This window comes from Salmo salar, chromosome 05, assembly GCF_965601325.2.
Source record: "Salmo salar chromosome 05, fSalSal1, whole genome shotgun sequence".
Taxonomy (NCBI): domain Eukaryota; kingdom Metazoa; phylum Chordata; class Actinopteri; order Salmoniformes; family Salmonidae; genus Salmo; species Salmo salar.
Window position 1 is genome coordinate 9,384,250 of NC_138295.1, and position 144,179 is coordinate 9,528,428.

A 144,179-nucleotide genomic window follows, 5' to 3' on the forward strand; every position below is an offset into this window, starting at 1 on the left:
GTAGATAGACCTCTCGCTGTAATCACTATGGACAGACTGGACAGTAGATAGACCTCTCGCTGTAATCACTATGGACAGACTGGACAGTAGATAGACCTCTCGCTGTAATCACTATGGACAGACTGGACAGTAGATAGACCTCTCGCTGTAATCACTATGGACAGACTGGACAGTAGATAGACCTCTCGCTGTAATCACTATGGACAGACTGGACAGTAGATAGACCTCTCGCTGTAATCACTATGGACAGACTGGACAGTAGATAGACCTCTCGCTGTAATCACTATGGACAGACTGGACAGTAGATAGACCTCTCGCTGTAATCACTATGGACAGACTGGACAGTAGATAGACCTCTCGCTGTAATCACTATGGACAGACTGGACAGTAGATAGACCTCTCGCTGTAATCACTATGGACAGACTGGACAGTAGATAGACCTCTCGCTGTAATCACTATGGACAGACTGGACAGTAGATAGACCTCTCGCTGTAATCACTATGGACAGACTGGACAGTAGATAGACCTCTCGCTGTAATCACTATGGACAGACTGGACAGTAGATAGACCTCTCGCTGTAATCACTATGGACAGACTGGACAGTAGATAGACCTCTCGCTGTAATCACTATGGACAGACTGGACAGTAGATAGACCTCTCGCTGTAATCACTATGGACAGACTGGACAGTAGATAGACCTCTCGCTGTAATCACTATGGACAGACTGGACAGTAGATAGACCTCTCGCTGTAATCACTATGGACAGACTGGACAGTAGATAGACCTCTCGCTGTAATCACTATGGACAGACTGGACAGTAGATAGACCTCTCGCTGTAATCACTATGGACAGACTGGACAGTAGATAGACCTCTCGCTGTAATCACTATGGACAGACTGGACAGTAGGTAATAAGGATTATTCAGACTTACATGTGTGTGTGAGAATGAGGGCCGGGGGTTATTTATTTCTGTATGCGCATCCTAGACTCAGGGGTAGACTTAACATAGTAAATGTCAAACCTGGACACTCCATTTTTGTTTTAACTAGGCAAGTCAGTTAAGAACAAATTCTTATTTACAATGACAGCCTAGGAACAGTGGGTTAACTGCCTTGTTCAGGGGCAGAACAACAGATTTTTACCTTGTCAGCTCGGGGATTCGCTCTAGCAACCTTTCGGTTACTGGCCCAACGCTCTAACCACTAGGCTACCTGCCGCCCAGATTTAATATGATATGTTTCATATGGTATGTTTTCATTTGTGGATGTCCATCATCCATTTCGTATGATATGTTACTAATTACAATTTGTACGATATGTTACGAATTTGCTAAACATATTATATGTTATGAATTCCAATTTGTTGTAGCTAACATTAGCTAGGGTTAGGGTTAGGAGTTTAGGTTAAAGGGTTAAGGGAATGGTTAGCTAACATGCTAAGTAGTAAGTAGTTGCAAAATGGATAATTAGCTAACATGCTCAAGTTGTCCGTGATAAGATTCAAACACGTAACCTTTGGGTTGCTAGACATTTACGTTATATATGCCCACCCCTTTCCAACCACCCTACTTTCATTTTTTTACCTTAAGTAACCTGTTTTGATGTAACCATACCAAATGTGACATATCATACTCATTTGGTTGTTACTTTACTATGTTACGTCTAGTTCTTGAGACCAGGCTGGTATGCGTTGTTTTATTCTGTAATGCCTAATGAACATGCCGTCTGAAACACAGGCTACGCAGCCTCAGTGTTTCAGTCAGAGTTTCAGCTGCAGTAGAGACAAGGTGAAGTGGAGTGATGTCTTGGTTCTGAATGACCTAGCCTTAATCATGGGGACACCCTTGTCTGTGCATGCTCACTTAAGGAAATCCTACAGCCCTTAGGTAGGAAATGAATACTCCTCATCAGAGTGCCATAAGAGCATTCATCTGACAGGTTGGTGCAACTGACAAGGCTGGAGATGAGATGGATCTTCTGCTGCTTCAGTTGTAGCTGACTCACAACTCATTCACTGCCCGGGTAGTACACATCTCCCTCTCTCTGCCCCCCGCGCCGCCTCCTCACCTCTGCCTCCTGACCCTTTTCCTCGTTATGTACATCCATTAGTTTAATAGCCAGGATCCACAGACTTATGAGGCCCCCGTCCCTTGTACAGAACATGGAGACTTCTCAATCCTCAGTCAACTATCTAAATGATGTCATGCATTTTCCTAGAGAGTGACATTACCATGGAGCTGTTACTCTGAGTAGGCTTAATGTTGGTAAACCTCTGCTCTTCACAAAGGGAAATTGTTTTGTAAATTTATACATGTGTGAATGAGAAGGGAGTTTTATTCTACGAATATGATAATTGTAGAATTTTACGTTGGTAATAAGGGAAGTTGATGAAACATCACATTGTGTCTCCTTGTGGTCACTGCTGGTATTGCATGTACATGTTATAGCCATTTATATATGTCAATCCAACAGCATCAGCACATACAAGTGTTCAAATAAATACTGACAACATACTTTTAATAATAGATCATATTTTATTCATGGCATCTTTACAGTGTTGAAAACAAATTGCCAATACTACGACTTAAAATCTCTCACAGAGAAACAACTTCAAAACATGGGGTTCATACAGCCCACATTGATACAAAAATAATACACACAAAAACACATTCATGTGAACTCATGGGACTAGCACACACATACACAGCACATATAAACACTTTGGGATATCATGATAACTTTGAATTCAGTAATTTTCCCATAATTCCCTGGTTTTCCAGATTAGATACCACATTGACGTGTTCGGACTCAAAATACGAATTACAACTCCGATATTTTTTTTGGGGGGGGGGTATCAAACTCAAAGAATACTTTCACACTATGCACTATTTACACAATTGGCAATATCAGTGATAAAACTTATATTGAAAAGACAATCTGTTTTATGACAAACACGTAATATTTATGATCCATTTATTCATGAATTATGGATTTCTTCTTGCTGTTAGGATCCAGTCCCCTTCATTATTTTGTCACTTATGACTACGTCTCAAATCGTACCCTATTCCCTATGTAGTGCCCTCCTTTTGACCAGGGCCTATAGGGAACAGGGTGCCATTTGAGACGCAATCCATATGACTACAAACATACTGTACTGAATGGTGAGGTCATACATATTACTGTATGCAATATCTTTTTGGTTATATGGTTATTATTGTATGAAATGTAGCTATTTTCTGCATGACACGTAGACATATTCATTCTTTCTAGGAATTGGGTTTTATACAAAGCCAGTCTCTCTCCCTCAGAGAGTGGTCTAGATGAGTGGGCGTTTGATATTGCTGCAGCGTTTTAGTACAGCACATCTTTGTTTGCGAGACCTTGTTGTAATAGTTTCAGATAAACATCCTGTAATAATGCTTAACCCTGAGGAAGAAAATGTGAGGGACTCTTTCATTTACTCTACCGAATGTCAAGCCCACTTAGAATCACATTCTATGGAGACATTCTAAGAATTGACTGGAGAGAATGTAATTAATTCACATCATAGAATGTTCAAGACTCAAATCTTTCATAGAACATTGCAGTCTCTCCCTTAGAGAACTCTGTTAGGGAGCACTGTATCTGCAACTCTCAGTTTCACTGGGTTCTAGACTAGAACATTAAAACATTCTAGAACATGACCTCCTCACAGCTTCCATAGTCGCTCCCCACCATGTCAGAGCCGTTGTAGCAGCGAGAGTTCCGTCCTGCATGCCCAGCCTGTTGTGGTGCAGGGGGAGGAGGAGGAGAGTTACACTCAGCATAGGACGGCATGGCAACGCTGAGGCGCATGCTGAGGCGCCGGTAGCCTGGCGACACATTGTCCATGCTGTGTGCATGTTGCGTCGGATAGTAACTGATGGCAGTGTACTCGTTGGGGCACTGAGAGCTGGGTAAGGGAAGACCGTCAGGCCCCAGGAAGTCATCCAGGTTCTGGTTACTGTAACAGGGGGGTAAGGGAGCGCGGCGGTCACAACGCTCCAGGGGAAACGGGAATCCGCTGAAGCGAGAGTTTCTACGTGAGTCTATTGATGCGGTCACAGAGCCGTAGGTATCCTCCACAATGTCGAACTGGGGAAACTCCTGGACCTGGGGGTACTCTTGGACCGAAGGGTTGGGTCGACCGTAATAGTCAGGATCAGCAGGGTAGACTGAACGGCAGGGAGAAGAGAGTAATACATTATCATTCACTATAGTCCTTCAGTATAAACGCCATTGTTTTCAGATGGATTTTCACACCAATGTTAAAAGTGTCCTTTCGTTATAAAAGTCCTTAACCTCGTTAAACAGTAGGTAAAGTATTCTAACCTCTGAGTGATGGAAAAACCTATTCAAAATCGACACCTTAGTAACTTATCCTCTGCAGGAATTGCCTGCCTGACCAGACTATCGCTCACAGCCACACGCTCTGTATGTATCACAACTGATAATGATTACATTCATGTATGGATGAGTAACCTGCATTGTTTTGATCTAAAGGACAAAGTGAGAAGGAGTATAATATGAATAATGTTTTGTTATATCCTCCAGATCATTCCCCTTCAGACACTTGTCCTTTTAGGTGTCTCATCTGTCAAGTCAATTAAATGCTGTCACTTATTTTTGGATAAAGTGAAGACCGCCACGGCATGTCGGGTAAACTACTACCACAGTCATCAATAAATGTAAAAACTCAGACAGCTATCATCTACTCCAATTATTCAATGAACTCACCTTCATAGTCCTGATCCCAGTGGTGTTTCCTGATGGACTCATTGTCAGAGATGGATGAAGGTGTAGGAGGGAGGTTGGGGGCCACACTGCACACCACAGGCCCCTGTGGCTTCTGCTTCCCGGCCCTTAGGCTTACCTGGGACCCCAGCCCCAGGTCCATCTGGCTGCGAGGCTTCAGAGATCTGAAGGGACTGTTATCCAGGTCATTACCAGAACCCATCAGCGTGCTCATCTCCATTGGGCTGACCTCTGGAGTGTTGGCCATCATGGATTTGGCCAGACTGGGTTGGAAGTAACCGTTGGAGTTCTGAACACAGACAGGCTTCTTCTTCTGTTGGACATAGCGTTTGCGGACGCAGACGAAAACACCGACCAGGAAGAAAACCCCTGTCAAGCTGGCGCAGATCTCCACGATCTCGATGTAGCCCAGCCCGGCGGACAGCTGTATTGATGGAAAGATGGGACACCATTTGGTTAGATTTAGTTAAGGCCGGGCCAGCCCGATATCTGAGTGACTAACAAAATCAATTGGGCCCCCCTGGAGGTCAGGGCCACTGGGCACGTGCCCTGTTGGTATTTATGACTACAAGTAACTGGCTAGACTAACTTACCAATCTAAAAATTGTTAGCTGACATGGCTAGTTGAGACTGTCAGTGATTGACATAACAAGAGAAAAACTGCTGATGCACAACCAAATTTGTGTCGTACTATTCTAACTCTCAACAAAAAGTTTGAGACCCGACTTTATATATGTGTTGTAGGCCCCCTAATGACCCTGGGGCCCTAAGCGTCCACTTCCGTTGTTTATGCCTGGAGCCGGCCCTGGCTTTACTAAAACACTCCAGGGCTGAAGTTTCCTCTAGGTACAGATCTAGGATCAGCTCCCGCTCCCCGGATTCTAACCTTACCATTACTGGTAAAATGCCGAACTGACCCAAAATCAGCGTCTAGGGCTCAGGTGTCAAACTCATTCCATGGAAGGCCCGAGTGTCTGTGTTTTTGCTCCTCCCTTGCACTTGGTTGATGAATTAAGGTCACTAATTAGTAAGGAACTCCCTGCACCTGGTTAGCTTAGTCTTAATTGAAAGGAAAAACCTGCAGAGTTTGACACCCCTGTTCTAGGGCAACTTCACCCTACACCTACTAAAACCAGATATGTTACACAGAGCATTATGGGTACTGTAGTTTAGCATGGTACAATACCTGGGGCAGAGCGTTGCAGTGGATGGAGCCCCCAGAGAAGGTACAGTCATACCCTCCTTGACACGGGTTGGGAGAGCATCTGTCAATTAGGCTCTGACACCTAAAGAAGATGAATACTTTATTGTCCATTATCTTGCAGAGAACGAAAATTAGGCATTTCACTTTTAGTTCCATTTCCAAGGAAGGAAAGAGGACAAACAGAATTCGGCTTAATCATCCCCTGAGCCAATAAGACTAGGAGCATACCGTGGGTAACATTTTCCATGACTAATCAAAAAGAATCAGAACAACTGTACTACTTGGTAGGTGGAGAGGTCTTAAAGATGAGAGAAACGTGAACACTATTTGTCATTTAATAAAAATGTGGTATTAGAAGCATAATAGTGTACGGGTCTTTTTGTCCTAGACATGTGAACACTAATTCCATTGTAAATGAAGTTGATTTCTTGACGTCATCGGAGCAAAGTGTGGGGGGAAAACTAACAATGTGTTTATACCGAGGCTGCCGGGATGGGAGGGAGGGACAGCTATGTGAGAGATAGACATACCTGCTTCCAGCCATATTCAGTTGGCAGTTGCAGATGTAACCTTGACTCTTTGGCACACACACCCCACCGTGGGCACAGGGCTGGGAGGCACAGGGATTGCTGTCCAGCTCACAGCGGGGGCCATGGAAGGACTCTGGACAGCTGCAGGTGAACCCTGGAGGGTAAACCAACATATAAACAGGAAGAGAGATCAGCCTATGTTCTAGAACACCATGACAGTTCTCTTACTCTCTCAGTAACAGCAGAGGGATGGTAATGAAGGATAGGATACAAACTATTTCAAAAAGTGGAATATAGGGTAGAGAGTTTTGTAAAGACAGTTTGGTTCCATCCAGTTTTTCTGAGGTCTGGTTATTCAGTTTGCACCTCACTACACTAGTTTCAACTTCCTTGTAGAACAATTATGATAATATTTTATAGACTAGATGACTCCTCCAATCTGTTTCAACACTAGTTTGTTCAACATTCTATTTTCATATTGGTTATTGAATGTCCACCCTCGTAGATGGAAAAATCAGATGTTGTTGAAGGGATACTAGACAATATGCCATAAGTATAGTTACATCTCTGAACTTATATCCATAAACAGCAGTGAGGTTTTCTCTAAACCTGTAGGCTTTGTTGCTACCTTGAATGTTGTGGGTAGAGGCTTACAGTATGCTATTTGTGTTGTTTGTAGAGGTTGACACTATTGGGGAGTGATACAGTATGCCAAGGTTAAGAAACTGACCTCCATTTGATTCCTGCTCACAGATTCCTCCATTCAGACAGGGGTTACTGTCACAGCTGTTCGTCCTGATCTGGTTGACACAGCACTGGTAGACCCCAAACACCCTCCTCCTCCCAGGCCCATTCCACTCCTTATTCTCTTCTGTCCTGATGGGCTCCCCATTCAGCTCCATAGCCTCCAGGCAGCCCACCAAGCCATGTGCCTGGGTCTGGGCCCTGGTCTGGGTCTCTGTAGAGGTGGTGGTGGTGGGAGAAGAACCAGGACCAGGGGGGCCAGCGAGAATCAGAGCCCCATGGGGCTGCATCAGATGGCAGGGTTTAGAGAGGACGAGCTGAGCTGAGTGACTGTGGTCCAGGGTGAGTCTGAGGATGGTACCGTTGACCTCCAGAAGAACGTGGTGCCACCGCCCGTCTGATACTACTGGGGCTGCGTGGACATGCAGGGAACCCGGGAGTGTGTTGCCACAGAGGTACATGAACCTCAACTCTCCACCCATCAGCTGTGGAAGACAACAGAAGAGAAAACATAAGCACAAACGTACAGAACACTGCTCATCCTAACACTGTGGACACACCTAAGACAGTATATATTTTACATGAACATCAACTTTTGTGTGAACCCCAGCAAGAGTTGCTGCTGCTTTTGGAACAGCGAATGAAGATCCTTATAAAATACAAAATATCAAAATTCCTGCCCATCAGCTGTGGAAGATTGTAGAACTCTGCTTATATACACACTGATAAAACTGTCCATCAGCTGTGAAAGATAATATAACAGTGTTCATTGTTGGTAAACTTTTATTCCTCAGAGTCCCCACCAGTCTGAAATAGAGACAGTGGTAGAGAACAAAACACATCAATCAAATCAAACCAAATCAATTTATATTCGTCACATACACGTGTTTAGCAGATGTTAATGCAAGTGTAGCGAAATGCTTGTGCTTCTAGTTCCGAGTAATATCTAACAAGTAATCTAACAATTTCACAACAACAAAGGAATGAATAAGAATATGTACATATAAATATATGGATGAGCGATGGCCGTGTGGCATAGGTAAGATGCAGTAGATGATATAGAGTACAGTATATATACACTGCTCAAAAAAATAAAGGGAAGACTAAAATAACACATCCTAGATCTGAATGAATGAAATAATCTTAAATACTTTTTTCTTTACATAGTTGAATGTGCTGACAAAATCACACACAAAAAAAATCAATGGAAATCCAATTTATCAACCCATGGAGGTCTGGATTTGGAGTCACACTCAAAATTAAAGTGGAAAACCACACTACAGGCTGATCCAACTTTGATGTAATGTCCTTAAAACAAGTCAAAATGAGGCTCAGTAGTGTGTGTGTGTGGCCTCCACGTGCCTATATGACCTCCCTACAACGTCTGGGCATGCTCCTGATGAGGTGGCGGATGGTCTCCTGAGGGATCTCCTCCCAGACCTGGACTAAAGCATCCGCCAACTCCTGGACAGTCTGTGGTGCAACGTGGCGTTGGTGGATGGAGCGAGACATGATGTCCCAGATGTGCTCAATTGGATTCAGGTCTGGGGAACGGGCGGGCCAGTCCATAGCATCAATGCTTTCCTCTTGCAGGAACTGCTGACACACTCCAGCCACATGAGGTCTAGCATTGTCTTGCATTAGGAGGAACCCAGGGCCAACCGCACCAGCATATGGTCTCACAAGGGGTCTGAGGATCTCATCTCGGTACCTAATGGCAGTCAGGCTACCTCTGGCGAGCACATGGAGGGCTGTGCGGCTCACCAAAGAAATGCCACCCCACACCATGACTGACCCACCGCCAAACCGGTCATGCTGGAGGATGTTGCAGGCAGCAGAACATTCTCCACGGCGTCTCCAGACTCTGTCACGTGCTCAGTGTGAACCTGCTTTCATCTGTGAAGAGCACAGGGCGCCAGTGGCGAATTTGCCAATCTTGGTGTTCTCTGGCAAATGCCAAACGTCCTGCACGGTGTTGGGCTGTAAGCACAACCCCCACCTGTGGACGTCGGGCCTCATACCACCCTCATGGACTCTGTTTCTGACCGTTTGAGCAGACACATGCACATTTGTGGCCTGCTGGAGATCATTTTGCAGGGCTCTGGCAGTGATCCTCCTGCTCCTCTTTGCACAAAGGCGGAGGTAGCGGTCCTGCTGCTGGGTTGTTGCCCTCCTACGGCCTCCTCCACGTCTCCTGATGTACTGGCCTGTCTCCTGGTAGCGCCTCCATGCTCTGGACACTACGCTGACAGACACAGCAAACCTTCTTGCCACAGCTCGCATTGATGTGCCATCCTGGATGAGCTGCACTACCTGAGCCACTTGTGTGGGTTGTAGACTCCGTCTCATGCTACCACTAGAGTGAAAGCACCGCCAGCATTCAAAAGTGACCAAAACATCAGCCAGGAAGCATAGGAACTGAGAAGTGGTCTGTGGTCACCACCTGCAGAACCACTCCTTTATTGGGGGTGTCTTGCTAATTGCCTATAATTTCCACCTGTTGTCTATTCCATTTGCACAACAGCATGTGAAATGTATTGTCAATCAGTGTTGCTTCCTAAGTGAACAGTTTGATTTCACAGAAGTGTGATTGACTTGGAGTTACATTGTGTTGTTTAAGTGTTCCCTTTATATTTTTTTGAGCAGTATATATATATATATATATATATATGAGAAATGTAGGGTATGTAAACATTATAAAATGGCATTGCATAAAGTGACTAGTGATACATTTATTACATCCAATTTTTAATTGTAGTTTGATACATTTGGCAGATCATTAGTATAAACTGGCAATAGAGGACCAAGACTCGATCCCTGTGGAACACCACATTTGATTTTAGTGGTTGCATTTTTTATTGACCTGTAGTTTAAGACAGGCAGCTCGTTAGGTCATTTCAAACATCAAGACCATCCACGGCATCATCCAACCCGACATTATCCCCATCTCAGCCGTTCCAACCCGACATTATCACCATCTCAGCTGTTCCAACCCAACATTATCACCATCGCAGCTTATTCCAACATGACATTATCACCATCTCAGCTTATTCCAACATGACATTATCACCATCTCAGCTGTTCCAACCCAACATTATCTCCAACAGTTCCGGTTGCATGCATTGTCATTTTTTAAATCAATATATAACATTATCTCCAAGAGTTCTGGTGGCAAGCATTGTCAAAAAAACATTGTCAATATATATCACATTAAGGTGTGGGAAGATCACTGTATTACAAGGAACAATAGGTCTATTTCACTCCAGAGAAGTAGCTCATTGTTCCCTCGTTGGCACAGATGCTAGCCTAGCTTCTAGCTAGCTATCAAGCTAGCCAGGTTTCCTTAGCAACTTCTACACAGCCCAGAGCCCTTGAGGCTAGTACCACAGATTGTCTCTTGAGTGTGACTTTGAATCCCTGCTGTTTGTTGCTGTTTCTGTCTGGCCTGCGACCTGCCCTGTCTGGAACTGCGAGGAGTAACAGCATAGCCTACGTTGCTACCATAACAAAGACGGTGGGAATACCATTGAGGACAGTGGTGTCTATCACAGATAAAGGATCTTTCAAACTAACAAAAAGAGTTCTACAAACAGTTGTTACAACAAGAAAATAGCTTCAAGTGTTGTGTCCAAATACTGGTGGATTCAACTAATAAATGGACAGTCTGACCAGAGAGGTCCAGGACCTGAAGAACAGTTCGCAGTTCTCCCAGGGTCAGCTCGATGAGTTTAAACAGGAGAACAGCAAGATGAGAGCAATCTGTAAGTCATTGAGAGAGGACATCAGTTCTGTAAGATAGCTGTTCTGGAAAGAGACAAGAATTTGAGAGGAACGTACATCTTAGTTAAAGAGGACTATCCTGAAGCTGTGCGCCAGAAGAGGAAAGAACTTATCCCAGCTGTCACGTGTGTCGTTGGGTAGAGATGACCAAAACGCAGCAGGAATGTGGATGCTCATCTTGAATATTTATTAAACACAGAGAGCATGGAAAAAAATAACAAAACGAAGAACGACAAAGGACAGTTTAACAGGCTATGCTCACAACAGCAGTGCTAAAGACAACTACCCACAAAATCGCCAGGTGAAAACAAGCATCTAATATATGACTCCCAATCAGGAACAACGACGTACAGCTGTTCCTGATCGGGAGCAACACAAACCACACAGAAATAGACAGACTAGAAAACCATAGAAAACCAACACTAGAACATATACTCAAACCCCAGACTACATAAACCAAACACCCCTTTAATAATACACACAACCCCAACCATATGAAACAAATACCCCTCTGCCACGTCCTGACCAAATATATAATACAAATACTCCCTCTACTGGTCAGGACGTGACACCAGCAATGAAATGTCCTCTACTTGAGCAAGTGGATTGTACGGTAGTGTCAAACACCATCAAATGTCACACCCCGCTGATGCTGCTACAGTATTGAGTGACTCACCACGCTAATGTAACCCTGTACCAAGCAGGCCTGTCCTGAGTCAAATACATAAGCTATGTCAAACAGTTATACTGTACCTATATTAGAGAGTATTTGAGAAGTGCTTGATTTAGCTCAGAGTTAGCTTTGCTTTTGTGACTTTTCCATTGGTTCAGTTGTTGGCCTACCGGGGAAAAAAAATCGCAGCAAAGTATTTGAAAGTCATTTCACATATGTATTTTACCCAACTCTGGTACCAACCCAAAGCCACACAGGACAGATCTTAATGTGAAATATACCTCTCACTATCTGGTCTAAGAATGTGTTCTTAACTGACTTGCTTAGTTAAATAAAGATTAAATATATATATTTAAATAAACACACTACAGTTTACGCTAAACGATACAAATTAAACTTGTTTACCATGATGTAAATCTACACGGCATGAAAGTTAAACATCGTACCTGCCGTTAGTGAATAAATTGATTCAGCTGATGCTTCAGTATGGAGCTAACGTGGGAATAAAAGGATCCACTTCCCTCTGTTTTGTTTTGGTGAGAGGAGGTACGATACTTCCAACAGCTCAGACTGCCTGACGTACAGACTCTACCAGACGGACCTGACGTACAGACTCTCCCAGACGGACCTGACGTACAGACTCTACCAGACGGACCTGACGTACAGACTCTACCAGACGGACCTGACGTGAATCAACTCCAGTTAATGAAAAATCGAATTACTGTGTTCAGTGTGTATACCACCTGCGTCCCAAATGGAACCCTATTTCCTATTTAGTGCACTACTTTTTACCAGGACCCTATGGGGTAGTACACTACCTTTTACCAGGGCCCTATGGGGTAGTGCACTACTTTTGACCGGAGCCCTATGGGGTAGTACACTACCTTTTACCAGGTCCCTATGGGGTAGTGCACTACTTTTTACCAGGGCCCTATGGGGTAGTGCACTACTTTTTACCAGGGCCCTATGGGGTAGTGCACTACTTTTTACCAGGGCCCTATGGGGTAGTGCACTACTTTTTACCGGAGCCCTATGGGCCCTGGAGGTGGGCTAGCTCCCCGCGGGAGATGTTTATGATCAGAAGGTGTCCTGTACAGCCACTGTGACTAGTAGGATTAAAGACTATCTGCTTCTTTACAGTGTCTTTCTAGCATGCTTCTCCTTGATAATAATAGAGCTAAGCTGTTAAAGGCTACAGTGGTTTTAACCGACAAGTCACCTTTTCTTCTTTCTCCACAGGCTTGTCACGGAGCGCTTTTGTTCAAATGGGCTAAATCATTTCTACTTCAAAAGGTCATTTAGTTAAAAGATGAGGAATACATGAAAAACATTTAGCTGGTGATCAGTGAGTAGGTCCTAAACTGAATTTCCATTCCAGAAGTTTCTAAAGGATGGATGTGACTGCTTCTCCCGTTTTTCTTTTGGGTCAGAATACTGATGAGATTTGGGAATTGATAAGAATTTGTTGCGGCGAAGCCTAACTCTCAAAGGAAACACATCAATGGTGTAATATCTTCTGACGAAGCCGCTGTGAAGTAAAGGGGGAGGAGAGAAACTAAAAAGAAAAGTCAACTCTTGGATGTTTTCAATTCCATTTGAAGCAATTTTCTTACAATAAAAGGGACTCATGTGCCGAATTTAAAACCCAGAGGTAGGACTAAGAATGGAAAAAGTGAATACTACTTTTTATGTTTCAAGCGTGAACAAATTGAATATTCAATCTATTACGTGTATTCAATGTCACACAAATGGAGAGAAATCCATTGGGAGATGTGTTGCATGCGTGTATTTCCAGTGCAGGTCAAGAAGTTTCATCTGAGGACTCTTTATCTATCTCATCAAAATATACAATCATTTAATATTCCCTTTAAACTTTATGTGGTTAACCTACGTCAGCACTAAGCCCAATCTAGCTCAACATTCCAAACCCAGCAACAATTATCCTACGTACCAAATCTGTTTTTGGGATTTCTTGTCAACTCATAAACCAAGGATCCGCCCCGTTAAAAAATGTTTTGTCTAAAATGACATACCTAAATCTAACTGCCTGTAGCTCAGGACCTGAAGCAGGAAACACTGTGGAGTTTGTGGAAATTTGAAACGAATGTGGGAGAATATAACACATGTCACGTCCTGACCATAGTAAGATGTTATTTTCTATGGTAGAGTAGGTCAGGGTGTGACAGGGGGTGTTTTTCTATGTTTTCTATTTCTATGTTCATGTTCTAGTTTTGTATTTCTATGTTGGTTTTGTTTGGGATGATCTCCCAAAATCAGTGTATGTTTGAGTCAGTGTATGTTTCACCTCTGCGTCACAGTTTGTTGTTTTTGTCATTCAGTTTATTTATGTATTGCATAGTTTCACAGTGCAAATAAAATGTGGAACGACAGACACGCTGCACTTTGGTCCGCTTCTCCATTCGACAACCGTGACAACACATTAGATCAGGTAAAAGATAATACAAAGAAAAAATTGTGTTTTTTGGTATATTTTTTTGTACCATCATCTTTGAAATGCAAGAGAAAGGCCATAGTGTATTAGTCTAGCCCAGGCGCAATTTAGATTTTGTCCACTAGATGGCAGCAGTGTATGTGCAATGTTTTAGACTGATCCAATGAACGATTTTGGTTCAAAATTTTGTATCGAGACAGCCCAAATATGCCTAATTGGTTTATTAATACATTTTCAAGTTCATAACTGTGCACTCTTCTCAAACAATAGCATGGTGTTCTTTCACTGTAATAGCTACTGTAAATTGGACAGTGCGGTTAGATTAACAAGAATTTAAGCTTTCTGACAATATCAGATATGTCTGTCCTGGGAAATGTTCTTGTTACTTCCAACCTCATGCTAATCGCATTAGCCTACATTAGCTCAACTGTCCCGCGGGTGAAGGGGACACAGATCCCGTAGAGGTTAAGTCTTGAACTACATTTCAATTCCACAAGTGTCTGGTCCTTTTTTTATTTAAACGCAGGGTATTGAGTTTGTCAAGGCAGCACACAGATCTGGGACCAGGCTATGAAAGAACTGATGGAAACGGGGACATGAAGATGGAGACAGTCCTCACCACAACGTGGTTGAATCAGTTAAAAGTCCCATTGATCAACCGACACAGACAAAGCCAGCAGAGGGAATAATATGATAAGAGACTACTATGATTGAGCCTGGAATCCACACTGAAATGTTCTCTTCCGTATAAACACAGCCCTCTGATATGCAATCAGGCATTTAGAATGTCTGCTACAGTACAGGGGGGACTGCCAAGGGAAAGGAATGTGTTGATTTTATGATCTCTGATAATAATGTAGTGCAATACATGATACCGTAAAGCACTGATGTACAATGGGCTGTAAATCAAAGTGAACTGATTGAATGAGCTACGAGAGACTGCAAAAGCAAATAAGGACGTGTGTTTTTTTCATCTCTGATAGTACTGAATGCATGTGAGCTTTACAATACCTTCAAACTCCCCCAGTTAGTTGCATTGGTATCCATGATAACGCCTTGTTGCTGGAAGGTCTTGATGCGAAGAGAGAGGCAGAAGTTCTGATTCTCCTCCTCCTCCAGATACAGGTATTTCAGATAGCCCTTCCCGTCAAAACTCACAGCAGACTCTGAAGTTGGAAAAACAGTGGGAAATGTTAAATGCAATTTGTATGAGTTCATCAAGAACACGTCTAATTAACATGTAGGACTAATATTTAAAAACACACATTTTGGATGACTATCTGTCCGTCAAATTAGGAATAGTCACTCAAATGTGTTCTCATAATGAAATATGCTTGATCAAACAGACTTTCATGTAGGAATCGTTCAAAGTTCATACAAATAAAAATACAAATATTTGTTTAAATCCCCTCATGTATTTTGTTTCAGCCTCAGATCTTCCACATCGCTTTCCTAGCGATATTTGGTTTGTTGAGGCTTTGGGTTTAGCCAAAACAGGCTAACTAAAGAGGTGATAACCTCAACGGAATACCTCCACTAAATATGTCTGCCAGGCGGACAACAGTAACTAAGAAGACCCACAACAAGCAGATAATCACTATCCTGAAGGCCCCTAGCTCTCAGCTGCACCCAGCTAATCCCCATAGGAATGTGAAGTGAGTTAGATCATGAAGGGGGTGACTTCAGGCTCCTACTGTGATCATAGAGAGGTAGGAGACTATTTGACTGATAGGGTTCAATCCCAGGTCTACTGTGTGCTCAAAGTACGCGTTAGCCAAGTAATCCAAAGCCTAGGCATTGACTTAGCGAGCTAATTCTGCAATTCTTCACGTCTCAGGCACGTCTCATACAAGCTTGATAAGTAACCTTGTCTAGCTACCAAACCACCTCAGTTACACCTACCGTTGCAGGGGCAGACACTTTCCCAGGTGTGTTGTGGGGTGATGAAGCCGGCCCTGGCTGTGGCGTAATGGCTCAGCCTCTCCCCTCTCATCTGGACTGAGTTCCTGCATCCTCTAGGAGGGCATTCAGCCCCTACACACCCATTATGATGCACCTTGAGAACACTCAGTCCCAATGAGTCTTCTATGTCAGCGATGATCCCTGCCAGCCGGTTGGTTGGTAACGGTTCTACAGTTCCACCATGCGGCCTCCATAGCAGCAGAACCTCCAGGACCAGGGAGTTGGGTTGCTGCTGTAGGCTCACCAGGTGGAGGTCTTGCCTGGTTATATCCAGGGCTGTGCTGAGGCTCCTCTGGAGGCCTCTCCAGTGGTCCCCCAGGAACTCCTCCGGGGAAAGCCCAGCCAGCTGCAGAGTGAGCCCAGCGTCCAGTGCCTGCTGGGTGGGTTTCCACACATGGACCTTCACCCCAGCCCACACGCTGAACTTCCCATCGGAGACGCTGACATTGAGGGAGTAGAGACCAGGTTTCAGGTCTTCATCGGCCCAGATCTTCCCATCCACCAGATCCACAGAGAACCTGGAGAGGCCTCCAGAGGGGCCTGAGCTCGGCCCTGGGTCTCCCCCATCAGGAGACTCCGAGACCAGCTTGTAGTTTAGGATGTCGTGCAGGTCCTGGTCGGAGGCATGGAGCTTGCCTATGACTCGGTTGGAGAAAGTGTCTCCTGTGGTGGTGATGAAGACTTCCAGGGGCATCACAGAAGGAGGGTACTTGCTCTGCTCAGTGACGTTGATCTTCACCACGCAGATGGAGGAGAGAGGAGGGTGTCCACTGTCTGTCACCTGAGGTAAGGGCATGAATCAGTATCTGCTAGTACTATGTAGGTATAAAGTTATACTCCATTTCCACATCCCAAATAACCAGTGGGCACGTATAGACGTCAGACAAACAGATTACAACCAGGTAAATATGTTTTGCATGCAGGGATCCGTTTTATTACAGGAACATTCGTTACCTGTATTTTCAGTAGGTGCTGTGGCTTGATCTTCTTCTTCAGAGGGGCAGAGATGGACAACAGACCTCCCTGGTCCACGTGGAAGTGGCGGTCCTCGTTCCCAGACACGATGTGGAAAGTGAAGGGAGGTCCATTCTGAGGGGTGTCTCTGTCTGTGACCACCAGCTGGAGGATGCTGCTACCGATGGGCTCGCCCTCCTGACAAGGAAAATACGGTACCATCGTTAGTTGTGTAGTCATGCTATCATACAAACTAGGTCAAGCCGTCCATGACGCCTCGTTCCAAAAGGGCCTAAAACAAGACAGCCCCTAATGATTTTACTACATTGCAAAAACTTGCTGATCGTGATCTTATCTTGAAAAATGTCAAAAGTTTCCAGTGAGTGCAGGAAGTTTCCACCTGGAATGAATGCTACAGTGCTTGACTGAGTGCTGGTATGAGCTCGTCTACACCTGTTGTATTCGGCACATGAACGCAGATGAGCTCACATCAATGTGTTACAATTTGGTAATGTGTTACAATTTGGCAGAACAAGCACAGGTTTCAGGAAGCCTAGCCTTCTAGGTAGCCTAGGGGTTAGAGCGTTGGGCCAGTAACCAAAAGATTGCTGGATCGAATCCCCAAGCTGACAAGGTAAAAATCGGTCGTTCTGCCCCTGAGCAAGGCAGTTAACCCACTGGGCACCGAAGACGTGGATGTTGATTATGGCAGCCCCCCCACACCTGTCTGATTCAGAGGGGTTGGGTTAAATGCGGAAGACATATTTCAGTTGAATGTATTCAGTTATGCAACTGACTAGGTATCCCCCTTTCTCCTCAGGTCATTCCATTTCAGCTGGGACTGCTGGAACAGGTCACTGACACAGAGAGCCCTGTTGGCAGAGATAGGTGACGTGTTGATTCAATATGGCATTGTCTGGATGGATGGATGTACATTTCCATCTCACTCCGTTGCAGTCTCTGGGATGAGATGTTCCCACGGAAGTCCTGGGGTCACTGACAACATTAAATGTGAATTCAATTGTCGTATTTTGAATTGTTTCAAGAGTTCATAAATAGCTATGAATTTTGATATGTTTCATTGTACTGTAAGTGCTATGGATTTATTATTACAGAGAAACGGTGTTATTCTGTTCGTCGGACGGCGGGTAGTTCGAAGAGGAGCGACACAGAGGTGGGCTTCTCTTATTTAAATTGAGTTGATTAGAATCTGGATGTGTTCTTCCTGTCTGTTGTTTTTACTAGCAAAGTGCTACGGAATGTTAATTCAGGTTGGGGGTGACTTCCTGCTTGAATTTGGTTAAAAGGACAGTGAATTTGCTCATATTTTGAGAAGTTGTTAGCGGGTTCCTGTGTGTATCAGATGATGTGTAACCACGTTAAGTCTTATTTAGTCGAGAGTCATTTACTCAGTGTATTCTGTAATGTGTCATGTGTTTCATGTCATTGTTTGAGTGTTTCATTCTTTCATAACGAATAAATCCTATTAGTTTAATTGGGTAAATGCATTCCTCGTTTCACACAGTAAGTCTTTGAATGACTATAGGCTCATAATTTAGCAGGTCTATTGGTAGTTGTTTTATACACTATACACACTGCATATGTCTGGGTTCCACCTTGACATCCCTTTTCTACTTGCCTCAATACATTAATGCTAGAACATTGGCCGCCAGGGTTAGCTATTTGTATCTCAACTCAAATGTTATCTGTCACATGTGCCGAATACAACAGGTTTACACTTGCCCGTGAAATGCTTAGTTACGAGCCCTTTAATCAACAATGCAGAGTTAAAAAGTAAGAACAATCGAGTCCCTTAATAATTGGTACAAGATAGACCCATGTTCATTATAGCCACACTACTAAGTGGTGATGGAAGGAAGGCCTTGACTAGAGTCTCTAGATCCACAGGGCCTGTTGCGTTTAGTCACATAATAATGGAGTCAGATTGATGAATGTAGTTTATTATATTCAGCATCATTTTTACACAATAGTACATAGTAGTTTATGTGTCGGGGGGCTAGGATCAGTCTGTTATATCTGGAGTATTTCTCCTGTCTCAGCCTCCAGTATTTATGGTGCAGTAGTTTATGTGTCGGGGGGCTAGGATCAGTCTGTTATATCTGGAGTATTTCTCCTGTCTTATCCGGTGTCCTGTGTGAATTTAAGTATGCTCTCTCTGATTATCTCTCTCTCTCTCTCTCTCTCTCTCTCTCTCTCTCTCTCTCTCTCTCTCTCTCTCTCTCTCTCTCTCTCTCTCTCTCTCTCTCTCTCTCTCTCTCTCAGAGGAACTGAGCCCTAGGACCATGCCTCAGGACTACCTGGCCTGATGACTCCTTGCTGTCCCCAGTCCACCTGGTCGTGCTGCTGCTCCAGTTTCAACTGTTCTGCCTGCGGCTATGGAACCCTGACCTGTTCACCAGACGTGCTGCCTGTCCCAGACCTGCTGTTTTCAACTCTCTAGCGACAGCAGGAGCGGTAGAGATACTCTGAATGATCGGCTATGAAAAGCCAACTGACATTTACTCCTGAGGTGCTGACCTGTTGCACCCTCTACAACCACTGTGATTATTATTATTTGACCCTGCTGGTCATCTATGAACATTTGAACATCTTGGCCATGTTCTGTTATAATCTCCACCCGGCACAGAGGACTGGCCACCCCTCATAGCCTGGTTCCTCTCTAGGTTTCTTCCTAGGTTCTGGCCTTTCAAGGAAGTTTTTCCTAGCCACCGTGCTTCTACATCTGCATTGCTTGCTGTTTGGGGTTTTAGACTGGGTTTCTGTACAGCACTTTGTGACATCGGGTGATGTAAGAAGGGCTTTATAAATACATTTGATTGGTTGTGAATTTTCACCAAATAAAAGTTCAAATACTATTAAAAATCTTAAATACATTGAACTTTGCTCTAGTCTGTCTGAAGTGCCAGATGGGTGGGGTTTCCAGTTTAGTCCAGTAAACCAGGTAAACTCAATCAAGCCCATATGAAATATTAGAAATTATGCTGAATAGTATTTGAACCCTGGTCTGAAAGAGGATGGACACAAAGAGTGGAGGTAAATGGTGTGTAAAAAACAAAATGTCAGCCGACTTGGACCTTTAATTCGATTTGGGATAAGTCAGGCTGATAGCTACAGGGGTGTACACACACACACCACACACACACACACACACACACACACACACACACACACACACACACACCACACACACACACACACACACACACACACACACACACACACAGTTTGAGGTGAGGTGCCTGGGAAACAGACATCCCCTAAAGTACCACATTCCAATATTTACAGTTCTGTTATTGACAGCGCCCTACTTACAGTAGCTATGGTTACAAGCCATCACAAGACCAATAAACTGCTCTCCCTTTCTCCTTTTACGACTCTGAATGGCCCTGAGAAGTTCAGGAGTAGGGTTGAATGGCCCTGAGAAGTTCAGGAGTAGGGTTGAATGGCCCTGAGAAGGTCAGGAGTAGGGTTGAATGGCCCTGAGAAGTTCAGGAGTAGGGTTGAATGGCCCTGAGAAGGTCAGGAGTAGGGTTGAATGGCCCTGAGAAGGTCAGGAGTAAGTTTGAATATCCCTGAGAAGGTCAGGAGTAGGGTTGAATGGTCCTGAGAAGGTCAGGCTTCAGGTTGAATGGCCCTGAGAAGGTCAGGAGTAGGGTTGAATGGCCCTGAGAAGGTCAGGAGTAAGGTTGAATGGTCCTGAGAAGGTCAGGAGTAAGGTTGAATGGCCCTGAGAAGGTCAGCAGTATGGTTGAATGGTACTGAGAAGGTCAGGCTTCAGGTTGAATGGCCCTGAGAAGGTCAGGAGTAAGGTTGAATGGTCCTGAGAAGGTCAGGAGTAGGGTTGAATATCCCTGAGAAGGTCAGGAGTAGGGTTGAATGGCCCTGAGAAGGTCAGGAGTAAGGTTGAATGGTCCTGAGAAGGTCAGGAGTAAGGTTGAATGGCCCTGAGAAGGTCAGCAGTATGGTTGAATGGTACTGAGAAGGTCAGGCTTCAGGTTGAATGGCCCTGAGAAGGTCAGGAGTAAGGTTGAATGGTCCTGAGAAAGTCAGGAGTAGGGTTGAATATCCCTGAGAAGGTCAGGAGTAGGGTTGAATGGCCCTGAGAAGGTCTGGAGTAAGGTTGAATGGTCCTGAGAAGGTCAGGAGTAAGGTTGAATAGCCCTGAGAAGGTCAGGACTAAGGTTGAATAGCCCTTAGAAGGTCAGGACTAAGGTTGAATAGCCCTTAGAAGGTCAGCAGTAGGGGTGAATGGCCCTGAGAAGGTCAGGACTAAGGTTGAATAGCCCTGAGAAGGTCAAGAGTAAGGTTGAATAGCCCTTAGAAGGTCAGGACTAGGCTTGAATGGCGGGGACCCAGATACCAAGATTTACCGGGATTTACTGCCCAAAACCACTCCCTTTTCCCGGTGATAAATAGCTGTGAGAAACCGGTAAATTATGATAAAAGATTTATATAAACAGCATGAAATGGAACTGTTAAATTATAGGCTGTCTAAATCTGGCTTCTCTACGGCCTCTGCATGATGAATCAACGCTCAGGGTGGAGACAGACAGCCCATCTCAGGGTGGGGACAGACAGCCCATCTCAGGGTGGGGACAGACAGCCCATCTCAGGGTGGGGACAGACAGCCCATCTCAGGGTGGGGACAGACAGCCCATCTCAGGGTGGGGACAGACAGCCCATCTCAGGGTGGGGACAGACAGCCCATCTCAGGGCTGGGGACAGACCGCCCATGGGGACAGACCGCCCATCTCAGGGTGGGGACAGACAGCCCATCTCAGGGTGGGGACAGACAGCCCATCTCAGGGTGGGGACAGACCACCCTCCCGTGGGGACAGACCACCCTCCCGTGGGGACAGACCGCCCATCTCAGGGTGGGGACAGACAGCCCATCTCAGGGTGGGGACAGACAGCCCATCACAGGGTGGGGACAGACCGCCCATCTCAGGGTGGGGACAGACCTGCCCATCTCAGGGTGGGGACAGACCGCCCATCTCAGGGTGGGGACAGACAGCCCATCTCAGGCTGGGGACAGACTGCCCATCTCAGGGTGGGGACAGACAGCCCATCTCAGGGTGGGGACAGACCGCCCATCTCAGGGTGGGGACAGACAGCCCATCTCAGGGTGGGGACAGACAGCCCATCTCAGGGTGGGGACAGACAGCCCATCTCAGGATGGGGACAGACAGCCCATCTCAGGATGGGGACAGACAGCCCATCTCAGGGTGGGGACAGACAGCCCATCTCAGGGTGGGGACTCCCCGCCCATCTCAGGGTGGGGACAGACAGCCCATCTCAGGGTGGGGACAGACAGCCCATCTCAGGGTGGGGACAGACCGCCCATCTCAGGGTGGGGACAGACCGCCCATCTTAGGGTGGGGACAGACAGCTCATCTCAGGGTGGGGACTCCCCGCCCATCTCAGGGTGGGGACAGCCCGCCCATCTCAGGGTGGGGACAGCCCGCCCATCTCAGGGTGGGGACAGCCCGCCCATCTCAGGGTGGGGACTCCCCGCCCATCTCAGGGTGGGGACAGACAGCCCATCTCAGGATGGGGACAGACAGCCCATCTCAGGGTGGGGACAGACAGCCCATCTCGGTATGGAGCAGCACTTCACAATGCATGTAGATGAATTATCTCATCATGGTAACTTGTGACAGGTAGGCCTACACTTGCTGCAGCATAGTCTATGCTACAGTAATATAAAGACTGAATGTGCATCTAATTTACCCATCTCAATCTGGCTTTCAGGGGTCACCTTGTTTTTTTAATTGTAACGATTATATAATTTTTTTATCCAGCTGCAGAGTTTTAAAACAGCCTGTCACTCGAATATCGTTCCTTTAAATCAGTGCACAAGTGAGCACTCTCTCTCTGTCTCGCTCAGTCTCGCTCAGTCTCGCTCAGTCTCTCTCTGTCTCTCTCTGTCTCTCTCTCTCAGTCTCTCTCTCTCTCTCTCTCTCTCTCTCTCTCTCTCTGTCTCGCTCAGTCTCGCTCAGTCTCTCTCAGTCTCGCTCAGTCTCGCTCAGTCTCTCTCAGTCTCGCTCAGTCTCGCTCAGTCTCTCTCTCTCTCTCTCTCTGTCTCGCTCAGTCTCTCTCTGTCTCTCTGTCTCTCTCTGTCTCTCTCTGTCTCTCTCTCAGTTTCTCTGTCTCTCAGTCTCTCTGTCTCTCTGTCTCTCAGTCTCTCTGTCTCTCAGTCTCTCTGTCAGTCTTTCTCTCAGTCTCTCTGTCAGTCTCTCTGTCAGTCTCTCTGTCAGTCTCTCTCTCTCAGTCTCTCTCTCTCAGTCTCTCTCTGTCAGTCTCTCTCTCAGTCTCTCTCTCAGTCTCTCTCGCAGTCTCTCTCGCAGTCTCTCTCTCTGTCTCTCTCTCTGTCTCTCTCTGTCTCTCTCTGTCTCTCTCTGTCTTTCTCTGTCTTTCTCTCTCCATCAACTCCATTCAAATTGCATCCCAAAAAGATAATCCTGTTCTAGATTGATATACAGTACAGACCATATATAGATGTCCTAGCCTACCTTTTACAGGGAATCAATTCAATGCAGTATTAGCCTTATATTTAGCTAATTAATATAGGGTTATGCATAATAAGCCCCAAACTCATAGCCTCTGTCTCTTGCGCGATACATAAGCGCCTGTGCTCCGCTGGCCTCTTCAAAAAAAACGCCCCTTAGCTCTTGGAGCCGTGCGGGAAAAGCTGGACGTTTATTTATTTTTATTTATTTTTGTAGCATTTCTTATACCAATAAACTATTCGAAGAGGTAGGCAAGCACTTTCTTGCTGAATGTTAAATACACCAGCCCAATAGAAGTCATGGGAATGGACAGACTTCTGCGTCTAATTCTAGTCCTATATCGTTCAAGAATGTCATCAGAATGATGAAGATGAGGACAACAAAATGTATTTCATTTAACGGTTGAAAGCGATGGAAGAAATGAAGCAACAATAGAGAGAGAAAGAAAGAGGAGGTAGGCTAATAACGTTACAGGAAATATTATGAAAGGTATATATGCGTCAGCCTACTAATTATACACAAATAGGCCCTATTATATTTCAATATTAAAATCCAATTCACTAGCCTATATATTTAACTTTATAATCCGCATGTGCTGCACCAGAATCACATGTTCTCTTCTGCTTTATCATGGTTTAAACGATGTAATATAATACAGCATTATACAATACAGTACAGTAATACAGTTCACACTCAAAAAGATTTGCTTACTGGAGCTTCATTTATTTACCCAATATAGCATACAGCTAGCCACATCTATGGGTTTTTATGTTTTTCTGTCGTGCGTAATGTGCAGTTGCCTATATCATCTAGTATGTATTGTATTTGGTCTTTTTGGGGCTTGGGCTGTAGTTAATATATGGCTAATCAGGCTTAGGTAGCATCAGGTTGGAATTTTCATGCTGATCAAAGCTCTAATCAAATCAAATCCAGACATATTTATATGCTTTATAATGTTTTATAATGTTTTTTTTAATGATGACACTTCCGGTCATCAGGAGAAAAGGGATTTATTCTCGTGATGGACATTTGTAAAACACCGGGAAAATATTTAACCTTAGTCAGGAGACGCCTTCGGCAAGTCAGCAGACTGTCTTATGATCTGCATGTGTTACTGGGGAAACAACCAGCCAAGCTTTTGAGAAACAACAGATTTCTATTTCAAGGGAGAAGAGTCAGGAATTCTACTCTTTGTGACAAAGGAAAGCAGTGCAAGAACATTTAAACACATTTTCCTAACAATATATCAAACTGAAAGACTCATGACAAGTTGATATAACTTGAAACATGAGACAGACAGACAGACAGACAGACCAGACAGACCAGACAGACCAGACAGACCAGACAGACCAGACAGACAGACAGACAGACAGACAGACAGACAGACAGACAGACAGACAGACAGACAGACAGACAGACAGACAGACAGACAGACAGACAGACAGACAGACAGACAGACAGACAGACAGACAGACAGACAGACAGACAGACAGACAGACAGACAGACAGACAGAGCGAGAGGGGGGTAGGAGGGAGTATGAGAGAGAGAGACAAAGAGAGAGAGCAGGAGGGAGAGAGTCCTTCGACCGTGAAGTACTCCTATCCACTGCCCTGAGATAACTGATAGACTAGCCCATTGTCTATTCCTGGTTGGTGAAGCTCTCTATAGTTTCACGGTTGTGAAAGCCTATGTGGATGATGTAGCCCTCTCATATTTTCTCTTTCAATTGATGAGACCATCTCATCCTCAAAGGTCTTGAGAACATAATATTGGACTTGCCTGAGTTGAGTATGGAAGTTAATTTATATTGACCTGTGGAGTCTCAATAACTGTATTGTATCTGCTAATGACCTCATTATTTAGTCTACTGAATAAAACCTTGAATTCATTATTTATGGCATTGAGTTCATTGGGTTCTTGAAGTTCCAGAACTTGATGAGGTTCCAGAACTTGACGAGGTTCCAGAACTTGACAACGTTTCAGAATGAAAACATAGTAAATTGACTGCTGATTAAGACTATTGTTGATATAGAATGAATGGAATAACAGTTCATGTTAACTCCTGATAGAGTTCATTCAAGGGTCTGTCTATGTCAAAACCCTTAATGGTGCCCCTATTAGATTCATTTGGATAGGATAACCAAATCAAATAAATTAGATACATTCATTATTCAAGTAATTCATCAGTAAATGATCTTGAATATGAATTAGCCAAAAGTCACAGCACACGCCTGATTGGTTCTTCAGCTCTCGATCATTCCACTCATGGAGTGTAGAGGCAGCTGAGGACAGCCAGCTGTTAGGATGCTGGTCATGTAGAGGGAGAGAGGGAAACAGTGTGTGTGTGTGTGTGTGTGTGTGTGTGTGTGTGTGTGTGTGTGTGTGTGTGTGTGTGTGTGTGTGTGTGTGTGTGTGTGCGTGCGTGCGTGCGTGCGTGCGTGCGTGCGTGCGTGCGTGCGTGCGTGCGTGCGTGTGTGCGTGTGTGTGTGTGTAAGGGGAAGTGGCCTGTGCTGGTACCTGAAGGACCAGGTTGTGTTTAATCTGGGAGAAGACAGGTGGGTTGTCGTTGACATCGGACACGGTCAAGGTCACTTGGACCGCGGTAGACAGAGGAGGGTCTCCCTCATCAGCTGCTTGGACCGTCAGAGCGTAGTGAGTGATCTGGGACAGGGAGAGAGACCAGTTAGATACAGGATATCAGGGTTCTCCTACTTCCTTCTCTTAGCTCCTAGCAGAGCAAAGGGCTTCAACAGTGCATCTCCAGGGAACCCTGTTCTGAGCAGTTTTTCAACTTTATTCCAGGTGTTTCCTTCCCCATATAAAAGCCCAAACTAAACCCCCCTCACCTCCTCTCTGTCCAGTGTAGCCATGACTATGACCTCTCCACTGCGAGGGTCGATGCTGAACTGCCCCTGAGGGTCTCCACTGGAGATGGAGTACTGGACAAGGTTGTTCAATGGCCCATCCAGGTCGATGGCTGTCACCTTGGAGTGGGGGAAGGAGGGGAAAGGGGAAGAAGCAGGAGAAGCGGGAGAGAGATAAGAGAGAAGAGATGAGGGAAGAGATAAGTGGGGAGAGAAGAGATAAGGGGGAGAGAAGAGGAAAGAGACAAGAGGGAAGAGATAAGGGGGGAGAGAAGAGGGGGTTGAGAGGAGAAAGAGAGGAGGAAACAGTAAGCCTCATTGAACTGAGCTGCTTGGATGAATATCAGTCTGATTATTATTAGCTCAACCAAACTGCCATTTTCTCTAAGTACTTAGATGTGTGTCTGTCCAAATGCCAAATGCAAAACAACTTGATTAGTCCCCTCAGGGAAATGACTTGTCATTGAACACATTGAATGGTGTATTACAATAACTGGTTTCTAAAGTGACAGTTGACAGTTGAGAGTGACAGCTACCTGCATCACCACATGGCCAGGCGACAGGTCCTCTGAGATGTCAGCTCTGTAGTCTCCCTGTCCGAACACGGGCGTGTTGTCATTGACATCTGTGATGTTGATAATCACCATGGTGATGTCGCTCAGAGTCGACTTGCCTCTCGTCCCCTCCAATGACAGGTAGTATTCACGACACAGCTCAAAGTCTAAAGAGCCATTCACAGCCAGAACACCTGAAAAACACACAACACAAACTGGATTCATTTCACTGACGGCTGTGTTAACTTGGTCTTGTACACACTAACACAGCCCTGGGTTGACAGCTGTGTTAATTTGGTGTTTTACACACTAACACAGCCCTGGGTTGACAGCTGTGTTAACTTGGTCTTGTACACACTAACACAGCCCTGGGTTGACAGCTGTGTTAATTTGGTGTTTTACACACTAACACATTCCTGGGTTGACAGCTGTGTTAACTTGGTCTTTTACACACTAACACAGCCCTGGGTTGACAGCTGTGTTAACTTGGTATTTTACACTAACACAGTCCTGGGTTGACAGCTGTGTTAACTTGGTCTTTTACACACTAACACAGCCCTGGGTTGACAGCTGTGTTAACTTGGTATTTTACACTAACACAGTCCTCGGTTGACAGCTGTGTTAACTTGGTCTTTTACACTAACACAGTCCTGGGTTGACAGCTGTGTTAACTTGGTATTTTACACTAACACAGTCCTGGGTTGACAGCTGTGTGAACTTGGTGTTTTACACTAACACAGCCCTGGGTTGACAGCTGTGTTAACTTGGTCTTGTACACACTAACACAGTCCTGGGTTGACAGCTGTGTTAACTTGGTCTTTTACACACTAACACAGTCTTGGGTTGACAGCTGTGTTAACTTGGTGTTTTACACACTAACACAGTCCTGGGTTGACAGCTGTGTTAACTTGGTCTTGTACACACTAACACAGTCCTGGGTTGACAGCTGTGTTAACTTGGTCTTTTACACACTAACACAGTCCTGGGTTGACAGCTGTGTTAACTTGGTCTTGTACACACTAACACAGTCCTGGGTTGACAGCTGTGTTAACTTGGTCTTGTACACACTAACACAGTCCTGGGTTGACAGCTGTGTTAACTTGGTCTTGTACACACTAACACAGTCCTGGGTTGACAGCTGTGTTAACTTGGTCTTTTACACACTAACACAGTCCTGGGTTGACAGCTGTGTTAACTTGGTCTTTTACACACTAACACAGTCCTGGGTTGACAGCTGTGTTAACTTGGTCTTGTACACACTAACACAGTCCTGGGTTGACAGCTGTGTTAACTTGGTCTTGTACACACTAACACAGTCCTGGGTTGACAGCTGTGTTAACTTGGTCTTGTACACACTAACACAGTCCTGGGTTGACAGCTGTGTTAACTTGGTCTTGTACACACTAACACAGTCCTGGGTTGACAGCTGTGTTAACTTGGTCTTGTACACACTAACACAGTCCTGGGTTGACAGCTGTGTTAACTTGGTGTTTTACACACTAACACAGCCCTGGGTTGACAGCTGTGTTAACTTGGTCTTGTACACACTAACACAGTCCTGGGTTGACAGCTGTGTTAACTTGGTCTTGTACACACTAACACAGTCCTGGGTTGACAGCTGTGTTAACTTGGTCTTGTACACACTAACACAGTCCTGGGTTGACAGCTGTGTTAACTTGGTCTTGTACACACTAACACATTCCTGGGTTGACAGCTGTGTTAACTTGGTGTTTTACACACTAACACAGCCCTGGGTTGACAGCTGTGTTAACTTGGTCTTGTACACACTAACACAGTCCTGGGTTGACAGCTGTGTTAACTTGGTATTTTACACACTAACACAGTCCTGGGTTGACAGCTGTGTTAACTTGGTATTTTACACACTAACACAGTCCTGGGTTGACAGCTGTGTTAATTTGGTGTTTTACACACTAACACAGCCCTGGGTTGACAGCTGTGTTAATTTGGTGTTTTACACACTAACACAGCCCTGGGTTGACAGATGTGGGTTTTGAGTATATGTTCTCAGCCTTCATAAAAATTAAAACTACAGCATTTTCCTAAGATGACCACAGTAAAACATGTTCAGCTCCATCTTGCGGTGCTCTTTTATTAAAAACAAAACTCTGATATGTTTTTGTCAGCGCTATCTGATTGTCTTTCTTCTGTTTCCCAAAAACAAACATGTAGTCAAACAGGTGTTGGGTTCTACCTGCTAATAGTACCAGGATGTAGAGAAATGAGGACTGTAAAATATACATCTGTTCCAGCCTAAGATAACTACAGTACCAGGATGTAGAAATAAGGACTGATATGAAAATTACTGATATGAAACAGACTTGAAAACAAACACCAGAGAATTTTCTGCCGTTAATAATTGAATAATTGTTATCTCTGTCAAACTCCCTCCTACCCCTCCTCTCTCTCTCTCTCTCTCTCTCTCTCTCTCTCTCTCTCTCTTGTTCTCTAACTCTTTCTCTCTCTCATACTCCCTCCCACCCCCTCTCACTCTCTCACTCTCTCACTATTTCTCTCTCTCTCACCCCCCCTCTCTCTCTCTCTCTCTCTCTCTCTGTCTCCCGCCTCTCCTTCTTATCCCCCTCTCTTTGTCTCTCACTTCCTCCATCTCTCTATCTCTCAGCTGCAGAAACAGACACCTGTAAATGGGGGAGAGAGAGCGTTCCTGGATTCCTGGGTCATCTGCCAGTCTGGTTTACACACTTCATTAACATAAGACAAGATAACAACATATCAACAGTCATAACCGCCACCTGCATTCCTTTAAAATACCCACCAGGTTTCAACATGTGCAATAATATCACACAGGTACAATTCTCTGTTTGTAGAGGTAGATGAAGACTTCTAGACCCTCACCTTGTCTGTTTGTTGAGGTAGTTAAGGTTAGGAAAAGGGTTAAGGGTTAACTAACATGCAACAAAAATTGACTTTGACATCAATTTGACAAAATGGCCTATTTATTGCCTTACCTCCCCCAGCTGACAAGGTACAAATCTGTCGCTCTGTCCCTGAACAAGGCAGTTAACCCACTGTTCCTAGGCCGTCATAAGAATGAGTTCTTAACTGACTTGCCCAGTTAAATAAAGGTAAAATAAAAAAATACAAATTTACACACACTGTATATAGAATTTTTCTACTGTATTATTGACTGTATGTTTTGTTTATTCCATGTGTAACTCTGTGTTGTTGTTTGTGTCGAACTGCTTTGTTTTATCTTGGCCAGGTCGCAATTGTAATTGAGAACTTGTTCTCAACTAGCCTACCTGGTTAAATAAAAAAAATACAAAATAAAAAGCTGGAACCCATCTAGACATGACCATCTGCAAGGGTTTGGGTCAATTCGAATCAAAGTCAGTTATTTCAGCAAGTGATTTGAATTTAATATCCAAAAATAGCTTCCCTTTTACAGTTTATTGAGAAGTCATTGAGAATAATTGAATTGGAATTTCAGTTTACTTCCTGAATTGTTTGATTTCAACCCTGAACTCATGTTGGAACTGAGCTAGTACATTTTTGTAACCGATGTGAAATGGCTAGTTAGTTAGCGGTGGTGCGCGCTAATAGCGTTTCAATCGGTGACGTCACTCGCGCTGAGACTTGAAGTAGGGTTTCCCCTTGCGTTGCAAGGGCCGTGGCTTTTGTGGCACGATGGGTAACGATGCTTCGTGGGGTGTCAGTTGTTGATGTGTGCAAGGGTCCCTGGTTCGAGCCCAGGTTGGGGCGAAGAGAGGGACGGAACCTACACTGTTACATATGCAATTGGAAGTGCCACCTGATTTTCGCTGATGTTCCAATGAGAAAAGAGAAAAATAACTGAAGTTAGACTAGCTAAAGAAAACAACCCAATGTACTGCGTTATACTGCAGGGCTCTGCTCCATTGATAAAACATATAATACATAACATTAAGCTTCCACATCTGTCTCCATTGATAAAACATATAATACATAACATTAAGCTTCCACGTCTGTCTCCGTTGATAAAACATATAATACATAACATTAAGCTTCCACGTCTGTCTCCATTGATAAAACATATAATACATAACATTAAGCTTCCACGTCTGTCTCCATTGATAAAACATATAATACATAACATTAAGCTTCCACGTCTGTCTCCATTGATAAAACATATAATACATAACATTAAACTTCCAAGTCTGTCTCCATTGATAAAACATATAATACATAACATTAAGCTTCCACCTCTGTCTCCATTGATAAAACATATAATACATAACATTAAGCTTCCAAGTCTGTCTCCATTGATAAAACATATAATACATAACATTAAGCTTCCACGTCTGTCTCCATTGATAAAACATATAATACATAACATTAAGCTTCCACGTCTGTCTCCATTGATAAAACATATAATACATAACATTAAACTTCCAAGTCTGTCTCCATTGATAAAACATATAATACATAACATTAAGCTTCCACCTCTGTCTCCATTGATAAAACATATAATACATAACATTAAGCTTCCAAGTCTGTCTCCATTGATAAAACATATAATACATAACATTAAGCTTCCACGTCTGTCTCCATTGATAAAACCTATAATACATAACATTAAGCTTCCAAGTCTGTCTCCGTTGATAAAACATATAATACATAACAAAAAAAAACGACTTCCTTACTTTGACACAATGGTAACTAAACAGCTGTGTGGTGGGATGATTACTCCTGGGATGGAACTACACACAAGTGGATTAAGTTGCTGACAAGCCCGGCTATTGAATGGTTTGACAACTGATACAGACATTGGTTAGGCTCAGTCCAACCAACCTCTATTAGACTCCTGCCCTGCTACAGTATATCAAAGAAAGGAGGATTTGTAATGAAGGGACATCAACAGAAATCAGGGAGAAAAGAAACTCTCTGCGTTTGTGGTGGTGTCACGAGGTACAGTATATAAGACTAGGTGGTATAATACAGTACTGACTAATTTATACTTATCCAGAGTGGCTGATTGCTGTACAGCTTACACTACCAGTCAAACTTTTTAAAACACCTACTCATTCTAGGGTTTTTCTTTATTTTTACTATTTTCTCACAAAGACACGGCGGTTGAAACCAAAAATCTACAATTTGGACTCCAGACCAAAGGACAGATTTCCCCAGGTTTAATGTCCATTGCTTGTGTTTCTTGGCCCAAGCAAGTCTTCTTATTATTGGTGTGCTTTAGTAGTGGTTTCTTTGAAGCAATTCTACCATGAAGCCCTGATTCACACAGTCTCCTCTGAACAGTTGATGTTGATGTGTCTGTTACTTGAACTCTGTGAAGCATTTATTTGGGCTGCAATTTCTGAGGCTGGTAACTCTAATGAACTTATCCTCTGCAGCAGAGGTAACTCTGGGTCTTCCTTTCCTGTGGCGGTCCTCATGAGAGCCAGTTTCATCATAGTGCTTGATGGTTTGTGCGACTGCACTTGAAGACACATTCAAAGTTCTTGAAATGTTCCATATTGACTGACCTTCATGTCTTAAAGTAACGATGGACTGTTGTTTCTCTTTGCTTAATTGAGCTGTTCTTGCCATAATATGGACTTGGTCTTTTACCAAATAGGGCTATCTTCTGTATACCCCCCTACCTTGTCACAACACAATTGATTGGCTCAAACGCATTAAGAAGGAAAGAAATTCCACAAATGAACTGTTAAGAAGGCACACCGGTGTGCATTCCAGGTGACTACCTCATGAAGCTGGTTGAGAGAATGCCAAGAGTGTGCAAGGTTGACATCAAGGCAAAGGATGGCTAGTTTGAAGAATCTCAAAATATAAAATATATTTGGATTTGTTTAACACTTTTTTTGGTTACTACATGATTCCATTTGTGTTATTTCATAGTTGTGATGTCTTCACTATAGTAAAAATAAAGAAAACCCCTGGAATGACTAGGTGTTATAAAACTTTTGACCGGTAGTGTATATCAACAGGACCTTTACAAAGTCTATCAAAAGTGCACCAGCAGTGACAATGTACTTTCAATCATTTCTCTGCCTCACTGTGCAATACTGCTCCGATGTCTTACTTCTGAGTATCAAATAGAAAGCAGACTTTCTAACTCTGCCAAAACTGGCACTATAATGCAGTCAGCAACATAACCAGGTGAACAGGTATTTGCTGTACCCTTTAGCTTTCCATCAACCTTATAAGTGGGGTTCAAAATGATTGTGCTTCATAAATATATTCATTTGCCCAAATAAACTCAAATAAACTTTATGGAACATTATGGAATCTTATGGAATCTCACAGAACCTTACTAACCCATGGAACTCCTGGAAGTGACGGAACAGAACCTTACCAGTTGCCGGGTGCAGGTAGAACCTTCCCTCCTCGTTGCCGGAGACGATGGAGTAGACGATGGATTCCGTCTCGGTCCCGTCTCTAGTGAGGGCAGAGACGCTGATGACCTCTGACCCTACCAGGGTGCATTCTGGGATGTGGGCGGAGTACTCCTGGCTTAAGAATACCGGCTTGTAGTCGCTCAGGTCAACAACATGCACCGTAACTGTGGCAATGGAGTACAGTTGTTGGGGAATTCCCCTGTCGGTGGCTTTGACCTTGAGTTCAAAGGTCGACCGAGTGTTTTCTGCCAGCGACCTCTCCAGGCGCAGGATACCAGAGAACTCTTCTAATGAGAAGTGGCCGCTGTTGTCCTCGAGTAGAGAATACTTCACCTCAGAGTTTATACCTGTAGAAGGAGAGGAGAGAATAGGAGTCAGCCTGGTTGGTTTAGCACCACGAGTTTAGGTTTCTTCCAAAGTATGCTAATCCCAACCGTAGGTAGTAACTTAATATACAGCTAGGAGTTAATGGCCTTATCAAAGCTGTATCAAAACAATATGCAAGGTGCAATTATGAAGAAAACTCAACTAATAAACAGTCATAACAAAAACACCAAACAGCCAGAATAAACAGCCTCAGGATAATGCATGAATAGATATGAGTTTCTGCACCTACAGGAGTTCACCTACAGGAATTCCTCAGTAATATTCTCTCCCTCTCTCTCTCTCTCTCTCTCTCTCTCTCTCTCTCTCTCTCTCTCTCTCTCTCTCTCTCTCTCTCTCTCTCTCTCTCTCTCTCTCTCTCTCTCTCTCTCTCTCTCTCTCTCTCTCTCTCTCTCTCTCTCTCTCTCTCTCTCTCTCTCTCTCTCTCTCTCTCTCTCTCTCTCTCTCGTAGGAAGGGTTCTCCAGGTTCACCCATCCCTGATTTCAGGTCTGGTAACTTAAACGTCTGAAGGTGAACAATGAGGTAAGGTATGGTGGAAGTTTATGCAAGAGGGCTTTTTAGACAAAAAAAGAGCGCAATGCATTGCTCTACGAGACTTCAGAGAGGGCCAGTTTCTGATACAGAATGCATGTCCTGAGCCTGATACCCATAACCAATCCTAGTGCACTGTGTGGTAAACTACATCCAATGACTTCAGTGTATTGGCTGCTGCATTCATATAGACATTCATATTGCCATAGTCTAAAGCCATCAGAAATGTTGACTGAATGATTTGTTTTCTGCTATTTAACAAAAGACAGGACCTGTTCTTATAGAATAAGACTATTTGAATTCTTAGTTTCTTAATCAACTTGTCAACATGTTTTTTGAAAGATAGCTTTTCGTCAATCCAGATGCCTAGATCTTTATTTGGCACCATCCAAATGAAATATGCATAAATTAGTAATGCGCTTGTTGACTCATAACCTGCAGTCCCGTTGGTTTTATCCACAGAGAGGGCGAGGTTTAGGGTCATTAAATATTTTGTGGAGGTGGGTGGCAGTCAGGAAGTATATAGGAGAATAGTCTCTCTGTTATCACCTGGGGATAGGAGAATAGTCTCTCTGTTATCACCTGGGAATAGGAGAATAGTCTCTCTGTTATCACCTGGGGAATAGGAGAATAGTCTCTCTGTTATCACCTGGGAATAGGAGAAGAGTCTCTCAGTTATCACCTGGGAATAGGAGAACAGTCTCTATGTTATCACCTGGGAATAGGAGAATAGTCTCTATGTTATCACCTGGGAATAGGAGAAACAGTCTCTATGTTATGACCTGGGAATAGGAGAACAGTCTCTATGTTATCACCTGGGAATAGGAGAATAGTCTCTATGTTATGACCTGGGAACAGGAGAATAGTCTCTATGTTATGACCTGGGAATAGGAGAACAGTCTCTATGTTATGACCTGGGAATAGGAGAACAGTCTCTATGTTATGACCTGGGGACATATATAGGAGTAGAGCCTCTGCTACATGAAGGGGATATTTAGATTCTACCATAGAAATAGAATTACTAGATCAGACACAGACCCTCAAACCATACCTCAGAACGCAAATGTCCATTCTAGTCATTCTGATTCTATAGATTTTAGCATATGAAATATAATAACTAGATCAGCAAAGCCCCTTCAGACTCTCCCTCAGAATGTTTACTCTTTTCATTTTATATCAATAATATAACTTACCAGTGTCAGGGTCTTTGGCGTAGATGACAGCGATGGGAGTCCTGACGGTGGTGTTGTCGAACACGGTGACTTCATAGTGGTTGTTGGAGAACTTGGGAGGGTTGTCATTCATGTCCTGGATCATGAGTAAGATGTCTGCCTGGCAGGAGCGACCTCCGCCGTCCGTGGCTTTAACTACCAGATCATACTCCGTCACCTTCTCCCGGTCCAACTGGGCCAGGGTGAACAACTCCCCTGTCACAGATAAGAAGAACAGATAATTAGATAAATGTATTAGAGATAACTTATTCCTTCTATGTCCATCTCCTAGTGGAGCAGAGGGTCTCACATACAGTAAGTATATAGATGGATAGATTTAGTCTAAGTATAGATGAAAACTGACTGTTGGTGATGGTAAAAAATCACTGAGATGTACAGTACCAATCAAAAGTTAGGACACACATACTTATACTCAAGGGTTTTTCTTTATTTATAATATGTTCTACATTGTACAATAATAGTGAAGACATCAAAACTATGAAATAACACATATGGAATCATGTAGTAACCAAAAAAGTGTTAAACAAATCAAAATATATTTTCTATTGAAGATTCTTCAAAGTTCATTAGAGTTAATTGCACCTCTGATTGCAGCACAAATAAATGCTTCACAGAGTTCCAGTAACAGACATATGTCAACATCAACTGTTCAGAGGAGACTCTGTGAATCAGGCCTTCATGGTCGAATTGCTGCAATGAAACCACTACCAAGAAACACGAGCAATGGACATTAGACCGGGGGAAATCTGTCCTTAAGTCTGATGAGTCCAAATGTTAGATTTTTGGTTCAAACTGCCTTGTCTGTGTGAGACGCAGAGTAGGTGAACGGATGATCTCCGCATGTGTGAATCCCACCATGAAGCATGGAGGAGGAGGTGTGATGGTGTGGGGGTGCTTTGCTGGTGACACTGTCAGTGATTTATTTGGAATTCAAGGCACACTTAACCAGCATGGCTACCACAGCATTCTGCAGCAATACGCCAGCCCGTCTGGTTTGTGCTTAGTGGGACTATCATTTGTTTTTCAACAGGACAATGACCCAACACACCTCCAGGCTGTGTAAGGGATATTTTACCAAGAAGGAGAGTGATGGTATGCTGCATCAGATGACCTGGCCTCCACAATCACCTGACCTCACGCCAATTGAGATGGTTTGGGATGAGTCGGACCTCAGAGTGAACGAAAAGCAGTTAACAAGGGCTCAGCATATGTGGGAACCCCTTCAAGAAAAGCATTCCAGGTGAAGTTGGATGAGAGAATGCCAAGAGTGTGCAAAGCTGTCATCAAGGCAAAGGGTGGCTACTTTGAAGAATCTAAAATATAAAATAGATTTTGATTTGTTTAACACTTTTTTGGTTACTGCATGATGTGATGTGTACATGATGTGTTTTTTCATAGTTTTGATGTCTTCACTATTATTATACAATGTAGAAAACAGTAAAATAAAGAAAAACCCTTGAATGAGTAGGTGTATCCAAACTTTTGATTGGTACTCTATATCACAATGGTGGGAAAAAACCCTGAGATGTACATGTATATCAAAATGGTGGGGGAAAACACTTGCCACCATGGCCTATTTATTGCCTTACCTCTCTTATCCTACCTAATTTGCACATGCTGTATATAGATTTTTCTACTGTATTATTGATTGTATGTTTGCTTATTCCATGTGTAACTCTGTGTTGTTGTATGTGTCGAACTGCTTTGCTTCATCTTGGCCAGGTCGCAGTTATAAACGAGAACTTGTTCTCAACTAGCCTATCTGGTTAAATAAAGATGAAATAAAAAAAATTAAAAACCCTGAGATGTATATCAAAATGGTGGGGAAAAGGACCAGACAGTAGGCCTATACATTCTTTAAAAACATTTGACAAAATATTTACTGAAATCTATCAAGAACGAAACCGTGAGAAGTACATATAAATCACAAAATGTTTACATTTCTGGTAGTCATTCACCGTGTTACCAGTGTCATAACATTACTTTGGATTGAAGGCCATATCAAAGCGTCTCCTAGCATATATGTAATGTGATAGCACACATTCTTAAGATTATGAGCTCTGTTTGACATACAATAATGAAGAGAGATTGGTGATAGGCTAGTGCTATGACAAACAGGGAGTATGGTTGATGAGAAGCCAAAGCACCAAATATAGAAAAAACACCAAACCTTTGTGTTGGTCTGACGGTACACCATCTTGTCTTCTTGAAGACCTCAGATTAAGTATTTTGTAAGAAACGAGATGCTATCTCTCAACTCAAACAAAAACAGATTTCAATTAGGGCCTCTTTTTGCTTAGACCCCAAATAAAAGATGTCTCTAACCTGTCTTTTGATCAAGATGGAACTTGTCTGCGTTGGGGCCATGGAGGGTGTAGGACACTTGTCCGTTGGTGCCGATGTCTGGGTCGGACGCTGAAACCTTCACGATGAACATGCGTGACGGGGAATTCTCCATGACAACCTCTGTGTACAGCAACTGAAACATTGATAGTTAGCAACATCTTAGGTCAAATTGCAGTTGTTGACACAGGCATTTAATTCATGCTTAGGTAGACTACCGCTGATGGATGTGTTATGTAGAGTGCCTATGGAAAGTATTCAGACCCCTTGACTTTTTCCGCATTTAGTTTTGTTAAAGCCTTTTTCTAAAATTGATTACATTGATTTTTCCCCTCATCAATCAACACACAATACCCCATAATGTCAAAGCAAAAACAGGTTTTTAGACATTTTTGCAAATGTATTTAAAAAATAATAATAATGGAAATATCACAAATATCAATATCACATACATAAGTATTCAGACCCTTTACTCAGTACTTTGTTAAAGCACCTTTGGCAGGGATTACAGCCTCAAGTCTTCTTGGGTATGACGCTACAAGCTTGGCACACCTGTATTTGGGGAGTTTCTCCCATTCTTTGGTTTTCATCAAGAATCTCTCTGTACTTTGCTCCGTTCATCTTTGCCTCGATACTGACTAGTCTCCCAGTTCCTGCCGCTGAAAAATAACCCCACAGCATGATGCTGCCACCACCATGCTTCACCGTAGGGATGGTCTCAGGTTTCCTCCAGACATGAAGCTTGGCATTCAGGCCAAAGAGTTCAATCTTTTGGCAAACTCCAAGTGGGCTGTCATGTGCCTTTTAATGAGGAGTGGCCATAAAAGCCTGATTGGTGGAGTGCTGCAGAGATGGTTGTCCTTCTGGAAGGTTCTCCCATCTCCACAGATGAACTCTGGAGCTCTGTCAGAGTGACCATCGGGTTCTTGGTCACGTCCCTGACCAAGGCCCTTCTCCACCGATTGCTCAATTTGGCCGGGCGGCCCGCTCTAGGAAGAGTCTTGGTGGTTCCAAACTTCTTCTATTTAAGAATGATGGAGGCCACTGTGTTCTTAGGGACCTTCAATGCTGTATAATTATTTTTGGTACCCTTCCCCAGATCTGTGCCTCGACACAATCCTGCCTCGGAGCTCTACGGACAATTCCTTCCATTTCATGGCTTGGTTTTCGCTCTGACATGCACTGTCAACTGTTGGACCTTTTATAGACAATTGTGTGCCTTTACAAATCATGTCAATCAATTGGATTTACCAGAGTTGGACTCCAATCAAGTTGAAGAAACATTTCAAGGATGATCAATGGAAACAGGATGCACCTGAGCTCAATTTCGAGTCTCATACCAAAGGGTTTGAATACTTATGTAAATAAGGTATTTATTTATTTATTATACATTTTCAAAAATTTCCCTAAACTTTTCACTTAATCATTATGGGGTATTGTGTGTAGATTGCTGAATATATATATATATTTTTTAATCCATTTTAGAATAAAGATGTAACGTAACATAATTTGGAAAAAGTAGAAGGGTCTGAAAACTCTCTGAAGGAACTGTATGTACGAACTGTTATAAAGTCCTTATGTCGGTACAACATGTTTAAGATGTTGCATAAGACGTGTAGTATATCATCTATTGGAATCTAAATATATACTGTCGTGTCATGGCTGAGTGACGTACCTGCACACACAGAGGACTGTTATCGTTGATGTCTAGGACATGGACCTCTACAGTGGCAGGGGCCTCGAATCTCCCGTCTGTAGCTGTTATCTTCAGGGAGTACTTATCTTTAGCTTCACGGTCAAGAAACTCTTTGAGGACCAGCCCCCATTCCTCTCCCTCTTGCGCAATGGAGAACTGGCCCAATGGGTCTCCGTCTAAGGAAAAACATTTGAATGTAATACATGAATTTCAATGCTACCCGGAGGCCTACATGAGTTTGTTCATCACCACCACATTTCTTCCTGTCAATGTAGTCACTTTTACACTAAGAATGAACCATTACAGTAGATATATTTCTCTAATATAATAAGCCATTATAGAAGATATGTTGCTTTGTTATAATGAGCCATTATTATAGTAGATATATATTGCTCTGTTATAATAAGCCATTATAGAAGACATATTGCTCTGTTATAATAAGCCATTATAGTAGATATATTGCTCTGTTATAATAAGCCATTATAGTAGATATATTGCTCTGTTATAATAAGCCAGTATAGAAGATATATTGCTCTGTTATAATAAGCCAGTATAGAATATATATTGCTCTGTTATAATAAGCCAGTATAGAAGATATATTGCTCTGTTATAATAAGCCAGTATAGAAGATATATTGCTCTGTTATAATAAGCCAGTATAGTAGATATATTGCTCTGTTATAATAAGCCAGTATAGAAGATATATTGCTCTGTTATAATAAGCCAGTATAGAAGATATATTGCTCTGTTATAATAAGCCAGTATAGAAGATATATTGCTCTGTTATAATAAGCCAGTATAGAAGATATATTGCTCTGTTATAATAACCCATGACTATAGTATATATATATTGCTCTGTTATAATAAGCCAGTATAGTATATATATTGCTCTGTTATAATAAGCCAGTATAGAAGATATATTGCTCTGTTATAATAACCCATGACTATAGTATATATTTATTGCTCTGTTATAATAAGCCATTATTGTCATGTTCGTCGTATGGAGTGGACCAAAACGCAGCGGGAATGTAAGTGCTCATCTTCTTCTTTATTTATAAAGAAACGTGATACAAAACACTTAAACAAAACAACGACGAAAAAACTATCTCGTAAGGACAAAATGACTATACAGAGAAACAACTACCCACAAAACCCATGACAAAAACACCTCTATTAAATAGGACCTTCAATTAGAGGCAACGAGGAACAGCTGCCTCCAATTGAAAGTCAACCCAATAAACTACGCATAGAAATAGAACAAATAGAACGAACATAGACATACACTAACAAGAACATAAACCAAAACACCCCGAAACACCCTAAACAAACACCCCCTGCCACGCCCTGACCAAACTATAATAACAAACAACCCCTTTTACTGGTCAGGACGTGACAATTATAGAAGATATATTGCTCTGTTATAATGAGCCATTATAGTAGATATATTGCTCTGTTATAATGAGCCATTATTTTAGTAGATATATTGCTCTGGAGAAGTACTGTGCCCATCTGTTTCTTATTTAAATATTGTTCATAATGCTGATAGGGCTGAGAAAACGACTAATCAACTACTTCAAAAAAAGTGTGTGATCAATCATTCAATCAATCAAATGAATCAATCAACAAGACTCACCTGTGATGTAACACGTGATCTGCCTGTTCTCTTTAGTCACATCCATATCAACGGTCGTCAGGCTCATGATAACCTCCCCAGGCCTAGCGTTCTCCATGACAGACCCATGGTACACGTCCTCCGTGAACCGAGCAGGGTTGTCGTTCTCGTCAGTCACCGTCACCTCCACTAGAACTGAGGACGAGAGCTTAACCTCCCCCCCGTGGTCAGTAGCCACCACTGTGAAGCTGTAGTGCTGAGTCATCTCACAGTCCGTTTCTCTCAGAGTAGTTATCCAACCGCTCTCACTGTCGATGGAGAAGACATCAGCGACGTCATCGGGTTCGGCTTCCAAGGTGTAGGTCACCTGTCCATTGGTGTCCTGGTCAGGGTCGTTGGCAGTCACCTGGATGGATGAATGGATGAATTGATAAATGAATTAAAACTAAACTGCCCCAAAAGGGAATTTGATTTGCACATCTTGAACACAGAAATCATAAAGAATTGCATACAACATTCAAGTACAAAAATATAATATCAATGAAAAAAAGATCTGAAAAAACATACCTGGATGACGGTGGTTCCTGGTGGCATGTTCTCAGCCACGAAGGCCTTGTAAGGGTTGGCCTCGAACACCGGCACATTGTCATTCACATCCTGGACCTGGATGCTGACCGACACCAGCGAGGCTACGTCGGTCCCGTTGTGGTTGCCTTGAGCAATAACATCTATCTGATACCACTTGGTCTTCTCGTGGTCAATGCTCTTCTGGACGAGTAGAGTACCACTCTCTTTATCCAGAGCAAACACTCTGTCTCTGTTACTCTCCACAGTGTTGCCGTTGACCAGTCTGTAGATGACTGGCATGTCAGAGTCAGCCTTGATCGTCCCGATCTCTGTTCCGATGGAGATGTCCTCGGCTGCGGAGAAGGTGTACAGTGGCTCGGAGAACTTCGGAAGAGGGACCTCAGGTGGTACTACTTTCACCTGCACCGGAACCGTGGAGTTGTAGAACGGTAATCCGCCGTCCCGAGCCTTGACTTTGAAGTTTAATATCTTGTTCTCTTGACCTATCAGGCTCTCTTTGACGCTGACTATGCCAGTGAAGGGGTTGATCTCGATGATGTCCTGGGTCACTTCCTCTGCTTCGTCCACGGTGTAGGTGACGTCAGCATTTTTACCGTCGTCTGCATCGTATGCCATTATCTGAATCACGGGAGAACCTTTGTTTACAGTAGACTGGATTGAGACCTGATACTCTGATGCTTTGAACTGAGGGGCATTATCATTTTCATCTGTCAGGATAATCTTCACAGTGCAGAACGCTACTTTCCCTCCTCCATCTTTAGCCATCACCTTGATGGCGATCACTCTTTGAGATGGGTTCTCTCGATCTAAAGGTTGAGATGTTACGATCTGTCCATTCTTGTCTATGGAGAATTTGTCATCTGCCAGTTTGTTGATGATGGTGTAGTCCACACTGCCGTAAGGTCCATCGTCAGGATCTATGGCGGCCAGGCGAATCACGCGTGTTCCAGCCTCAGCGTTCTCAGCTAGTTCCGCCTCGTAAATGTTTTTGTTAAAATAGGGACTGTGTTTATTAGTGTTCATCATATCAATGTTCACAGGGGCTGTGTTCTGGAAAACTCCATCTGACACAGCCACGGTGAGGTTGTAGAATGGGTCCACATTTCTCTTGCAGACGTTAGAAAAGGAGATCATCCCGGAGGATTCGTTGATGGCGAAGTATCGTCCCTCATTACCTGAGAGGATCTTATACTGTAGATTGTTCAAGTCTCTGGTGTCGGGGTCCGAAGCTTGGATTTTTATGACGATGTGGCCACATTTGGCCAATTCATCCAGTGTTGCCTGATAGTGGGTCTTGGAGAAGTTTGGAGGGTTATCGTTGACATCGGTTACGTTAACAATGACATAGGCATCGCTGCTCAACGGGTTCGTGCCATTATCTATGGCTTTGATCTTTAACTGGAAGTGTTTTGTCTTCTCATAGTCCAACACCTGTCTTGTAACAATTAGACCACTCTGTGGGTCTATTTTAAAGAAGTCTGTTTCATTTTCCCCCGTCCCCAAAATATGGAAGGTTAAGTCTTTATTTCTGCCTGAGTCTCTATCTGTGGCTGATATCTGTAATACAGACGTTCCTATGGGTAATCCTTCAGGTATATCCACTGTGTCAGTCAGCTTGGAGAAGACTGGAGCGTTATCGTTAACATCTTCAACTTCTATTTCGACAACGGCCTCTGAAAAGGAGCCTGTCACAGAGTCAGTGGCTCGTACCGTCAATAGATGCATTGTCTGGCTCTCATAGTCCAATGAATCAGTGACACTCAACACTCCTGTTTTAAATTCTATGTGAAAGTTTTTTGAGGCATTCTTCTCTTCCAGATTGTAAATAAGCCGGTATCCCTCAGGGTTTCTTGCTTGTACATGCAAGATGGTGGTGAAGGGAGATATGTTTTCAGGGACTTTCAGAAGATAGAGCAAAGTCTGAAAAATGGGGTTGGTGTGATTTCTCACCGTGATACTCAGCTCTGCTGAAGTGGTCCAACTGGGCGAGCCCTCATCTGTGGCCAGGACAGTCAGGGCATATTTATTGGTAGCTTCAAAGTCTATAGGCCGCTGAAGAGACACGTCACCAACATAAGGGTCTATCCTAAAGAGATCAAAATCCTCCTCCAACAAGTACATAATAGAGCCATTTTCTCCAAGATCACTGTCGGACGCCATGACTTGAAAGATTACATCTCCTGGGTCCGTGTCTTCAGAGATCATCATGGAGTGAGGCAGGTTCAAGAACCTTGGTGGATTGTCATTGATGTCAACTATGTAAACGTTGACGTGGGTTATTGCCCAATGAGGGGGACTCCTCATGTCTCTCACCTCCACCACTATGTCATAGACATCCTGCTCCTCTCTGTCGAAGGGGACGCCGGTGGTCTCAAGCACCCCTGATGTTGGGACTATAGCAAACCGTCCCATTGGGTTCAACACAGAGTAAATCAGAGGCTCGTTCAAGTAACTACCTGAAGCTCTCAACACAGCTAACATTTTGACCGTCATCGAGTTCTCCTCAATGGTGGCTGCATACAATTCCTGCTCAAATTTAAGATGTCCGCCTGCTGTTATGTTGGTGACGTTTATCTTAACTGTGGCAAGGTCTTTGTACAGGCCGTCAGAGGCTTTGACCAGCAGCTGGTAAAATGATTTAAACTCTGAAACATTGTTTACAGAGATAGTACCAGTGGAAGGATGAATGAGAAAAGCATCTTGAAGGTTGCCCTCTGTGATGCTGTACGAGACAACTGAATCTGCATCTTGTGCCGTGACCCGTACAACTTCCATCTCTCTGACTGGAGGGAAGACGATGGACGACTCGTATACCGGCCTAGCAAATTTGGGGGAACAGTCATTTAAATCCAGGACACGGATTGTGACTCTGGCTGGCTCTGCTGCGTACAGCGACGGTTCCCCTGAGTCCCGTACCTGAATGCTGAAGCTAAACTCAGGTGTTTCTTCAAAGTCCACCTCCGATATCACAGAGAGTGTACCCATGTTTGGATCTATCTTGAAGACTTTCATCGCTTCTGGTTCCAGGATTTGGAAGACTAGGAGAGAGTTAGAGTCCCTGTCAGCATCAGAGGCTCGTATTACCAGAGGTGTGTTGCTCTCCCCCATCACCATGCTGTTTATGTGAGCAGACTCACTAATCTGGCCATGGAATTTCTCCTGGAGGAACACCGGTGGGTTATCATTCTCATCTATCACATAGACGTAAACAACCGTATCTGACCAGGCTCCTGCCGAGGTGCTGGCACGCACTTTGAGTCTGTATGAGAAACACTCCTCGAAGTTGAGGCTCATTTGGACAGAGAGAACTCCGGACTCTGCATTGATGTGGAACGTTCCGTTAGGGTCTCCATCTTTGATGCTGTAGTGGACTGCGGATGGGCTGGCTGCAGAGACAGTGATCACGGGAGTTCCCAGAGGACTGTCTTCACTGACTTCCGAGAAGTACTCATCAGAGGGGAACCTGGGAGAGAGAAGAGAGAATGTTTTTTATTAGCAATTAGGAAAGCAGTACATAATATCAATAGTAGCTGACGTTGAATTATTTGACACAATTTACAAATGAAAACATTTAAGAATGATCAAACAACATAATGCTACGTTATATACATATTAACCTGGGAGGGGTTCTGTCTGAGAGCAGGACAGTGATGTAGACAGAACACAGGTCGCTGTGCTGGGGGAAACCCTGGTCTGTGGCCTTCACTGTCAGATGGAACTGCTCCTGGGGTAGGCTGTCCAGAGATTTGGTGATAATGATACTCCCCAGCTCGCCATCAATGTCAAACGTGTTGTCGACATTCCCTGGAAAGATGGACAATGACCAAATAAAAATGAACTAATTATTTTACAAACATATTTTTGGTGTATATAATGTTTTAAATTGTCAACGCATTTGTCTATATGTGAGAGTAAAGTACAAATCTATCTCAAATAATGATTTTAGAATAGAATATACTTCTATAGCACTCTTTTAAAGAAAGCTGAAAACAGATTATCATGCTTGAAGAACATTCACAATTCAAATCCATCGTAATCTACCCCCCATAATCTCTGATCTGGGTAGTACCTGAGTGAAGGGAGTAGATAATCTGAGCGTTGCTCCCCATGTCCTTATCCAGAGCCTTGACACGATGCACCTCTGTCCCAGCCGCAGCCAGATCGGTGATAGTGCCCTCATAGCCAGCTGCCATGAAGGCAGGAGAGTGGTCGTTGCAGTCCTCCACATAAACCACTGCCTTCACAAAGTTTCTTTTCACTGGGATCTTCTGATCTCGAACCTACGGAGTAAAAGGAGATGGTGAGAGCAGGACAGTGGGGGAAGTTAACTTAATCCAAATTCAAACTTCTAGATAACCAGAAATGATTGCTATAATCTGACAGAGAGTACTTTATAAAACGGTTATGATAGATACGCTGTACTTTAGATCCTCCATGTTTTCAAATGGTAAGGGAGATGAAGGAGACATCACTAAAAACATCAACAACATTACCATCACAATGAGCGTGTGCACAGAAAGCTTCTCACGGTCCAGCTGCTCAGTCATGACCAGAACACCACTCTTAGGGTCCAGATGGAAGTTCTTCAGGCTGTCTGGATGGACGCTGCTGTGGAGCGAGTAGATGAGTTTGCTGTTGCTGTCTCGGTCCTGAGCAGAGATGTGGAGGATGTCCTTCCGTGGAGAGGTGTCTTCCGGTACTCTGACCTCGTAGATGGACTTCGTGAACATGGGTCGATGCTTGTTCATGTCCAGCACATGGATATATGCCTAGGAAACAAACAGACAGACAGGAAGAGCAACTTAATCAAAAGTTTTACCATAACTACTAATTTACTATGTATTTCATATGTGTATCACCTGTGTGGTTGTGACCTGATGCCCGTCTGTAACCTGTACAGTCAGATTATAGTTGGACTTCCTCCCTGCATCCAGAGGCCTGGCGATCACCATGCTGCCTGTGTTCCTCTCAATGTCAAAGTCCCGCTCCTCATCGCCCCCTGGGAACAACACAACAGATAGGAGATGGTATAAATAAATCAATATCATTAAATCTCCTCATGCAAGGACAGTTTGAAGTTTGACAGTTCTACATTTTGACCGTTGAAAGGCCTCAATGGAAGCCTGCCCAGAACCCCTCGGGATGTTTGGCTTTGTATGTGTCTGTCACTGAGACTGGTCCCAATGGCCTTATGGGAGGAGTGAGTGAGAGCCCATACGGCAGTTGTGACACACAGGTGTGTCATCCAGAACCATAATGACTTGGCTGTGATTGGAGGATCATTCTTTCTACAGATGGACGTGTGGGCAGCTGTTTGGAGCGTCCACTGGAAATGGAGTTTGCCCAGTCAGGACAGTTGGAAAGACAAGAACACCAACAAAACATCCCAAAACTACTATTTCACCACTTTGAATGATGGCCATCGCCCCCGAATGAGTGCGTGTGAATACGGAAGATGAGCTAAGAGGCCCTCCCCTCATTGAACATAGGCCACAAACACACGTACTGTATTGCACCCTCAACAGTTAAGAAGCATTACTCCCTGTGCATACTACGCCTCCTTTTACTGAGAGCAAAAAGCAAACAATCTGCCAGTATGGGTCCAAGGAACCACCGTCATCCTCGCATGTTCAGCCATGTATGTATTAATGACAGAAAACAAGGTTGCAGAAAAGGGTCCCCCCCCCCCCCCCCCCGTGTCCAAGTGTACCAGAATAAGTATAACACAATTGTTTAAGGGGAAGCATTTGGCAGAGACACACTTTGAACAGACGCCGGGAACAGTAGGGGTAAAGCTCATGCTTGTTCAGCCAGATGGTGTTTATTAAGAAATATCTGCACCTTTTCAAGGCTCACATGACTCCATTTTAAACAAGCTTTGCCTTTTAATTTCCCTTGGTGGGGCTACATGAAAATAGGGCATTTTAAAAATGTCACTTCTCCCACAAAATGTTGAGCATTATTGAATAATGAATCATATGTTTAGATATCTAGTTGGTGCTTTTGCAACATTTGAAAAAAACAACTCAGGTTGATGTTTATTGGCATGAATCTTCCCACTGGGCACAGACGTCAATTCAACGTCTATTCCACATTGGTTCAACGTAATTTCATTGAAATGACGTGGAAACGATGTTGTTTCAACCAGTGTGTGCCCAGTGGGTTGTTTGCTTTTTGTCTTAATTTAAGGTTAGGGTTAGGCATTAGGGTTAGCAGTGTGGTTAAGGTTAAGGTTAGGGTTAGGCATTAGGGTTAGCAGTGTGGTTAAGGTTAAGGTTAAGGTTAGGGTTAGGCATTAGGGTTAGCAGTGTTAAGGTTAAGGTCAGGGTCAGGTTTAAAATCAGATTTTCTGACTTTGCGGCTGTGCCAGCTAGTGACCACTCTGCAGAGCTGCCTCCAGAACAACATTCATGATGAAAAACACTAACCTGCGGAAAAATCAAACATCCAAATTATCCAATGCCCAGATAAAAAAATATTGCCAGACGGTTTGAAAGAGAAGTCATAGATTGCTTAAATAGATAATAGGTTGAAAAGCAGCTGTCAGTCAAAGATCAAGTCAAATGAAAAGCTGAAAAGCTGAGGTCAACACATTAGAATTGCATTGGATGACGCATTTAGCCAGCAAGTTCTTTTCAAGACGCTATCTGAAGTGCCATGGTTCGGTTAATGTAATAATAAAAATCACTGAGATGTACAGTACCAGTCAAAACTTTGGGCACACCGACTCATTCAAGGGTTTTTCTTTATTTTTTACTATTTTATACATTGTAGAATAATAGTGAAGACATCAAAACTATAAAATAACACATATGGAATCATGTAGTAACCAAAAAAGTGTTAAACAAAATATATTTTCTATTTGAGATTCTTCAAAGTTCGTCCGATTGCAGCAGAAAAAAATGCTTCAGAGAGTTCCAGTAACAGACATATCAACATCAACTGTTCAGAGGAGACTCTGTGAATCAGGCCTTCATGGTCGAATTTCTGCAATGAAACCACTACTAAAGGACACCAATAATAAGAAGAGACTTGCTTGGGCCAAGAAACACGAGCAATGGACATAAGACAATAGACTGGTGGAAATCTGTCCTTAAGTCTGATGAGTCCAAATTTGAGATTTTTGGTTTCAACCACCATGTCTTTGTGAGATGCAGAGTAGGTGAACGGATGATCTCCACATGTGTGAATCCCACCATGAAGCATGGAGGAGGAGGTGTGATGGTGTGGGGGTGCTTTGCTGGTGACACTGTCAGTGCTTTATATATTTTAGATTCTTCAAAGTAGCCACCCTTTGCCTTGATGACAGCTTTGCACACTCTTGGCATTCTCTCAACCAGCTTCACCTGGAATGCTTTTCCAACAGTCTTGAAGGAATTCCCACATATGCTGACCACTTGTTGGCTGCTTTTTGTTCACTCTGCGGTCCAACTCATCCCAAACCATCACAATTGCGTTGAGGTCGGGTGAATGTGGAGGCCAGTTCATCTGATGCAGCACCCCATCCCTCTCCTTCTTGGTCAAATAGCCCTTACACAGCCTGGAGGTGTGTTGGGTAATTGTCCTGTTGAAAAACTATTTATTTTTGCACTAAGCTCAAACCAGATGGGATGGCGTATTGCTGCAGAATGCTGTGGTAGCCATGTTGGTTAAGTGTGCCTTGAATTCTAAATAAATCACTGACAGTGTCACCAGCAAAGCACCTCCACACCATCACACCTCCTCCTCCATGCTTCACGGTGGGAACTACACAGGCGGAGATCATCGGTTCACCTACTCTGCATCTCACAAAGACACAGCGGTTGGAACCAAATATCTCACATTTTAACTGATCTAATGTCCATTGCTCATGTTTCTTGGCTAAAGCAAGTCTTTTCATCTAATTGGTGTCCGTTAGTAGTGGTTTCTTTGCAGCAATTTGACAATGAATTCCTGATTCACGCAGTCTCCTCTGAACAGTTGATGTTGAGATGTGTCTGTTACTTGAACTCTGTGAAGCATTTATTTGGGCTGCAGTTAACTCTAATGAACTTATCCTCTGCAGCAGAGGTAACTCTGGGTCTTCCTTTCCTGTGGCGGTCCTCATGAGAGCCAGTTTCATCATAGCGCTTGATGGTTTTTGCGACTGCACTTGAAGAAACTTCCGGATGTACTGATCTTCACGTCTTAAAGTAATGACGGACTGCCATTTCTCTTTGCTTATTTGAGCTGTTCTTGTCATAATATGGACTTGGTCTTTTACCAAATAAGTATATATTCTGTATACCACCCTTACCTTGTCACAACACAACTGAATGGCTCATTAAGAAGGAAAGAAATTCCACAAATGACCTTTCAACAAGGCAGACCTGTTAATTGAAATGCATTCCAGGTGACTACCTCATGAAGCTGGTTGAGAGAATGCCAAGAGTGTGCAAAGCTGTCATCAAGGCAAAGGGAGGCTACTTTGAAGAATCTCAAATATAAAATATATTTTGATTTGTTTAACACTTTTTTGCTTACTACATGATTCCATATGTGTTATTTCATCGTTTTGATGTCTTCACTATTACAGGGAGGGAAAAAAGTATTTGATCCCCTGCTGATTTTGTACATTTGCCCACTGACAAAGAAATTATCAGTCTATAATTTTAATGGTAGGTTTATTTGAACAGTGAGAGACAGAATAACAACAACAAAAATCCAGAAACATGCATGTCAAAAATGTTATAAATTGATTTACATTTTAATGAGGGAAATAAGTATTTGACCCCCTCTCAATCAGAAAGATTTCTGGCTCCCAGGTGTCTTTTATACAGGTAACGAGCTGAGATTAGGAGCACACTCTTAAAGGGAGTGCTCCTAATCTCAGTTTGTTAACTGTATAAAAGACACCTGTCCACAGAAGCAATCAATCAATCAATCAGATTCCAAACTCTCCACCATGGCCAAGACCAAAGAGCTCTCCAAGGATGTCAGGGACAAGATTGTAGACCTACACAAGGCTGGAATGGGCTACAAGACCATCACCAAGCAGCTTGGTAAGAAGGTGACAACAGTTGGTGCGATTATTCGCAAATGGAAGAAACACAAAAGAACTGTCAATCTCCCTCGGCCTGGGGCTCCATGCAAGATCTCACCTCATAGAGTTGCAATGATCATGAGAAGGGTGAGTAATCAGCCCAGAACTACACGGGAGGATCTTGTCAATGATCTCAAGGCAGCTGGGACCATAGTCACCAAGAAAACAATTGGTAACACACTACACCGTGAAGGACTGAAATCCTGCAGCGCCCGCAAGGTCCCCCTGCTCAAGAAAGCACATATACATGCCCGTCTGAAGTTTTCCAATGATCATCTGAATGATTCAGAGGACAACTGGGTGAAAGTGTTGTGGTCAGATGAGACCAAAATGGAGCTCTTTGGCATCAACTCAACTTGTTTGGAGGAGGAGGAATGCTGCCTATGACCCCAAGAACACCATCCCCACCGTCAAACATGGAGGTGGAAACATTATGCTTTGGGGGTGTTTTTCTGCTAAGGGGACAGAAACAACTTCACCGCATCAAAGGGACGATGGACGGGGCCATGTAACGTCAAATCTTGGGTGAGAACCTCCTTCCCTCAGCCAAGGCATTGAAAATGGGTCGTGGATGTGTATTCCAGCATGACAATGACCCAAAACACACGGCCAAGGCAACAAAGGAGTGGCTCAAGAAGAAGCACGTTAAGGTCCTGGAGTGGCCTAGCCAGTCTCCAGACCTTAATCCCATAGAAAATCTGTGGAGGGAGCTGAAGGTTTGAGTTGCCAAACGTCAGCCTCGAAACCATAATGACTTGGAGAAGATCTGCAAAGAGGAGTGGGACAAAATCCCTCCTGAGATGTGTGCAAACCTGGTGGCCAACTACAAAAAACGTCTGACCTCTGTGATTGCCAACAAGGGTTTTGCCACCAAGTACTAAGTCATGTTTTGCAGAGGGGTCAAATACTTATTTCCCTCATTAAAATGCAAATCAATTTATAACATTTTTGACATGCGTTTTCAGGATTTTTTTGTTGTTATTCTGTCTCTCACTGTTCAAATAAACCTACCATTAAAATTACAGACTGATCATTTCTTTGTCAGTGGGCAAACGTACAAAATCAGCAGGGGATCAAATCTTTTTTCCCTCACTGTATTCTACAATGTGGAAAATAGTAAAAGTAATGAAAAACCCTGGAATGAGTAGCCGTGTCCAAACTTTTGACTGGTACTCTATGTCCCACAACAAAGCCTTGCTTTCATGGGAATATTTTCACAAACATATCTATGCAGCAGAAATGTTAATACCATAGTCTTATTTTAATGTGCTACCATAATTGGTGTTTGGGATCAAACCTTCTTTTTTCCAAGTTAATCCAAGTTAATTTCATTGTCAAAGAGCTAGATGAATACTTTAGCAAAGTGTCAACAACATGTTCTGCCACGTGGCCACGTGAGGCAGATCATCCATCAGAGTTAGGCTCTACCTATCCTGTCGTGTCCTGGCCCTTCATCTGAGGAAATATGGCTTTGTTCCCCTCGTGCTGGGGTGTAGGGCACACACACACACACACACACACACACACACACACACACTGGGCCCCTGCCCCTCGCTGAGGTCTTATCTGCCACACCGAGACCAGGCCTGCTGCTCTGTTCAACAGCAGAGTGTCATGAACTCAATCTACTATTATAGTTTACATGGTGCACAGCAAAACACACAGCGCACAGCAAAACACACAGCGCACAGCAAAACACACAGCGCACAGCAAAACACACAGAGCACAGCAAAACACAGAGCACAGCAAAACACACAGCTCACAGCAAAACACACAGCGCACAGCAAAACACACAGCGCACAGCAAAACTCACAGAGCACAGCAAAACTCACAGAGCACAGAAAAACACACAGCGCACAGCAAAACACACAGCGCACAGCAAAACACACAGCGCACAGCAAAACTCACAGAGCACAGCAAAACACACAGCGCACAGCAAAACACAGCGCACAGCAAAACACACAGAGCACAGCAAAACACACAGCGCACAGCAAAACACACAGAGCACAGCAAAACACACAGCTCACAGCAAAACACACAGCGCACAGCAAAACACAACTCCATGCCAGATTCTCATCATCTGTCACGCCCTGACCTGAGAGAGCCTTTTTTATGTCTCTATTTAGGTTGGTCAGGGTGTGATTTGGGTGGGCATTCTATGTCCTTTTTTCTATGCTTTGTATTTCTTTGTTTTGGCCTGGTATGGCTCTCAATCAGGGACAGCTGTACATCGTTGTCGCTGATTGGGAGTCATACTTAGGCAGCCTGTTTTCCTTTGGGGTTTGTGGGTACCGTAAATTCCGGACTATAAGCAGCAACTTTTTTCCCAGGCTTTGAACCTCGCGGCTTAAACAATGACGCGGCTAATATATGGATTTTTCCCGCTTTCAATTTTCTTTTCTCCAAAAAAACACATTCTGGTGACGTGCTCAGTTTTTTGGCGGCATGAAGCTTTCATTAGACCAATGAAATTGACAAACGGGTTAAGGTCAAACAACTTTTTTGTTTACTGTTTAGATTAAATCGAGCGCTCTCAAACTTCCCATCATTCTGATTACGGTAGTCATTTTGTCACCCTCCTCATGGCAAAGACACGGAGAAATGCATATGATGCAGCTTTCAAGTTGAAGGCGATTGATCTGGCTGTTGGAAAAGGAAATGGAGCTGCTGTACGGGAGCTTGGTCTTAATGAGTCGATGATAAGACGTTGGAAACAGCAGCGTGAGGAATTGACTCAGTGCAAAAAGACAACTAAAGCTTACTGCTAATTTTTAATTTTTTTGTTACAAGCCGTGTTTCGTTAAAGCCTATTTATTTTTGTTACAAGCCGTGTTTCGTTAAAGCCTGTGTAAAGTTCATTTGTTTCAATGTACCGGTAGGCACCTGCGGCTTATAGACATGTGCGGCTTATTTATGTTCAAAATAAAAAAAACATTTTAAATTCAGTGGGTGCGGCTTATATTCAGGTGCGCTTAATAGTCCGGAAATGACGGTAGTTAATGTCTGTTTAGTGTGTGAGGATTCCTGACAGGACTGTTTGGCTGTCGTTTGGTTTTTCTTTGTGAAGTGCCTTTTTCATCCAAAATAAAAGATGAACAAATTCCACGCTGCACCTTGGTCCTCTTCTTCCAAAGACAGCTGTTACATCATCAATAATAATTTATTTTCCTTCACAATCCATTCGCAATCTTCAATGGGTCGCGTTTTGACTTGCCTTTAAGTACATTCCAAAAATGTGTGAAATGTTGATAGATCATTTTGACTCATTCCGTTTGGTCAGTTTAATAAAACAACTACGTTTACGGTAACTTTACTCTAAGCTTTTATTGTGTCAAGTAATATAACTTCTGCAATAAAAACATGAAATTATACACATCTGATCATATTTTCCTGGATGTTAGTTTCTATAAAATAGGCTGTAATTCTACACACAAAAAAAAAACACTTAGCTGTACTTATGCATGGTCCATATCATCAACATACTGCACATCTCCACACATCACTTTAAACACATCTAGTCACTTTAAACAATGCCACTTTATATAATGTTTACATACCCTACATTACTCATCTCATATGTATATACTGTACTCTATACCATCTACTGCATCTTGATGTAATGTATCACTAGCCACTTTAAACAATGCCACTTCATATAATGTTTACATACCCTACATTACTCATCTCATATGTATATACTGTACGCTATACCATCTACTGCATCTTGCCATCTTGATGTAATGTATCACTAGCCACGTTAAACAATGTCACTTCATATAATGTTTTCATACCCTACATTACTCATCTCATATGTATGTACTGTACTCTATACCATCTACTGCATCTTGCCTATGCCGCTCGGCCAACACTCATCCATATATTTATATGTACATATTCTTATTCATTCCTTTACACTTGTGTGTATAAGGTAGTTGTTGTGAAATTGTTAGATTACTTGTTAGATATTGCTGCACGGTCGGAACTAGAAGCACAAGCATTTCGCTACACTCGCATTAACATCTGCTAACCATGTGTATGTGACCAATTTGTTTTGATTTGATTTGAGACTTAACCAGGTTAGAATCAAGTCACTTCCCTGTGTGACCAATAAATAATTTGCTTTGATTTGACGTCAGAGTTAGCGATGTAAGTCCTCACCTGTGATGTCGTACCACAGTAGCCTCTGTGTCTCCGTGGCGATGATCCCCACCATGTGAGTGACAGGATCCGTCTCCATGACAGTGAAGGTCAAGTGTGGCTCGTCAAACGTCAGCGGATCGGAGGTGGGCGTCGGCTTGGGGATCCACTCTACGTCGAGGCGGACTGTCGACGATCTCACCGGGCTCCCATGGTCCTCTGCTTTGATCTGACAGAGGGAATGGATGGGATGGAGAGGACAATGCTAATGTTATTGCGCTGGGGTGTGGATCTTTGTGTTACTCATCACACTACATGAGAACATGACAGGGTTGGTGTTCATCACAATGGTGTTCACGTGCATCTTCACATGCAAGTTTACACTCTGCATGTGAACGAGAGTCATGAAAGAAGATGTGATTGTTTTTGTTTTGGGACAGCAGGTGTCCTAAAGAGTGCTCCACCATTGCGTGTGGTTGTGAAAAGCAGAAGAATCTGTGGAACATGTTAACTATGTGGTTATATTATGATCCTGCCCACGTACCGTGAGGATGCTGTAGTTGCCTGCTGTAAAGTCCCCGCGTGCCATCACCACCCCAGTGTCTGGATGGATCTCAAACCTCTTGTCCTGGTTGTCCTGGAGACTGAAGGTGACCTCAGCATTAGGCCCTTCATCGTCGTCCTGGGCAACCATCCGACACACCTCCGCCTGTGGTTCCGCCCCCTGACCCCTGTGTTGCTCAGGTAGTTTGACCTGGAACCAATCAATGAATTAAACAGTCACATTTATTTATAAAAGCCCATTATTACATTAGCAGTTGACACAAAGAGCTTTAATAGTAAGTAGGGCTTAATGGCATCCTATTCCCTAATTAGTGCACTAATTTTAACCAGATATGGTCAAGTCAAAAGTAGTGCACAATGGCTGCGTTTAAACAGCCAGTCCAACTCAGATATACAGTGAGGGAAAAAAGTATTTGATCCCCTGCTGATTTTGTATGTTTGCCCACTGACAAAGAAATGATCAGTCTATAATTTTAATGGTAGGTTTATTTGAACAGTGAGAGACAGAATAACAACAAAAAAATCCAGAAAAACACATGTCAAAAATGTTATAAAATTATTTGCATTTTAATGAGGGAAATAAGTATTTGACCCCCTCTCAATCAGAAAGATTTCTGGCTCCCAGGTGTCTTTTATACAGGTAACGAGCTGAGATTAGGAGCACACTCTTAAAGGGAGTGCTCCTAATCTCAGCTTGTTACCTGTAAAAAAGACACCTGTCCACAGAAGCAATCAATCAATCAGATTCCAAACTCTCCACCATGGCCAAGACCAAAGAGCTCTCCAAGGATGTCAGGGACAAGATTGTAGACCTACACAAGGCTGGAATGGGCTACAAGACTATCGCCAAGCAGCTTGGTAAGAAGGTGACAACATTTGGTGTGATTATTCGCAAATGGAAGAAACACAAAAGAACTGTCAATATCCCTCGGCCTGGGGCTCCATGCATGATCTTGACACCTACTCATCCCAGGGTTTTTATTTATTTTTACTATTTCTACATTGTAGAATAATAGTGAAGACATCAAAACGATGAAATAACAGAAATGGAATAATGTAGTAACCAAAAAAAGTGTTAAATCAAAATATATTTTATATTTGAGATTCTTCAAAGTAGCCACCCTTTTGGGGTCCCGAGTGGCGCTGTGGTCTAAGGGACTGCATCTCAGTGCAAGAGGTGTCACTGCAGTCCCTGGTTTGAATCCAGGCTGCATCACATCCGGCCAGCTGTGATTGGGAGTCCCATAGGGCGGGGCACAATTTGCCCAGCGTCGTCTGGGTTTGACCGGGGTAGGCCGTCATTGTAAATAAGAATTTGTTCTTAACTGACTTGCCTAGTTGAATAAAGGTTAAATAAAAATTGATATTAAATAATGTGCCTTGATGACAGCTTTGCACACTGTTGGCGTTCTCTCAACCAGCTTCATGCGTAGTCACCTGGAATGAAATTCAATTAACAAGTGTGCCTTGTTAAAAGTTAATTTGTGGAATTTCTTTCCTTCTTAATGCATTTGAGCCAATCAGTTGTGTTGTGACAAGGTAGGGTTATTATACAGAATTACTTTAAGACATGAAGTTCAGGCAATGCAGAAAATTTCAAGAACTTTGAAAGTTTCTTCAAGTGCAGTCATAAAAACCATCAAGCACTATGATGAAACTGGCTCTCATGAGGACCGCCACAGGAAAGGAAGACCCAGAGTTACCTCTGCTGCAGAGGATAAGTTCAATAGAGTTACAAGCCTCAGAAATGGCTGCCCAAATAAATGCTTCACAGAGTTCAAGTAGCAGACACATCTCAACATCAACTGTTCAGAGGAGACTGCGTGAATCAGGCCTTCATGGTCAATTTGCTGCAAAGAAACTACTACTAAAGGACACCAATAATAAGAAAAGACTTGCTTGGGCCAAGAAACACAAGCAATGGATATTAGACCGGGGGAAATCTGTCCTTTGGTCTGATGAGTCCAAATTTGAGATTTCCAACCGCCATCTTTTTGTGAGACGCAGGGTAGGTGAACGGATGATCTCCGCATGTGTGGTTCCCACCGTGAAGCATGGAGGAGGAGGTGTGATGGTGTGGGGGTGCTTTGCTGGTGACACTGTCAGGGATTTATTTAGAATTCAAGGCACACTTGAATGCGCTTAGTGCGACTATCATTTGTTTTTCAACAGGACAACTATCCAAAACACACCTCCAGGCTGTGTAAGGGCTATTTGAACAAGGAGAGTGATGGAGTGCTGCATCAGATGACCTGGCCTCCACAATCAACTGACCTCAACCCAACTGAGATGGTTTGGGATGAGTTGGATCACAGAGTGAAGGAAAAGCAGCCAACAAGTGCTCAGCATATGTGGGAACTCCTTCAAGACTGTTGGAAAAGCATTCCTTATGAAGCTTGTTGAGAGATGTCATCAAAGCAAAGGGTGGCTACTTTGAAGAATCTAAAATCTAAAATATATTTAGATTTGTTTAATTAACACTTTTTTTGGTTTCTACATGATTCCATATGTGTTATTTCATAGTTTTGATGTCTTCACTATTTTTCTACAATGTAGAACATAGTACAAATAAAGAAAAACTCTTTAATGAGTAGGTGTGTCCAAACTTTTGACTGGTACTGTGTATGTTTTTTAACTTTCACTCAGTGGGATTTAGGTGACATGGGCAGCCGCCCCACAAAAAAAAATCGGAATGGTGACATTTGTGCGATCGTTTTTCTTTCGTTCATTTACACGTCACGTCAATGATAGCATGTCACCGTGTGGGACTGTGGGTCAATTAACCTTGTTGGAGTGGGCGCCCTGATTCTAGTTGGTGAGCTAGGCAGGCTACTGCCTGGGAAGGGCTCCCACTCAGAAGTACGAGATGGGGAGGGGGGCGGGGGTAGGTTGACCTCAGGTCTCCCCACTGGAAGCCCGAGGTAGGGGGAGCAGGATAATCTATCAAATAGTGCACCTCTAACTTTGTACAGTACTAATGCAATTAGTCAAATCAGTCACACTACGAAATGCTACCAAATAAACCACAATTCATTCACAACACTGTAAATATATACAGTAGTTTCACAAACATACTGTTGCATTTTTTTCTGGTTTGGGCAAAATCGTTAAGAATAATATAAATAATATAAACCAGTCAGCACACCACCAAGGTGAATTGGTTTAGTCTTGACTCTTGGTTGACAGTGTTGGGGGATGGGTAATGTAGTCTTGAATCTTGGTTGACAGAGTTGGATGATGGGTAATGTAGTCTTGACTCTTGGTTGACAGTGTTGGGTGATGGGTAATGTAGTCTTGACTCTTGATTGACAGTGTTGGGTGATGGGTAATGTAGTCTTGACTCTTGGTTGACAGAGTTGGGTGATGGGTAATGTAGTCTTGACTCTTGGTTGACAGTGTGGGGTGATGGGTGATGTATTGATGCTCGAGTGCTAAATCAACACAAATTTGTTTCTATTTGTCTTTGTTACTTCTTTTTTTATATTTGTGAGTCTTATTTTTGTATATATTTTTATAATTATATAGTTTTAAATGTTATAATTATTTATTTGTGTTGTTCCAAACGTCTGAATAAAAATTACAGTTAGTGCAGAATGGTGCTTTTTTTGTGGGGGCGAGGGGCGCTGAAGGGGGGATTCGCCCTGGAAGCCATACAAGCTAGAACCGCCACTGCTTTCACTAATTGGTATTTTGACCAATTAGATCAGCTCTGAAAAAAATATCTGATGTTAAAAGATCTGATGTTATTGGACAAAAGACAAAGGAGTGGAAAAAATATCAGATTTGGGCTGCCTGTATAAACACAGCCTATGTAGGAAATAGGGTTCCATTTTGGACGCTGACCCGAAACCACAAAGAGCCAATAGAAGCAGACCTGGAAGAGCTTGTGGTTGAACTGGGGTCTGTTGTCGTTCTCATCCAGCACCTGGATGATCACTGTAGAGGTGGAGCGGAGAGCAGGGGTTCCGTTGTCTGACACTATCACCTGAGAGGAGAAGAGGGTGAAGACGAGTTAGTCTAACAGTAGGATATGGAGGTTTGATTGAGAATTAAAAGAAGAAAAAAAAATATGTATCATAAATCACATATATTTTGTGAGAAATGTTCTTTATCAAGACCACACACGTTATGGATAATTTATAGACTAGTTTAAGCTCTCATTTCAGGCCTTTTTAACGATCTCATAAAAAATGCACATGTTGTTTAATGACAAGCAGGTGTCTCAGTCTCTCACCTCGATACTGTGCTCAGACTTCTGTTCCCGGTCCAGAGAGGTCAGAGTGGTGATGACGCCTAAGAAAACAGAGAGAGAGAAGGAAACAGAGACAGAAAGAAACAGAGAGAGAGAAGGAAACATAGAGAAGGAAACCGAGGGAAGGAAACAGAGAGAGAAGGAAACAGAGAGAGACGGAAACAGAGGGAGAAGGTAACAGAGACAGAAAGAAACAGAGAGAGAGAAGGAAACAGAGAAAAGGAAACAGAGAGAGAGGGAAACAGGGAGAGACGGAAACAGAGAGAGAGAAGGAAACAGAGGGAGAAGGAAACAGAGGGAGAAGGTAACAGAGGGAGAAGGTAACAGAGGGAGAAGGTAACAGAGGGAGAAGGTAACAGAGGGAGAAGGAAACAGGGAGAAGGAAACAGAGGGAGAAGGTAACAGAGGGAGAAGGAAACAGGGAGAAGGAAACAGGGAGAAGGAAACAGGGAGAAGGAAACAGAGGGAGAAGGAAACAGAGGGAGAAGGTAACAGAGGGAGAAGGAAACAGGGAGAAGGAAACAGAGGGAGAAGGAAACAGAGGGAGAAGGAAACAGGGAGAAGGAAACAGGGAGAAGGAAACAGAGGGAGAAGGAAACAGAGGGAGAAGGTAACAGAGGGAGAAGGAAACAGAGGGAGAAGGAAACAGAGGGAGAAGGAAACAGAGGGAGAAGGAAACAGAGGGAGAAGGAAACAGAGAGAGAAGGAAACAGAGGGAGAAGGAAACAGGGGGAGAAGGTAACAGAGGGAGAAGGAAACAGAGGGAGAAGGAAACAGAGGGAGAAGGAAACAGGGAGAAGGTAACAGAGGGAGAGAAGGAAACAGAGGGAGAAGGAAACAGGGAGAGAAGGAAGATGGGAGGGAAGGAGGATGTAGGAACAGGGTAATCAATATGAAGTCTTTCCCACATGGACAGCAGTAGCTGGGTCGTTCCACGAAATGAGTGGTATTTTTTATTATTTTTGGTATTTTTTATTGAATTTGAATTTGAAAAGCCTGTTATATTAAATGAAGTGCCATTTCATAAAGACCACATGGAGAGTTCAATAAATCTGATTTTTATATGAATAAAGGCTTGCTAAATTGATAACATTTAATCGAAATATTTCTCGAAGTTTCCCCATCATAGTGAAGCCCTAGTTATTTTTTTACTTTGACAAAGTCATTTCTGGAGATCATTATTTATTTAATGTGATAAGTGATTCATTTATGTCCTTCGCTCCTTTTGAGGTCAACCCTGATAGGGTGGCAGGTAGCCTAGTGGTTAAGAGCATTAGGCCAATAACCAGAAGGTTGCTGGTTTACATCGCAGAGCTGATTTGGTGAAAAATCGGATGTGCCCTTGAGCAAGCCACTTAACCCTAATTGCTCTGGATAAAAGTGTCTGCTAAATGACAAAAATGTGAACTGAACTGCTGTTTAAATGGATTGAAACTCTTCCTATTCAAATTCATAGAGTAAAAGCAGGTGAACTGGTTCTTCTCTTTTTGTCCATTTTCTGATGTTTTGTGGTGGAAAAGTGAGCGGGTGGAGCATAACACATCAACCTTGTTCAATTCAATTCAATTCAATTCAAGGGGCTTTATTGGCACGGGAAACATATGTTAACATTGCCAAATCAAGTGAAGTAGATAAAATACAAAAGTGAAATAAACAATAAAAATGAACAGAAGTTCCCTATAAATAGACAGGTTAAAAATGTTTTAACAAAAAAAAACGAATATTGTGAAGCTTGCGTTCAATTGCCACTCCCTGTTGCACACAACAAGCTTCCATTCCCCCTGTCACAAAGGGATTTATGGATGATTTAAGAATGTTAAAATCAGCTGAAATCAAATGTGTTTTTTTTACACTTCTCAAAAGGCACCAAATTAGTGGAATGACCCAGCACACCTGTCACTGTCTGAGCCCCATGCAGCTGGTTAACTCATCTGTCTTCCCACAACACCGACTGTTTTACTAACAGTGCTCATGTGGCTTTACGGTCTAAACAAACAAACCTCTGAGAACTTTCTAGAACCTGTTATTTTTATAAAATACTCAACATTTTAGGACTGTGGATATTTTAATACTCTAATGTGTGTTGCAGGACTTAGCCAATACAATCCAGCAGGTTAACATTTTTCATCATAAATGTTGTTCTGGAGGCAGCTATGCAGAGTGGTCACGAGCTGGCACGGCCACAAAGTTATAAAATCAGATTTTAACCTTAATGCCTAACCATAACCTTAACCTTAACCACACCACTAACCCTAATGCCTAACCATAACCTTAACCACACCACTAACCCTAATGCCTAACCATAACCTTAACCACACCACTAACCCTAATACCTAATGATAACCTTAAATTAAGACCAAAAAGTAAATGTTTGTTTTCATGAATTTTGACTTTACAGCTGGCCTAAGGGGAAATCGCTCAGCCTCCAGGACAAGTCTTATGACAATAAACGTCAACCTGCTATAATCTGACTAGGTATCCCCTTTTCCCTTTCCCCTTTTCCAATCTATCCACTGATACACTATCCACTACTGTATTGTCATTTGGTAAAGATTTCCCACGCTGCTTCTGTTCCTTTAACAGACCAATTCTCCTGCCACGCTGCTTCTGTTCGTCTAACAGACCAATTCTCCTGCCACGCTGCTTCTGTTCCTCTAACAGACCAATTCTCCTGCCACGCTGCTTCTGTTCCTTTAACAGACCAATTCTCCTGCCATGCTGCTTCTGTTCCTCTAACAGACCAATTCTCCTGCCACGCTGCTTCTGTTCCTCTAACAGACCAATTCTCCTGCCACGCTGCTTCTGTTCCTCTAACAGACCAATTCTCCTGCCACGCTGCTTCTGTTCCTCTAACAGACCAATTATCCTGCCACGCTGCTTCTGTTCCTTTAACAGACCAATTCTCCTGCCACGCTGCTTCTGTTCCTTTAACAGACCAATTCTCCTGCCACGCTGCTTCTGTTCCTCTAACAGACCAATTATAATGACAAATTAAAGGGTCTATGAGATCAGAAAACCTGACAAAACAGGTTACATGACTGGTTTGGCCTTTTTCAGCGGTGTTGAAATCTGGGTGAGGTTGTCTGTGTCACAGCCTGAGTTGATATCAGAGTAGTGGCCTACAGACTAAACATGCCTTAGAAACGTTAGTTTAGTTCACCACTTGACTGCCCCAAGTGACACCACAGGGACTGACTACCATGCAAGGGTGTGTGTGTGTGTGTGTGTGTGTGTGTGTGTGTGTGTGTGTGTGTGTGTGTGTGTGTGTGTGTGTGTGTGTGTGTGTGTGTGTGTGTGTGTGTGTGTGTGTGCGTGTGTGTGTGTGTGTGCGTGCGTGCGGGGGGGGGGGGGGGGGTTGAAGTGAGTGGAGATGATCATTTAAGGTGCATTTAGCTTTTACGACGCTCAAAACAAATCCTGCTGGGTCTTTAGTGGAGACATTATTTAGACAGGTGAGACACGTTAGAAAGTGTGCTGCTGCTTTTATCATTTAGCTCAGACTTGTTAGTTTACATCCTGTGTCTGTGTTTTTGTAATGAAGTTGCCCTTCTCTCCTAGGCCTCTTGACCTCCATATGTTTTCTTCTGGGGTGGCAGCTAGCCTTGAGGTTAGAGCGTTAGACCAGCAACCTTGTTTGTGTCCCAGTGCAGACAAGGTGAAAAGCTTTCTCTGTGCCCTTGAGTAAGGCACTTAACCCAATTGCTCTTGGGGTACTTGACGATGTGACCCCACCCCCTGGGGGCGTTGGGATATGCAGAAAACACAATAACAGGACAAATAAAAGCACCTCCAAATTATTAGTATTTTCTAGTTTAGGTTTTTCTGTGTCTTCCAGCTGGTAATACAGCTAATACTGCTTGTATTCAAATGTATTACTGGTTCTTATCTGACTTCCTACTGGGACATCTCTACAGATACTGTACCTTGTGTACTTAGCTGCTACACTCCTGAATTAAGATCTTAGTCAGACTTCTCTGAGTCATGTGTATCCTGTTCAGACATGAGGAGCACAGCTCATATCCTCTCAAGGCAGCCATAAATCTACCATGCTGTTGTGTGATAGAAGCTGAGGTTTCACTTCATTGATAGTGTATTATTCACCTACAGTTTATTCAGAAAGTATTCAGACTCCTTGACTTTTTCAAAATGTTGTTATGTTACAGTAACAAAATTCTCATCAATCTACACACAATACTGTACACAATAATAATGACAAAGTAAAAAAAATGGTTTTTAGAATTTTTTGCAAATGTATAAAAATGTATTTACATAATTACTCAGACCCTTTGCAATGAGACTCGAAATTAAGCTCAGGGACATCCTGTTTCCATTGGTCATCCTTGAGATGTTTCTAAAACTTGACTGGAGTCCACCTGTGGAAAATGCAATTGATTGGACATGATTTGGAAAGGCGCACACCTGTCTATATAAGGTCCCACTGTTGACAGTGCATGTCAGAGCAAAAACCAAGCCATGAGGTCGAAGGAATTGTCCGTAGCGCTCCGAGATAGGATTGTGTCTTGGCACAGACCTAGGGAAGGGTACCAAAACATTTCTGCAGCATTGAAGGTCCCCAAAAACACAGTGGCCTCCCATCATTCTTAAATGGAAGAAGTTTGGAACCACCAAGACTCTTCCTAGAGCTGGCCGCCCGGGCAAACTGAGCAATCGGCGGAGGTAACCAAGTCATGGAGGTAACCAAGGACCTGATGGTCACTCTCACAGAGCTCCAGAGTTCCTCTGTGGAGATGGGAGAACCTTCCAGAAGGACAACCATCTCTGCAGCACTCCACCAATCAGGCCTTTGTGGTAGAGTGGCCAGACGGAAGCCACTCCTCAGTAAAAGGCACATGACAGCCCGCTTGGAGTTTGCCAAAAGACACCTAAAGACTCTCAGACCATGAGAAACAAGATTCTCTGGTCTGATGAAACCAAGATTGAACTCTTTAGCCTGAATGCTAAGTGTCACGTCTGGAGGAAACCTGTCACCATCCCTACGGTGAAGCATGGTGGTGGCAGCATCATGCTGTGGGGATGTTTTTCAGCGACAGGGACAGAGACTAGTCAGGATCGAGGGATAGATGAACAGAGCAAAAAAATCTAAAAAAAATGTTTTTTGCTTTGTCATTATGGGTTATTGTGTGTAGATTGAAGAGGGGGAAAAAAAGATTTAATCAATTTTAGAATAAGGCGGTAACGTAACAACATTTGGAAAAATTCAAGGGATCTGAATACCCAGTGCAGTCAAAACCCTGATTTCCCTGTGTTTTATATACACTGAGTGTACATCTTCCTAATATTGAATTGCACCCCCTTTTGCCCTAAGAACAGCCTCAATTCGTCAGGGCATGGAGTCTACAAGGTGTCGAAAGCGTTCCACAGGGATGCTGGCCCATGTAGACTCCAATGCTTCCCACAGTTGTGTCAAGTTGGCTGGATGTCCTTTGGGTGGTGGACCATTCTTGATACACATGGGAAACTATTGAGCATGAAAAACCCAGCAGCATTGTAGTTCTTGACACACTCAAACCAGTGTGCCTGGCACCTACTGCCATACCCCGTTCAAAGGCACTTAAATATTTTAACAAGTGACATCAATAAGGGATCATAGATTTCACCTGGATTCACCTGGTCGGTCTATGTCAAGGAAAGAGCAGGTGTTCCTAATGTTTGTACACTCAGTGTATATTTACACACTATGAGGTTGTAATAATACTGTGAAATTGTAAAAATGATGATAATACCCTTTTAGTGTTAGAGCTGTTTGAAAAGACTGCCTGAAATTTCTGCATGTTTTAGTGGGAGGAGTTAGTAAATTAGTTAATAGACTAATAAGAAAGAGAGCTGTAAACCTCTCTGCCAATAACAGCTAGTTTTCCCCTCCCCACTCAGACCACTCCCAGGCAGTCTTAGCGAAACTAACCTGTCTCTTGACTACACTGGGTGTTTCTATAAAACATCTAATCTATTGTACGTCTTCCAAGGCATTAATGGAGTGTCTTTTCAGCTTTAATCCTTTGGCGTTAGCCTGGGGGTAAGGAGACAAACACACACACACACACACACACACACACACACACACACACACACACACACACACACACACACACACACACACACACACACACACACACACACACACACACACACACACACACACACACACACACACACACACAGCCCAGCAGAGATTACAAGTCGAGGACGGACAGACTTGTAGGAGCTTGCACGTAGAGCTAATCTGGTTGCAATTTGCCCTGTTTTCAAAGGCCCATGCTGTGTTGCTGTGTGACAGACACTCAGCTGCAGGATGAATCTGTCAGAGATGTGGGGTTTAACTTTCTGGTTCGGCAGTTGATCTTTTACAGTCACTGCCCTCCCAGCCCAGACATGACTGGATCATTTGTACAAAAAAAATGTTTTTAAATTGTACATTTACAGGTAGAAAATAAGTGTAGTTTAACCTTGATCTGGCTTCACGTGATGTGGCACACCCTGTGTGATGCATGTGCACATTACTGCTGACACATGTTATAATCTACCATTTTCTATTCAACTTGAGAAACCACAAGCCGCCATGTTTTACAGCTAGTTAAACGTTATATTGAGATGTATATTTGATACACATGAACAAGAAAAATAGCAAAAATGAGATGTACATTTGACGAAACTGAATGGATGTTGTAGGTAGTCAGATATGATATGGACACAATAGAGCAGCCTGCATTTCCTCAAAGGCGTTAGACTAATGATGCAGAAATAAAAACACTTTATAATCACATCGATCCGTGTTTCCTTGTGAAATGTGTCAGTTACCTGTCTTGGGGTTGATGGTGAAATACGTCTGTGGTGACTCCGACAGCTGGAAGGTGAGTTTCCCCACAGAGGAGCTGTCCACGTCAGTAGCAGTGACCTGAAACACTGACTTGTCTTTAGGCATGTTTTCCAGGACGGAGCCAAAGTAGACTGGCTGGGACACCTGGGGAGGGTTATCATTGATATCCAGGACTTCCACAAATATGTCTGTCCAGGTCACTAGAGGGATGGTGCCAAGGTCTTTGGCATAGACCGACAGCCAGTAATGTGGGACGGCCTCACGGTCCAACGTCTCAGCCGTGCGGATTACTCCTGCAAAACAGAAGGAGAAATCGTTTATAATGTCATCCATCTGTATTTGTATTATTTTTTTTTGCTGACAGGTGTGGTGATGAATAACTTGGATAGTTAAATCATCTAGGTTTACACCCAAAAAAGTTGTTATTTGGTTAAAACTGGAGGATACGCTATCAAAATCTAAAAGATTATAAGTAGGAGTAAGATTCTGAAAGGGAGGTCATGTGTATCAGTGCAGGTATTCAGCACTACAATGACACAGCATTGTCTATTTCTATTTCTCTATCTAATTGTCCAACAGGAGGGAGCCATGCTAATGAGATGTGATACTATGTGAGGTCACAGGCTATCCTCTGTAAAGTAGCCAATATGTAGGAACAGGTCCCAAGCAGCCTCAGGTTATTTTAACATTGCACATCCATTTTCCTTTTTTTCTTTTTACCAAAGTCTTTATCAACTGTCATCCCACTTCTCATCTACTGTAACAGCAACACATTCATGCTAAAGAAAATTATATCAAAAAGGGGGAATTTTTACTGTTATCACACACAAACACAAACACACACACACACACAAACACAAAAACACACACAAAAACACACACAAACACACACACACACAAAACACAGACACACATTTACCTGTTTCCTCATCGATCGTGAAAACTCCCAGGCCAGATCCATCGTGAATGTGATACCTGACGACTCCGTCTTTCCCCAGGTCCCTATCTGCTGCTGTCAGCGTGAACACTGAGGTTCCCACAGGAGCGTCCTCCATCACTGAGGCCTCATAGACAAACATGGAGAAGACCGGCTTATTCAGGTTCTCATTCACATCCAGGACCTCCACCTCGATGAAACAGGAGGAGGAGAGTGACCAAGGAAGACCATGGTCAATTGCTTGAACCGTCAGGTTGTAAGACTGTCTCCTCTCGAAGTCCAGTTCTTTCTCAAGGGTTAGAGATCCCGTCGACGCGTCCAGAAAAAAGGCCCCGTTCTCACTGTTCTTCAGGTTGTAGCTGATCTGTCCAGCGCTGCGCAGGTCTAAGTCGTAGCTCTCGACCCACAGTAGCACTGTCCCCAAGGGAAAGTCCTCAGGGACTTTGATGTTGTAGATCTTGGGGACGAACTTGGGAGGATTGTCGTTGATGTCCTCCAACACAACCACCAGATCGGTCAAAGAGAAGAGCTGTGGGTCTTTTTTAGACTGATCTCTAGCCTCTACCTTCAGGTCATGTCTGGGAAAGGCTTCTCTGTCTAAACGACCAGACACCTTCACTTTTCCAGTGAGTTCATTGATCTCGAACAGATTGGTTAGCGTTAGCATCGAATATAGGATGTTTCCATTGCCCTCAGAGTCTAAATCTGTTGCGTGCACTTGGAATATCGTTGTGTCAACCTCTGTGTTCTCTGGGATGTGCACGACATACCTGGATTGGTTGAATACTGGTCGGTTGTCGTTAACATCCAATAGATTCACAGCAAGAAATTTCCATGCAGAGGTTTGTGGGCTTCCTAAATCATAGACAGTTATGTTCAAAATGTAGAACTCTTTGGTTTCTCGGTCTAAAGGACACACAAGCTGAAGCTCCCCAGACCAAATACCAATGGAGAAACACCCGTCTTCATTTCCACTTGAGATGGCGTACACAAGCTTGCTGTTGAATCCGGTGTCATTATCTGAAGCCTTGAAGTGAAGGATAGTAGAATTTAAAGGGAAGTCCTCTCTGATGTCAATAGTACTCGGGATGCCAGAGTTAAACTGAGGAGAGTGGCGGTTGATGATATGAACGTCCGAGAAGGATTCCTCATTCTGGATAGTCAACACTGGCTTTATGGATTCTATCAGTTTGTCTGTGAGCCGTTTGAAAATCCCAGTCTCCTGACAACTGACTGTGGCTTCAATGCTCTGGTTGAAAACAGTAACAGTAACAACAGAGGGATCGGAGTTATGTTTACCGTCGGTTGCTGTGATTCTGAGTCTGAACGAAGGTAATTCACTCTCTATCGAAACTGTGGGTATCTGTCTGATCAGTGTAATGACTCCTGATACAGCGTGGATGTCAAACAGTTGTTGGTCATTCCCTGACTCGATCACATATCTGAGCTGTTGTAGTTCATCCAGGTCAACAGCAGACAGCTCTGCGATTGGCTCTCCCACTGCTAAATCTACAGGTATGGTGGCATTGCATCCCACCTGCTCAAACAGAGGGGTGTTGTCGTTGACGTTGCTCATGGTGATCGTCACAGCGCATTCAGAAACATGACTGAAGGGACTGCCGCTGTCCGAAGCCCACACTCTGAGATGATACCACCTCTTCATCAACTCATAGTCCAGATCCTCAGATGTAGAGATCACTCCACTGATTGGGTCTATTGTGAATGGGGAAGGAGCTGAGTTGGCTATGGCATAGGTCACGAAGCCATTTCGACCCCTGTCCACGTCTATTGCAGAGACTGTTAGAACGCTGCTGCCTATAGGTACGTTCTCTGGTAGTGTGGCTTGGTATGAGGGCTTGGTGAACATGGGGGGGTTGTCATTTTCGTCAGTTATCTCAACGACTATATGAGTCTTGGCTTCACCGTGATTCGCTATCACATCGAATTCATAACGAGACTTTTTCTCAAATTCAAAGGACTCAGAGGTAACAAGTATGCCTGTTTTGGGGTTAATCTTAAATTTGGAGCTATCAGAGTTACTTTTAATGTGGTATGTAACATTCAAATGTGCTGGACTCACACTAACTCTGATCACATGTGTTTTTGGTGGTGAAAACTCACTTAGTGTGAGAATGTAAATGTCTTCCAGAAAGCGAAACAGGCTTTGTTTATACGGAGGGATATGGATTTCTGAAACTGGAGAAACTAAAGGTGGACTGCTCTTGTCTTTAGCTTGGAGGGAGAGGTTAAATCCAAATGGGCTCTGAGACCAGTTCACCCACTTGGTGGAGACCACTTGGAATCCATTGCGTTGCAGGCTGGATGGAATAATCTCAAAATACCTCTGTGGATCCCCACCAACAATACTAACGGACTCAACTGGCTTTACACCCGACTCTATACGGACATCAATAGTTATCTTCTCATCTTCGTCCTTCTGAGCTAGGACAACTGAGAGAGGTTTGATGATGTGGGAGGTTGAAGAGACCTTTTCTATGGTCACTGTAACCCTGGCCACATTGCCAAACTTATGAACCCCAGATATCTTCTTGGTCCTGTCCTCGGCTAATACAGTGAGATCGTATGTTTCTGCTCGGCTGTGGTTCAGTCTCTTGACGAGGCTGATGGCGCCTGAGAAAGGATCAACGGCGAACGGATGGGCTCTACTCGTAAAGGAGTAATAGAACTCAGCGTTGCAGCCAATATCCGCGTCCGTCGCACTGACCCTGACCACGCTGGACTTCAACGGAGCGTCTTCCCTGATGACTACGTTGTACGAGGCTGGGTAGAAGAGCGGTTTCAGATCATTGGTATCAAGCACCTGAACCAATACCTTGGTCCTGGCCTGGATGCCGTAAGTGATTTCAGTGGCTTCAATGGTGAGAGTATAGCTGTCTCTTACTTCCCTGTTTAGTGATGCAGAAATACTGCTTCGCGTTTTGATTCGCAGGATGCAGAAATCCCCTACTCTGACCTCCTCCGCTTTGAATAGGCCGTCGTCGTCTCCAGAGACGAGTTTGAACTTGATGTCCCAGAAAGGATCGGTCACTACGATGCCCATCTTGATGGGACTCTCCACAGCAGTCCTGGGGGCTGAGTTCTCATTAATGGTGGCATTGTAGAGATGATAGGTGAACCTCATGGGAGAGCTGTCCTTTCCAAGCTCCTTTCCCAAGCGCCAATTGTGGTACTCGTTACTTGCTACTAGGTTTAGAAAGACTGCTACCACTAAGAGTAGTGTACTTGTGTCTGTTGTAACCATCTTCACTGTCATCAGCAGGATCCTCAGCGCTGAGAGAGAGAGAGAGAGAGAGAGAGAGAGAGAGAGAGAGAGAAAAAGAGGGACAGTTTTAGTTCATATGCCAGGAACAAATATACATATTTTTTATTTATTTTTATTTTATCAATGCAGTATATAGTTCAATAACTCATGTATAAGTACATACATAATACAGCTCTTTGACCAGATTGTGAACATATCAGTCATTTCCCTAGTACCTGTTCCTGTCTGAACAATACAATGTGAGCGTTAAACACCCAATGACACAGCACCACACTGAAAGCCTTCTGTGAGGAATTTGTCTCCTGTTCTAACATGCCTTGACCAAAGCAAAGCAATACATTGTTCGAAGACAAGAAACAGCCTCAGAGCAGCATTAGACAGGTGGTGCCTTTCTCCCCCATGTCAATATTCTTTTCTCTTGAGTGCAACAACTGATAATTAAATCATCATAATAAAGCATTTGTCAACATGTGTTAATAAAACAGGATTTGTTGCATGATGACAGGTATAAAACAGGATTTGTTATGTGATGACAGGTATAAAACAGGATTTTTTACGTGACGACAGGTATAAAACAGGGTTTGTTGCATGATGACAGGTATAAAACAGGATTTGTTACGTGGTGACAGGCATAAAACAGGATTTGTTACGTGATGACAGGCATAAAACAGGATTTGTTACGTGATGACAGGCATAAAACAGGATTTGTTACGTGATGACAGGCATAAAACAGGATTTGTTATGTGGTGACAGGTATAAAACAGGATTTGTTATGTGGTGACAGGCCTAAAACAGGATTTGTTATGTGGTGACAGGTATAAAACAGGATTTGTTATGTGGTGACAGGTATAAAACAGGATTTGTTACGTGATGACAGGCATAAAACAGGATTTGTTACGTGATGACAAGCATAAAACAGGATTTGTTATGTGGTGACAGGTATAAAACAGGATTTGTTATGTGGTGACAGGCATAAAACAGGATTTGTTATGTGGTGACAGGTATAAAACAGGATTTGTTATGTGGTGACAGGCATAAAACAGGATTTGTTATGTGGTGACAGGTATAAAACAGGATTTGTTATGTGGTGACAGGTATAAAATAGGATTTGTTATGTGGTGACAGGTATAAAACAGGATTTGTTATGTGGTGACAGGTATAAAACAGGATTTGTTACGTGATGACAGGCATAAAACAGGATTTGTTACGTGATGACAGGCGTAAAACAGGATTTGTTATGTGGTGACAGGTATAAAACAGGATTTGTTATGTGGTGACAGGTATAAAACAGGATTTGTTATGTGGTGACAGGCATAAAACAGGATTTGTTATGTGGTGACAGGTATAAAACAGGATTTGTTATGTGGTGACAGGTATAAAATAGGATTTGTTATGTGGTGACAGGTATAAAACAGGATTTGTTATGTGGTGACAGGTATAAAACAGGATTTGTTATGTGGTGACAGGTATAAAATAGGATTTGTTATGTGGTGACAGGTATAAAACAGGATTTGTTATGTGGTGACAGGTATAAAACAGGATTTGTTATGTGGTGACAGGTATAAAACAGGATTTGTTATGTGGTGACAGGCATAAAACAGGATTTGTTATGTGGTGACAGGTATAAAACAGGATTTGTTATGTGGTGACAGGCATAAAACAGGAATTGTTATGTGGTGACAGGTATAAAACAGGATTTGTTATGTGGTTACAGGTATAAAACAGGATTTGTTATGTGGTGACAGGTATAAAACAGGGTTTGTTATGTGGTGACAGGTATAAAACAGGATTTGTTATGTGGTGACAGGTATAAAACAGGATTTGTTGCATGGTGACAGGTATAAAACAGGATTTGTTATGTGGTGACAGGTTTTAAACAGGATTTCTACGTGGTGACAGGTATAAAATAGGATTTGTTATGTGGTGACAGGTATAAAACAGGATTTGTTATGTGGTGACAGGTATAAAACAGGATTTGTTACGTGATGACAGGTATTAAACAGGATTTGGTGGGTTGTCACCACTTTTATCTAAATGTAAATATTGTGACTGTTCGTCTCTGTTCTGAGCTGTCTTCTGCTCAGCGTAGGCTGTTCAGACGTTAACCTTTTACTCCTAAATGTAAACAACTTTAAAGTTCAAAAATTCATAAGACTGATAGTGGAATATATACAGTACGGACACTTTTCTCTACTGGATAACAATAAGTTATACATTTGCCAATAAAAACGAAGACTTCAAATATTCAAATTAGTAGGATTATATCCACAACTCTAAATAAATCAAAGGTTAAGTTCTTAAGGTTAAATGTTCTCGTTCTTAATGCTGTATCTGGCTACAATAAAGACTCCAGTATTCCTGCATGGTGATTTTACCTTCTCTCGGCACTTTGAATGACCAGAGTTGACGTTTATCAGCTCCATGACTGTTACCTTTTCATTTCTCTAACATCTGAAGATTACCGGAGATGTCAGAGAGATCTGGAGTGAGAGGAACGCTTAAGCTGTTCCTTGAAAACTTACATACCTCTCACTCTTTTACTGTAGCTATGAACAAATGATTGTTTATATAACTAACCTTTCACTTCATAGAGTGTCAACCAGTGGAGGCTCCTCAGAGGAGGAAGGAGAGGACCATCCTCCTTAGTGAATGTCATAAAAATAGTGAAACATTTAAAACATGTTTAGATAAAATCTATACTAAATATATACACGTCACCAAATAACAGAATAAAACACCGTTTTGCAATGAAGGTCTGCAGTAGCACTCTGTAGGGTAGCACCATGGTGTAGCCTGAGGACATCTAGTTTCTGTCCTCCTCTGGTAACACTGACTTCAATACAAAAGCTAAGAGACTCATAGTTCTCACCCCCTTCCATATACATATACTGTAATTATGACAACTTCCGGAGGACATCCTCCAATGTATCAGAGCTCTTGCAGCATGAACTGACATGTTGTCCACCTAATCAAAGGATCAGGGCCTGGTTGCATAAAACACCGTAAGTACATTTTCCCCTTATCTTTTCCCTTAATGTTTCCTTAACTTTAATTCAGTTGCACAAAACATTTGAAGGTGAATTTCCCCCTTAAATGAAGTGAACAAGTTCAGGGTGCCCATGAGGTCCCTTAAGTGCTTCAGTTTGGATATCAATGTAAACAACATTTGTAAAGGTGAATGTTGCTTTCTTCTATGCTGGTTTTAAAAGTAAAACATCCACCAGCAAGCTAGCTAAACAATGGAAGGTGCACAGTCCGTGGCTACAAAGCTAGCTAGCTGTCTACTCTGTAAGTTAGCTTGACGTGCTAGAAAGTAATCGAAACTAGTTGAGAAAAAAGTAACTAAAATAAACATGTTTTAATATCTTCTGAATCAATTTGTTTCTTCTGTCTAGAATGTAGAAGTTATATTTTTCTATCTCTAAATAAATGTGATCTCTGACAAGAAGTTCATTCAGTGAACCAGGTTGTCTCTATGGTAACCAGAGACTCTTTCTGCTTATATGCTTTCAAACTACCCTAAAACATGACCTACATAAGAAAATGTGTGAGGGGCTCTGTGCAACACCCTTAAAACATTCCCTTAGGTAACGGGACATTTTTCCTTATTATAAACTGGGTGGTTTGAGCCCTGAATGCTGATTGGCTGACAGCCGTGGTATATCAGATCGTATACCACGGGTAGGAGAAAAACATTTATTTTTACTGCTCTAATTACGTTTATAATCACTGACTGCCTGATTATAAATGTAGATACTTTTATCTCTTATTCTTATCCGTATTTTTTTTAACTGCACTGTCGGTTAGGGGCTCGTAAGTAAGTATTTCACTGTGGTCAAAAGTAGTGCGCTATGTAGGGAACAGGAGTTTAACCATTTAATTTCCAGATGTTGTGGTTAAAAGGAAATGTTTGTCTTATAAACAGCTGGCTGGCAGTGCTGTGCTGCTCGGAGGGTAAGATCCTCAGGCAGTCAGATAACTGAGGTCTGTCTGATGTTAGCTGTGGGATGTTCACCTGTTCATGTTCCTGTGTGTTCCTGCCTGTCTTCCTCCTGTGTGTGTGTGTTCCTGTCTGTCCTCCTCCTCCTCATTCAACCCCCGCAGTCATGAGCTGTAGGTACACGCTCAGCCATGCTGCTCAGAACAGCTCACATTTCACAGATCACATTTCAACATCACTTGTAAAGGTATTTATTTGGGGCAAAGTTGGCAGCATTTTTTAGCGATGATTTATACCTGCTCATTGATCTCTCCCTCTCTCTTTTTCCCTCTCTCTTACTCTCTCTCTCGCACCCTCCCTCTATCTCTCTCTCTCCTCTCTCCCTCTCTCTTTTTCCCTCTCTCTTTCTCTCTCACCCCCTCCATCTCTCTCGCTCTCTCTCTCGCCCCCTCCCTCTAACTCTCTCTCTCGCCTCTCTTTCCCCTCTCTCTCTCTCTCTCTCTCTCTCTCTCTCTCTCTCGCTCTGTCTCTCTCTCTCTCCCTCTGTTTTACTATTTTTCTCTGTGAAATGTTATATTGCCTTAGGGCTCTATTCAATCCGTATTGTGGCTGTTCAGCGCTAAAGCGAAAATTAAAATGTGAAGGCAGTGTTCACATGTTGTCGGAGACTGCACTCACAGTAAACGCTGCATATGTCGGCTCAATCAGAAATGACCTTTGAATTTCTATTGTGCAATCTGTAACGCTTCAGCCATACAGATTGAAAAGAGCCCTAAATTAAGTGTGCAAAGCACAGGATAAAACTAATCTGTGAGGTCTAATCTGTGAGGTCTAATCTGTGAGGTCTAATCTGTGAGATCTAATCTGTGAGGTCTAATCTGTGAGATCTAAACTGTGAGATCCAATCTGTGAGGTCTAATCTGTGAGATCTAAACTGTGAGATCCAATCTGTGAGGTCTAATCTGTGGGATCTAAACTGTGAGATCCAATCTGTGAGGTCTAATCTGTGGGATCTATTCGGTGAGCCCTTGATTTTTTTTCACACTAAAATTACTGGTGTAAACATTTACATTTACATTTAAGTCATTTAGCAGACGCTCTTATCCAGAGCGACTTACAAAATGGTGCATTCACCTTATGATATCCAGTGGAACAACCACTTTACAATAGTGCATCTAAATCTTTTAAGGGGGGGGGGGGGGGGTTAGAAGGATTACTTTATCCTATCCTAGGTATTCCTTAAAGAGGTGGGGTTTCAGGTGTCTCCGGAAGGTGGTGATTGACTCCGCTGTCCTGGCGTCGTGAGGGAGCTTGTTCCACCATTGGGGTGCCAGAGCAGCGAACAGTTTTGACTGGGCTGAGCGGGAACTGTGCTTCCTCAGAGGTAGGGGGGCCAGCAGGCCAGTGGTGGATGAACGCAGTGGCCTTGTTTGGGTGTAGGGCCTGATCAGAGCCTGAAGGTATGGAGGTGCCGTTCCCTTCACAGCTCCGTAGGCAATCACCATGGTCTTGTAGCGGATGCGAGCTTCAACTGGAAGCCAGTGGAGAGAGCGGAGGAGCGGGGTGATTTATTTTGATAATTTGTCTACCAATCCTTGAGGGTTCCTTATTCCCCATTTACATAGTAGAGTTGATGTGAATCTCTCCCCACGATCATCACCAGGCCTTCTACAATCATCTTCATCATCAGGCCTTCTACAATCATCATCATCATCATCATCATCATCATCATCATCATCAGGCCTTCTACAATCATCATCATCATCAGGCCTTCTACAATCATCATCATCATCATCATCATCATCAGGCCTTCTACAATCATCATCATCATCACCAGGCCTTCTACAATCATCACCAGGCCTTCTACAATCCTCATCATCACCAGGCCTTCTACAATCATCATCATCATCATCATCATCATCATCATCATCATCACCAGGCCTTCTACAATCCTCATCATCACCAGGCCTTCTACACATCATCATCATCATCATCATCATCATCATCATCATCATCATCACCATCAGGCCTTCTATTATAAACATCAAGATGTGTGGTTAGAAACTAGCTATGAGTCAACATGTCTTCCCACCATCAGTCATGCAGGAAATAAATGAATACCTACATGCATGTTTCTGATGGAAATTCCACTGTGCATTTATGTACATACCTCTATTACAGCTTTGTACTGTGTCTGCCAGGCAACCAGGCTGCTTTGGAACTACATTCTGGCAATTATGAATTCCTTATCCTACTAAATCTTTTCTCAAGTATAACACTTAATGTGAAGTGTTGTTGATTATGGTTATTCTAGAACACAATAAGCACAGCTCACAGTATAATGTATTTCATTATTCAGTATATTGGCTCAACTTTATCAAATGGGGAAGTGGCCAAATGTTCAAACACAACCTATTTGTGGACTTAGAAAGTAGTTCAGCAGCAGTCAGCCTAAGTTATTCCATAGACCACTACTCTGAACAATGACCCTTTCTGGATCAGTGAGTTACCCCCACACCCAGTATCTCTGGACATCAGCCATTAGTTACATCTCCCACCCAGTATCTCTGGACTTCATCCATTAGTTACATCTCCCACCCAGTATCTCTGGACATCATCCGTTAGTTACATTTCCCACCCGGTATCTCTGGACATCATCCGTTAGTTACATCTCCCACCCAGTATCTCTGGACATCATCCGTTAGTTACATCTCCCACCCAGTATCTCTGGACATCATCCGTTAGTTACCTCTCCCACCCAGTATCTCTGGACATCATCCGTTAGTTACATCTCCCACCCAGTATCTCTGGACATCATCCGTTAGTTACATCTCCCACCCAGTATCTCTGGACATCATCCGTTAGTTACATCTCCCACCCGGTATCTCTGGACATCATCCGTTAGTTACATCTCCCACCCAGTATCTCTGGACATCATCCGTTAGTTACATCTCCCACCCAGTATCTCTGGACATCATCCGTTAGTTACCTCTCCCACCCAGTATCTCTGGACATCATCCGTTAGTTACATCTCCCACCCAGTATCTCTGGACATCATCCGTTAGTTACATCTCCCACCCGGTATCTCTGGATATCATCCGTTAGTTACATCTCCCACCCGGTATCTCTGGATATCATCCGTTAGTTACATCTCCCACCCAGTATCTCTGGACATCATCCGTTAGTTACATCTCCCACCCGGTATCTCTGGATATCATCCGTTAGTTACATCTCCCACCCGGTATCTCTGGACATCATCCGTTAGTTACATCTCCCACCCGGTATCTCTGGACATCATCCGTTAGTTACCTCTCCCACCCGGTATCTCTGGACATCATCCGTTAGTTACATCTCCCACCCGGTATCTCTGGATATCATCCGTTAGTTACCTCTCCCACCCAGTATCTCTGGACATCATCCGTTAGTTACATCTCCCACCCAGTATCTCTGGACATCATCCGTTAGTTACCTCTCCCACCCGGTATCTCTGGATATCATCCGTTAGTTACCTCTCCCACCCGGTATCTCTGGATATCATCCGTTAGTTACATCTCCCACCCAGTATCTCTGGACATCATCCGTTAGTTACCTCTCCCACCCGGTATCTCTGGATATCATCCGTTAGTTACCTCTCCCACCCGGTATCTCTGGATATCATCCGTTAGTTACATCTCCCACCCAGTATCTCTGGACATCATCCGTTAGTTACATCTCCCACCCAGTATCTCTGGACATCATCCGTTAGTTACATCTCCCACCCAGTATCTCTGGATATCATCCGTTAGTTACATCTCCCACCCAGTATCTCTGGACATCATCCGTTAGTTACCTCCCCACACCCTGTGCCACAGGCAGATCAATTAACTAAATGACTGGGAGTGGACCAGTCAAATCTCTTCAGTCTAATGTAGTGCGTCACACCTACACATACCTATCTATTGGTAAACCTCCCCTCGCTGTAACATCACTGTGAAGGTTATTCCAGGTTCAGGAATGTGATGTACAACAGGCACTCATCAACTCCTAGATCTTCAGAGCACCAAAAAAGCAGTCATTTGTTCAGGCATGCAGGAATATGAACGGGAGGTAAAATGGGAAGACAGGGAAGTCTCCGTAATGGAAATGGATGTGAGGGCTTCCAGGAGGTTATCTGATGGGCCATCCGTCTGTCATAGCTACTTAAATTAAAAAGTTCAGACCGTCAACTTCTCACAGATTATCACAGGTGGTACGGTGGTAGAGCGTGGTGTTTGCAATGCCAGGGTTGTGGGTTGGCTTCTCACAAGGGAACCAGTACGCATGTATTTCAAATCAAATCAAATCCAATTTTATTTGTCACATACACGTGGTTAGCAGATGTTAATGTGAGTGTAGCGAAATGCTTGTGCTTCTAGTTCCGACCGTGCAGTAATATCTAACAAGTAATTTCACAACAACTACCTTATACACACAAGTGTAAAGGAATGAATAAGAATATGTACATAAAAATATATGGATGAGTGTTGGCCGAGCGGCATAGGCAAGATGGTATAGAGTACAGTATATATTTATTTATTATGCACTCACGTTGCTCTGGATAAGAGTGACTGCTGAATGAGCGTCTGTTTAAATGTAAAGTACTAGAGTCAACACATCTCAGTGACAGAAACCAATTGATCCTACTGGGGACAAATTAAGCCACTCTTGGAAAGTTTTTTTCTTCAGTAAACAGGGGTCAACTAGGGTAGACAGAACGAGAAACAACTCAGCGACAACTTATGAACAAAGCAACTTTATATCGAGAGTACTTGAATAATGATTAATTTTTTTAATGAAATACTAGGGATTTCCTCCACGAGCAAGTTTAGCTCAATTCCATGCATATTTCACAGCAATTACGTATCTCCTGCACAATGTATACATACAAAACTACAGAAAACTGCTTATAGTGAAATGAAATAGTCCCAAATAGTGCACTAAATGCAAACTGTTACCACATTGTGACATACCCTAAGCCATGCCCAGACATGACGCCACTCAGGATCAACAGTACGTTCACAGTAAGTCACTTGGTAACACTTTGATGAATAATCCTTATTAACTGCATATACATGTTTAGAATAACTTTAGAATGCATTAAAAATCAATAAAACATGTTAGAAATTCTTATGATTTGTAAGACTTTAAGATTTGTAAGGCTGCTTAGAAATGTCAAAAACCTCAGTAGCTAAAGTTAAGCTAGCATCAGTCAACACTGACATGACAGAACAGAAACTTAACCAAGGTCCTCTGAGTTGACCCCTTCTAAAACAACCTGTAACTAGGCAAGTCAGTTAAGAACAACTTGTTATTTACAATGACGGCCTAGGAACAGTGGGTTAACTGCCTTGTTCAGGGGGAGAATGACAGATTTGTACCTTGTCAACTCTGGGATTCGATCTAGCAACCTTTGGGTTACTAATCCAACTCTCTAACCACTAGGCTACCTGCCGTTGTAGTGTTAACTTACCCAAGGTCCTCTGAGTTAAGCCCTTCTTTTTCTTTTCCTCTTATGCTTTAGGGATTTTACAGATCCAGCAAAACGAGAGTGACACGCACTGTTCTTCTTCCATCTCATGGGAATCCCAAAAACCACACATGCAATATTGTAAACTCCATCCGTGTCAGTAGCTAGCTAGTGTTACTCACTCCGTTCCACTCAGGAGCTTTGCAGTAGAGTACAAAGACACTCCTAGTACCCTGAGGAACTCCATGGTCCCCTCCCACTTCTCCCACCTACTCCTCCCTCACACACACACACACACATACACCACACACACACACACACACACACTTACACACCACACACACACACACCCACGGGTGCCTGTGCACAGATTGTGGGCTGTATTTTTTTCATGTTGGCCTGCTGGGCTGGGGCCAGAGAACAGCTCAGTACTCTCAGGGTGTGTATTGAAACACTTGTTGTTGGTGTGCCTGTCCTGTTTGGATAGTCTAACTCGCAGGTTTGGGAAATCAAATCCTGTCTTACTCTGGTCAGCTAATAGCCTAACCACCATCAAGCAACATTATGGACTAAATGTTAAAATGTTCAAATCCTGTTGCTGGTCAAAATAAGATCCCAATGAATTAAGTGTCATCAATAGTATTATATTTGATTCATTTAACCTTTACTTAACTAGGCAGTAGACGTGAATCTATCAAACACTGAGTGACATTTAGCAGGATCATTTATGACAGTATGGCAAAACATTAGCTCTCTGTGGGCTGTTGGGCTGTAGTGTTGTAGTGCTGCTGTAATGCTGTAGTGCTGTAGGGCTGTAGTGCTGTAGGGCTGTAGGGCTGTAGTGCTGTAGCGCTGTAGTGATGTAGCGCTGTAGCGCTGTAGCGATGTAGCGCTGTAGTGCTGTAGCGATGTAGTGCTGTAGTACTGTAGTGGTGTAGTGATGTAGTGATGTAGCGCTGTAGTGATGTAGCGCTGTAGTGCTACTGTAGTGCTGTAATACTGTAGTGCTGCTGTAGTGCTGTAATACTGTAGTGCTACTGTAGTGCTGTAGTGCTGTAATACTGTAGTGCTACTGTAGTGCTGTAATACTGTAGTGCTGTAATACTGTAGTGCTACTGTAGTGATGTAATACTGTAGTGCTGTAATACTGTAGTGCTACTGTAGTGCTGTAATACTGTAGTGCTGTAGTGCTGTAATGCTGTAGTGCTGTAATACTGTAGTACTGCTGTAGTGCTGTAATACTGTAGTGCTGTAGTGCTGTAATACTGTAGTGCTACTGTAGTGCTGTAATACTGTAGTGCTACTGTAGTGCTGTAATACTGCAGTAGTGCTGCTGTAGTGCTGTAGTGCTGCTGTAGTGCTGTAATACTGTAGTGCTACTGTAGTGCTGTAATACTGTAGTGCTGTAATACTGTAGTGCTACTGTAGTGCTGTAGTGCTGTATGTATTCACTACTGTAAGTCGCTCTGGATAAGAGCGACTGCTAAATGACTAAAATGTAGTGCTGCTGTTCTGCTGTAGTGTCACGGTTGTCGTAAGAACGGGACCAAGGTGCAGCGTGTGTAGAGTTCCACATCTTTGTTCCAAAGTGAAACTTCAAGCAAAATCAACTAAATGTGACTACGTGGTGCACAAAACAATATCCCACAAACACAGGTGGGAAAAATAGCTACTTAAATATGATCCTCAATTAGAAATGATTACCAGCTGCCTCTAATTGGGAATCATACAAAACACCAACATAGAAAATATAAACTAGAACACAACATAGAAATATAAACTAGACTACCCCCTAGTCACGCCCTGACCTACTACACCATAGAGAAACAATGGCTCTCTATGGTCAGGGTGTAGTGCTGTGCTGTAGTTCTGCTGATTACACCCGCAGGTTAACAACCTTTATCTTTTTGTTTTGTGAACAGTGGCTTACTGCTCATGCTCAGTACAACTCTCAGCAAGTTAACCGAGGGCGTTGAATGAGGTGAACGAGCCAGAGTTAAAGGAGATATTTGATTCTCTCAGGAAGTGAAGCATCTGTCCTCAGTCTTCACCATGGGGTTTAGTGGTACTGTTAGGCGTCAACGTGGTTCAGGACAGAGTAGGGGGGGAAAAACTGTCGATATTCACTGTACATCTCTTTCAAACCCAGGTGCAGGAAGAGTGGTGCACACTGAAGATGAAAAAGACAACTCTAGGTAGTAAGACAATTGAAGTGTGCTTTCAAAAGTCTATAATTTATTGTTAGAACCGTTCAGGACAGAAGCATCAGAGTGAGGAAGTCAGAACAGAACAGCCTCCTTGGTTCCTCCTCAATTCCTCCAGGCATTGAGATTCATGTAAGCAGGCCACAAGGACCGTGCCAGAACGTGACCTTTCCAGGGGCACAGTTAACACATGGACGTCAGGGGGAAGAGAGGGAGTCTGTTGGGTATGGCCTACAAAGACAACAGAAGGTGGGTACTGGGCCAGCAGCAGCAGGGGCACCTGTCAGATGAAGAATACTTTCAGATGACGATCAAGAGCAGACACAGCCTTAATGCTGGTGAAGAAACGCTTGGCATTGCATAGATGTCGGTTTTGCAATGTTTTTAATTTGAATAGCATTTAATTGTGTATTCAGGATTTAGTTTTACAGTCATCCAAAGCAGTAAGAAGCAGGACCGGTTTTTAAAATCATGATTCATGAACTGTATGGCCAGACTGGATAATCTGCAGGGTGGGAATTCTCTCAATCCTGCAGAAACTATTTATATACAGTACCAGTCAAAAGTTTTAGAACACCAACTCATTCCAGGGTTTTTCTTTATTTTTACTATTTTGTACATTGAAGAATAATAGTGAAGACATCAAAACTATGAAATAACAGATATGGAATCATGTAGTAACTAAAAAAGTGTTAAACAAATCAAAATATATTTTATATTTGAAATTCTTCAAATAGCCACCCTTTGCCTTGACGACAGATTTGCACACTCTTGGCATTCTCTCAACCAGCTTCATGAGGTAGTCACCTGGAATGCATTTCAATTAACAGGTGTGCCTTGTTAAAAGTTCATTGGTGGAATTTAATTAATTCTTAATGTGTTTGAGTCAATCAGTTGTGTTGTGACAAGGTAGGGGTGGTATACAGAAGATAGCCCTGTTTGGTAAAAGACCAAGTCCATATTATGGCAAGAACAGCTCAAATAAGCAAAGATAAATGACAGTCCATCATTACTTAAGACATGAAGGCCAGTCAATGCGGAAACTTGACTGGCCTTCATGTCTTTGAAACTTTGAAAGTTTCTTCAAGTGCAGTCGCAGAAACCATCAAGCGTTATGATGAAACTGGCTCTCATGAGGACAGCCACAGGAAAGGAAGACGCAGAGTTACCTCTGCTGCAGAGGATAAGTTCATTAAAGTTACCAGCCTCAGAAATTGCAGCCCAAATAAATGCTTCACAGAGGTCAAGTAACAGACACATCAACATCAACTGTTCAGAGGGTTAGGGTTAGGGTTAGGGTTAGGGTTAGGGTTAGGGTTAGGGTTGGGTTAGGGTTAGGGTTAGGGTTAGGGTTGTGTAAGGGATGTTTGACAAAGAAGGAGAGTGATGGTGTGCTGCATCAGATGACCTGGCCTCCACAATCACCCGACCTCAACCCAATTGAGATGGTTTGGGATGAGTTGGACCGCAGAGTGAAGGAAAAGCAGCCAACAAGTGGTCAGCATATGTGGGAACTCCAAGACTGTTGAAAAAGCATTCCTCATGAAGCTGGTTGAGAGAATGCCAAAAGTCTCCAAAGCTGTCATTAAGGAAAAGGGTGACTACTTTGAAGAATCTCAAATGTAAAATATATTTAAAGAAATGTAGGTTACTACTATATGTATTATTTCATAGTTTTGATGTCTTCACTATTATTCTACAATGTAGAAAATAGTAAAAATAAAGATTTTTTGACCGGTAGTGTATATATATATATATATATTGTATATAAAAAGAAAATGAATCCAAAAAGATACTTAACACACTTTTATTGAAGTATATACAGACAGTATGGTAATTATTGAATAATGTTCCCATAGGTTGTTCTATCTATCTGTCTCTCAAGACAATAAAATAGGTAGGAAACAAGTCAATACAACCCATACAGATGTTATCCGGTAGGTCAGGTCCCATATCTGACATGTTGGGAACCACTTTCCTCTCTAACCTCTAGACAGACTGCCAGGTAATGGGCAGTGAGGCAGTGAAAGGCATTTTGTCAACAGTCAGATAGTAGAATCTATTGACCATACTCTTAAACACGTGAATGATGGATGGATGAAGGTCTCTCTGTTTAACCCCAGTCAGTCATACAACATAAATACTACTTTAACTTTTGTTTAGTGTGTCTGTCAGTATGTTCACTTATTTGCACCCCCTTCCTTTTCCCCAGGGTAAATAGGGTCATGTAACACAAGGGCTGGGGGGCAGAATGATGTAGCACATTCTAGAATATTCAGAAAGAGGAGAACATTTAAAGTTAAAATGGAACTAATTTCAAAAGCTAAATTCTAAATTTCACATTGTAAACTCTAAATTCTAAATTCTAAATTTCACATTGTAAACTCTAAATTCTAAATTTCACATTGTAAACTCTAAATTCTAAATTCTAAATTTCACATTGTAAACTCTAAATTCTAAATTCTAGTAAAAAACACTGCAGTGTGTATTAATTTGTTGATAACTTGATTTAGATTTGTGTGACTGTAATATTTTGGAGACATCAACTAACATTACAGTAATTACCCCAAATTACTTTGGGGCCAAACAGACTGAAATGTAACATTCTCACTCGCCCCTCCTAACAGATAAGGATCCATCCTGCAGGTAAATACAGGAGTAAGCCTTGTTTTTCTGTCGCTGAGTGAATAGAAAGCACCTCTCCTCATCCCACAAAGATACAAGATAGAAGATCTTTCTTAAGTCTGTTGGGCTGGGCTGTCAGAGTGGCCAAGGCACACACACACACACACACACACACACACACACACACACACACACACACACACACACACACACACACACACACACACACACACACACACACACACACACACACACACTCTGGGCTTTCAGGTGTCTTCAACAAGTAAACACCAGCCTCCAACCACTGACCACCTGAACAGCAGACACACAAACACACACACACACACACTCAGTAATATACACACTGTCTCTGTCTGTGTGGAGTATTTACTTGGTGGTGGCAGTCAGTCAAAGAACAGTGCTTTTAGGAAGACTGTTAGAGCTGTTAGCTTGTTAGGGAGGTTGAACACAGTTTCAGATTACACCATTATTACAGATGTAGGGTCTTAATTTGATAACCCTGTTGTTGCAGGATATTTCAACCTGCACTGCAGGAAATGCAAACTTCTACTATATTCAAGGTTTAAAAAGGCTTCTGAAGTTTGTAATTCAATTAAAACAAAACAGTTAACAACCCTTACAAAAATGCCCATTAACTATAATCCACACAATAATTCACATTTCCTCTTGGTACAGGATTATTTTCATGCTGTGAGAAACTGGTCAAATTAGGATTCTACATCTGTAGCTTCTCAACTAAGGGTGGAAATGGGAATTCATCGACGATCGAAGAATAACGGTTGTCTTTAGTGTTGTCTTTGACTGCAGTGGAACAGTGGATGTATTCAGCATTGACTGAAAGGTCAGAACCAGCCAAGAGGGTCTGTTAACTCAGCATTCTTTTGGGAATGACTTGACAGAAGGCAAAATAACCATTTAAGATTTTCAAAAATATGTTTTAAGTAAATTCAAAGATTAGTTGTGTTTATATTCCAGTGGATATGTGAAGATCTAATGACAACCTGGGAAAATACTTGAGGCCTCTGTTTCACAGCTTGGGACGATCAAAGTTCTGAGACATTCCAAAATCCGCCCAAAAGACCAAAGTGCTACTTTATTGCTCAAATCTAATCAAATCAAATGTTATTTGTCAAATGTGCAGAATACAACAGGTGTAGACCTTACCGTGAAATGCTGAATACAACAGGTGTAGACCTTACCGTGAAATGCTGAATACAACAGGTGTAGACCTTACCGTGAAATGCTTACTTAATAGCCCTATACCAACAACGCAGTTTTAAGAAAATATAGTTAAGAAAATATTTACTAAATAAACTAAAGTAACAAAAAAAAACATACAAAAAAAGTAGCAATAACATAACAATAACGAGGCTATATACAGGGGGTACCGGTACCGAGCCAATGTGCGGGGGTACAGGTTAGTCAAGGTAATTTGTACATATAGGTAGAGGTAAAGTGACTATGTATAGATAATAAACAGCGAGTAGCAGCAGTGTAAAAACAAAGGGGAGGGGGGGTGTCAATGCAAATAGTCCGGTGGCCATTTGATATTGTTCAGGAGTCTTATGGCTTGGGGATAGAAGCTGTTAAGGAGCCTTTTGGACCTAGACTTGGGGCTCTGGTACCTCTGGTACGCCGTGCGGTAGCAGAGACAACAGTCTATGACTTGCGTGACTGGAGTCTTTGACCATTTTTTGGGCCTTCCTCTGACATCGCCTAGTATGTAGGTCATAGATGGCAGGAAGCTTGGCCCCAGTGATGTAGTGGGCCATACGCAGTGCCCTCTGTTGAGCCTTATGGTGAGATGCCAAGCAGTTGCCATACCAGGAGGTGATGTAACTGGTCAGGATGCTCTCAATGGTGCAGCTGTAGAACTTTTTGAGGATCTGGGGACCCAGCCAGAATCTTTTCAGTCTCCTCATGGGGAAAAGGTGTTATCCACTACAGCCCGTCGATGTGAATGGGGGCGTGCTCGGTCCTCCTTTTCCTGTAGTCCACTAACATCTCCTTGGTCTTGCTCATGTTGAGGGAGAGGTTGTTGTCCTGGCACCACACTGACAGGTCTCTGACCTCCTCCCTATAGGCTGTCTCATCATTGTCAGTGACTAAACCTACCACTGTTGTGTCGTCAGCAAACTTAATGATGGTGTTGGAGTCGTGCTTGGCCACGCAGTTGTGGGTGAACAGGGAGCACAGGAGGGGACTAAGTACATACCCCTGAGGGGTTCCAGTGTTAAGGATCAGAGTGGCAAACGTGTTGTTGCCTACTCTTACCACCTGGGGGCGGCCCGTCAAGAAGTCCAGGATCCAGTTGCAGAGGGAGGTGTTTAGTCCCGGGGTCCTTAGCTTAGTGATGAGCTTTGTGAACACTATGGTGTTGAACGCTGAGCTGTAGTCAATGAACAGCATTCTCACATAGGTGTTCCATTTGTCCAGGTGGGAAAGGGCAGTGTGGAGTGCGATTGAGATTGCATTATCTGTGGATTTGTTGGTGCGGTATGCAAATTGAGTGGGTCTAGGGTTTCCGGGATGATGGTGTTGATGTGAGTCATGACCAGCCTTTCAAAGCACTTCATGGCTACCGACGTGAGTGCTATGGGGCGGTAGTCATTTAGAAGATTGCGTGACTTGCAAATGTGTTTTTATTCAATGCCTGTATGGGCCCTAATTTGTGGTTACAAGGAAATGATGGTATTTAAACACAGTATGATCTCATGAAAGGCAGCATGATAAGAGGTTTATGAGGAGTTGATTGATTTGTTTCTCAGAACTTCTTCACACGGGAAAAAATATGCACGAAAACCAAAACATTGCTATAGCATGGAGATCTCTAGAGGGCTGGTGCTGTCTCACTAGGAACCATGCATTGTTTAGAGATCTCTAGAGGGCTGGTGCTGTCTCACTAGGAACCATGCATTGTTTAGAGATCTCTAGAGGGCTGGTGCTGTCTCACTAGGAACCATGCATTGTTTAGAGATCTCTAGAGGGGTGGTGCTGTCTCACTAGGAACCATGCATTGTGTAGAGATCTATAGAGGGGTGGTGCTGTCTCACTAGGAACCATGCATTGTGTAGAGATCTATAGAGGGGTGGTGCTGTCTCACTAGGAACCATGCATTGTGTAGAGATCTCTAGAGGGGTGGTGCTGTCTCACTAGGAACCATGCATTGTTTAGAGATCTCTAGAGGGCTGGTGCTGTCTCACTAGGAACCATGCATTGTTTAGAGATCTCTAGAGGGGTGGTGCTGTCTCACTAGGAACCATGCATTGTTTAGAGATCTCTAGAGGGCTGGTGCTGTCTCACTAGGAACCATACATTGTTTAGAGATCTCTAGAGGGGTGGTGCTGTCTCACTAGGAACCATGCATTGTTTAGAGATCTCTAGAGGGGTGGTGCTGTCTCACTAGGAACCATGCATTGTTTAGAGATCTCTAGAGGGGTGGTGCTGTCTCACTAGTAACCATGCATTGTGTAGAGATCTCTAGAGGGGTGGTGCTGTCTCACTAGGAACCATGCATTGTTTAGAGATCTCTAGAGGGGTGGTGCTGTCTCACTAGGAACCATGCATTGTGTAGAGATCTCTAGAGGGGTGGTGCTGTCTCACTAGGAACCATGCATTGTTTAGAGATCTCTAGAGGGGTGGTGCTGTCTCACTAGGAACCATGCATTGTGTAGAGATCTATAGAGGGGTGGTGCTGTCTCACTAGTAACCATGCATTGTGTAGAGATCAATAGAGGGGTGGTGCTGTCTCACTAGGAACCATGCATTGTTTAGAGATCTCTAGAGGGGTGGTGCTGTCTCACTAGGAACCATGCATTGTGTAGAGATCTATAGAGGGGTGGTGCTGTCTCACTAGGAACCATGCATTGTTTAGAGATCTCTAGAGGGGTGGTGCTGTCTCACTAGGAACCATGCATTGTTTAGAGATCTCTAGAGGGGTGGTGCTGTCTCACTAGGAACCATGCATTGTGTAGAGATCTCTAGAGGGGTGGTGCTGTCTCACTAGTAACCATGCATTGTGTAGAGATCTCTAGAGGGGTGGTGCTGTCTCACTAGGAACCATGCATTGTGTAGAGATCTATAGAGGGGTGGTGCTGTCTCATTAGGAACCATGCATTGTGTAGAGATCTCTAGAGGGGTGGTGCTGTCTCACTAGGAACCATGCATTGTTTAGAGATCTCTAGAGGGGTGGTGCTGTCTCACTAGGAACCATGCATTGTGTAGAGATCTATAGAGGGGTGGTGCTGTCTCACTAGGAACCATGCATTGTGTAGAGATCTCTAGAGGGGTGGTGCTGTCTCACTAGGAACCATGCATTGTGTAGAGATCTCTAGAGGGGTGGTGCTGTCTCACTAGAAACCATGCATTGTTTAGAGATCTCTAGAGGGGTGGTGCTGTCTCACTAGGAACCATGCATTGTGTAGAGATCAATAGAGGGGTGGTGCTGTCTCACTAGGAACCATGCATTGTTTAGAGATCTCTAGAGGGGTGGTGCTGTCTCACTAGGAACCATGCATTGTTTAGAGATCTATAGAGGGGTGGTGCTGTCTCACTAGGAACCATGCATTGTTTAGAGATCTATAGAGGGGTGGTGCTGTCTCACTAGGAACCATGCATTGTTTAGAGATCTATAGAGGGGTGGTGCTGTCTCACTAGGAACCATGCATTGTGTAGAGATCTCTAGAGGGGTGGTGCTGTCTCACTAGTAACCATGCATTGTGTAGAGATCAATAGAGGGGTGGTGCTGTCTCACTAGTAACCATGCATTGTTTAGAGATCTCTAGAGGGGGGGTGCTGTCTCACTAGGAACCATGCATTCTTTGAAGATGTTAAAATATTCAACAATAATGTGGGTGACACAAGAAAAAGTAGAATGTATACAAACGTACCATCTTACTTTTACCCATTTCTAACAGGAAATTTATCCTGCAGCAACATGTGAATTATTATGTGGATTTTAATTAATAGGGATGATAGGTTTTTAATTAGGGCAAATCAAGTCTGATATTTTAAAGTGGAAAAGCATTTTAAACCTTGAATAGCTTACATCTTACATTTCCTTACGTACATGCATTTGAATAATTTATGTAATCTGAAAAGATCAAGCTGGCTCGCAAGGCTATGGATTTACAGTGCATTCAGAAAGTATTCAGACCCCTTGACCTTTTTCACATTTTGTTACATTACAGCCTTATTCTAAAATTATTATTTTTCTAAATTCCCTTATCAATCTACACACAATACCCCATTATAACAAATCAAAAAAAATGTTTTGTTTATGTGCAAATGTATAAATAAAAATTAACTGAAATATCACATTTACATAAGTATTCAGACCCTTTACTCAGTACTTTGTTGATTGCAGCCTCGAGTCTTCTTGGGTGTGACACTACAAGCTTGGCAGACCTGTATTTGGGGGAGTTTCCCCCATTCTTCTCTGCAGATCCTCTCAAGCTCTGTCAGGTTGGATCGGGTACGTCGCTGCACAGCTGTTTTCAGTTCTCTCTAGAGATGTTAGATCGTGTTCAAGTCTGGGCTCTGGCTGGGCCACTCAACGACATTCAGAAACTTGTCCCGAAGCCACTCCTGCATTGTCTTCACTGTGTGCTTAGGGTCATTGTCCTGTTGGAAGGTGAACCTTTGCCCCAGTCTGCGATAGGCGGCCATCTCTATGAAAACTCTTGGTGTTTCCAAACTTCTTCTATTTAAGAATGATGGAGGCCACTGTCTACTTGGGGACCTTCAATGATGCAGAAATGTTTTGGTATCCTTCAATAAATCTGTGCCTCGACACAATCCTTTTTTTGAGCTTTACAGAAAATTCCTTCGACCTCATGGCTTGGTTTTTGCTCTGACATGCACTGTCAATGGCTGGACCTTACATAGACAGGTGTGTGCCTTTCCAAATCATGTCCAATCATTGAATTTACCACAGGTGGACTCCAAGTTGTAGAAACATGAGCTCAATTTTGAGTCTCATATCAAAGGAACTGAATACTTTATACATTTGCAAACATTTCTAAAAACCTGTTTTCGCTTCGTCAATATAGGATATTGTGTGCAGATTGATGAGGAAAATAATGTAATCCATTTTAGAATAAGGCTGTAACGTAACAAAATGTGGACAAAGTCTGAATACTTTCCAAATGCACTGTACATTCATTGGCCTACATGTCTCTCGAATGGTTGAAAGAATTGGTAAAGTTTTCAATAACCATATCTATTTCTTGCTTGAATGCATCTTGATGAATGTAAATTAGACTGTGGCAGACCTGGAGATAATGTAATTGTCAGACTGTTGTTGTTACAGCTGTTTATTGTTAAACTTCACCTGAAAGAAACCAGTCTGCTGTCCTGATGAGAATCACACACTGTGTCCTAATGACAGGGATATCCAACCAGTCTGCTGTCCTAATGACAGGGATATCCAACCAGTCTGCTGTCCTGATGACAGGGATATCCAACCAGTCTGCTGTCCTAATGACAGGGATATCCAACCAGTCTGCTGTCCTAATGACAGGGATATCCAACCAGTCTGCTGTCCTAATGACAGGGATATCCAACCTGTCTGCTGTCCTAATGACAGGGATATCCAACCAGTCTGCTGTCCTAATGACAGGGATATCCAACCAGTCTGCTGTCCTAATGACAGGGATATCCAACCTGTCTGCTGTCCTAATGACAGGGATATCCAACCTGTCTGCTGTCCTAATGACAGGGATATCCAACCCAGCTCTGCTGTCCTAATGACAGGGATATCCAACCTGTCTGCTGTCCTAATGACAGGGATATCCAACCTGTCTGCTGTCCTGATGACAGGGATATCCAACCTGTCTGCTGTCCTAATGACAGGGATATCCAACCAGACTGCTGTCCTAATGACAGGGCTATCCAACCAGTCTGCTGTCCTAATGACAGGGATATCCAACCTGTCTGCTGTCCTAATGACAGGGATATCCAACCTGTCTGCTGTCCTAATGACAGGGATATCCAACCAGTCTGCTGTCCTAATGACAGGGATATCCAACCTGTCTGCTGTCCTAATGACAGGGCTATCCAACCAGTCTGCTGTCCTAATGACAGGGATATCCAACCAGTCTGCTGTCCTAATGACAGGGATATCCAACCAGTCTGCTGTCCTAATGACAGGGATATCCAACCATACTGCTGTCCTAATGACAGGGATATCCAACCAGTCTGCTGTCCTAATGACATGGATATCCAACCTGTCTGCTGTCCTAATGACAGGGATATCCAACCTGTCTGCTGTCCTAATGACAGGGATATCCAACCAGTCTGCTGTCCTAATGACAGGGATATCCAACCAGACTGCTGTCCTAATGACAGGGATATCCAACCAGTCTGCTGTCCTAATGACAGGGATATCCAACCTGTCTGCTGTCCTAATGACAGGGATATCCAACCTGTCTGCTGTCCTAATGACAGGGATATCCAACCAGTCTGCTGTCCTAATGACAGGGATATCCAACCTGTCTGCTGTCCTAATGACAGGGCTATCCAACCAGTCTGCTGTCCTAATGACAGGGATATCCAACCAGTCTGCTGTCCTAATGACAGGGATATCCAACCAGTCTGCTGTCCTAATGACAGGGATATCCAACCATTCTGCTGTCCTAATGACAGGGATATCCAACCAGTCTGCTGTCCTAATGACATGGATATCCAACCTGTCTGCTGTCCTAATGACAGGGATATCCAACCTGTCTGCTGTCCTAATGACAGGGATATCCAACCAGGCTACTGTCCTAATGACAGGGATATCCAACCTGTCTGCTGTCCTAATGACAGGGATATCCAACCAGTCTGCTGTCCTAATGACAGGGATATCCAACCAGGCTACTGTCCTAATGACAGGGATATCCAACCTGTCTGCTGTCCTAATGACAGGGATATCCAACCAGTCTGCTGTCCTAATGACAGGGATATCCAACCAGTCTGCTGTCCTAATGACAGGGATATCCAACCAGTCTGCTGTCCTAATGACAGGGATATCCAACCAGTCTGCTGTCCTAATGACAGGGATATCCAACCAGTCTGCTGTCCTAATGACAGGGATATCCAACCTGTCTGCTGTCCTAATGACAGGGATATCCAACCCTCTGCTGTCCTAATGACAGGGATATCCAACCTGTCTGCTGTCCTAATGACAGGGATATCCAACCAGTCTGCTGTCCTAATGACAGGGATATCCAACCTGTCTGCTGTCCTAATGACAGGGATATCCAACCCTCTGCTGTCCTAATGACAGGGATATCCAACCAGTCTGCTGTCCTAATGACAGGGATATCCAACCAGTCTGCTGTCCTAATGACAGGGATATCCAACCAGGCTGCTGTCCTAATGACAGGGATATCCAACCAGTCTGCTGTCCTAATGACAGGGATATCCAACCATACTGCTGTCCTAATGACAGGGATATCCAACCTGTCTGCTGTCCTAATGACAGGGATATCCAACCCTCTGCTGTCCTAATGACAGGGATATCCAACTACGGACCAGTTAAGTGATGTTGGAATCATACTGCTTCTGTATTGTAGTTATGATTTTACTCTAACAAATACTTTTAAAACAAACTGCTACTCTCTGTTTATCATATATGCATAGTCACTTTAACTATACATTCATGTACATACTACCACAATTTGCCCGACCAACCAGTGCTCCCGCACATTGGCTACCCGGGCTATCTGCGTTGTGTCCCGCCACCCACCAACCCCTCTTTTACGCTACTGCTACTCTCTGTTCATCATATAGGCTTAGTCACTTTAACCATATCTACATGTACATACTACCTCAATCAGCCTGACTAACCGGTGTCTGAATGTAGCCTCGCTACTTTTATAGCCTCGCTAGTGTATATAGCCTGTCTTTTTACTGTTGTTTTATTTCTTTACCTACCTATTGTTCACCTAATACCTTTTTTGCACTATTGGTTAGAGCCTGTAAGTAAGTATTTCACTGTAAGGTCTACAGCTGTTGTATTCGGCGCACGTGACAAATAAACTTTGATTTGATTTGACCTCTTACAACTCTTTTATTTCTAAAAATATTTCTGGAAAATGTCTGAAATATTGTGGACGTGATATTCCATGCTTGCATCATCAAAATATTAACCTATAGATGCTAATCAGACGTCCTTTTAAGTCTGATATGAATATCCAGTTTTCCTACAGTGTTCATGTCAAGCCTCCTGTCTCTGCCCGTATGTGGCCTGTTGAGAGAAATGGGGGTTTGGGTTTTTTTGAAGACAGAAAGAAATCGTGCTAAAATGTACCGTACAGGTTTGAACAAAACCCATCATGCCCTGCTGCACTGCGCTGTCAAAATATCTGAAGACTCTATAGTCTTGAAGACTGTGAGTCCCCAATGACACCCTATTCCCTATATAGTGTACTATGGGCCCTGGTCTAATGGAGGGAACAAATATAGGACGCAGATCAATTTAACACGGTAGAATCAGCTCGTTTTAAATCTAAACACCGTTTGCATTAGAGGCTTTACCAAGGAACAATGGATCTCATTTTCATCCTGGGATGAATGTACTTTGATAAGATAGAATTAGTGATGCTTCGCTGTGATCCAGAATCGCAGGGTTCTCATTAAGTATGAACCCTGGAACTGTAAGTGTTTAAGCTACATGTGATCCTCCTCTCATTCAACCAGTCCAAACCTGTTTACTTGTCTTCCCAAACATGCTTTTGGCTCTTGGTATTTTGTATTTGGTAAGCACAGCAAACCCAGGAAAACCTCAGCTTATAAGCTTAATGCTGACACACATCCATTAATGCTCATCAGAGTTACATCAGAGAGGAATATAGTTGGTTATACAGTGGTGTGTGTATTGTTATTGTATTGCTAGATATTACTGCGCTGTTGGAGCTAAAAACATAAGAGTTTCGCTGCACCTGCAAAAACATCTGCAAATCTGTTTACGTGACCGACAAAACTTCGATTTGATTTAGATTTCGAGTGATTCTGCCCATAGAAAAACTATGAGTGAACACCATGAAAGACAGAAACACATTTGGTCTTAACAGAGCCATACTCAATCTCAACCACTGTGCTTTCTGAAAGGGAATAATGAGCTTCAGAGAAAAACGTCATAGAGACAGGGTGCTGCGTTTGTGACTCTCTCTACAAACCCAGAGAACCCATTGTATCTCACAAGCAAGCAGCATTTAGACAGACAGACAGACAGTCAGTCCGGCAGTCCGGCAGGCGGGCAGGCTTCCGTTCCCCTGCGGTGGGACAGATCCTGGGGACGTGGGGAACACTGTCAGCAGCACTCAATATCCCACAGCACACCAACATAGACTGGGGCTGGGATAGGTAAATAGTCATAAAATCTCTAGAATGTACGTGCCCATTCAAGCCAATGTTCCGGCAGCCATATTGAGTCTATCCAGAGACTTTTCCTTTCTAGTAATTCAGTTTCTATGGTTATTTCTACCACCACCATAACATCATAATCTAAGTCACCTATTATTAGAGGGGTTGGGTTAAATGCGTAAGACACATTTCAGTTGAATACATTCAGTTGGACAACTGACTAGGTATCCCCCTTTCCCTTTTCCCATTCCCTTTCCCTATTCCCACCTGTTCCTTGGCCTAGCTGTAGTCACAGTGTGGCGTGGGGAAGGGAAGGGGGTGGAAGCTGGATGGACGCTGAAGGGGGCTGGTGGAGGCTGGGTAGAGGTATAAGGCGGCTGGATGAGGGGCCAGATGGAGCAGTGTAAGGGGGAGTGGGACAGGGTTGGACCGTGTCCTCAGCACGCCCAGGAAAACTCTGAACCCGCCTGCCTGACCAGACTGCCTGCCCTGACCTCGAGCCTGCCTGCCACTCTATACCTCCTGGACTCTGACCTTGTTGATGATCTCTTGCCTGTCCACAACCATTCTCTTGCCTGCCCCTTGGATTATAATAAATATCAGAGACTCCAACCATCTGCCTCCTGTGTCTGCATCTGGGTCTCGCCCTGTGTCCTTATAATATGTGTCTCTAATATGGTCATACATTGGGCAGGAGGTTAAGAAGTGCAGCCCTTTTTCCACCTCATTTTGTGGGCAGTGTTCACATAGCCTGTTTTCTCTTGAGAGCCAGGTATGCCTACGGCAGCCTCTCTCAATAGCAAGGCCATGCTCACTGAGTCTGTACAAAGTTAATTTTGGGTCAGTCACAGTGGTCAGGTATTCCATGCATACTCTCTGTTTAGGGCCAAGTAGCGTTCCAGTTTCCAGTGAATTCTTTCCAAAGTGTCAAGTAATTATATTTTTGTTTTCTCATGATTTGGTTAGGTCTAATTGTGTTTCTGTCCTGGGGCTCTGTTCACAAATACAAACAGACTCCACAGAGCCCCAGGACCAGCTTGCTTAGGAGACTCTTCTCCAGGTTAATCTCTCTGTAGGTGATGGCTATGTTAAGGAAGGTTTGGGAATCGCTTTCTTTTAGGTGGTTGTAGAATTTAACTTCTCTTTTTTGGATTTTGATAATTAGCGGGTATCGTCCTAATTCTACTCTGCATTATCTGGTGTTTTACGTTGAACACGGAGGATGTTTTTGCAGAATTCTGCTTGCAGAGTCTTAATTTGGTGTTTGTCCCATTTTGTGAATTCTTGGTTGGTGAGCGGACCCCAGACCTCACAACCATAAAGGTCAATGGTTGATTTATGTATTTCTAGCCAGATCCTAATTGGGATGTCAATTTTATGTTCAGCAGGTCTGTTATTCCCTTCAACTCCAGCTGTCCTATTGGTTCAGCAGGTCTGTTAGTCCCTTCAACTCCAGCTGTCCTATTGGTTCAGCAGGTCTGTTAGTCCCTTCAACTCCAGCTGTCCTATTGGTTCAGCAGGTCTGTTAGTCCCTTCAACTCCAGCTGTCCTATTGGTTCAGCAGGTCTGTTAGTCCCTTCAACTCCAGCTGTCCTATTGGTTCAGCAGGTCTGTTAGTCCCTTCAACTCCAGCTGTCCTATTGGTTCAGCAGGTCTGTTAGTCCCTTCAACTCCAGCTGTCCTATTGGTTCAGCAGGTCTGTTAGTCTCTTCAACTCCAGCTGTCCTATTGGTTCAGCAGGTCTGTTAGTCTCTTTAACTCCAGCTGTCCTATTGGTTCAGCAGGTCTGTTAGTCCCTTGAACTCCAGCTGTCCTATTGGTTCAGCAGGTCTGTTATTCCGTTCAACTCCAGCTGTCCTATTGGTTCAGCAGGTCTGTTAGTCCCTTCAACTCCAGCTGTCCTATTGGTTCAGCAGGTCTGTTAGTCTCTTCAACTCCAGCTGTCCTATTGGTTCAGCTGGTCTGTTAGTCCCTTCAACTCCAGCTGTCCTATTGGTTAATTGCTATCTTGGATCAGTTACAATGATTGACATTATTGATTAAATAATGACGTGGCACAAACAAAAATAAGTTGAACTGCAAAACACTGAAAATAATTCTACTTTGTCCCATTGATAATGATTAGCAAATAATACAGAGTACAGTCTGTCTGGCTGAGAGGTGGTGGTGTAACTGGTAATATAGAGAAGAGTCTGTCTGAGAGGTGATGGTGTAACTGGTAATATAGAGAAGTCTGTCTGTCTGAGAGGTGATGGTGTAACACTGGTAATATAGAGAAGAGTCTGTCTGTCTGAGAGGTGGTGGTGTAACACTGGTAATATAGAGAAGAGTCTGTCTGTCTGAGAGGTGGTGGTGTAACACTGGTAATATAGAGAAGAGTCTGTCTGAGAGGTGATGGTGTAACACTGGTAATATAGAGAAGAGTCTGTCTGTCTGAGAGGTGGTGGTGTAACACTGGTAATATAGAGAAGAGTCTGTCTGGCTGAGAGGTGATGGAGTAACACTGGTAATATAGAGAAGAGTCTGTCTGAGAGGTGATGGTGTAACACTGGTAATATAGAGAAGAGTCTGTCTGAGAGGTGATGGTGTAACACTGGTAATATAGAGAAGAGTCTGTCTGGCTGAGAGGTGGTGGTGTAACACTGGTAATATAGAGAAGAGTCTGTCTGGCTGAGAGGTGGGTGGTGTAACACTGGTAATATAGAGAAGAGTCTGTCTGGCTGAGAGGTGGGTGGTGTAACACTGGTAATATAGAGAAAAGTCTGTCTGGCTGAGAGGTGATGGTGTACACTGGTAATATAGAGAAGAGTCTGTCTGGCTGAGAGGTGGTGGTGTAACACTGGTAATATAGAGAAGAGTCTGTCTGAGAGGTGATGGTGTAACACTGGTAATATAGAGAAGAGTCTGTCTGAGAGGTGATGGTGTAACACTGGTAATATAGAGAAGAGTCTGTCTGAGAGGTGATGGTGTAACACTGGTAATATAGAGAAGAGTCTGTCTGAGAGGTGATGGTGTAACACTGGTAATATAGAGAAGAGTCTGTCTGGCTGAGAGGTGGTGGTGTAACACTGGTAATATAGAGAAGAGTCTGTCTGGCTGAGAGGTGGTGGTGTAACACTGGTAATATAGAGAAGAGTCTGTCTGAGAGGTGATGGTGTAACACTGGTAATATAGAGAAAAGTCTGTCTGGCTGAGAGGTGATGGTGTAACTGGTAATATAGAGAACAGTCTGTCTGGCTGAGAGGTGATGGTGTAACACTGGTAATATAGAGAAGAGTCTGTCTGAGAGGTGGGTGGTGTAACACTGGTAATATAGAGAAGAGTCTGTCTGAGAGGTGGTGGTGTAACACTGGTAATATAGAGAAGAGTCTGTCTGGCTGAGAGGTGATGGTGTAACACTGGTAATATAGAGAAGAGTCTGTCTGGCTGAGAGGTGGTGGTGTAACACTGGTAATATAGAGAATAGTCTGTCTGGCTGAGAGGTGATGGTGTAACACTGGTAATATAGAGAAGAGTCTGTCTGGCTGAGAGGTGATGGTGTAACACTGGTAATATAGAGAAGAGTCTGTCTGAGAGGTGATGGTGTAACACTGGTAATATAGAGAAGAGTCTGTCTGAGAGGTGATGGTGTAACACTGGTAATATAGAGAAGAGTCTGTCTGGCTGAGAGGTGGTGGTGTAACACTGGTAATATAGAGAAAAGTCTGTCTGGCTGAGAGGTGATGGTGTAACACTGGTAATATAGAGAAGAGTCTGTCTGGCTGAGAGGTGGTGGTGTAACACTGGTAATATAGAGAAAAGTCTGTCTGGCTGAGAGGTGATGGTGTAACTGGTAATATAGAGAAGAGTCTGTCTGGCTGAGAGGTGATGGTGTAACACTGGTAATATAGAGAAGAGTCTGTCTGAGAGGTGGTGGTGTAACACTGGTAATATAGAGAAGAGTCTGTCTGGCTGAGAGGTGATGGTGTAACTGGTAATATAGAGAAGAGTCTGTCTGACTGAGAGGTGATGGTGTAACTGGTAATATAGAGAAGAGTCTGTCTGACTGAGAGGTGATGGTGTAACTGGTAATATAGAGAAGAGTCTGTCTGGCTGAGAGGTGATGGTGTAACACTGGTAATATAGAGAAGGGTCTGTTTGGCTGAGAGGTGGTGGTGTAACACTGGTAATATAGAGAAGAGTCTGTCTGGCTGAGAGGTGATGGTGTAACACTGGTAATATAGAGAAGAGTCTGTCTGGCTGAGAGGTGGTGGTGTAACACTGGTAATATAGAGAAGAGTCTGTCTGGCTGAGAGGTGATGGTGTAACACTGGTAATATACAGAAGGGTCTGTCTGGCTGAGAGGTGATGGTGTAACACTGGTAATATAGAGAAGAGTCTGTCTGTCTGAGAGGTGGTGGTGTAACACTGGTAATATAGAGAAGAGTCTGTCTGTCTGAGAGGTGATGGTGTAACACTGGTAATATAGAGAAGAGTCTGTCTGGCTGAGAGGTGGTGGTGTAACACTGGTAATATAGAGAAGGGTCTGTCTGAGAGGTGATGGTGTAACACTGGTAATATAGAGAAGAGTCTGTCTGAGAGGTGATGGTGTAACTGGTAATATAGAGAAGAGTCTGTCTGGCTGAGAGGTGGTGGTGTAACACTGGTAATATAGAGAAGAGTCTGTCTGGCTGAGAGGTGATGGTGTAACACTGGTAATATAGAGAAGAGTCTGTCTGAGAGGTGATGGTGTAACACTGGTAATATAGAGAAGAGTCTGTCTGGCTGAGAGGTGATGGTGTAACTGGTAATATAGAGAAGAGTCTGTCTGGCTGAGAGGTGATGGTGTAACACTGGTAATATAGAGAAGAGTCTGTCTGAGAGGTGATGGTGTAACACTGGTAATATAGAGAAGAGTCTGTCTGGCTGAGAGGTGGTGGTGTAACTGGTAATATAGAGAAGAGCGTCTGGCTGAGAGGTGATGGTGTAACACTGGTAATATAGAGAAGAGTCTGTCTGAGAGGTGATGGTGTAACACTGGTAATATAGAGAAGAGTCTGTCTGGCTGAGAGGTGGTGGTGTAACACTGGTAATATAGAGAAGAGTCTGTCTGGCTGAGAGGTGGTGGTGTAACACTGGTAATATAGAGAAGAGTCTGTCTGGCTGAGAGGTGGTGGTGTAACACTGGTAATATAGAGAAAAGTCTGTCTGGCTGAGAGGTGATGGTGTAACTGGTAATATAGAGAAGAGTCTGTCTGGCTGAGAGGTGGTGGTGTAACACTGGTAATATAGAGAAGAGTCTGTCTGAGAGGTGATGGTGTAACACTGGTAATATAGAGAAGAGTCTGTCTGAGAGGTGATGGTGTAACACTGGTAATATAGAGAAGAGTCTGTCTGAGAGGTGATGGTGTAACACTGGTAATATAGAGAAGAGTCTGTCTGGCTGAGAGGTGGTGGTGTAACACTGGTAATATAGAGAAGAGTCTGTCTGGCTGAGAGGTGATGGTGTAACACTGGTAATATAGAGAAGAGTGCGTGGTGTAACACTGGTAATATAGAGAAGTCTGTCTGAGAGGTGATGGTGTAACTGGTAATATAGAGAAGAGTCTGTCTGGCTGAGAGGTGATGGTGTAACACTGGTAATATAGAGAAGAGTCTGTCTGAGAGGTGTGGTGTAACTGGTAATATAGAGAAGAGTCTGTCTGAGAGGTGTGGTGTAACACTGGTAATATAGAGAAGAGTCTGTCTGGCTGAGAGGTGATGGTGTAACACTGGTAATATAGAGAAGAGTCTGTCTGGCTGAGAGGTGATGGTGTAACACTGGTAATATAGAGAAGAGTCTGTCTGACTGAGAGGTGATGGTGTAACTGGTAATATAGAGAAGAGTCTGTCTGGCTGAGAGGTGATGGTGTAACACTGGTAATATAGAGAAGGGTCTGTTTGGCTGAGAGGTGGTGGTGTAACACTGGTAATATAGAGAAGAGTCTGTCTGGCTGAGAGGTGATGGTGTAACACTGGTAATATAGAGAAGAGTCTGTCTGGCTGAGTGGTGGTGTAACACTAGTAATATAGAGAAGAGTCTGTCTGGCTGAGAGGTGATGGTGTAACACTGGTAATATAGAGAAGGGTCTGTCTGGCTGAGAGGTGATGGTGTAACACTGGTAATATAGAGAAGAGTCTGTCTGGCTGAGAGGTGGGTGGTGTAACACTGGTAATATAGAGAAAAGTCTGTCTGGCTGAGAGGTGATGGTGTAACTGGTAATATAGAGAAGAGTCTGTCTGGCTGAGAGGTGGTGGTGTAACACTGGTAATATAGAGAAGAGTCTGTCTGAGAGGTGATGGTGTAACACTGGTAATATAGAGAAGAGTCTGTCTGAGAGGTGATGGTGTAACACTGGTAATATAGAGAAGAGTCTGTCTGGCTGAGAGGTGGTGGTGTAACACTGGTAATATAGAGAAGAGTCTGTCTGAGAGGTGATGGTGTAACACTGGTAATATAGAGAAGAGTCTGCTGCTGAGAGGTGATGGTGTACACTGGTAATATAGAGAAGAGTCTGTCTGGCTGAGAGGTGATGGTGTAACACTGGTAATATAGAGAAGAGTCTGTCTGAGAGGTGATGGTGTAACACTGGTAATATAGAGAAGAGTCTGTCTGAGAGGTGATGGTGTAACACTGGTAATATAGAGAAGAGTCTGTCTGGCTGAGAGGTGATGGTGTAACACTGGTAATATAGAGAAGAGTCTGTCTGAGAGGTGATGGTGTAACACTGGTAATATAGAGAAGAGTCTGTCTGGCTGAGAGGTGGTGGTGTAACACTGGTAATATAGAGAAGAGTCTGTCTGGCTGAGAGGTGATGGTGTAACACTGGTAATATAGAGAAGAGTCTGTCTGGCTGAGAGGTGGTGGTGTAACACTGGTAATATAGAGAAGAGTCTGTCTGGCTGAGAGGTGATGGTGTAACACTGGTAATATAGAGAAGAGTCTGTCTGGCTGAGAGGTGATGGTGTAACACTGGTAATATAGAGAAGAGTCTGTCTGGCTGAGAGGTGGTGGTGTAACACTGGTAATATAGAGAAAAGTCTGTCTGGCTGAGAGGTGATGGTGTAACTGGTAATATAGAGAAGAGTCTGTCTGAGAGGTGATGGTGTAACACTGGTAATATAGAGAAGAGTCTGTCTGAGAGGTGATGGTGTAACACTGGTAATATAGAGAAGAGTCTGTCTGAGAGGTGATGGTGTAACACTGGTAATATAGAGAAGAGTCTGTCTGGCTGAGAGGTGGTGGTGTAACACTGGTAATATAGAGAAAAGTCTGTCTGGCTGAGAGGTGATGGTGTAACACTGGTAATATAGAGAAGAGTCTGTCTGGCTGAGAGGTGGTGGTGTAACACTGGTAATATAGAGAAAAGTCTGTCTGGCTGAGAGGTGATGGTGTAACTGGTAATATAGAGAAGAGTCTGTCTGGCTGAGAGGTGATGGTGTAACACTGGTAATATAGAGAAGAGTCTGTCTGACTGAGAGGTGGTGGTGTAACACTGGTAATATAGAGAAAAGTCTGTCTGGCTGAGAGGTGATGGTGTAACTGGTAATATAGAGAAGAGTCTGTCTGGCTGAGAGATGATGGTGTAACACTGGTAATATAGAGAAGAGTCTGTCTGAGAGGTGGTGGTGTAACACTGGTAATATAGAGAAGAGTCTGTCTGGCTGAGAGGTGATGGTGTAACTGGTAATATAGAGAAGAGTCTGTCTGACTGAGAGGTGATGGTGTAACTGGTAATATAGAGAAGAGTCTGTCTGACTGAGAGGTGATGGTGTAACTGGTAATATAGAGAAGAGTCTGTCTGGCTGAGAGGTGATGGTGTAACACTGGTAATATAGAGAAGGGTCTGTTTGGCTGAGAGGTGGTGGTGTAACACTGGTAATATAGAGAAGAGTCTGTCTGGCTGAGAGGTGATGGTGTAACACTGGTAATATAGAGAAGAGTCTGTCTGGCTGAGAGGTGGTGGTGTAACACTGGTAATATAGAGAAGAGTCTGTCTGGCTGAGAGGTGATGGTGTAACACTGGTAATATAGAGAAGGGTCTGTCTGGCTGAGAGGTGATGGTGTAACACTGGTAATATAGAGAAGAGTCTGTCTGTCTGAGAGGTGGTGGTGTAACACTGGTAATATAGAGAAGAGTCTGTCTGTCTGAGAGGTGATGGTGTAACACTGGTAATATAGAGAAGAGTCTGTCTGGCTGAGAGGTGGTGGTGTAACACTGGTAATATAGAGAAGGGTCTGTCTGAGAGGTGATGGTGTAACACTGGTAATATAGAGAAGAGTCTGTCTGAGAGGTGATGGTGTAACTGGTAATATAGAGAAGAGTCTGTCTGGCTGAGAGGTGGTGGTGTAACACTGGTAATATAGAGAAGAGTCTGTCTGGCTGAGAGGTGATGGTGTAACACTGGTAATATAGAGAAGAGTCTGTCTGAGAGGTGATGGTGTAACACTGGTAATATAGAGAAGAGTCTGTCTGGCTGAGAGGTGATGGTGTAACTGGTAATATAGAGAAGAGTCTGTCTGGCTGAGAGGTGATGGTGTAACACTGGTAATATAGAGAAGAGTCTGTCTGCTGAGAGGTGATGGTGTAACACTGGTAATATAGAGAAGAGTCTGTCTGGCTGAGAGGTGGTGGTGTAACTGGTAATATAGAGAAGAGTCTGTCTGGCTGAGAGGTGATGGTGTAACACTGGTAATATAGAGAAGAGTCTGTCTGCTGAGAGGTGGTGGTGTAACACTGGTAATATAGAGAAGAGTCTGTCTGAGAGGTGATGGTGTAACACTGGTAATATAGAGAAGAGTCTGTCTGGCTGAGAGGTGATGGTGTAACACTGGTAATATAGAGAAGAGTCTGTCTGTCTGAGAGGTGATGGTGTAACACTGGTAATATAGAGAAGAGTCTGTCTGGCTGAGAGGTGATGGTGTAACACTGGTAATATAGAGAAGAGTCTGTCTGGCTGAGAGGTGATGGTGTAACACTGGTAATATAGAGAAGAGTCTGTCTGGCTGAGAGGTGGGTGGTGTAACACTGGTAATATAGAGAAAAGTCTGTCTGAGAGGTGATGGTGTAACTGGTAATATAGAGAAGAGTCTGTCTGAGAGGTGATGGTGTAACACTGGTAATATAGAGAAGAGTCTGTCTGAGAGGTGGTGGTGTAACACTGGTAATATAGAGAAGAGTCTGTCTGGCTGAGAGGTGATGGTGTAACACTGGTAATATAGAGAAGAGTCTGTCTGGCTGAGAGGTGGTGGTGTAACACTGGTAATATAGAGAAGAGTCTGTCTGAGAGGTGATGGTGTAACACTGGTAATATAGAGAAGAGTCTGTCTGGCTGAGAGGTGGTGGTGTAACTGGTAATATAGAGAAGGGTCTGGCTGAGAGGTGATGGTGTAACACTGGTAATATAGAGAAGAGTCTGTCTGAGAGGTGATGGTGTAACACTGGTAATATAGAGAAGAGTCTGTCTGAGAGGTGATGGTGTAACACTGGTAATATAGAGAAGAGTCTGTCTGAGAGGTGATGGTGTAACACTGGTAATATAGAGAAGAGTCTGTCTGAGAGGTGATGGTGTAACACTGGTAATATAGAGAAGAGTCTGTCTGGCTGAGAGGTGGTGGTGTAACACTGGTAATATAGAGAAGAGTCTGTCTGGCTGAGAGGTGATGGTGTAACACTGGTAATATAGAGAAGAGTCTGTCTGGCTGAGAGGTGGTGGTGTAACACTGGTAATATAGAGAAAAGTCTGTCTGGCTGAGAGGTGATGGTGTAACTGGTAATATAGAGAAGAGTCTGTCTGGCTGAGAGGTGATGGTGTAACACTGGTAATATAGAGAAGAGTCTGTCTGACTGAGAGGTGGTGGTGTAACACTGGTAATATAGAGAAAAGTCTGTCTGGCTGAGAGGTGATGGTGTAACTGGTAATATAGAGAAGAGTCTGTCTGGCTGAGAGGTGATGGTGTAACACTGGTAATATAGAGAAGAGTCTGTCTGAGAGGTGGTGGTGTAACACTGGTAATATAGAGAAGAGTCTGTCTGGCTGAGAGGTGATGGTGTAACTGGTAATATAGAGAAGAGTCTGTCTGACTGAGAGGTGATGGTGTAACTGGTAATATAGAGAAGAGTCTGTCTGACTGAGAGGTGATGGTGTAACTGGTAATATAGAGAAGAGTCTGTCTGGCTGAGAGGTGATGGTGTAACACTGGTAATATAGAGAAGGGTCTGTTTGGCTGAGAGGTGGTGGTGTAACACTGGTAATATAGAGAAGAGTCTGTCTGGCTGAGAGGTGATGGTGTAACACTGGTAATATAGAGAAGAGTCTGTCTGGCTGAGAGGTGGTGGTGTAACACTGGTAATATAGAGAAGAGTCTGTCTGGCTGAGAGGTGATGGTGTAACACTGGTAATATAGAGAAGGGTCTGTCTGGCTGAGAGGTGATGGTGTAACACTGGTAATATAGAGAAGAGTCTGTCTGTCTGAGAGGTGGTGGTGTAACACTGGTAATATAGAGAAGAGTCTGTCTGTCTGAGAGGTGATGGTGTAACACTGGTAATATAGAGAAGAGTCTGTCTGGCTGAGAGGTGGTGGTGTAACACTGGTAATATAGAGAAGGGTCTGTCTGAGAGGTGATGGTGTAACACTGGTAATATAGAGAAGAGTCTGTCTGAGAGGTGATGGTGTAACTGGTAATATAGAGAAGAGTCTGTCTGGCTGAGAGGTGGTGGTGTAACACTGGTAATATAGAGAAGAGTCTGTCTGGCTGAGAGGTGATGGTGTAACACTGGTAATATAGAGAAGAGTCTGTCTGAGAGGTGATGGTGTAACACTGGTAATATAGAGAAGGGTCTGTCTGGCTGAGAGGTGATGGTGTAACTGGTAATATAGAGAAGAGTCTGTCTGGCTGAGAGGTGATGGTGTAACACTGGTAATATAGAGAAGGGTCTGTCTGAGAGGTGATGGTGTAACACTGGTAATATAGAGAAGAGTCTGTCTGGCTGAGAGGTGGTGGTGTAACTGGTAATATAGAGAAGGGTCTGACTGAGAGGTGATGGTGTAACACTGGTAATATAGAGAAGAGTCTGTCTGAGAGGTGATGGTGTAACACTGGTAATATAGAGAAGAGTCTGGCTGAGAGGTGATGGTGTAACACTGGTAATATAGAGAAGAGTCTGTCTGGCTGAGAGGTGGTGGTGTAACACTGGTAATATAGAGAAGGGTCTGTCTGGCTGAGAGGTGATGGTGTAACACTGGTAATATAGAGAAGAGTCTGTCTGGCTGAGAGGTGATGGTGTAACACTGGTAATATAGAGAAGAGTCTGTCTGGCTGAGAGGTGGTGGTGTAACACTGGTAATATAGAGAAGAGTCTGTCTGAGAGGTGATGGTGTAACTGGTAATATAGAGAAGAGTCTGTCTGAGAGGTGATGGTGTAACACTGGTAATATAGAGAAGAGTCTGTCTGAGAGGTGGTGGTGTAACTGGTAATATAGAGAAGAGTCTGTCTGGCTGAGAGGTGATGGTGTAACACTGGTAATATAGAGAAGAGTCTGTCTGTCTGAGAGGTGATGGTGTAACACTGGTAATATAGAGAAGAGTCTGTCTGAGAGGTGATGGTGTAACACTGGTAATATAGAGAAGAGTCTGTCTGAGAGGTGATGGTGTAACACTGGTAATATAGAGAAGAGTCTGTCTGGCTGAGAGGTGATGGTGTAACACTGGTAATATAGAGAAGAGTCTGTCTGCTGAGAGGTGATGGTGTAACACTGGTAATATAGAGAAGAGTCTGTCTGGCTGAGAGGTGATGGTGTAACACTGGTAATATAGAGAAGAGTCTGTCTGGCTGAGAGGTGATGGTGTAACACTGGTAATATAGAGAAGAGTCTGTCTGGCTGAGAGGTGATGGTGTAACACTGGTAATATAGAGAAGAGTCTGTCTGGCTGAGAGGTGATGGTGTAACACTGGTAATATAGAGAAGAGTCTGTCTGGCTGAGAGGTGGTGGTGTAACACTGGTAATATAGAGAAGAGTCTGTCTGGCTGAGAGGTGATGGTGTAACACTGGTAATATAGAGAAGAGTCTGTCTGGCTGAGAGGTGGTGGTGTAACACTGGTAATATAGAGAAGAGTCTGTCTGGCTGAGAGGTGATGGTGTAACACTGGTAATATAGAGAAGAGTCTGTCTGGCTGAGAGGTGATGGTGTAACACTGGTAATATAGAGAAGAGTCTGTCTGCTGAGAGGTGATGGTGTAACACTGGTAATATAGAGAAGAGTCTGCTGCTGAGAGGTGATGGTGTAACACTGGTAATATAGAGAAGAGTCTGTCTGGCTGAGAGGTGGTGGTGTAACACTGGTAATATAGAGAAGAGTCTGTCTGGCTGAGAGGTGATGGTGTAACACTGGTAATATAGAGAAGAGTCTGTCTGGCTGAGAGGTGGTGGTGTAACACTGGTAATATAGAGAAGAGTCTGTCTGGCTGAGAGGTGATGGTGTAACACTGGTAATATAGAGAAGGGTCTGTCTGGCTGAGAGGTGATGGTGTAACTGGTAATATAGAGAAGAGTCTGTCTGAGAGGTGATGGTGTAACACTGGTAATATAGAGAAGAGTCTGTCTGAGAGGTGATGGTGTAACACTGGTAATATAGAGAAGAGTCTGTCTGGCTGAGAGGTGGTGGTGTAACACTGGTAATATAGAGAAGAGTCTGTCTGAGAGGTGATGGTGTAACACTGGTAATATAGAGAAGAGTCTGTCTGAGAGGTGATGGTGTAACACTGGTAATATAGAGAAGAGTCTGTCTGAGAGGTGATGGTGTAACACTGGTAATATAGAGAAGAGTCTGTCTGGCTGAGAGGTGATGGTGTAACACTGGTAATATAGAGAAGAGTCTGTCTGGCTGAGAGGTGATGGTGTAACACTGGTAATATAGAGAAGAGTCTGTCTGCTGAGAGGTGATGGTGTAACACTGGTAATATAGAGAAGAGTCTGTCTGGCTGAGAGGTGATGGTGTAACACTGGTAATATAGAGAAGAGTCTGTCTGAGAGGTGATGGTGTAACACTGGTAATATAGAGAAGAGTCTGTCTGGCTGAGAGGTGGTGGTGTACACTGGTAATATAGAGAAGGGTCTGACTGAGAGGTGATGGTGTAACACTGGTAATATAGAGAAGAGTCTGTCTGAGAGGTGATGGTGTAACACTGGTAATATAGAGAAGAGTCTGTCTGCTGAGAGGTGATGGTGTAACACTGGTAATATAGAGAAGAGTCTGTCTGTCTGAGAGGTGGTGGTGTAACACTGGTAATATAGAGAAGGGTCTGTCTGGCTGAGAGGTGATGGTGTAACACTGGTAATATAGAGAAGAGTCTGTCTGGCTGAGAGGTGATGGTGTAACACTGGTAATATAGAGAAGAGTCTGTCTGGCTGAGAGGTGGTGGTGTAACACTGGTAATATAGAGAAAAGTCTGTCTGAGAGGTGATGGTGTAACTGGTAATATAGAGAAGAGTCTGTCTGAGAGGTGATGGTGTAACACTGGTAATATAGAGAAGAGTCTGTCTGAGAGGTGATGGTGTAACTGGTAATATAGAGAAGAGTCTGTCTGAGAGGTGGTGGTGTAACACTGGTAATATAGAGAAGAGTCTGTCTGGCTGAGAGGTGATGGTGTAACACTGGTAATATAGAGAAGAGTCTGTCTGGCTGAGAGGTGATGGTGTAACACTGGTAATATAGAGAAGAGTCTGTCTGAGAGGTGATGGTGTAACACTGGTAATATAGAGAAGAGTCTGTCTGGCTGAGAGGTGATGGTGTAACACTGGTAATATAGAGAAGAGTCTGTCTGCTGAGAGGTGATGGTGTAACACTGGTAATATAGAGAAGAGTCTGTCTGAGAGGTGTGGTGTAACTGGTAATATAGAGAAGAGTCTGTCTGAGAGGTGATGGTGTAACTGGTAATATAGAGAAGAGTCTGTCTGAGAGGTGTGGTGTAACTGGTAATATAGAGAAGAGTCTGTCTGAGAGGTGTGGTGTAACACTGGTAATATAGAGAAGGTCTGTCTGAGAGGTGTGGTGTAACACTGGTAATATAGAGAAGAGTCTGTCTGGCTGAGAGGTGATGGTGTAACACTGGTAATATAGAGAAGAGTCTGTCTGGCTGAGAGGTGATGGTGTAACTGGTAATATAGAGAAGAGTCTGTCTGAGAGGTGATGGTGTAACTGGTAATATAGAGAAGAGTCTGTCTGAGAGGTGATGGTGTAACTGGTAATATAGAGAAGAGTCTGTCTGGCTGAGAGGTGATGGTGTAACACTGGTAATATAGAGAAGAGTCTGTTGGCTGAGAGGTGATGGTGTAACACTGGTAATATAGAGAAGAGTCTGTCTGGCTGAGAGGTGATGGTGTAACACTGGTAATATAGAGAAGAGTCTGTCTGGCTGAGAGGTGATGGTGTAACACTGGTAATATAGAGAAGAGTCTGTCTGGCTGAGAGGTGATGGTGTAACACTGGTAATATAGAGAAGAGTCTGTCTGGCTGAGAGGTGATGGTGTAACACTGGTAATATAGAGAAGAGTCTGTCTGGCTGAGAGGTGGTGGTGTAACACTGGTAATATAGAGAAGAGTCTGTCTGTCTGAGAGGTGATGGTGTAACACTGGTAATATAGAGAAGAGTCTGTCTGGCTGAGAGGTGGTGGTGTAACACTGGTAATATAGAGAAGGGTCTGTCTGAGAGGTGATGGTGTAACACTGGTAATATAGAGAAGAGTCTGTCTGAGAGGTGATGGTGTAACACTGGTAATATAGAGAAGAGTCTGTCTGGCTGAGAGGTGATGGTGTAACACTGGTAATATAGAGAAGAGTCTGTCTGTCTGAGAGGTGATGGTGTAACACTGGTAATATAGAGAAGAGTCTGTCTGGCTGAGAGGTGATGGTGTAACACTGGTAATATAGAGAAGAGTCTGTCTGGCTGAGAGGTGATGGTGTAACACTGGTAATATAGAGAAGAGTCTGTCTGGCTGAGAGGTGGGTGGTGTAACACTGGTAATATAGAGAAAAGTCTGTCTGAGAGGTGATGGTGTAACTGGTAATATAGAGAAGAGTCTGTCTGAGAGGTGATGGTGTAACACTGGTAATATAGAGAAGAGTCTGTCTGAGAGGTGATGGTGTAACTGGTAATATAGAGAAGAGTCTGTCTGAGAGGTGGTGGTGTAACACTGGTAATATAGAGAAGAGTCTGTCTGGCTGAGAGGTGATGGTGTAACACTGGTAATATAGAGAAGAGTCTGTCTGTCTGAGAGGTGGTGGTGTAACACTGGTAATATAGAGAAGAGTCTGTCTGAGAGGTGATGGTGTAACACTGGTAATATAGAGAAGAGTCTGTCTGGCTGAGAGGTGATGGTGTAACACTGGTAATATAGAGAAGAGTCTGTCTGGCTGAGAGGTGATGGTGTAACACTGGTAATATAGAGAAGAGTCTGTCTGGCTGAGAGGTGGTGGTGTAACTGGTAATATAGAGAAGAGTCTGTCTGAGAGGTGATGGTGTAACACTGGTAATATAGAGAAGAGTCTGCTGAGAGGTGATGGTGTAACACTGGTAATATAGAGAAGAGTCTGTCTGAGAGGTGATGGTGTAACACTGGTAATATAGAGAAGAGTCTGTCTGAGAGGTGATGGTGTAACACTGGTAATATAGAGAAGAGTCTGTCTGGCTGAGAGGTGATGGTGTAACACTGGTAATATAGAGAAGAGTCTGTCTGGCTGAGAGGTGGTGGTGTAACACTGGTAATATAGAGAAAAGTCTGTCTGAGAGGTGATGGTGTAACTGGTAATATAGAGAAGAGTCTGTCTGAGAGGTGATGGTGTAACACTGGTAATATAGAGAAGAGTCTGTCTGAGAGGTGATGGTGTAACTGGTAATATAGAGAAGAGTCTGTCTGAGAGGTGATGGTGTAACACTGGTAATATAGAGAAGAGTCTGTCTGGCTGAGAGGTGATGGTGTAACACTGGTAATATAGAGAAGAGTCTGTCTGTCTGAGAGGTGGTGGTGTAACACTGGTAATATAGAGAAGAGTCTGTCTGGCTGAGAGGTGATGGTGTAACACTGGTAATATAGAGAAGAGTCTGTCTGAGAGGTGATGGTGTAACACTGGTAATATAGAGAAGAGTCTGTCTGGCTGAGAGGTGATGGTGTAACACTGGTAATATAGAGAAGAGTCTGGCTGAGAGGTGATGGTGTAACACTGGTAATATAGAGAAGAGTCTGTCTGGCTGAGAGGTGGTGGTGTAACACTGGTAATATAGAGAAGAGTCTGTCTGGCTGAGAGGTGGTGGTGTAACACTGGTAATATAGAGAAAAGTCTGTCTGGCTGAGAGGTGATGGTGTAACTGGTAATATAGAGAAGAGTCTGTCTGGCTGAGAGGTGGTGGTGTAACACTGGTAATATAGAGAAGAGTCTGTCTGAGAGGTGATGGTGTAACACTGGTAATATAGAGAAGAGTCTGTCTGGCTGAGAGGTGGTGGTGTAACTGGTAATATAGAGAAGAGTCTGTCTGGCTGAGAGGTGGTGGTGTAACACTGGTAATATAGAGAAGAGTCTGTCTGGCTGAGAGGTGATGGTGTAACACTGGTAATATAGAGAAGAGTCTGTCTGTCTGAGAGGTGATGGTGTAACACTGGTAATATAGAGAAGAGTCTGTCTGAGAGGTGATGGTGTAACACTGGTAATATAGAGAAGAGTCTGTCTGGCTGAGAGGTGGTGGTGTAACACTGGTAATATAGAGAAGAGTCTGTCTGAGAGGTGGGTGGTGTAACACTGGTAATATAGAGAAGAGTCTGTCTGAGAGGTGATGGTGTAACACTGGTAATATAGAGAAGAGTCTGTCTGAGAGGTGATGGTGTAACACTGGTAATATAGAGAAGAGTCTGTCTGAGAGGTGATGGTGTAACACTGGTAATATAGAGAAGAGTCTGTCTGGCTGAGAGGTGATGGTGTAACACTGGTAATATAGAGAAGAGTCTGTCTGGCTGAGAGGTGGGTGGTGTAACACTGGTAATATAGAGAAGAGTCTGTCTGAGAGGTGGGTGGTGTAACACTGGTAATATAGAGAAGAGTCTGTCTGAGAGGTGATGGTGTAACACTGGTAATATAGAGAAGAGTCTGTCTGAGAGGTGATGGTGTAACACTGGTAATATAGAGAAGAGTCTGTCTGAGAGGTGATGGTGTAACACTGGTAATATAGAGAAGAGTCTGTCTGGCTGAGAGGTGGTGGTGTAACACTGGTAATATAGAGAAGAGTCTGTCTGGCTGAGAGGTGATGGTGTAACACTGGTAATATAGAGAAGAGTCTGTCTGGCTGAGAGGTGGTGGTGTAACACTGGTAATATAGAGAAGAGTCTGTCTGGCTGAGAGGTGATGGTGTAACACTGGTAATATAGAGAAGAGTCTGTCTGGCTGAGAGGTGATGGTGTAACACTGGTAATATAGAGAAGAGTCTGTCTGAGAGGTGATGGTGTAACACTGGTAATATAGAGAAGAGTCTGTCTGAGAGGTGATGGTGTAACACTGGTAATATAGAGAAGAGTCTGTCTGGCTGAGAGGTGATGGTGTAACACTGGTAATATAGAGAAGAGTCTGTCTGGCTGAGAGGTGATGGTGTAACACTGGTAATATAGAGAAGAGTCTGTCTGGCTGAGAGGTGATGGTGTAACTGGTAATATAGAGAAGAGTCTGTCTGGCTGAGAGGTGATGGTGTAACACTGGTAATATAGAGAAGAGTCTGTCTGGCTGAGAGGTGATGGTGTAACTGGTAATATAGAGAAGAGTCTGTCTGGCTGAGAGGTGATGGTGTAACTGGTAATATAGAGAAGAGTCTGTCTGGCTGAGAGGTGGTGGTGTAACACTGGTAATATAGAGAAGAGTCTGTTGCTGAGAGGTGATGGTGTAACACTGGTAATATAGAGAAGAGTCTGTCTGGCTGAGAGGTGATGGTGTAACACTGGTAATATAGAGAAGAGTCTGTCTGGCTGAGAGGTGGTGGTGTAACACTGGTAATATAGAGAAGAGTCTGTCTGCTGAGAGGTGGTGGTGTAACACTGGTAATATAGAGAAGAGTCTGTCTGGCTGAGAGGTGGTGGTGTAACACTGGTAATATAGAGAAGAGTCTGTCTGGCTGAGAGGTGATGGTGTAACACTGGTAATATAGAGAAGAGTCTGTCTGGCTGAGAGGTGGTGGTGTAACACTGGTAATATAGAGAAGAGTCTGTCTGAGAGGTGGTGGTGTAACACTGGTAATATAGAGAAGGGTCTGTCTGGCTGAGAGGTGATGGTGTAACACTGGTAATATAGAGAAGAGTCTGTCTGGCTGAGAGGTGATGGTGTAACACTGGTAATATAGAGAAGAGTCTGCTGCTGAGAGGTGGGTGGTGTAACACTGGTAATATAGAGAAGAATCTGTCTGAGAGGTGATGGTGTAACACTGGTAATATAGAGAAGAGTCTGTCTGAGAGGTGATGGTGTAACACTGGTAATATAGAGAAGAGTCTGTCTGAGAGGTGATGGTGTAACACTGGTAATATAGAGAAGAGTCTGTCTGGCTGAGAGGTGATGGTGTAACACTGGTAATATAGAGAAGAGTCTGTCTGAGAGGTGATGGTGTAACACTGGTAATATAGAGAAGAGTCTGTCTGAGAGGTGGTGGTGTAACACTGGTAATATAGAGAAGAGTCTGTCTGGCTGAGAGGTGGTGGTGTAACACTGGTAATATAGAGAAGAGTCTGTCTGGCTGAGAGGTGGTGGTGTAACACTGGTAATATAGAGAAGAGTCTGTCTGGCTGAGAGGTGATGGTGTAACTGGTAATATAGAGAAGAGTCTGTTGGCTGAGAGGTGATGGTGTAACACTGGTAATATAGAGAAGAGTCTGTCTGAGAGGTGATGGTGTAACACTGGTAATATAGAGAAGAGTCTGTCTGGCTGAGAGGTGGTGGTGTAACACTGGTAATATAGAGAAGAGTCTGTCTGGCTGAGAGGTGGTGGTGTAACTGGTAATATAGAGAAGAGTCTGTCTGGCTGAGAGGTGGTGGTGTAACACTGGTAATATAGAGAAGAGTCTGTCTGGCTGAGAGGTGATGGTGTAACACTGGTAATATAGAGAAGAGTCTGTCTGCTGAGAGGTGGTGGTGTAACACTGGTAATATAGAGAAGAGTCTGTCTGAGAGGTGGTGGTGTAACACTGGTAATATAGAGAAGAGTCTGTCTGGCTGAGAGGTGATGGTGTAACACTGGTAATATAGAGAAGAGTCTGTCTGGCTGAGAGGTGGTGGTGTAACACTGGTAATATAGAGAAGAGTCTGTCTGAGAGGTGGTGGTGTAACACTGGTAATATAGAGAAGAGTCTGTCTGGCTGAGAGGTGGTGGTGTAACACTGGTAATATAGAGAAGAGTCTGTCTGAGAGGTGATGGTGTAACACTGGTAATATAGAGAAGAGTCTGTCTGAGAGGTGGTGGTGTAACACTGGTAATATAGAGAAGAGTCTGTCTGGCTGAGAGGTGGTGGTGTAACACTGGTAATATAGAGAAGAGTCTGTCTGGCTGAGAGGTGATGGTGTAACACTGGTAATATAGAGAAGAGTCTGTCTGGCTGAGAGGTGGGTGGTGTAACACTGGTAATATAGAGAAGAGTCTGTCTGAGAGGTGATGGTGTAACACTGGTAATATAGAGAAGAGTCTGTCTGAGAGGTGGTGGTGTAACACTGGTAATATAGAGAAGAGTCTGTCTGGCTGAGAGGTGGTGGTGTAACACTGGTAATATAGAGAAGAGTCTGTCTGGCTGAGAGGTGGTGGTGTAACACTGGTAATATAGAGAAGAGTCTGTCTGGCTGAGAGGTGATGGTGTAACACTGGTAATATAGAGAAGAGTCTGTCTGGCTGAGAGGTGATGGTGTAACACTGGTAATATAGAGAACAGTCTGTCTGGCTGAGAGGTGATGGTGTAACACTGGTAATATAGAGAAGAGTCTGTCTGAGAGGTGGTGGTGTAACACTGGTAATATAGAGAAGAGTCTGTCTGAGAGGTGGTGGTGTAACACTGGTAATATAGAGAAGAGTCTGTCTGGCTGAGAGGTGGTGGTGTAACACTGGTAATATAGAGAAGAGTCTGTCTGGCTGAGAGGTGGTGGTGTAACACTGGTAATATAGAGAAGAGTCTGTCTGGCTGAGAGGTGGTGGTGTAACACTGGTAATATAGAGAAGAGTCTGTCTGGCTGAGAGGTGGGTGGTGTAACACTGGTAATATAGAGAAGAGTCTGTCTGGCTGAGAGGTGGTGGTGTAACACTGGTAATATAGAGAAGAGTCTGTCTGTCTGAGAGGTGGTGGTGTAACTGGTAATATAGAGAAGAGTCTGTCTGAGAGGTGGTGGTGTAACACTGGTAATATAGAGAAGAGTCTGTCTGACTGAGAGGTGATGGTGTAACTGGTAATATAGAGAAGAGTCTGTCTGTCTGAGAGGTGATGGTGTAACACTGGTAATATAGAGAAGAGTCTGTCTGGCTGAGAGGTGGTGGTGTAACACTGGTAATATAGAGAAGAGTCTGTCTGGCTGAGAGGTGATGGTGTAACTGGTAATATAGAGAAGAGTCTGTTTGGCTGAGAAGTGATGGTGTAACACTGGTAATATAGAGAAGAGTCTGTCTGAGAGGTGATGGTGTAACACTGGTAATATAGAGAAGAGTCTGTCTGGCTGAGAGGTGGTGGTGTAACACTGGTAATATAGAGAAGAGTCTGGCTGAGAGGTGGTGGTGTAACTGGTAATATAGAGAAGAGTCTGTCTGGCTGAGAGGTGGTGGTGTAACACTGGTAATATAGAGAAGAGTCTGTCTGGCTGAGAGGTGATGGTGTAACACTGGTAATATAGAGAAGAGTCTGTCTGAGAGGTGATGGTGTAACACTGGTAATATAGAGAAGAGTCTGTCTGGCTGAGAGGTGATGGTGTAACACTGGTAATATAGAGAAGATTCTGTCTGGCTGAGAGGTGGTGGTGTAACACTGGTAATATAGAGAAGAGTCTGTCTGGCTGAGAGGTGGTGGTGTAACTGGTAATATAGAGAAGAGTCTGTCTGAGAGGTGATGGTGTAACACTGGTAATATAGAGAAGAGTCTGTATGAGAGGTGATGGTGTAACACTGGTAATATAGAGGTTCAGCACACAACAGATAAGATAGAATGTAGAGAGGGACTGTAGTGTAGATAGACAGACATCCTCCCGAGGCCCCCGGTGGCCATGAACTACACACATATGCATGTACGCACACGTACTCACACACACGCCCACACACACACACACACACAAACACATGCGCACACAAACACACACACACACAAACACACACACAAACACACACACACACTCTACACACCTTTGACTCATGAAGTCAATTATAATGAACATGAGATTTATTTACTTCTTTTTTTACTTATTCAAGGTTGGGTCAAGTAATATATTTGAACAGTAAAGATATTATCTGGTCAATATTTATACACTTTCACTTATCATGAGATGATAGCATAGGGCCATAAAACATGTCATAAGAGTTATAAAGTATATTACTCATCCTGACATATCTCATGGAATGTGGAAACAGAGAGGGAGGTAGAGAGCGATAGAGCGGGAGAGAGGGAGAGAGAGAGAGAGGGGGGGAGGCAACGGGTGGACAGGCATGCTTCCTTTTCGTTTTAATGTTTTATCAGGTCATGATTAGTGTCATAGAGTTACATTTTAAGCAAAACTGTATTCAACTCAAAGAAGAAAAGTAATCCAATAAGTCATTTGAAACTTTAGAATGCAATAATTGACTTGACCAAATCATTGAGTTTGACATTCATGTGAGTGCAGCATAGCAACATGCACGACTGCACAGTGAACACCGTATGAAATGAGAAAAATATTCATTTTAAACAAACATACACCAGCAAATGTGTAAAACTACAGTGCTGAAAATGTTGCTTCATAAACAGCACTAAAAGACAAGACAGCCTCTGGCAGGAAAAACAGCATTTTGGTCCTAACACATCTCTCCCTCCTATGGCTTTATCCATCTGGTTTCACAGCCCCTTCTCTTCACTGCACACCAGTCTAGTGGGCTAGATACGTCATATCAAATCAAGTTTATTTATATAGCCCTTCTTACATCAGCTGATATATCAAAGTGCTGTACAGGAACCCAGCCTAAAACCACAAACAGCAAGCAATGCAGGTGTAGAAGCATGGTGGCTAGGAAAAACTCCCTGGAAAGGTCAAAACCTAGGAAGAAACCTAGAGAGGAACCAGGCTATGAGTGGTGGCCAGTCCTCTTCTGGCTGTGTCGGGTGGAGACTATCTGAAAGATAGGTAGGAGTCATATCTCAGCTGTTGTACTTTACAGTGCATTTTCTAGTAAAAGTGGAGAGTCTTTCAGACTACACAAAACCAGAAATGTAAATCCTAAAATGATGTCATTGTCATCCCCACTCCTAATGTTTATGGCCTGACCTGTGCCCAGGGTCTAGCGGTAGGAGCTCCTGATGTTTATGGCCTGACCTGTGGCCAGGGTCTAGGGGTAGGAGCTCCTAATGTTTATGGCCTGACCTGTGCCCAGGGTCTAGGGGTAGGAGCTCCTAATGTTTATGGCCTGACCTGTGCCTCAGGACTAAATGCTGATCCAACCTGGGCTGTACTGTTCCATTTAACCTACAGTGAGCCATACTGGTCCAACCTGGGCTGTACTGGAACATTTAACCTGCAGAGAGCCATGCTGGTCCAACCTGGGCTGTACTGGTCCATTTAACCTGCAGAGAGCCATGCTGGTTCAACCTGGGCTGTACTGGTCCATTTAACCTGCAGAGAGCCATGCTGGTTCAACCTGGGCTGTACTGGAACATTTAACCTGCAGAGAGCCATGCTGGTCCAACCTGGGCTGTACTGGTCCATTTAACCTGCAGAGAGACATTCTGGTCCAACCTGGGCTGTACTGGTCCATTTAACCTACAGAGAGCCATACAAGTCATTATGACCTATCTGTACTCTTGTATTAGAGTGTATTGAATGGCAGACTGCACAATGATACAAGGTTGTACAGGTAGCAACATAGACCTACGTCATTGTTTATTTACCATGATGGCTTGGGGTGGAACTGTTGCCAAACACAATAGTGGTTCAATTTTAGTGCAGATAATAAAACCAAATTAAACATGATTAATTATATCAGACCATTCACACACACACAAACTCTCTCTCACACACGCACACTGACACTGTAACGGCTGTTGCAAGCAGTAGACCAAGGCGCAGCGTGGTGAGTGCTCATCATTAACTTTTAATAGAACACTTTCAACAAAACAAGACCACGAACGACAGTCAAACAGTTCTGTCAGGAACATCAACTAAACAGAAAGTAACCACCCACAAAACCCAAAGGAAAACAGGCTGCCTAAGTATGGCTCCCAATCAGAGACAACGATATACAGCTGTCCCTGATTGAGAACCATACCCGGCCAAAACAAAGAAATACAAAACATAGAAAAAGGACATAGAATGCCCACCCTAGTCACACTCTGGCCTAACCAAAATAGAGAACAAAACCCTCTCTATGGCCAGGGCGTGACACACACAAACAAACACACACATACAAACTCTCACACACAAACACACAAACTCACAAACACACACATACTTTTGCGAGGTCATGACATGGTGCATCACAGTCAGGGCTGCTCATGCATGCGGTCGCCAGTCAGTGACATTTTCTTCAAAATCTTTTCGAACATTTCAGCAAAGGTGAAGGTGAGGGAAATGCAATCAATATTGCTATTTAATTAACAAAAACTATCAATAAACCATATGAATAAATGAACAGTTATCGTCCTCACCAAGCCTTATTGTAATGCGTCTGTGTGTAGCTGGTGTAGAAGAGTCAGGCGCAGGACAGCAGATATGAGTAATGAAAGCAATTTTACTCAATAATATAACAATACACGTCGTATAAATACAAGGCCACAAATACGGACCGCAATACAATAAATAATTACTCACAAACAAACATGGGGGAACAGAGGATTAAATAATGAACAAGTAATTGGGGAATTGAAACCAGGTGTGTAAGACAAAGACAAAACAAATGGAAAATGAAAAGTGGATCGGCGATGGCTTGAAGGCTGGTGACGTTGACCGCCGACCCGAACAAGGAGAGGAACCGACTTTGGCGGATTTTATGCTTAGTCACACTGACATTACAGTTAATAAACTATCTGAGTCTGACTCATGATGTGACATTACAGTTAATAAACTATCTGAGTCTGACTCATGATGTGACATTACAGTTAATAAACTATCTGAGTCTGACTTGTCATGTGACATTACAGTTAATAAACTATCTGAGTCTGACTTGTCATGTGACATTACAGTTAATAAACTATCTATCTGACTCATGATGTGACATTACAGTTAATAAACTATCTATCTGACTCATGATGTGACATTACAGTTAATAAACTATCTATCTGACTCATGATGTGACATTACAGTTAATAAACTATCTGAGTCTGACTCATGATGTGACATTACAGTTAATAAACTATCTAGTCTGACTCATGATGTGACATTACAGTTAATAAACTATCTGAGTCTGACTCATGATGTGACATTACAGTTAATAAACTATCTGAGTCTGACTCATGATGTGACATTACAGTTAATAAACTATCTGAGTCTGACTTGTCATGTGACATTACAGTTAATAAACTATCTGAGTCTGACTCATGATGTGACATTACAGTTAATAAACTATCTGAGTCTGACTCATGATGTGACATTACAGTTAATAAACTATCTGAGTCTGACTCATGATGTGACATTACAGTTAATAAACTATCTGAGTCTGACTCATGATGTGACATTACAGTTAATAAACTATCTGAGTCTGACTCGTCATGTGACATTACAGTTAATAAACTATCTGAGTCTGACTCATGATGTGACATTACAGTTAATAAACTATCTATCTGACTCATGATGTGACATTACAGTTAATAAACTATCTATCTGACTCATGATGTGACATTACAGTTAATAAACTATCTGAGTCTGACTCATGATGTGACATTACAGTTAATAAACTATCTGAGTCTGACTCATGATGTGACATTACAGTTAATAAACTATCTATCTGACTCATGATGTGACATTACAGTTAATAAACTATCTGAGTCTGACTCATGATGTGACATTACAGTTAATAAACTATCTATCTGACTCATGATGTGACATTACAGTTAATAAACTATCTATCTGACTCATGATGTGACATTACAGTTAATAAACTATCTGAGTCTGACTCATGATGTGACATTACAGTTAATAAACTATCTGAGTCTGACTCATCATGTGACATTACAGTTAATAAACTATCTGAGTCTGACTTGTCATGTGACATTACAGTTAATAAACTATCTGAGTCTGACTCATGATGTGACATTACAGTTAATAAACTATCTGAGTCTGACTCATGTCATGTGACATTACAGTTAATAAACTATCTGAGTCTGACTTGTCATGTGACATTACAGTTAATAAACTATCTATCTGACTCATGATGTGACATTACAGTTAATAAACTATCTATCTGACTCATGATGTGACATTACAGTTAATAAACTATCTATCTGACTCATGATGTGACATTACAGTTAATAAACTATCTGAGTCTGACTCTGTCATGTGACATTACAGTTAATAAACTATCTATCTGACTCATGATGTGACATTACAGTTAATAAACTATCTATCTGACTCATGATGTGACATTACAGTTAATAAACTATCTATCTGACTCATGATGTGACATTACAGTTAATAAACTATCTGAGTCTGACTCATGATGTGACATTACAGTTAATAAACTATCTGAGTCTGACTCATGATGTGACATTACAGTTAATAAACTATCTATCTGACTCATCATGTGACATTACAGTTAATAAACTATCTGAGTCTGACTCATGTCATGTGACATTACAGTTAATAAACTATCTAGTCTGACTCATGATGTGACATTACAGTTAATAAACTATCTGAGTCTGACTCATGATGTGACATTACAGTTAATAAACTATCTGAGTCTGACTCATCATGTGACATTACAGTTAATAAACTATCTGAGTCTGACTCATGATGTGACATTACAGTTAATAAACTATCTGAGTCTGACTCATGATGTGACATTACAGTTAATAAACTATCTGAGTCTGACTCATGTCATGTGACATTACAGTTAATAAACTATCTGAGTCTGACTCATGATGTGACATTACAGTTAATAAACTATCTGAGTCTGACTCATGATGTGACATTACAGTTAATAAACTATCTGAGTCTGACTTGTCATGTGACATTTCCTCAACAGGTTGATAGTTATACTGTGATTTACTAGCCAATAATATAACAAGTTTCCAACTTCATTATGTTCCATTTTGATATGGAATGACACCAAAACCTCCTTCGTGTAGAAAATAATGAACAGGAGGGTTCTATAGATACGTGATAAAACGTGTGTTTGACATGAGGTCTCTGAAACACACAAAGGAAGTTTTCACCACAGTACAGATACAGTGGCGTTCAAGACAGTCAAGGCCACGCTGTAAGGACGCATGGCGTCACAGCTGGAGCCAGGTGGTAGAGACAGGATAGGGTCTAGAGAGATGTTTTGTTAAATTCTCTTCATACAGTTTAGTGTGAGTTTAGCGTCAGTGATTTCCTAATGGCAGAGAGAGGTTGGAAGAGGAGAGACCCGAGTGACGAAAGATCAGCTCAGACAATCAAGGAAGGTGCAAGATGAGACTTGGTTATGCATCCCAAATGGCACCCCATTCCCTATTTAGTGCACTGCTTTACTTATAGTAGTACACAATATTCGGGAATAGGGTGCCATTTGGGACGCGGTTGGGGATGACAGTTAGAGGAGCCTGTCTGTTACACCCTGTCCTACCGTTTGTCTGAGTGACTGAGAAAAGAGTTGCCTGTTTGATAACATCACAGATGTGCTTACGCTCCAACAGAACTCATACAGGCCTATAGAGGCTGGGAATCTTAATTAGCTCATTTGTTCGTGTTTATTGTAGAGGCTTAGTCCTGCATAAATAGAAAACACAGAACGAAATACTCTTACACTATAGCTAGTCTGGCTACAGCTTTAGCTCATATTGAGAATGAGAACTGACTACAGCAACACCAGGCAGTTGGATGTGTGCCAGACAGCCTTAATCTGTGTCCAAAATGGCACCCAACTTCCAATATAGTGCACTACTGTTGACTAGAGCCCTATGGGGGACGGTCAAAAGTATTACACTATATAGGGAATAGAGCGCTATTTCAGACACAGGCATGGTCTTGTTGGTGTTTGTTGGTGTTTGTAGAGCACATACTCCCTTTGGTGGTGCAGAGGTCTAAGGCACTGCATCTCAATGCAAGAGGCGTCACTGTAGTCCCTGGTTCGAATCCAGGCTGCATTGGGAGTCCCATAGGGTGGCACACAATTGGCCCAGCGTCGTCCGGGTTTGGCCGGGGTAGGCCATCACTGTAAATAATAATTTCTTCTTAACTGACTTGCCTAGTTAAACAAAGGTTAAATTAAAAAATATATATAAAAAAATACTCAACATTGAGCTGTGGCATCAGCATACATTCCTACCATCATACAGCCCCACCAGCCCTACCAGCCCCTAGTACATGGTGTAACAGCCCTAGAACATGGTGTTACAGCCCTAGAACATGGTGTTCCAGCCCTACCAGCCCCTAGTACATGGTGTAACAGCCCTAGAACATGGTGTTACAGCCCTAGAACATGGTGTTCCAGCCCTACCAGCCCCTAGTACATGGTGTTATAGCCCTAGAACATGGTGTTACAGCCCTAGAACATGGTGTTACAGCCCTACTACATGGTGTTCCAGCCCTAGAACATGGTGTTCCAGCCCTACCAGCCCCTAACACATGGTGTTCCAGCCCTAGAACATGGTGTTCCAGCCCTACCAGCTCTAGTACATGGTGTTCCAGCCCTAGAACATGGTGTTCCAGCCCAAGCACATGGTGTTCCAGCCCTAGAACATGGTGTTCCAGCCCTAGAACATGGTGTTACAGCCCTACCAGCGCCTAGCACATGGTTTTACAGCCCTATCAGCCCCTAGTACAATAGTGTTACAGCCCTATCAGCCCCTAGAACATTGTGTTACAGCCCTACCAACCCCTAGCACATGGTGTTACAGCCCTACCAGCCCCTAGTACATGGTGTTACAGCCCTACCTGCCCCTAGTACATGGTGTTCCAGCCCTATCAGCCCCTAGTACATGGTGTTACAGCCCTAGAACATGGTGTTACAGCCCTACCAGCCCCTAGTACATGGTGTTACAGCCCTACCAGCCCCTAGTACATGGTATTACAGCCCTATCAGCCCCTAGTACATGGTGTTACAGCCCTAGAACATGGTGTTACAGCCCTACCAGGCCCTAGTACATGGTGTTACAGCCCTACCAGCCCCTAGTACATGGTGATACAGCCCTACCAGCCCCTAGTACATGGTGTTACAGCCCTACCAGCCCCTAGTACATGGTGTTACAGCCCTACCAGCCCCTAGTACATGGCGTTCCAGCCCTAGAACATGGTGTTACAGCCCTACCAGCCCCTAGCACATGGTGTTACAGCACTAGAACATGGTGTTCCAGCCCTATCAGCCCCTAGAACGTGGTGTTACAGCCCTAGAACATGGTGTTACAGCCCTACCAGCCCCTAGTACATGGTGTTACAGCCCTAGAACATGGTGTTACAGCCCTACCAGCCCCTAGTACATGGTGTTACAGCCCTAGAACATGGTGTTACAGCCCTACCAGCCCCTAGTACATGGTATTACAGCCCTATCAGCCCCTAACACATGGTTTTACAGCCCTAGAACATGGTGTTACAGCCCTACCAGACCCTAGTACATGGTGTTACAGCCCTAGAACATGGTGTTACAGCCCTACCAGCCCCTAGAACATTGTGTTACAGCCCTACCAACCCCTAGCACATGGTGTTACAGCCCTACCAGCCCCTAGTACATGGTGTTACAGCCTACCAGCCCCTAGCACATGGTGTTACAGCACTACCAGCCCCTAGTACATGGTGTTACAGCCCTACCAGCCCCTAGCACATGGGGTTACAGCCCCACCAGCCCTACCAGCCCCTAGTACATGGTGTTCCAGCCCTATCAGCCCCTAGTACATGGTGTTACAGCCCTAGAACATGGTGTTACAGCCCTACCAGCCCCTAGTACATGGTGTTACAGCCCTACCAGCCCCTAGTACATGGTATTACAGCCCTATCAGCCCCTAGTACATGGTGTTACAGCCCTAGAACATGGTGTTACAGCCCTACCAGGCCCTAGTACATGGTGTTACAGCCCTACCAGCCCCTAGTACATGGTGTTACAGCCCTACCAGCCCCTAGTACATGGTGTTACAGCCCTACCAGCCCCTAGTACATGGTGTTACAGCCCTACCAGCCCCTAGTACATGGCGTTCCAGCCCTAGAACATGGTGTTACAGCCCTACCAGCCCCTAGCACATGGTGTTACAGCCCTAGAACATGGTGTTACAGCCCTATCAGCCCCTAGAACATGGTGTTACAGCCCTAGAACATGGTGTTACAGCCCTACCAGCCCCTAGTACATGGTGTTACAGCCCTAGAACATGGTGTTACAGCCCTACCAGCCCCTAGAACATGGTGTTACAGCCCTACCAGCCCCTAGTACATGGTATTTCAGCCCTATCAGCCCCTAGTACATGGTTTTACAGCCCTAGAACATGGTGTTACAGCCCTACCAGCCCCTAGTACATGGTGTTCCAGCCCTACCAGCCCCTAGTACATGGTGTTACAGCCCTAGCACATGGTGTTATAGCCCTACCAGCCCCTAGTACATGGTGTTACAGCCCTAGAACCTGGTGTTACAGCCCTACCAGCCCCTAGTACATGGTGTTACAGCCCTAGAACATGGTGTTACAGCCCTACCAGCCCCTAGAACATGGTGTTACAGCCCTACCAGCCCCTAGTACATGGTATTACAGCCCTATCAGCCCCTAGTACATGGTGTTACAGCCCTAGAACATGGTGTTACAGCCCTACCAGCCCCTAGTACATGGTGTTCCAGCCCTACCAGCCCCTAGTACATGGTGTTACAGCCCTAGCACATGGTGTTATAGCCCTACCAGCCCCTAGTACATGGTGTTACAGCCCTAGAACATGGTGTTACAGCCCTACCAGCCCCTAGTACATGCTGTTACAGCCCTACCAGCCCCTAGTACATGGTGTTACAGCCCTACCAGCCCCTAGCACATGGTGTTCCAGCCCAAGCACATGGTGTTTCAGCCCTAGAACATGATGTTCCAGCCCTAGCACATGGTGTTACAGCCCTACCAGCACTAATACATGGTGTTCCAGCCCTACCAACCCTAATAAATGGTGTTCCAGCCCTAGAACATGGTGTTACAGCCCTAGCACATGGTGTTATAGCCCTACCAGCCCCTAGTACATGGTGTTACAGCCCTAGAACCTGGTGTTACAGCCCTACCAGCCCCTAGTACATGGTGTTACAGCCCTAGAACATGGTGTTACAGCCCTACCAGCCCCTAGAACATGGTGTTACAGCCCTACCAGCCCCTAGTACATGGTATTTCAGCCCTATCAGCCCCTAGTACATGGTTTTACAGCCCTAGAACATGGTGTTACAGCCCTACCAGCCCCTAGTACATGGTGTTCCAGCCCTACCAGCCCCTAGTACATGGTGTTACAGCCCTAGCACATGGTGTTATAGCCCTACCAGCCCCTAGTACATGGTGTTACAGCCCTAGAACATGGTGTTACAGCCCTACCAGCCCCTAGTACATGCTGTTACAGCCCTACCAGCCCCTAGTACATGGTGTTACAGCCCTACCAGCCCCTAGCACATGGTGTTCCAGCCCAAGCACATGGTGTTTCAGCCCTAGAACATGATGTTCCAGCCCTAGCACATGGTGTTACAGCCCTACCAGCACTAATACATGGTGTTCCAGCCCTACCAACCCTAATAAATGGTGTTCCAGCCCTAGAACATGGTGTTCCAGCCCTAACACATGGTGTTCCAGCCCTACCAGCCCAAGAACATGGTATTCCAGCCCTACCAGCCCAAGAACATGGTGTTCCAGCCCTACCAGCCCTAGAACATGGTGTTACAGCTCCACCAGCCCTGGAACATGGTGTTACAGCCCTACCAGCCCCTAGAACATGGTGTTACAGCCCTACCAACCCCTAGTACATGGTGTTACAGCCCTACCAGCCCCTAGAACATGGTGTTACACCCCTACCAGCCCTAGTACATGGTGTTCCAGCCCTACCAGCCACTAGTACATGGTGTTCCAGCCCTACCAACCCTAGTACATGGCGTTCCAGCCCTACCAACCCTAGTACATGGTATTACAGCCCTAGTACATGGTATTACAGCCCTAGAACATGGTGTTACAGCCCTACCAGCCACTAGTACATGGTGTTCCAGCCCTACCAGCCCTAGAACATGGTGTTCCAGCCCTACCAGCCACTAGTACATGGTGTTCCAGCCCTACCAACCCTAGTACATGGTGTTACAGCCCTACCAGCCCTAGAACATGGTGTTTCAGCCTAAACCAGCCCTAGAACATGGTGTTACAGCCCTAGAACATGGTGTTACAACCCTACCAGCCACTAGAACATGGTGTTTCAGCTTAAACCAGCCCTAGAACATGGTGTTACAGCCCTAGAACATGGTGTTACAACCCTACCAGCCCCTAGAACATGGTGTTTCAGCCTAAACCAGCCCTAGAACATGGTGTTCCAGCTCTACCAACCCTACCAGCCCCTAACACATGGTTTTACAGCCCTACCAGCCCTACCAGCCCTAGTACATGGTGTTCCAGCCCTACCAGCCCTAGTACATGGTGTTCCAGCCCTACCAGCCCTAGTACATGGTATTACAGCCCTACCAGCCCCTAGTACATGGTGTTACAGCCCTACCAGCCCCTAGTACATGGTGTTACAGCCCTACCAGCCCTACCAGCCCCTAGTACATGGTGTTACAGCCCTAGAACATGGTGTTACAGCCCTACCAGCCCCTAACACATGGTGTTACAGCCCTAGAACATGGTGTTACAGCCCTACCAGCCCCTAGTACATGGTGTTACAGCCCTACCAGCCCTACCAGCCCCTAGTACAGAGTTAGAGTTGTCAGAGTTATTTTCTGTCCCACCAGCCTTGTCATCATGCTGTCTCAGGGTTAATAGCTGTCCCACCAGCCCTGTCACCATGCTGTCTCAGGGTTATTAGCTGTCCCACCAGCCCTGTCACCATGCTGTCTCAGGGTCAATAGCTGTCCCGCTAACCCTGTCACCATGGTGTCTCAGGGTTATTAGCTGTCCCACCAGCCTTGTCATCATGCTGTCTCATGGTTATTAGCTGTCCCGCTACCCGCCAGCGCCGGGGGCTGTCCCCCAGCCGCTCATGCTGTCTCAGGGTTATTAGCTGTCCCACCAGCCCTGTCACCATGCTGTCTCAGGGTTATTAGCTGTCCCGCCAACCCTGTCACTATGCTGTCTCAGGGTTAATAGCTGTCCCGCTAACCCTGTCACTATGCTGTCTCAGGGTTATTAGCTGTCCCGCTAACCCTGTCACTATGCTGTCTCAGGGTTATTAGCTGTCCCGCTAACCCTGTCACTATGCTGTCTCAGGGTTATTAGCTGTCCCACCAAAATACATTTAAATCAGCGAGTGTGTGGAGGTTGGTGCATGTTGCATACATCCAATGGCTGATTGCAAGAAAGAGCGTAATACATCCGCAAAATATTAACCTGGACAGAAGGTAGAACTTTACAATCATATGCCTATCTGGGATAAACTTTGTCAATGCATATAGTTCACATGAAATTCAGGCTATATAACTGACTAATAAGCATAGGCTGACTGACAAGGCAAAGGCTATAACGACTAGGTATAGGTTACGTGACTGACAAGACATAGGCTATATGACTGACTAGATATAGGCTATGTGATTGACTAGGTATAGGCTATATGACAGACTAGATATAGGCTATATAACAGACTAGATATAGGCTATATGACTGACTAGGCACAGGCTATATGACAGACTAGGCACTACTATAAAGCACAACTATAGTGTTATAGCACCTGAAAATAACACTGAAAGAAATTGAAAAGGTCACTTCAACATTTCATTTCAAACAACTTGTGCAAGACACTGTCCTGCTGGACTTAGCCTTCAACATTGTCTACACAGGGAGGTGAGGCCATGCCGTGGTGTTCACAGAGAGGTGAGACCATGCCGTGGTGTTCACAGAGAGGTGAGGCTATGCCGTGGTGTTCACAGAGAGGTGAGGCCATGCCATGGTGTTCACAGGGAGGTGAGGCCATGCCGTGGTGTTCACAGAGAGGTGAGGCCATGCCGTGGTGTTCACAGAGAGGTGAGGCCATGCCGTGGTGTTCACAGGGAGGTGAGGCCATGCCGTGGTGTTCACAGAGAGGTGAGGCCATGCCGTGGTGTTCACAGAGGTGAGGCCATGCCGTGGTGTTCACAGGGAGGTGAGGCCATGCCGTGGTGTTCACAGAGAGGTGAGGCTATGCCGTGGTGTTCACAGGGAGGTGAGGCCATGCCGTGGTGTTCACAGAGAGGTGAGGCCATGCCGTGGTGTTCACAGAGGTGAGGCCATGCCGTGGTGTTCACAGAGAGGTGAGGCCATGCCGTGGTGTTCACAGAGAGGTGAGCCCATGCCGTGGTGTTCACAGAGAGGTGAGGCTATGCCGTGGTGTTCACAGAGAGGTGAGGCCATGCCGTGGTGTTCACAGGGAGGTGAGGCCATGCCGTGGTGTTCACAGAGAGGTGAGGCCATGCCGTGGTGTTCACAGAGAGGTGAGGCCATGCCGTGGTGTTCACAGAGGTGAGGCCATGCCGTGGTGTTCACAGGGAGGTGAGGCCATGCCATGGTGTTCACAGAGAGGTGAGGCCATGCCGTGGTGTTCACAGAGAGGTGAGGCCATGCCGTGGTGTTCACAGAGAGGTGAGGCCATGCCGTGGTGTTCACAGAGGTGAGGCCATGCCGTGGTGTTCACAGGGAGGTGAGGCCATGCCGTGGTGTTCACAGAGGTGAGGCCATGCCGTGGTGTTCACAGAGAGGTGAGGCCATGCCGTGGTGTTCACAGAGGTGAGGCCATGCCGTGGTGTTCACAGAGAGGTGAGGCCATGCCGTGGTGTTCACAGAGAGGTGAGGCCATGCCGTGGTGTTCACAGAGGTGAGGCCATGCCGTGGTGTTCACAGGGAGGTGAGGCCATGCCGTGGTGTTCACAGAGGTGAGGCCATGCCGTGGTGTTCACAGAGAGGTGAGGCCATGCCGTGGTGTTCACAGAGGTGAGGCCATGCCGTGGTGTTCACAGGGAGGTGAGGAAATAAAGACAACATCTCCATCTTGTGGAGAGAAGCAGATCAACAGTACTGTAGAATAAGCTGGCCCACAGGCAAGTCCACTACTATAGGCTAGAAAGCCAGTGTAGGCATTCAGTGTTGTCTTCAAAATACAGTGCCTCAGGCTAGCAACAAATTAAGCCTATCCCATGGGTTTAGCTGCAATGCTAAATGCTTGTTTTGGAACTTGGATGGCATACTAGTGGATGGCAGTTTTTGCTGATATGTGTGTCTACTTGCTGAAGGTATCACAAAATCTGGCAACCACTGCATTTTCTCTATATTGGGGACAGGCTATGGACTAGATTTGTTCACAAAAGCCTGTATCACAATTTGTTAATCTAAAAATTAAAGACCAATTTCCTGATTGTAGGTATCAAGTGAGTGATTAAATTGATTACCAAAACTAATACATCAGGTAAGTATGCTTCTGACTGTGGGAAGATCTCACTTGCATACTCCTCGCATACTCCTCGCGTCCTCTTTTCTCTCTCCTCGCTTCCTTCTCAAACTCCATTGGATGAGAGAGCCAGAGGTTCCGCCCAATTTGACCTTCTCCTCCAATGGGGTTTGAGAAGGAGGAGATAGATATTGAGATTTTATCATTTGCATTTGAGCCTCCTTTATTTCTATAGGAAATTGGTCTTTAATCTCCTTTATTTCTATAAAGGAGGCGCAAACACAAATAGGAAAATCTCAATATCTGCTCCTCGCGAAGTCTGTCACGAGCCTCGGGAGTGATTTGATAAACACGGAAGTGAGGCTATTTACCGCTCGGTAACGCAGTCATTCTCGATTCGTTTTAGCTGTGCACGGTGTTACTTTATGCGCTTTCTGTTGTTATCTTGAATTAACCGTAATTACTTCTAGTTCAGTTGTAGATTAGTTGAGCACAATGAAAAATTGTATTGTTAATGTGATAATGCTATGCATTGTAATACAGGTGAATTGCGCTTTGGCTTTCGAGAAAACGCGCACAGCATATTCTGCGAAGGTGAGTGAAGTATCTTTACTTTTATTCAAATGTTGTTCATTAACCTACTCTTATCAATTCATTATGTTTAGTACAGTAACATAGACTATTCAATATTCTTGCACAGATCTTTGGGTTCTCATGGGAGAACTGTGGTAAGCCAGACGACCCAGCGGTTCTGAAGACCCTAACCGTGTCCCCGGACCCCATCACAGTTCCAGGGGACCTAAAGGCCAGTGCGTCCGGGAAAACGACGGTCGAGCTGGCCGCTCCCCTCGCTGTGAGTACTAAGCATGCACCAAGAGTCTCCTCCTCAAATGCTAAAATGAGATATTGAATTGCTATTTGATTACTTATAAAGTATACTTATTTGTTAAGGTTTGTTAAAGTTTTTGTAATTAACCAACCATTAGTTTTCTAGCTAGGCATAAGGTATTGGCTGTCTTTAATATGTATATACATATCCACAGGAAGTGAGTGTGCTGCAGAACCCCCTGAAAAATCAGAATAATAACCAAAAAATATTTGAACAAATATATCAATGTTTTTCGATTTTTTTTATCTTTTCTTTTTTTTTTTTACAAGTGCAGTGCACTGGGCCTTTACTAGTCCTGTATAAGCTGACATATAGACATCTGTAGTGCTGGACAAAAAAGATAGTTATATAATTAAGAACACCCCACCCCCAAACTACTTCCTGCGGCTATACAGTACATATTTATAAAAATAAAAGTCATTTAGCAGACTAGGCTATAGTTCACAAGAGAAGGGATGGCATTGGCAGTGGTGATGGTAATGTTCTGATCAAGAATGCACTAATGTAATATTGTTGCGTTTCGAAAGTTTTTGCAACAGACAGATTTCACGTACTGGACATTCTGTTGTTCCCGACTTGTATTGGTTTAGTTGATGCAATGCAGAGAAGACTGACTGACTTGACTGTTCTTCCAGGAAATCAATCACGTAGATCAGTGTCAGATTCTTCCTATCTTTCCTACCCATATTTCTCTCTAACATCGGTGACATCATTGCAAGGGAGGAATAGAACAGTTTCTGCTTTGCTGTAAACAACTTGGGTGCAATGTCCAAGTCAAGAATTGCCTGACATTCGTGTTTTAAAACACCCCGTACTGATCCTATTTTCTCCTCTTAGGTAACTTGACCAAGCCTGGCGGTACGTCTGTAAAATAGTTTTATTGACATATACTTCGTTTTTCATAACATCCCAGTTAACGTGGTATATGGTCTGATATACCACGGCTGTCAGCCAATCAGCATTTAGGGCTCGAACCACCCAGGTTATAACAGCATTTTTGTCCATAGGTAAACGTAACATTGTGATGGTCTACCTTGTGGATAGGCGTACTGTTACTGTAGCCTACTGTGTTGATCCAGACATCCCAGTTAACTGGTCCTGCTAACAGTCAAAAGTTTGGACACGCTGACTCATTCAAGGGTTTTTCTTTATTTTTTTACTATTTCTACATTGTAGAATAATAGTGAAGACATCAAAACTATGAAATAACACATGGAATCATTTAGTAACCAAAAAAAGTGTTAAACAAATCAAAATATATTTGAGATTCTTCAAAGTAGCCACCCTTTGCCTGGATGAGAGCTTTGCACACTCTTGGAATTCTCTCAACCAGCTTCATGTGGTAGTCACCTGGAAAGCTTTTCCAACAGTCTTGGAGTTCCCACATATGCTGAGTACTTGTTAGCTGCTTTTCCTTCATCCTAAGGTCTAGCTCATCCCAAACCACCTGAATTGGGTTGAGGTCAGGTGATTGTGGAGGCCAAGTCATCTGATGCAGTACTCCATCACTCTCCTTCTTGATCAAATAGCCCTTACACAGCCTGGAAGTGTGTTTTGGGTCATTGCCCTGTTGAAAAACAAATTATAGTCCCACTAAGCACAAACCAGATGGGATGGCGTATCGCTGCAGAATGCTGGTTAAGTGTGCCTTGAATTCTAAATAAATCACTGACAGTGTCACCAGCAAAGCACCCCCACACCATCACACCTCCATGCTTCACAGTGGGAACCACACACCTACTCTGCGTCTCACAAAGCCACGGCGGTTGGAGCCAAAAAATTCACATTTGGACTCATCAGACGAAAGGACAGATTTCCACTGGTCTAATGTCGATTGCTCGTGTTTCTTGACCCATCAAGTCTCTTCTTATTGGTGTCCTTTAGTAGTAGTTTCTTTGCAGCAATTCAACCATGAAGGCCTGATTCACGCCATCTCCTCTGGCTGCAATCTGAGGTGCAGTTAATTGCTGATTTCTGAGGCTGGTAACTAATGAGCTTATCCTCTGCAGCAGAGGTAACTCTGGGTCTTCCTTTCCTGTGGCGATCCTCATGAGAGCCAGTTTCATCATAGCGCTTGATGGTTTTTGCGACTGCACTTGATGAAGCATTCAAAGTTCTTGAGATGTTCCATATTGACTGATCTTCATGTCTTAAGTAATGATGGACTGTCATTTCTCTTTGCTTATTTGAGCTGTTCTTGACATTATATGGACTTGGTCTTTTACCAAATAGGCCTATCTTCTGTATACCACCCCAACCTTGTCACAACACAACTGATTGGCTCAAATGCATTAAGATGGAAAGACATTCCACAAATTAACTTTTAACAAGGCACACCTGTTAATTGAAATGCATTCCAGGTGACTACCTCATGAAGCTGGTTGAGAGAATGCCAAAAGTATGCAAAGCTGTCATCAAGGCAAAGGGAGGCTACTTGGAAGAATCTCAAATATAAAATATATTTTGATTTGTTTAACACTTTTTTGGTTACTCGATGACTCCATATGTTTTATTTCATAGTTGTGATGTCTTCACTATTATTCTATTCCCTTGAATGAGTAGGTGTGTCTAAACTTTTGACTGGTACTGTATTTCTCTCTTAGGTGAACGTGACACTGGAGAAGGAGGTGGCAGGGTTCTGGGTCAAGGTGCCGTGTGTGGAAGAGATCGGGAGCTGCCACTATGCAGACGGCTGTGACCTGCTCAACCAGCTGATACCGCCAGGACAGGACTGTCCTGAACCTCTACACACCTACGGCATCCCCTGCCACTGTCCCTTTAAAGCTGTGAGTCTATACTGTAGTTCATCCCCTGCCACTGTCCCTTTAAAGCTGTGAGTCTATACTGTAGTTCATCCCCTGCCACTGTCCCTTTAAAGCTGTGAGTCTATACTGTAGTTCATCCCCTGCCACTGTCCCTTTAAAGCTGTGAGTCTATACTGTAGTTCATCCCCTGCCACTGTCCCTTTAAAGCTGTGAGTCTATACTGTAGTTCATCCCCTGCCACTGTCCCTTTAAAGCTGAGTCTATACTGTAGTTCATCCCCTGCCACTGTCCCTTTAAAGCTGTGAGTCTATACTGTAGTTCATCCCCTGCCACTGTCCCTTTAAAGCTGTGAGTCTATACTGTAGTTCATCCCCTGCCACTGTCCCTTTAAAGCTGTGAGTCTATACTGTAGTTCATCCCCTGCCACTGTCCCTTTAAAGCTGTGAGTCTATACTGTAGTTCATCCCCTGCCACTGTCCCTTTAAAGCTGTGAGTCTATACTGTAGTTCATCCCCTGCCACTGTCCCTTTAAAGCTGTGAGTCTATACTGTAGTTCATCCCCTGCCACTGTCCCTTTAAAGCTGTGAGTCTATACTGTAGTTCATCCCCTGCCACTGTCCCTTTAAAGCTGTGAGTCTATACTGTAGTTCATCCCCTGCCACTGTCCCTTTAAAGCTGTGAGTCTATACTGTAGTTCATCCCCTGCCACTGTCCCTTTAAAGCTGTGAGACTATACTGTAGTTCATCCCCTGCCACTGTCCCTTTAAAGCTGTGAGTCTATACTGTAGTTCATCCCCTGCCACTGTCCCTTTAAAGCTGTGAGACTATACTGTAGTTCATCCCCTGCCACTGTCCCTTTAAAGCTGTGAGTCTATAGTTTATGGTCGTGTTCATTAGGGCACAATCATTTGAAACTGTTTTGCAATGACAAATGATCATGGCCGTTTCTTATTGGACAAGTCCTGTTAGTCCCTCTATTAGCCTGTCTGTCCATTTTCTTCCGTTTGTTGCCTTTTGAACCCACCCCCTAGAAAGAACCTGTTCCTCCAGTGGTTAATGGCTACTTCCCTCTTTCATATTCTGTTCAGTGCAATGTAGTGAATGTCCGTTGATAGCACTGAATGATTGGTAACAGAGTGATGTTTGTTGAACAGCAGCTAGCCAAACAACAAAGTGTAAAAAAAAAAACGTTCTCTGAATGTTTTGAACATGTGCACTTAACATTCTGTTGCTCAGTACTCGTTCTGTTTTTCTCAAAGATAATTTTTTCTGTTTACTCAATTCATGTCTATTGGGCTCAAATGACCTATTTTCTGTCTCCTAAGGGTGCATACCTTTTCTATACAGTAAAACATGCTTCACTCAAAGGCTGTGTCCCAAATAACACCCTATCCCTAAATATACAGTACTTTGACCAAGGTGCACTACCCTTGAAAAGAGCCCTATGGGCCTTGGTCATAAGTAGTGCACTATCTAGGGAATAGGATGCCATTCGGGACATAGTGAAAGTGTATTGGTTAAAACCTCTATTTCCTGTCTGTTCTAAGGGGATGTACACGCTACCAGAGTCAGACTTCTACCTCCCTGACATTGAGCTGCCCTATTGGCTGACCAACGGACACTACAGAGTACAGGGAGAGCTGGGAGCTATGGGAAAAGAACTGGGCTGCCTCAAAATCACCTTTGCTGTCCACTCTAATAACTAAACAATGGATAAAACACCTTCTCTTTCCACTCTAATAACTAAACAATGAATAAATCACCTTCTCTTTCCACTCTAATTAAATGGTGGATACAGGGAACATAATGTGCCATTCAGTGAGCTGCAGTACTGAACCTTTTGCCTTCTTTATTCTGAAGGGAACTTCTGCTCTTATCTCTTCTCATCTCATCAAACTGCCAAATGAGAACGGGGCCTGTATAGACAAAGTCTCTCGGAGTAGGAGTACTGATCAGTTTTACCTTTACAATCGTAATGAATAGGAGGGTGGACCTGATCCTAGATCAGCACTCTGAGATACTTTGCGGATACTGGCCCTGTACCAAACAAGCAGTAACTGAGCTGCTACTGTAGTTTAGGACACGATTCAGTCGAATTTTCAGGTCAAACAGTGATTTGCATGGCTACGTACTGGCTTCCTACTGTACTGCTATGAACCTGTTTTGATTCTTTTTCAGAATGTTTTACACTGTCTTTTTTTATACAGAATGAATTTTAGTAGATTCCTTGTCAAGGGTGAATGGCCGTGGGTATGCTTCTATTGCTCATTGGCTTCTACCCTAGGTAAGGTGCTGGTCACATGACTAGGAGTTTTTATTGTGCCATAGTCATTTCTGGCTGACTCTTACTGTGTCATTCGTTTTTGGTTCTATGGATCGTAATGCTACTTCCTGTTGCTAGTGGTGACTTGTGATTTTTAGAACCCCAGGGAATATGTTGTTCTTCCTGTTGATTTGTGTATTGATCAGTTTTTTTCTGAAGGTGTTTTATTGTTGACATATTCAAAGTGCCTAAGTAGACCTGCTGGAATTGAGGTCTACGAATCAAGTGCGACTGTGTGATGTTTGAAAGGGAAATGGGATTAATACAGGCAATCAATCAACCTCCTTATAATACCAATAGCCTAATCCTATTCTATAACCAGTTAAAGTGTTTTTAAATCAAAATTCAAATGAAATGGTAATCAAGTATCAAAGTTTTTAGGAATCAACATGAAAAATTGTACCTTGATTATTTCGAAATAACATGCTTACTATAACAAATCAGCATTGCTGGCCAATATTTCACTGTAAAACCCTTTTTAAAATAAAAGAATATCCCATGTGTTGGTAAGTCGTTGTTTTCTGAAATGCATGACTGTATTGTGATTGAACTTCTGCAGTTGCACAGGATGGACACAGGATGGAACTAGTGGTTAAATGTTGATAACATCACATTGAGACTTATTCCTGGCTTCAGTCTACCAACTTCTTTGGTAGTTTCTTGAAAAGATGCCATGCAAATGATGTGAAGTACTGTAATTTGATTACTTACTTTAACATTGTGGTGCAAGTTTGGGCTCCCGAGTGGCACAGCGGTCTAAGGCACTGCATCTCCGTGCTAGAGGCGTCACTACAGACCCTGGTTCGATTCCAGGCTGTATCACAACCGGACGTGATTGGGAGTCCCATAGGGCGACGCACAACTGGCCCAGCGTTGTTAGGGTTTGGCCGGGGTAGGCTGTCATTGTAAATAAGAATTTGTTCTTAACTGACTTGCCTAGTTAAATAAAGGTTCAATTAAAATGAATGGAGGGGGGATGTTATGGATATCTTAGTACTAATCTGTCTGATGTGTCGACCAGCTGGTCTGCAGATGGATACACTGTCCTCCTAGTACAATGCTGCTCAGTCCAGAGTCCAGATTACTCTTCTTCTCAAATTGACAACATTCTCCTCATTCCTGATTGTCCAAGGTGTACTTCAATTCACTTTACACTAACAGATGTCCAGGTGCTCTGTAGTGTCCTTCTCTCAGCCCGGCTAATCTCAGTAGGGCTTGTTATATCCACTCACTCCTTTAGGCCTCAGCCCGGCTAATCTCAGTAGGGCTTGTTATATCCACTCACTCCTTTAGGCCTCAGCCAGGCTATCTCAACAGGGCTTGTTATATCCACTCACTCCTTTAGGCCTCAGCCAGGCTATATCAACAGGGCTTGTTATATCCACTCACTCCTTTAGGCCTCAGCCAGGCTATCTCAACAGGGCTTGTTATATCCACTCACTCCTTTAGGCCTCAGCCAGGCTATATCAACAGGGCTTGTTATATCCACTCACTCCTTTAGGCCTCAGCCAGGCTATCTCAACAGGGCTTGCTGTAGCTCTAAGTGGTCCTGGAGAGATACTGGCTGTGTAGGCTTTGGTTACAGCGCCGAAATCACACATCTGATTCAACTAAAGATCTAGACTGAAGATCATGATCAGTTGATTATGTGATAGCTGTGTTAGTGATGGGCAGGAACAAACGCCTGCACACCCCAGTAACTCTCCTCCAGGACTGGAGCTAGCTGGGGAACCCTGGAACACCCTGTCATATAGCCTGAAAGTGTGTTCTCTACTCTCTCTGCTCTCAACCCTCCTGCTGCAGATTGATCCAGGGCCAAGATACAGTAGAGTACAATCATTTACCCCCCTAGCTAACAATCAGATTTTACAGGCCTGTTATTGAACTGTAAAACAGTGTGTCTCTCAATCACCTCTACCTGGTGCTGGAAGATAAAGGTTGTTATGTAAATGCAGCGGTGGATAGATTGCTGGTGTTGGTGTTACATTTCTGAGGTGGGACATGGCAAGTGGAGGTGATGTATTGTGTCTGATGTTGAGGGAGACAGACTGAGTCTCTCTCTCTCTGCATCCCTCTTTCTCTCTCCCTTTCTCCACCCCACCCCACACTCTATCTCGCTATCTCTGTACTTCTCTCACTCTCTCTGTTCCTCTCTTTCTCAAAACATGTCTCAGAGTAGATGTCTCAGTTAAGAAGCCCAGTCTGTCTTGTATAGCTAGCAACTGATGACAGTAATAATACTAATGATTCCTGTTTGGACTGAAGTAGTGTTTCACCTTATAACTCAGATAGGAAATAGAAAGCAAGATTTGACACCTTCTGTTTGCTTCTGCAAACTGTTTGTTAGTGTTGTGTATTCTTAGACATTTAACAGGTTTATGATTTCCTGTCAGCCCTGCATGTATATTCTCTTTACTGTATGTACCCTCCCCTCATGTCTATAAACTTCCTGTATGTACCGGAGATATAAGGCACTGTGTACAGTATGTTACTATCCTCTGTTGTGGCTACAGGAAATATAAAGCACTGTGTACAGTATCCTACTGTCCTCTGTTGTGGCTACAGGGAAATATAAAGCACTGTGTACAGTATGTTACTGTCCTCTGTTGTGGCTACAGGGAGATACAAAGCACTGTGTACAGTATGTTACTGTCCTCTGTTGTGGCTACAGGGAAATATAAAGCACTGTGTACAGTATCCTACTGTCCTCTGTTGTGGCTACAGGGAAATATAAAGCACTGTGTACAGTATGTTACTGTCCTCTGTTGTGGCTACAGGGAAATATAAAGCACTGTGTACAGTATGTTAATGTCCTCTGTTGTGGCTACAGGGAAATATAAAGCACTGTGTACAGTATGTTACTGTCCTCTGTTGTGGCTACAGGGAAATATAAAGCACTGTGTACAGTATGTTACTGTCCTCTGTTGTGGCTACAGGGAAATATAAAGCACTGTGTTACCCTTCCAGAGAGTTCTCACTCAGTCTCAGAGGACAATGGGTGCGTCCCAAATGGCACCCTATTCCCCAATAGCCCCTGGTCAAAAGTAGTGCACTATTTAGGGAATAGGGTGCCATTTGGGACGCAATGTTGTTGAGAATGTTATCTGTTGGCCAGCAGGGTGGACAGCTACCCTCCTGATGTATGGTCCTCTTACCCTGCTGATGTATGGTCCTCCTACCCTGCTGATATCTGGTCCTCCTACCCTGCTGATGTCTGGTCCTCCTACCCTCCTGATGTCTGGTCCTCCTACCCTGCTGATGTCTGGTCCTCCTACACTGCTGATGTCTGTTCTACCTACCCCGCTAATGTCTGGTCTTCCTGATGTCTGGTCCTCCTACCCTCCTGATGTCTGGTCCTCCTACCCTCCTGATGTCTGGTCTACCTACCCTGTTGCCCTGCGTCCCGTGCCTCAGCTTTATGAGGGTTTATTATATCCAAGACCTTAATGCCTTGACAATCACACTCTGTTTATTCTAGGGCTGGGGCATGCTTTTCCCTTTATGTCCCGACAATCACACTCTGTTTATTCTAGGGCTGGGGCATGCTTTTCCCTTTATGTCCCGACAATCACACTCTGTTTATTCTAGGGATGGGGCATGCTTTTCCCTTTATGTCCCGACAATCACACTCTGTTTATTCTAGGGCTGGGGCATGCTTTTCCCTTTATGTCCTGACAATCACACTCTGTTTATTCTAGGGCTGGGGCATGCTTTTCCCTTTATGTCCTGACAATCACACTCTGTTTATTCCAGGGCTGGGGCATGCTTTTCCCTTTATGTCCCGACAATCACACTCGGTTTATTCTAGGGCTGGGGCATGCTTTTCCCTTTATGTCCCGACAATCACACTGTTTATTCTAGGGCTGGGGCATGCTTTTCCCTTTATGTCCCGACAATCACACTGTTTATTCCAGGGCTGGGGCATGCTTTTCCCTTTATGTCCCGACAATCACACTCTGTTTATTCTAGGGCTGGGGCATGCTTTTCCCTTTATGTCCCGACAATCACACTGTTTATTCCAGGGCTGGGGCATGCTTTTCCCTTTATGTCCCGACAATCACACTCTGTTTATTCTAGGGCTGGGGCATGCTTTTCCCTTTATGTCCCGACAATCACACTGTTTATTCCAGGGCTGGGGCATGCTTTTCCCTTTATGTCCCGACAATCACACTCTGTTTATTCTAGGGCTGGGGCATGCTTTTCCCTTTATGTCCTGACAATCACACTCTGTTTATTCTAGGGCTGGGGCATGCTTTTCCCTTTATGTCCTGACAATCACACTCTGTTTATTCCAGGGCTGGGGCATGCTTTTCCCTTTATGTCCCGACAATCACACTCGGTTTATTCTAGGGCTGGGGCATGCTTTTCCCTTTATGTCCCGACAATCACACTCTGTTTATTCTAGGGCTGGGGCATGCTTTTCCCTTTATGTCCCGACAATCACACTGTTTATTCCAGGGCTGGGGCATGCTTTTCCCTTTATGTCCCGACAATCACACTCTGTTTATTCTAGGGCTGGGGCATGCTTTTCCCTTTATGTCCCGACAATCACACTGTTTATTCCAGGGCTGGGGCATGCTTTTCCCTTTATGTCCCGACAATCACACTCTGTTTATTCTAGGGCTGGGGCATGCTTTTCCCTTTATGTCCCGACAATCACACTCTGTTTATTCTAGGGCTGGGGCATGCTTTTCCCTTTATGTCCTGACAATCACACTCGGTTTATTCTAGGGCTGGGGCATGCTTTTCCAAATACCAAGTCCTATAATCATACTCTATACTGCTGATCACTTTGAAGAGAATGTCTATTAGTCTACAGTAGACTACTTCAAAAAGACTACTTCAAAAATCAAAATATTAGAATTTTAAACCCTAATAACTGTTCATACATGGTGGATAATGGAGTTTCACATATCAAATCAAACTTTATTAGTCACATGCGCTGAATACAACAAGTGTAGACGTTACCGTGAAATGCTTACTTATAAGCCCTTAACCAACAGTGCAGTTCAAGTGTATCATATAAACTCTTACACAAAGGAGAAAATGTATTTTGTGAGTCGGTGTGAAACTTAAGTATACAGCATGCATAAACCGTTATTGGCTCTTCCGTTCAAAACCCTGTTCACACATACTATGGACTAGATCGTCTTAGTCTACTGTTCATTTGATAATTGGTAGTCTAGCCCATAATACACATCGTCTTCAAAGTGATCAGCACTGTAGCATAGGATTATAGGATTGCTTTTAAAAATTGCATGACCCTATAATCTTATCTTTCCTTTCCACCATCACTTTGAGAGAGTCAAAATGTCCTATCCTAGTGACTAGTAACGAAAAGGAAGGATGTGGTCTCCCTCTTTCCAGTGTTCCAGTGTACATCGAGGCCCTCTTTCTCAGATGAATAATTAGGCCTACCAACGACAATGACCCTTCCAGATTATCCCTGTGTTTAGTCAGATTGTGTTGAATAAATGTTAGAATGACAATGACATATTGTTTATCCTGTAGAAAGCATTGCAAACTGGACATTGCATCCGACAGCTTGTCACTCTGATTACAACCAACTGAATTACATGGCCCTGTACACACTTACGTTGTGCAACTGATCTGCAACACATTTGGCACAATGGTTGTGATAAAACAGAGTTTTTTTTCTGCACTAAAATAATCACACAAGCACTGTGGAGACACCACACAATGGTTGTGTAAACGTTTTTAGGTAGACAAACTCTCTGTTGTATCACAAAAAATATCAGCTGTGTCACAACCATTGTTACAAATGTGTTGCAGATCAGTTGTATAACCGGAGTGTGCACTGGGCCTATAGGTCCAGTGGTAACTGAGACACTGCAGCTGCTACTGCTATGGAAAGTTTCACTGTTCACACACAGTTCTCAATGAACAACTACTCGATATTTTCATGTGGGATTAGAGCTCACTAACCTATATATAAATAGACAGGGTTTTGACCCCCAAAAAATGAAAGTGTTTGGGATTCCACGGATGATCTGACCTTTAGTACTGTAGAGGTACCACATCTATGGTCTGGCCTTTAGTACTGTAGAGGTACCACATCTATGGTCTGGTCTTTAGTACTGTAGAGGTACCACATCTATGGTCTTTAGTACTGTAGAGGTACCACATCTATGGTCTGGACTTTAGTACTGTAGAGGTGACACATCTATGGCCTTTAGTACTGTAGAGGTACCACATCTATGGTCTGGTCTTTAGTACTGTAGAGGTACCACATCTATGGTCTGGCCTTTAGTACTGTAGAGGTACCACATCTATGGCCTTTAGTACTGTAGAGGAACCACATCTATGGCCTTTAGTACTGTAGAGGTGACACATCTATGGCCTTTAGTACTGTAGAGGTACCACATCTATGGCCTTTAGTACTGTAGAGGTAGCACATCTATGGTCTGGTCTTTAGTACTGTAGAGGTACCACATCTATGGCCTTTAGTACTGTAGAGGTACCACATCTATGGTCTGGTCTTTAGTACTGTAGAGGTACCACATCTATGGCCTTTAGTACTGTAGAGGTACCACATCTATGGCCTTTAGTACTGTAGAGGTACCACATCTATGATCTGGCCTTTAGTACTGTAGAGGTACCACATCTATGGTCTGGCCTTTAGTACTGTAGAGGTACCACATCTATGGCCTTTAGTACTGTAGAGGTACCACATCTATGGCCTTTAGTACTGTAGAGGTACCACATCTATGGTCTTTAGTACTGTAGAGGTACCACATCTATGGTCTGGCCTTTAGTACTGTAGAGGTACCACATCTATGGCCTTTAGTACTGTAGAGGTGACACATCTATGGTCTGGCCTTTAGTACTGTAGAGGTGACACATCTATGGCCTTTAGTACTGTAGAGGTACCACATCTATGGCCTTTAGTATTGTAGAGGTGACACATCTATGGTCTGGCCTTTAGTACTGTAGAGGTGACACATCTATGGCCTTTAGTACTGTAGAGGTGACACATCTATGGTCTTTAGTACTGTAGAGGTGACACATCTATGGCCTTTAGTACTGTAGAGGTGACACATCTATGGCCTTTAGTACTGTAGAGGTGACACATCTATGGCCTTTAGTACTGTAGAGGTACCACATCTATGGTCTTTAGTACTGTAGAGGTACCACATCTATGGTCTGGCCTTTAGTACTGTAGAGGTACCACATCTATGGCCTTTAGTACTGTAGAGGTACCACATCTATGGCCTTTAGTACTGTAGAGGTACCACATCTATGGCCTTTAGTACTGTAGAGGTGACACATCTATGGTCTGGCCTTTAGTACTGTAGAGGTACCACATCTATGGCCTTTAGTACTGTAGAGGTACCACATCTATGGCCTTTAGTACTGTAGAGGTACCACATCTATGGCCTTTAGTACTGTAGAGGTGACACATCTATGGTCTGGCCTTTAGTACTGTAGAGGTACCACATCTATGGCCTTTAGTACTGTAGAGGTACCACATCTATGGTCTTTAGTACTGTAGAGGTACCACATCTATGGCCTTTAGTACTGTAGAGGTACCACATCTATGGCCTTTAGTACTGTAGAGGTACCACATCTATGGCCTTTAGTACTGTAGAGGTACCACATCTATGGTCTTTAGTACTGTAGAGGTACCACATCTATGGTCTGGCCTTTAGTACTGTAGAGGTACCACATCTATGGCCTTTAGTACTGTAGAGGTGACACATCTATGGTCTGGCCTTTAGTACTGTAGAGGTACCACATCTATGGCCTTTAGTACTGTAGAGGTACCACATCTATGA

General features: G+C 43.7%; 2 protein-coding genes across 2 annotated transcripts; one reads left to right on the top strand and one right to left on the bottom strand.

Annotated features, from left to right (window-relative positions):
* Positions 1-2,513: 2,513 nt before the first annotated feature.
* LOC106604189 (protocadherin Fat 2) lies at positions 2,514-80,467 on the bottom strand. Its single transcript, XM_014198621.3, has 28 exons — positions 80,275-80,467; positions 67,546-70,854; positions 66,608-66,919; positions 59,774-59,832; positions 59,414-59,524; positions 55,520-55,729; positions 54,997-55,204; positions 46,637-46,776; positions 46,271-46,546; positions 45,847-46,057; positions 45,395-45,581; positions 41,757-45,240; positions 41,211-41,595; positions 39,558-39,754; positions 37,865-38,018; positions 35,501-35,734; positions 33,349-33,738; positions 27,003-27,214; positions 26,449-26,586; positions 26,120-26,263; positions 17,072-17,269; positions 16,058-16,898; positions 15,167-15,321; positions 7,237-7,735; positions 6,507-6,660; positions 5,959-6,058; positions 4,755-5,196; positions 2,514-4,192 (listed from the first exon to the last, which is right to left on the bottom strand). Exons 2-28 carry the CDS (start codon positions 70,835-70,837, stop codon positions 3,672-3,674), a joined length of 13,254 nt encoding a protein of 4,417 aa, XP_014054096.3. The 5' UTR covers positions 70,838-70,854; positions 80,275-80,467; the 3' UTR covers positions 2,514-3,671.
* A 50,304-nt stretch (positions 80,468-130,771) lies between these two features.
* Positions 130,772-136,884, top strand: sap3 (Ganglioside GM2 activator). The gene is given in 4 exon segments (NM_001140356.1): positions 130,772-131,000; positions 131,107-131,259; positions 133,899-134,081; positions 135,608-136,884. Coding segments are annotated over 4 exon segments (594 nt in total). The 5' UTR covers positions 130,772-130,901; the 3' UTR covers positions 135,767-136,884.
* The last annotated feature ends 7,295 nt before the right edge of the window (positions 136,885-144,179 follow it).

Excerpts from the sequence above, each read along its gene's own strand:
- LOC106604189 (XM_014198621.3), bottom strand. The coding sequence starts at position 70,837 with ATGACAGTGAAGATGGTTACAACAGACACAAGTACACTACTCTTAGTG. Across the intron at positions 26,587-27,002 it reads CTGGCCATGTGGTGATGCAG|GTGACAGCCATCGACCTGGA; the intron begins GTAGCTGTCACT and ends CCCCACTCCAAG. Across the intron at positions 4,193-4,754 it reads CTGGGATCAGGACTATGAAG|TCTACCCTGCTGATCCTGAC; the intron begins GTGAGTTCATTG and ends CCTGCCGTTCAG.